The following is a 144,179-nucleotide window of genomic DNA, read 5'->3' on the forward strand; positions in this document are numbered from 1 at the left end:
CATATATTGTAGCCTGATAGCTACAGGATGATAGAGTGGTATTAAAACCATTCTGTCTGTGGCAAAATTTGAGTAGATTGCAAATGCCAGAATGGTTTCCACAGTTCAGTAATGTACACTGAATCCTGAGCTGGGGAGCAGAAGAAACTTCAGTGGCATAGCAGGATTAATGCTGATTAGAAGCACTGGGCTGTTCAAAGTTTTTATTTGTATAATGTAGTGGAGTTGGGGTGGTAATGGCAAGTAAGATGAGGTGGGGTGGAACAATGCTTTTGAGAAGCGAAATAGACCTCGGATTACAAGAAGAACTGAGTGTGCACTGCCATGGCTGTAGCAACACTGAAGAAGTGGGTATAAAATTAATCCATAACTGAAATGCTGAAAGAAAGTATGGTATGGTGAAAGAAGGAATTCTACAAAGTGTGGTAAGTTGGAAGAGGGCAAGAGGAAAGGGTGGCAGAGGGAGGAGAAGGTGCAGAACTGGAGATGCGAATATTGGGTAAGAAAGTCAGCAGGATTGGAAATGTCAAAAGCAAGAAAAAAATATCAAGATCTGACTGCATTTAAAGGAGTGGGATGGGATGGGGATGAGAAACACCAAAGCAAATGGAGAGATAGAAGGGAACAGATTCTGAGAATGAACCTTCAGAGACTAGAACTGTCTGGCAGGATTTGACAAGAAGACCAAGTATATTACTCTGGGTGTTGGCCTGGGATGTGTGGGAGAAAAAGACTGGCAAATAGCACAGTGCCATCAGGGGGGAATGCCAGATATCAATGAGAGCAAGATGCTAAAGGAAGGGAACAAGGAAGAAAAGCAATTGCTTTCTCAGTGAAGGAGCAGGAGATCTGGCACAAGAGAAATGAGAGCAGGAAGGTGATGGTAGCAGATAACATGGATAGAAATTGGAGACAGCAGATGGGCTGCAGGTAAGAGTAAAGGCAAAAAAATTGCATGGATGACCACAACAACAATGAAGGGAGCTGAGTGGAGGAAGGAAGATGAAAATTTGTACAAATGAGATCCTGGGCAGAGTTATTCTGCTGCCGCAGCATTAGCATTATGAGCAAAGGGGCTGGTGAATGAATCCAGAATCTTGAGAGTGAGGGGAGAGCTTGTTCATTTTTTAAAACAAGTAATAAAAATGAGAGCACACGAGACATAAACGCTTCCACATCTCTGAACATAAGTCATTTGAACAAGGATTCAAAAGAGAACATTCTCAAGGTGTACAGTTCATTATGCATTTCACTTTTAATATGGTATGTAAGGAATGCAGCTTAACGAACAAGATTTTCAGCCTGGCTGAGAACAATTTATTAAATCTAGAATAAACCACTCAACCATATAATCACTTTTTAAAATAAGCATGCCTTTTATATTGGATTTTAATCTCAGGAATGCCAAAAGACCAGTATTCATTCTTTTAAAAACTCAATTAGCAAAACTGGCCAAAGAATCCCCCCCCTTGCAACCAGGTTTCCCTCCAAGAGACTCCTGCACTTCTCACCCAATTGATTTTTTTCCCTCTTTGGTGTGTGTTTTCTCACCAATTTCAGTTGATTTTGTTGGATTTTTCTACATTGTAGGAAGGAAGAGAAATTACATGCATTAACTCATTTGTAACTCAGTTTTAGGCTTTTGGATAATAGCTGACAGCGAAAACTCTTGTGACACTTTAAAGATGTATTATGACAAAAGCTTTTGTGAACTGGAGTTCACATCATCAGATGTATTGAAGATTTATCCTCTTCATACACAGGGTTGATACCTAGGACATTGCTAAAGTGACATGCTAACCAGTGTGAGGTGGTTTAGTAGTTATGGGACCAGTTCTGAAGAAGGCATCATAAAGCCATTTGAGTGGCTACTAAGATATGAGATACTGGGGCTACAGGATGTTGGTACTGTACCACTGAAGCTGCAGTGCTGGAGGTGCCATTGGGTGAATGGGGGGGGGGGGGTTATGAGCAGTTTGTACAGCTAACAACCATGTTTTAATATTTAGAACCTGAATGGGGAGGCTGAGGCCCTCCTAAGAATGCTGGACTTCCATAATTCCTGACTACTCACCATGCTGGCCAGGGTTTATGGAAGTTGGAATTAAACCTACGGGAGGCCACAGGCTCCCCAGTTCTGATTAAGAAGGAATTTCTGGCAGAGGCTGATTAAAATCAGAATACAGTACATGTCTGAAAAATGATACATATATTGGGTATATCAAGAAGTCAGTAAAGAACGCATTTGAGGTGACCTTGAAGCTAAAACTGTTTTTTTATGGGGATACTAAAGGGTCCCCAAAATGTTAAAAGTGTGGCACTTACTGTAACAACTTCATGGTGAGTACCAGTTAATAATAATTATTATAAAGCAGTGTAAAACAATGCTAGTGAAACAGTCCAGTGTTCTCTGTCATTCTTGAGTTTAAACTGAACCTTTGGCAGCAGGTATTAGAAGGGCAGAAGTTGGGTTTGTTCTCAAGCAGCCATGGAGGCGGTGCCTGGAGTTTCACAGGTCAGTCTGAAATCAGGGCAGCAAACCCTTTCCCATAATGACACCCAAAGCTTCAAGGAACACGCATGCTTAGTGGGTTTTAATAATGTGGGCATTGATTATAAGCAGTGGTGGTGAATTTGCTATTGGAAAAAAGCATATTTTAAAGGACTCCAGAATTTGAAGACTAATAAGAACTTGCACAAACTAAAACTGAGGACAATGCCTGCTTAAACAAAATGAGGAAAATGGAAGAGCTCTCTCTTAAGGGGGGGGGACAGAATAAAGCTCTGGAGAACAATTCAGTGTTTCTGAAAGGGTAAGTACTTTCTCACTAATCTTATTATTTGAGTGTTACAATCCCTGGGCTCCTTAGGAAGTGTGGGGTATCAATTGAATTGAATGAAATACATAGTGAAATAGAAATGCCACAAAATTCCAAATTCTACAGAAAATTGCAATGACATTCCCTGTTGCCATGGAAGAAGAAAAATGGGAGATGCACACAAGTTTTATGTTGTAAACTGTCCTGAGATTTATGGGCAGCATACAAATTAATAAATAATAAAATAATTCAAAAGTGTCAAGGAAAAAAATGGAAAGAACAGTTCTGTGACCAGAGAGCTCTATAAACTGCACCCAAAAGTGCTCCGCAAAGGCACATATATGAGGAATTGTGTGGAACTGTATACACAGAGAGAGAAAAATAGGGAAATGCAGGACCAGTCTTCCTGCACGTTTAATAAGCTGTACATAAGAACTTCAAGGTTTAAAAAAGCATTACTGTTAAAGATGGGTAGAAAATCATTAAGCTGCAAGCCCTTGATCATCAAGCTGCAAGAAGCCTATCCCAGCAGCAAAAATTGAAAATAAGGAACTTCCAGCTTTCATTATAGAAATTCACCTGCTTAGCATAACTGGCTATTTCACTCCTCTGTTCAGTTCATGTTCAGTCTGGATAACATCTTGCAGACATCAAGAGCTTCCCAGACATATTTGGTGTCCTTATCCACAGAGCACCAATATAAAATCCAAGTATCACAACTCAGTTCTGTTAGAAAAAGATATACTGTACTGAGACAATGCACTTGCTGACTTCACTAGATTGGACCTAGATCAAGCCTACTCACTATCGGAGGGTTTGCCATGTTTTGTCTGTTCCTACAAAAACAATGGTGTATTGGAGCAGGAGCAGGTGCCAACAAGGCACTGGCACTTATTTCATGGCAGGGACAATGATGTCATCTCCAGGATTGCTATTTGCCAATCCAAACATATACAAAGAATAAAAATTAACAGCAAAAGATATTAAAACACGTCAACACCTATGCATCTGGATAGGCTTGCCTAAACAAAAATAGTTCAACATTTCATTCTAACAGTGGCCAGCCTGGTGCCTATGGGAAGCCTGTAAGTCATAGCTGTCAAAAAACCCCTCCCCATTTGAAGATAAGGAATTCTATGGGACTGTCAACGTCCCGGATATGAAAGTAAGGGCGCTGAATAAGGGAATTTCCCACAAAAAAGGGAACGTTGACAGCACTGCCATAAGTAGGACAAGAATGCAATAGCACTCTGCACACTTGTGATGATTCCCAGCAACTTAGAGGCATACTATCCCCAACAGCAGAGGTCAAACACTGCCACAATGGTTGGTAACAGTTGATAGCCCTGTCCTCAAATTTGTCTAAACCTCATTTAAAGCTATCCAAGTTGGTGGCCGTCACTAAATCTTATGTGAGCAAATTTTATAGTTGAGTATGTACTGTGCAAATAAGTTGTTTCTTTTGTCTGTCCTGAATTTTCAAACATTCCACTTCATTGGGTGGCCCTTGGTTCTAATTGTATGAGAGCAATAGAAAAACTTTTCCTTCTCTATTTTTCCCCACACCAGTGATGGGCAACCTTTTGAGCTTGGTGTGTCAAAAAACCAAGCATAACTTGGGTGGTGTGTCACTTCAAGAAAAAAAACCATAATTTCGCGATATTTATAGTTTGAATAACAAAAATGTATAATTGTAATATATAACTGTATTTAATAAACCAAAAACTAATTATTTAACCAAACAATTTATTTAACCAAACCAAACAATTTATTTAACCAAACCAAATATTTAACCAAACCAAACCAAAAAACCCCTTATTTATCACAAAGTGCCCAGAGTTGTTGAGCTTTGGGGGGGGGCTGCTAACCAAAGTTGTGGAGGGTTTTTTTGGGGGGGGTGCAAAAGTTGCTTTGCTTTTGGGGGGGAAAGAGAACAGAAATAAATGACAAATAATACCTTCGCTGGAACTAACACGCAGCACCGGCATAGTCTGCCAAAGCACCAGAAAAAACAGCACAGAAAGGGTTAAAAAACGATCTCCGGCTACCAGCAACAACAACAGCAAAAAAGGATCCGGGTTTTAACAGCGGAGACAAGCTGTAGGAGGAGCGGGAGAACAAATGGGGGGGACCAACAACAACAGCGTGAATGGGCCGATGGGGCGTGTGCCAGCAGTGAGGGCTCTGCGTGTCACGTCTGACATGCGTGTCATAGGTTCTCCATCACTGCCCCACACCATACATAATCTTATACACCTCTTTCATGTTTTCTCTTACTCAGCATTGTTGGTTGGATCACCCACATCTATATCCCGCTTTATCACTACCCGAAGGAGTCTCAAAGCGGCTAACATTCTCCTTTCCCTTCCTCCCCCACAACAAACACCCTGTGAGGTGGGTGGGGCTGAGAGACTTCAAAGAAGTGTGACTAGCCCAAGGTCACCCAGCAGCTGCGTGTGGAGTAGCAGAGACGGGAACCCAGTTCCCCAGATTACGAGTCTACCGCTCTTAACCACTACACTACACTGGCTCTCAAGGAGCTTGTTGACACTCAAATAGTGTAATAGGATTTACCCTTTCGGAAGCCATGCTGATTCTCCTTCAGCAAGACTTGTTCTTCTATATGCATGGCAACTTTGTTTTTAACAATGATTTATACTAGTTTTTCTGGAACAGACTTTAAGCTAACCAGCCCGTAAGTGGTAGATTAGATTAACATACTTGGCTAAAGTTACAAGTAGGTAGCCGTGTTGGTCTGACGTAGTCAAAACAAAAAATAAAAAAATTGCTTCCAGTAGCACCTTAGAGACCAACTAAGTTTGTCTGTTTCAGTGTATCTGAAGAAGTGTGCATGCACACGAAAGCTCATACCTATGACAAACTTAGTTGGTCTCTAAGGTGCTACTGGAGGCATTTTTGTTTGTTTGTTTCACATACTTGGCTAAGAGTTCAACTGCCATCAAAAGCAATTATTTATTATGACCCACTAAAAGGACAAAAATTGGCAAGCAACCATCTCCGTCCTCCAGTCCTCTTCAGTGTATGCAAAGTGGAAGGAGGGCAGAGAAAAAACCTGGCTTGGCACTATGCTTACAGTGATATAGTGTTATTTGTTGTTATATGGATTTGGCTGGTGCACATTCCATTTAAAGCACACCCACCCACAACCCAGATCCTGGGAGTGGTTGTTTAAGGTTGCTGGGAATAGTAGCTCTAAAAGGGGTAAACTGCAGTTCCCACAACTCTTTTCATAGGCGGCAGCGGGTGTGCTTTAAATGTATGGTATGTCCCCAGCCTTGGTGGGAATGGCAAGTGGGCAGGGAAAATGTCATGCCCTGCTTGTGTCCTTCCCATAGCTGCCAAGTTTTCCCTTTTCTCACGAGAAAGCCTATTGAGCATAAGGGAAAATCCCTTAAAAAAGGGGTAACTTGGCAGCTATGGTCCTTCCCATGGGCCACTGATGATGGGCCACTGTAAGAACATGATGCTGGAGCAACAACAGGTGGGCTTGGGGGTCGTCTTAGGGTTCTACCATCACACCACTGCCGAAGCCAACCAAAAAGCCTCAGCGTGGACGAGAATTGCTTGAGCTCTGACCAACGGCTCAGCCTCCTCTGTTGTTTTATTTTCCCCCGCCGCCGCTCCGGCTTCCCTCCACACCTGTTGGAAAAAGTCGCCTCCTTACAACCTTTGTACGTGACAGCATCTCCTTCCTTTTGATCATGCCTTTCCATCCAGGCGTCTTCCCAGGGCGCCTTACATTAAGATATCCCTGATTGCGGTGGGGGAAGGGCATACCCCGCTTCTACCCCATCCCCCACCCCTCTCAGACGCACAGAGTTCCTCGACTCGCCCGCCCCACCCTCCGAGCCTCTCGGCGCCGGCCGCTGCCCCATAAGCTGGGCCTCGCTCGCTCCCCCGCCCCGCCCCGCCGCCTCTCGAATCCTGCACATCCGCCTCTCCGCGCCTGCTCACTCCCTTCGCCAGGGAAGTCAGCCGTTCCTGCGCCGCCCGTGTTGTGCCGAGCCGCGGTGCGCGCGCCTTGGCCGGCAACCTGGCGCATGCGCCCCTTTGAGCTCGCAGGCTGGCTGGCGTCTGTGGAGAGAGGGCGAAGGAGAGGGGACAGAGTTAGAGCAGGACGAGGAGGAGGAGGAGTTGTGCCGCGAAGGGAAGGGCGGCGAGCAGCGGCGGCGGTTCCCTCTTTCTCCGAGCCGCTCTCCCCACCCCCAATTCCCGGTGGCTGTGGCGGTCGGGGCCGGGCCGAGTCAGCGAGATGGTCATGGCGTACTTTGTGGAGAGTTTCTGGGTGAGGAGCTGGTTTTTTTTTCTTCCCTTCCCTCCCCCCTTCCCGGCTCTCCCTTCCCCAGGGGCCGGACCGTGTCGCGCACAATGGAAAAGAAGCGCGGGGAGGGATAAGAGGCGACCCGGACGGCGACCCGGAGCCTGGTGGCGGCGGCGGCGGCGCCTCTGCCTCTTCTCCTTCCCGGCTCTTGCGCCACCTTCGGGGCAGGGTTCGGGCCTGCCGTGGCGACGGCTTGGGATACGGGGGGCGCCGCTTCCCTTCGCTGCGAAGTACGGTGGCCTCGGCTTTTACCTCACGGGCCGCTCCGTGGCCAGTGCCAGCGCCTGCTGCTGGGGGCGGGGGGGGGTGCGAGCGAGCGAGGCCGGCGTGAGGGGGACGGGCTTGTGTGGCGGGGGCTTAACCCAGGCCAGTGCCCTTGTGTGGCTCCTGTGCTGAGGATGCCTGCCTTCTCCGCCTCCCTCTTTCCCTGGGTGAGAAGGAAGTCCAGGGCACCTGTTGCTGTTGCTTTGCCCCGAGAGGAGGGTGACTGGGAGTGGCGGCGGCTTAAAATGTGCCCTCCTGCCCCCGAGGGGCGTCTCTCGATGCGGCGGCGGGACGGGGCCAGGCTGCTGGGTGAGGTTGTTTACTTTTCCTCTTCTTCACTCTCGCGGACAAAACCCTAGAAACTGAGGCTCAGTGGAAGTTTACTTGGGATCCTCCCCCCCCCTTCCCTTGACTCTTCTACTACAGTAAATGCCGCTGCTGAATCTTCAGTGTCTTGTGGAATCCGAAACTACTCCATTGTAGTGCTGCTTTTTTTTAAAAAAGGTCTTGTTTATGCTTGTTTTTTTTTAAAGCAAGACGAGGTCTTTATTTATGACTTAACAAGGAGATCTTACCAATCTATTATATATAAAACTTCTTAGCAAAGGAACCAAAGAGATGAAGTAGCCTAATAATAGGAACCTCAAGTCACTGTCTGGATATTGAATTTTTATGTACTTACTACTGTACATGACTTTTGAGTTAAGCAGTTAGAGGTTTTTAACACTATATAGTAGAATCAAGGTAATCACCTAAATGCAGAGCAAACCTGGCTTGGGTTTTTAAAAATATCCTCTATACACGTACATGCTTTATTTCAGAGACACTGTGTTAGTGTATCTGTGCTTTCCAGGAATGAAACTGTATACAGTGGTACCTCGGTTTATGAACACAATTGGTTCCGGAAGTCTGTTCATAAACTGAAGCGTTCATAAACTGAAGCGAACTTTCCCATTGAAAGTAATGGAAAGTGGATTAATCCGTTCCAGACGGTCCGCAGGGTACTTAAACTGAAGCGTTCATAAACTGAAGCGAACTTTCCCATTGAAAGTAATGGAAAGTGGATTAATCCGTTCCAGATGGGTCCGCGGAGTACTTAAACTGAAGCGTTCATAAACTGAAGCATGGGTGTAATTGGTTCCGGAAGTCTGTTCATAAACTGAAGCGTTCATAAACTGAAGTGAACTTTCCCATTGAAAGTAATGGAAAATGAATTAATCCGTTCCAGATGGGTCCGCGGTGTTCATAAACCGAAAATTCATAAACCGAGGTGTTCATAAACCGAGGTTCCACTGTACAAGGACATACAGCTTGTCCTCTTTTTCTCTGCCTCTTCTGCACTTCATGATTCAGAAGAACAGCAAGCTAGTAGTAGTTTCATGAAATGATTTAAATAGCATGTATAGGTTACTAATAAAATAATTAGATGTTGCCTTGGAATATCTGCTATCTTAAAAGTGTCACAGAATTTTTGTCCATATAAAGTTTCTAAGAATGCTCATTCAACTTTGATTTCCTTAAATTGGATCTGCTTTTCTCTGAAAGCTCAGAGTCCCAGTGAATTGCTGCTTAGGATTTTTTTTTAATTAGTACCCAATTGAGGTTGCTGTCTGCCATTTACCTTTATGGGACTTCCTTCTGAGTAGACATGTATGGATTTGCAGTAGAAGTGACAGATTCCTGACAGAATCAGATGGACTCAAGAGAAAGTCCATCTGAATTCATTGTGGTATATACCGTAGTAAGAGTGCACAGGATTTCAACCTTGGATATCTTGGGACATTTTGAGACAACAAATGTGACCAGCTGTTTCAGAATCAATTGAAATGTTGATTATGGCTTTATAAATGTTTATTTATGGCTGAATGTATTTCAAATGACATCTTTTGAAGGAAGTACAGATATTGGTAGTATATTTGGGGTGGCAGTTCTGCAAATATTTGTATGTTCATTATGTCCAGGATCTAGTCCTTTTATTATATAAAAGTCAGAATATATAACTTATTGTTTCCTCATACTTATTGCCTGTATTTTCTGTTCCTGTATTTTACAGTTGGGTGGTGGTTGTGACTGTGAAATATGTGGCAATTGTTGGTCACTGCTGGAGAAGAATATACTGTACTGCCATTACTGAAAACCTGCATACCTTCTTGGTGTCAGGAACAGATAATGCTAATAACTTAATTATTAGGTTTAACAAGTAAAGGTTTAACTGAATCCAGGTTTAAGTGGTGTCAATTTCAAGGGAAGAACACTGGCAAATGAATGTTTCTAAATTTGATGAGACTAAAGGCCTATTTAAAAGTAGATCATGAATGCAACTTTGTAACTGAACGTGTGAACTGACTCCATAGAAGAGCATTCTGTATGAGGTATTGCGGCCATGATGTTGAGTGAAAATATTTGTTTCTTATACTGTAGATGAAATCTACCTTCACTATATTTTCCCTAGAAACATTTCTAAAAACAGAAACTCTGCTCCAAACTCTACTGTACACCAAGTGGTTGAGTGCGAATTAGTTTTGAAACAAAATGGAGCCACCCCAAAATAGGCTAGTTTTTTTTGCTTCCTTGAGGGGTGCCCTAGAGATACAGAATTTTATAAATCTATTAATGAAAAGTAAAGTAAAACTGCTAACAAGAACATGGGAATTTACAGAACATTGGTAAGAGTTTAGCCTACAAAGAGAGGGGTGAGGGAGGATCTAAATAAATAAATTGGTAGACTGTGAATCTATCAGTCCAATCTATGTCTGAGAACAGTTTAAGACATGGAATTTCCATTTTACTCAATCAATTATAATATTTAGAACTCACCTTTCAAAGGATCTCAAGTTGCAATACATGGTTCTCTCCCAGTCCATTTATCCTCACAACAACACTGTAAAGTCAGTTAGGCTTAGAGAGAGTGGCTGGCCTAAGGTCACCCAGTGAGCTTCATGGTTGAGTGTGGTTTTGAGCTCTGCTTTTCCAAGTCCTAGTCCAACATTCCAACACAGCCTTTCTCAACCTTGGGTCCGCAGATGATGTTGGACTACAACTCCCAGCATCCCTGACTACTGACCCTGGTAACTAGAAATGATGGGAGTTGTAGTCCAACAACATGAGGGGACTTAAGGTTTAGAAAAGCTGATCTAATCACTAGAGTACAATATTTCTGTCAGTTGTAAAAGTAAGAAAAAAGCAAATGAAGGGCAGAGGAAGAGAGGAAATTGACCTATTCAGCAATCAGCTCCTCAGCTGAGTGCCCTTCTACACTTCATAGCTATGAAAGTATTGGGTTTGACACTGACAACTCTCTAGTCACAGTGCTATGTAACACAGCTGTAGAAGGCCAGCAGGGACAGAAACTCCTGAAATTCACTTTGCCCCAAGGCCTGAAAAGCATTTAAAGGCTCCTATTCTGGGTTCTCTGAATATACTGCAACATTGTGCTGCAGGTCCCCCTTGTTTTTGAAACTCATTAGTGATGGAACAATGATAGAACATTCCTGCATTGCAGGGAGTTGGACTAGATGAGCCTTGGGGGCTCTTCCAACTCTACAATTCTATTATTCTATAAAATGGTTTCAAAGTTATAATTAACTGTTATCCCAGTGACTTTGCCTGAATATGTATATAGGGACACACATACAATGTATATGATTTTTCACTCACTCTGACACTTGATTTGCCAATGAGGGTAGAAGGTAACAGGGCTAATATAAATAATCCCAAAATTTGCAGAACTGACTGCAACTATTCTGTTAATTACATTTCATAAAATATATCAGGTTTGATAATTTTGACTATTATATGTTTTTGAGATATTTATGCATTACTCTGAAACTTCCTCCCTGGAGAAACTACACTGGCTTCCTCCTTGTCCTTCTGCTGGCAGGTAAAGACATTCTTGTTCCAACAGGTTTTTTGGAATTGACTGCTTTTGATGAAAGGGCTGGTGCTGTGCTGCTTTTATTGTAATTATTTGTATGTTTTAAACATATTTTATATGTGTATATAGTTTCACCTCTATTAATGTTTAATTGTTTTTTAATTATAGTTTTTTGTTTTGTTTTTAGTGATTCTTGTTTTTATGTAGGTATACGTGAAAACAAGAATCACTAAAAACAAAACAAAAAACTATGTCTGGTTGTTTTAACTGTATCTAGTTTTGAAATTGTTTTGTGGGTCTTTGGACCGCAATAAAGTTTTGATTTGTTTTTATGTGTAAGCCACATTAAGTCCCTTCACTGAAAAAGATGGGGTATAAATATATATATTATAATAATAACATATTATGTGTGTAGCATATTTTTAGTTTTGTTTACCAAATATAAACAAATCGAGATCACTTTAGGGCATCAGTACATTTTTCAGTTGAAGGATTTCCAAATAAGCATACAAATTTATTTACAGAGTACAGTGTTACCTTGGTACTCAAAATTAATCCGTTCTGGAAGTCCGTTCCAAAACCAAAGTGTTCCAAAACCAAGATGCACTTTCCCATAGAAAGTAATGCAAAACCGATTAATCTGTTCCAGACTTTTAAAAACAACCCCTAAAACAGCAATTTAACATGAATTTTACTATCTACCGAGACCACTGATCCATAAAATAAAGCAATAATCAATGTACTGTACTATGAAAATAAATAAAACAGTATTGTAGATGACAACAATTAGAATTATTATTTCTTACCTGCACTGATAATAGTCATTGTTTGGATGGGGGGCTTTTGTCCATTTGCACAGTCACACAATCAATCAGTATCTGAACTGGGTTCCACACAGTCACAAAAACAAATTAACCAAAAAAGTCACAAAACAAAACAAAAAAATGCAAAATAAATAGCACTAAATATAAGCTCCAAATATCACCTCAGAACACTGCAATTGGAAATGGAAGGCTTGAATTACAATGGGGGGATGCAAATTAGCAGTGCAACAGTAAAAATGGAAACAAGGCTTGAATTACAAAATGGAGCACATTTGGCTCCTGAAAAGAAGTTCGAAAACCGGAACACCTAATTCCGGTTTTGCAGCATTCTGGTTCCAAGTTGTTTGTGAACTAAGCTGTTCGAAAACCGAGGTACCACTGTACTTGAACTATTGTTGCTGCATGTATGCGTATGGAAAAACAATGTATCCTTTGAAAACATACACTTCTTATACTATGCTAGCTATACAATCTTCTGTGCAACCATGATTTTTTTATGCATGTGTAACAGCTTTCCTTTCAGGGTTTATTTTCTCATTTATGGTGAAGTATAATGTGAAGTACTGGGTTTGAATTATATAAATAAGATTATGTTGGCACTGTCATGGGATAAGCCATTATGTGGTATACTGTATTTAAAAAAGAATAATGTGGTGCAAGCAGTATAACCCAGTATCAACCCAACCAATACATCAGTGTTTCTCAACCTTTTTTGGGCCACGGCACACTTGTTCTATGAAAAAAAATCCCGCGGCACACCAACTCTGTGCCGCCCTATATTTAGTTTAGTTTGGAGGGGAGACGTAAAGCATGCCACTGAAGAACTGCTGCGCGGTAGCCAGGCGGACCCACCAGGCGCAGAGCCTGCGGAGCGAGCGGGGACACGTTAGACGGCACGCACAGACCCCAGGCGGGCAGACACGGGCGCGCAGCTGCCGCCGCCTCCCTCCCAGCCACCCCAGGCAGCCGCCGCCGCTCTGGCCCGGTGAAGGGAAGCCCTGCGCAGCCTTCCCCGCCTGCCTCCTCCTCCCCAGGCGGCGGCGCCCTCTCTGGCCTCCGGCTGGATGCCAACTCTTTGCCGCGACGTGCGGCGACGAGAAGGGCGATTTGCATTGTCATGTGCCTGGCGGCCGCCAATATCCAGCACTGGCCCGCCGGAAAGGAAGCCGGCCGGGTCACGACACGGGCGCTCGCCTCGCGTCGTGACCTGGCCGGCTTCCTTTCCGGTGGGTCAGCGACGTGACAATGCAAATCGCCCTTCTCGTCGCGGCACACCAGCCAGCGTCTCGCGGCACAGTAGTGTGCCGCGGAACACCGGTTGAGAAACGCTGCAATACATCATTCCTAATACAATGAAGGAATTATGATGCCAGACTGTGATGTGGATTTAATGGGCAGCCAATCCCAATGCATGTAGATTGTGTGACTTGATTGCTTTTTGCTTACAGTGTATAGGTGCCATGTGTATATAAACTATTTAAGGCAAAATCCAAATACCAAATTCTATAATATAATTCATAAATTGGAAGGGACCTTTTAAAAAAAACTGCAAAGAAAGTCCTGAATTGAGCACATCAACACTGGCATGAAAAGAAAATAAGTAGGTTGATTTGTTCATTGCAAAGTCTAGCCCACTGCTCAAAAGCATCCCTGAGAGAGAGAACCATCCAGCCATTGAGCAAAGAAGAGCTTGCCAAGACAGGCTATTCTAATGTTGAACATCTCTTGCCGTTAGGAAGTTTCTCTGCATGTTTAATCAAAATCTCCTTCCTTGCAATTTCCACTCACTGTGTCTAGTCTTGCCTTCTGGAGTAACAGTGAACAAGTCTGCTCCATCCTCCACATTGCAACCCTTCAGATAATTGAAGGCAGCTATAATGTTACTTTTTGATCTTCTCTTCTCAGTGCTGAATAGCTGATAGCTCTTGGTTTCCAGATTCTTCACTATTTAGGTTGCTTTCTTCTGGACATACTGGATAAGGGATAAAGCTCTCTAGCCTTACTCTGCCAGCTTAAGCAGACTAGTACCGTAAATATTTTTGTAGGCTAGTAACTTTTGTGGGCTGATTGGCAATGCAGATATAATGAACATATGCAATGAACATGCAATTATTGTTCCATTGGAAGAGGTATTTTAATTCATAGTTCTTCTAGTTTTATAGGCTGAAAGTAGTAAGGCACTGTTAAGCACTGAGACTCCTAAAAGTGGGCTCATGTTTATATAGAGAGGTACTTTGCTTTTTTACTTTAAGTTCCCTGCTCCATTACAGGATAACTTATTTATAATTGATCATTTGTGGTACTGTAAATTCACATCTGGTTTGGTGCTTTAAGACCTTTTGACAATTGCTGCTGTTTTCCTGTAACAGCCTATTAGTACACTGCATTTTTAAGTACAGGAGATGTAGAAGTGGAATAGCCATCTTCATATAAGATCAGGAGATCAGATAGTGGAACACTCAAAAAGCTTGCTGTGACCAAATGGTCACAGTTTTCAGATAAAATCGCTTGTATCCGCACTGGCTTCTGAGAGGAATGGGGCTTGGACACTGTTTAGTCAGTTGTTATGGATCCTTTTAAGCTTGTATTGCATGAGTATGTGCACAAGTTGCTTGGAAGGCTGATACATATATGTTCTATATAGGGTCTTTCCCATCCTGACAGTTCAAATCAGCTAGAACTGGGTTGGTCATGTGGACAACTCTGAAGGATTAGTTCCCACAGTTCTTAAGGAGGCTGTGGTATAATACAGTGGAACCTCGGTTTATGAATTTTCGGTTTATGAACGCCGTGGACCCATCTGGAACGGATTAATTCACTTTCCATTACTTTCAATGGGAAAGTTTGTTTCAGTTTATGAATGCTTCAGTTTATGAACAGACTTCCGGAACCAATTACACCTATGTTTCAGTTTATGAACGCTTCAGTTTAAGTACTCCGTGGACCCGTCTGGAACGGATTAATCAACTTTCCATTACTTTCAATGGGAAAGTTCACTTCAGTTTATGAACGCTTCAGTTTAAGTACTCCGCGGACTGTCTGGAACGGATTAATTCATTTTCCATTATTTTCAATGGGAAAGCTCGCTTCAGTTTATGAACGCTTCAGTTTATGAACAGACTTCCGGAACCAATTGTGTTCATAAACCGAGGTACCACTGTAATAATAATTTATTATTTCTACCCCGCCCATCTGGCTGGGTTTCCCCAGCCACTCTGGTAAAGAAGTTGTATTTGGACCCAACAAATAGTGTACTTACCTCCCAGTTTCCAGTTTGCAGTTTTGGAGATTTTGGTGCTGGAGTGGGTGATTTCATCTAGGTGACTTTAGAGGACACTTATTGCAAATTTTATGAAAATGGAATGGAGGATGCGGCTTAGTATGACTGACTATTATGTGAAACCTTATGGTTGTTGAGTGTTTGCAATATTTGATAACTTAAGTTGGTGTTTTCAAGGCCTATTCAGATTCTGGGGAGTTTATCTATATATGCATTTACTGAAGAGAAATTATTGACTTGTTTAGCCCTTGGATGCTAGTAGTCAATATAATATGGCTCATGCCATGGAGTATGAAACCAGCCTTCAACTTCCATATGTTTTGTACTAGAATGCTTACAGTGCTTGTTAGGGCTGATTGGAATTGTAGTCCCAAACACCTGAAGGGCATTGGGTTGGAGAAGGCTAATCTAAGCAGTGAAATATTGCCTGTGAATTTGTGACTTACTTCTGAATAGAAATGTTTAGGATTGCACTGTTAAATGTTCTATTCAAACACATTGAAAGCTTTATGTATAAATTATTTTTCAGTACCTGCAAAAATGTAAAGACTGTGGCATGAACTTCTTTTACATTATGCAGTCTGAGATGAAATAAGTTTAGCTTCATTTTTTTACTTGACCTGCACAGGCAATCAGGTAACATTAATGTGTATTTGCAGTTTTATTTTATCCCCAATGACAAATCAAGAAAATATATAGAAGTGCATTCTTTAACACTTCCTGAGAAACATTAATTACAACTCTGAAACTGCCAAGCTTGCAGCTTGTAATGGTATTGGTATCCACTAATTATTACCACTTTTATGAAACAAAATTTTAATGGGACATTTTCTACAGAAAAATTAAGCATTGGAAAACTACCTGCAGTTTTCCCACTTTTGCAAAACTTTCCATGGTACATTACTGTTGTCAAACCTGTGACAATTACTCCACAATCCTAATACCCTCTTGCTACAGAATGCTCAATATAAACTGGTAGTCACTTGAATGAGCCAATGCTCCCTCTTCCTTTGCCTTCCATTTTCCTTTTCTATTTTGCAATTGAAACTCTCAGCCATTAAACCAATAGATTCCCACAGCTAACAAAGTTCCCCAGGTGAATGTTGAGAACTACTAACAGAAAATGCAGAAATTGAGGAATTTTGCATAATTGCTCCTTCCAAGGAAAAGGATCAGAAAAGACAACAGTTCCTGTAGTAGCCAGAGAAGATAGGTACAGTGCTGTAGATACAGAAGACATGTTCTGGCGGTACAGAAAGCAGGGAATTGGTGCCCATCTTACAGGGCTCCTTGTTTGAGCCACACACTGTCTGAGGACCTAGCATGAACTTGAAAGTTCCATCTTCAGGCAATAAAATGAGTTACTCTGGTATTTTCTCATTTCTGTGCCTTCTGCCCTATAAGTTGTAATGAGGGTTTTCAGAAACTTTTCCACTACCCTAAATCAGTTGTATCTGATTTTGTGTGTGCATATGATTATTGTCAGAAATCAAAACTGAAAGTATGTCATCTTATTAGCTGTATGGATTTACCAAAGTTTTCTTATCCAGAAAGGTAGTTGAACATAACAGGCTCCAGCAAATCTACTCTCCATGGTAATTATGGTGACTAGTCTTCCTTGCTCTGCAAAGTGATTGAGGTGATAATGACTAGGCTCAAGTTTTGCTTCTGTTTGTGATGATTAGATCAAATTCAAAAAGGTATGAAAATACAGGAAACTGAGCCAATCTCTCTGTAGGAGGAAAGGTTTACTTATTTATGCTAATCCATTGCAGTAAACAGGAATTGCAGTTTAAAAACAAAGTAGAGGGAATGGAGGGTGAAGCTTGATTCTCTCATCAGGCTAGTAACCTTTTTGCAATCACTGGCCATGTCACAGTCAAGCCCCAGGTGAGGAAACAAGCAAGTGGAGGAAAATAATCAAGTAGAACCCGGATACTTCTCTTTTTCTTTGATGTGCTTCCTGTTTTAGCCTAGCACTTTAAATAGTAAAACTTTTTCATAATATTTTCATTTCTGATTAAAATCAAAAGGTTGTATTTGGCTGACTGAAACTTTGTTAAACAAATGTTCAGTGTGTTTGAATCAATGCTGTTTTACTCAAAGGAAGTACCATGGGGTTCAGTGGCGCTTACTCCCAGATATTTGCTGTCTTGGAATGCATTACATAAATCGTTGCATTTGCATATAACAGAAAGCCAATAATTTGAGTTTACTAAGCCATGACTTGCCTACCATGCAGCCTCTTTGCAGCCATTTCTCTCCTTCCTTTATGCAAACACCTAGCATTTAACTCTTATCCATAACGTTCAATTGTGTGCAAATTCAGAAACACTGGTTAATAGCTTCAAAGCAAGCTAGGATACAAGACATTCTCTGGGTTCATATCCTGCCTTGTTTTGAGCAGATTGCAAATGAGTTTAGCCTTTTAAGATTCCACATGAACACTTTCATGAAAAACTAGTAGTTATTCATTTTTGTGAATAAATAGTCTTAGAAAATTCAAATAATTTTATTAGCCAGATTCTGCTTGTTCCCTGTATTTTGTGGTTGTACCAGGAAACAGCAATGTAACTATTTTGTAACTAAACTGATATAAATCATTGGGTAGTATTCAACTGAGTTTTACTTGGAAAAGACCCACTGAAATATACATAACTAAGTTAGGTCCATTAATTTCATTGGGTCTCTTCTGAATAAAACCTAGTTGAATACCACATACCTGCAGTTAAAATATGAAAGGAGAAGAAAAAACCTGTAGAGCAAATTTCATGTTGAAAATGGTTGTGGTGGAGGAATTAAGTATACATAAAACTCAAGTTACATCATTATACAATATGTGTATTGATAAATGCATATAATGTGTATCATGGCAGGACTGGACTTCACAGCTGGTTACTAGATAGTAATGCATGGCTTTTCAACCTGGCTATAATTTGTATACTTAAATGAAATTTAAATAATTAAAGTGCACTTAGTGTGGTTTAAATACTAAATATGTTCAAGCTTGGAAATGCTTGTAAATATTTTATACCAATGGACAGAGTATGGCAAACAAGCAAGCCCAATTTGAGCTCTTAATACAGAATGGCATCTAATAGGCATTACAGAAACCTGGTGGGATGAAACTCTTGACTGGAATGTCGAAATTGAGGGGTCCAACCTGCTGTAAAAGAATATATCAAACCCGAAGGGATGTGGATTACCATTATATGTAAATAATGTGTATACTTGTGATAAGATCCGTGACTTGGAACATGGAAGGCAGATTAAGAGTCTATGGGTAAAAATATATGGACTTGCAAGCCAGACTGATGAAGATTTGGATGATGACTTACTAGAGCAGATTACCAATCATTCAAAAAGGAGAGAGATAATAGTTATGGGAGACTTCAACTTCCCTGATATATGTTGGAACTCAAAATATGCCAAGAATATAAGGTCCAACAAATTCCTCACTTGCCTTGCTGACAGTTTCATCCTGTTCCTTCAGTGGCCAGGTGTATGCCTATGAGAAGCCTGAAAGCAGGACTTTAGTACAACACCATTCTTCTGTCCTGTGATTCCCAGCAATTGGTATTCAGAGGCATACTGCCTTCAATAGCAGAGGTACTTGCCATTGTGGCAAGTTGCTATTGTTAGCCACTAGGGAATACATATTCTGGGACAAGCTGTGGCTCCTAAGAGGAATTTAGTCTGGTGGACATGCTAATGTCCCCATGATCAAAATGCTCAGAGTGGTCTTGAGATGAAGAATGAAATCCAAATCCAAATGAAGCATTGAAAAGAGAGAATGTAGTAATGGGTAACTTAAACCTCCCCCACATCTGTCATGTATATTACATGACAGAAAGGTAACATTTCCGGATACCCTAAATGCCTGTGTCCTAGAACAGTTGGTCATGGAACTGACTAGAGGGGCAGCAACCCTGAACTTAAGTGGTTTCCAGGACCCAGTATGATATGTAAGTGTTGTCAAGTCAGTTGGGAGCACTGGTCATAGTTCTATTAATTAAAACATACATGTAGATTGCCAATTTTAAAGAAAGCCCAGAACAGTCACATTTGATTTCAAAAGAGGATACTTCCCCAAAATGAGGACATTTGTAAAAAGGAAGCTGAAAGGCAAAGTCAAGTGGGCAAAATCACTCAAAAATGCTTGGGAGTTCTTTAAAAATGCAATGTTAGACGCTCAGCTGGAGTGTATACTGCAGATCAGGAAAGGAAGCATGAGGGCCAAGAAAATACTGGCACTCTTAACAAGCAGAATCAAAGAAAATAAAGTATTACTGGCAAGAAGGCTTCCTTCAAAAAATGGAAGTCTTGTCCAGATAAAGAGGATAAAATGCAACACTAACTTCAGCCAAAAATGTGCAAGCATATAGTAAAAGATACTAAAAAAAGAAAATGGGATTGGAGGAATACATTGCTAAAAAGCCTTAAGAGCAAGAAGTTCTTTAAATCAATTAACAACTATTGGAGACTATTAGGGAAGCAGTTTCACCCTTTGATGTCAAGCAAGTCAAAGATGTGTTAAAGGAGGATAAGTTTGCAGAGAAGCTGAATTCTTTGCATCTGTAGGGCAGATCCCAGTGCCTGAACTTTTGCAGGAAGGAAGGAACAAGAGATGAAGTTCTTGGCCTAATAGACAAAATAAAAATTGACAAATTGTCAGGTCTGAATGACATCACCCATGTGTTCTGAAAGAAATCAAATGTGAAATTGCTGAGCAGCTATCGAAAACTGGTAACTTTCCCCATGTTTCCACCCCTGAGAACTGAAAAGTAGCCTATGAAACACCAATTTTTAAAAAGGCATAAGAAGGGGTATCTAGAAGGGTGTTCTCTGTGGTAGGCTCCAGACCCTGGAATGATCACCTGTTAAAGGTGCTGCTGTCTCTTACATTGTTGGGTTTGAGACTCCAGTTGAAAACATTTTTTTCCCATTCAAGCATTTGCAGTTTGACAGATAGAATGTATACTCTTAACAACTTATGTACTTCTATTTTAATGGTTATCAATTTCTTGGTGTATATATGTTTTCAGGATTTCAAGGAAGTAGGATTTATAGATAGGGTGATTTATAGAGAAATAAGTAATCAGTACTGCCTTCTTGTAGTTTATACTTCAAGCATAAAAATACTGTGGTATCAGATTTGCTAATGTTAATGTAGAAACTGCAGCAGCTTAAGTTGCTGTATTTACCAATAGAATAATGGAAGGAAGCTATTCCTTGCTTAGTTACATATTGTAGAAACAAGAATGCTGTTGAAAAGTTGCACTGCTAAACAGGAGTTTTAAAGTTCAAATATGCTGCTTGGATAGACAAGGGTGATGCCTTCTATCTTTTCTGCAGAATTTTCATATAGCATTAGGATAGTTAACAAAACAAGGAGTTCCTGTAATGTGTTTCCTGTTATGAACTGGTTTTTTGGAAATGCTCTAGTCATCTGATAGTGCTTGCACAGCTACTTTTATTTCCATGTTAGCATTAGAATTTGTTTACTTAGTTGATAAAGAGAATAGTCAAATTTAATACAAACATTTGTTTTATTTTATAGCCTTGGACTTAAAGAATTGCTAATGGATTCTTGTTCATTAACACTAACAGTTTGAACAGGGTTCCTTATAGCATACGGTCATGTACTACACATGCTCCCCAAAGCTCATATGGGGAACATTGGGCTCTACACCTTCACAAAAGACAAATAGCTTCATGTTTGCAGCATCCTGCCTTGCATTGCATTTTCTGAATTTGTTGTGTGATAAAGTGTTGAATCAAGAACACAAGTATTATTGGGTGACATACCGTATCATTTAGAACCTTAACAGAGTAATTTGGGGGATGGCTTACAATGGAAAGAGCAAACAAAAATATAAAGCTGAATTCTTTTCTCAGTTTTTATTATGAAATTACTTTGTGGCAATCTTAACTGATTCATTGTAATCTAGATACTGTATATTACAAAAGCTTTCTTAACAGTTTTTCATTTTTAAATGTTAGTTAAAAGCCTTAGTCAGAAACAAACTATGGTTTAATATGAATAAGCAGCATGCTTCTGTACACAGCTCAAAGTTCTCGCTGTGCTCTTCCCACACTCCTGCTTATGCACCACCAGGAAGTAAACTGGAGTCAACCTTGTCATGATGTCTAAACCTGGGCTTTGGTTTGTTTCTCTCCAAACTATAAGTGATAACCAAAGTTTGTTTTGTTTACTGTTCATGGTTGATTTGGGGAGAAACAAACCACAAGCCTTAGGTCAGATGTCACAACAAGCCACACACAGGCTTGTTTCCTGGTGGTGTATCAACAGAAGGAGTGAGGAAGGAGCAGAGCAGCAATTTTTCAGCAGCGCGCATAGGCATGTTTCACGTTCGCATTATATCATTGTTAGTTTTTAACAATGGTTTGATGTGGTGGTTTAATGCCATCAGTCACTATTGTCAGAAGGTACATTTATCTAATTTGGAGCAGGGAAGAACAACACCATGGCCCCCTTTTTACTCTTGGTTTACCATGTTGAACAAGACAGTAATTGCATACTTAAAAAGGAAAGAGCCCTTCTTGAAGCATTTTAGAATGGGCCAAACCTCTGTTGGAAGTAATAAGTATGCAAAATATTAGAACTGAAGCAATTATTTTTTGCTGCTTCGTCTTTTAGTGTAAGAGAAGGCTAGTAGAAGGTGTGGACTACGCAAGTGATGTAATCCCCATATGAGGGTGCTGTTTGTGGTCCCTACTATTGTTGCTCCACATTTCTAAATAAACCACATTATATTAATAGTCCTACTGTGCTTTAGTTCCAGATACTTTGTTTCACAGAGTTTGCTTCTAGTGCTTGTGCAACTGGTTGTGGAGCGGCGCTAATGAGTGAACTTCTTCCGTTATTAATTCTATTATTCATAACTTCAACTAAGCCATTTAATTTTTTTAATCATAGGGGGAAAGGAACAATGGCTTTGATGTCCTCTATCATAATATGAAACATGGACATGTATCTACAAAAGAACTAGCAGATTTCATAAGAGAAAGGTATGTGTGTTTATTAGCTAATTATTCTGGCATACTTATTTACTTATTTTATTTAGAAAGACATCTTTCTAAATACTAGTCAACTACTGTATTACAGTTTAATGGTTTTATGTCATAGTTCTATGCATGTCAACTTAGACGTAAGCCCCACTGAATTTAGTGAGACTTAATTTCCAGGTCTGTGTGCATTGGACTGTGGCCCTAATAAATCAATATAGCTTTGGGAACCTCCAGTCTGTGCGCCATTATTGCCTCCACCACCTGGAGAGCTCCTGAACCTTTCTCAGTGTACTGACACTCATCCAGCCTACATTGGTTCAGAACAGTCATAGCATACTGAGGACATCAGAACTCAATCTCCTAGTCACTTGTTTCTAAAACATGCACTACTGGTTGCTAAACTGGTTTGTGCTTGCTGTTGGAAATGCAAGGAGGCCCTTCAAAACAAGAAATAATGGGAGATGGTTTGGTACTCTTTATTTAGTCTGATTGACAACATTCTGTAAATCTTAAAATGCATTCAAATTTGTTAATGAAATACAGAATTTTGTCAGTGGGTTATGACCATTTAGAATGGTGAAACTCCATATAGTGGCTAATAGTCTACCTGTTGTAAAGATCTTATAGAAATGTTTTTAATATAAAGTGGATGATTTAATTTGTTTATGTTTTGATACTTGTATCAGATTTAATTTATTAATATTAAAGAAAAAAGAACACTGAAAGTTTTGTCTTTCTGAGAACACTACCGTACATAATCAAAACTTTCTCTTCTAGAATTATGCATGTCTAATTTTTGATCCAAGAAATTAGGCATTTACACTAGGAAATGCAAATTCTGCATTCTAGTCATGAAAATTAGTGTTCATATTAGTGAGTTAATACAAATGTTCCCTCCCTTCAACAGAGGCAGAACCTTGGATCCCACCTAAGTTGATTTTGCAGCAATACATTGTCCTTACATAGCTTATTTTTCACATGCTATTTGGGTTTACAGCAAGTGTAATTATAGACTAGTGTGCAAAGTGGGAAAATGAGCTATTTGAAAAACATCTGTTTGTAGTTTAAAATATGAATTTGATACAATCAGTTTGAAAATTAAACAGAATTCGGTATAGAGCAGTATTATAAAAAAAGGGAAACAATGTATTTCTGTGGTGATAGTTAAATGTTGTAGAGAGATATTTGTAGAAGTATGAACCAGTTTCCAGTAAGCAGACAGAGGAATTAAAAAAGCAGAAGCTTGAAGTGTACTAAGGGACTTGAGTATTTTAATGGAACGTGGGGGGGAAATACTTTTAATAAATAAAGCTGCAAAGTTTTAAATAGGATTAGCTGTGCATTGTTCATACCCTTGATCCTCTGTCTCATAGTTTAGTTCATTGTCATCAGTTTCTTTAAAATATTCTAATTTGTAACTCTTAAGAGTACGAAATCTCTTTTGATGGTTACTTAAAGACCTATACTGTTGCAAGCCCTTTGGTCTTGTGTTGGAATGTTTTTATTTATTTATTATTTAAAATCATTTATAAATTTCCTTATATTAAAAAAGAAATCTCAGGCAGAAATATTATCTGGTGTTGTGTGTTTGCCCTTTGGCTGCTAACACAAAACTTGATGTAAACTGTAATTTGAGTCACAAGCTTTGCTCTCAGTAGTACAGTCAAAGATATATTACAGCCATATCACTTTACCCCTCATGTGGAAGAGATGTGGTGGCGCTGTGGTCTAAAACCACTGAGCCTCTTGGGCTTGCTAATCATAAGGTTGGCAGTTCAAATCTGCGCAGTGGGGTCTGCTCCCATTGCTCTGTCCCAGCTCCTGCCAACCTAGCAGTTCAAAAGCATACCAGCACAAGTAGATAAATTGGTACCGCTGCAGCAGGATGGTAAATGGCATTTCTGTGCGCTCTGGCTTCCATCACAGTGTCCTGTTGCATCATAAGCGGTTTAGTCATGCTGGCCACATGACCTGGAAAGGCTGTCTGCAGACATACGCCAGTTCCCTCAGCCTGAAAGCAGAGATGAGTGCTGTACCCCATAGTCAAATTCAGCTGGACTTAACTTCCAGTGATCCTTCACCTTTACCCCTCATGTAAGACACTTTCTGCTGTGCTCTAAAATTAAAGGAGATTTAAAAGCCTAGGTGGCGCTGTGGGTTAAACCACAGAGCCTAGGGCTTGCTGATCAGAAGGTCAGCGGTTCGAATCCCTGTGACGGGGTGAGCTCCCATTGCTCGGTCCCAGCTCCTGCCAACCTAGCAGTTCGAAAGCACGTCAAAATGCAAGTAGATAAATAGGTACCGCTACAGCGGGAAGGTAAACGGCGTTTCTGTGTGCTGCTCTGGTTCGCCAGAAGTGGCTTTGTCATGCCGGCCACATGACCTGGAAGCTATACGCCGGCTCCCTCGGCCAATAATGCGAGATGAGCGCGCAACCTCAGAGTCGGTCACGACTGGACCTAATGGTCAGGGGTCCCTTTACCTTTACCTTTAAGGTTCTGGCAGGGACCTAATGCCCTCCTATCTCCTTCCCAAAGCTGGGAAAGCCCTAACTAGGCTTTGGAAAGGGGGTAGGAGGTCTCTAGCACCCTGTCAGAGCCCTCACACTTTCTTCCCAAAGCCCAGCACCCCACTTACCTGGCTTTGGGAAGGCAGCATGAGGATTGTGAAGGGTAGGGGCATCAAGTGCTGCTGATGGCCATGTGTTGGACCACCCTGGTCAATATAGAGGGGTTCAAACCATTATACTCAAAGAGGGTCTCTTGCTTCTTCCATTGGCACAGGTGCATTTGGGTCCAAAACACAGAAATCAGCCATATTCTTTCTTCTGTCTGTCTGTCTGTCTGTCTGTCTGTCTGTCTCTCTCTCTCTCTCTCTCTCTCTCTCTCTCTCTCTGTGTGTGTGTGTGTGTGTGTTACAATCAGCCTACATGCTGTCCCTGGATCCCCTTCTTCTTCCTTGTTGCCTCTAACAGACTGAAAAGGATTTACTTCAGCCTACATTATCCTTCCAAACTCAAGCTACCAGCATGAGTTTGAGCAAACTGCGGGAGGCAGTGGAAGACAGGAGTGCCTGGCGTGCTCTGGTCCATGGGGTCGAAGAGTCAGACACAACTAAACAACAACAACAACAACAACATCCAAACTGAAATCCTTAACCCCTTTTATCTCTGCCCACTAACATACACTGGAGCAGTGTTTCTCAACCTTTTTTGGGCCACGGCACACTTGTTCCGTGAAAAAAATCACGCGGCACACCACCATTAAAAAAGTTAAAAAATTTAACTCTGTGCCGCTCTATATTGACTATAATTATGACTGTAAGAAACACTTGCCAATTGCTGTGTTGGTTGCAATCTCCTGTAATAAGGCTTCACAACCCGTTCGGCGGGTCAGCGCTGTGTATTGGCGGCCGCCAGGCTCGTTTGCACTGAGCTTTGGGAAAGAGGAGGAGAAATATTGCTTTCCGGCGGGTCAGTGTTGACTATTGGCGGCCGCCAGGCACGTGACAATGCAAATCGCCCTTCTCGCCGCCGCATGTCGCGGCACACCAGCCAGCGTCTCGCGGCACACTAGTGTGCCGCGGAACAGCGGTTGAGAAACGCTGCACTGGAGGAGGGGCTCCATCCCCCTTGATAGCAGGCATTGAAAATGTCCTGATGGCTCATTTTTTGATAAGTCACCACCCGTCTTTGTCCCCCTAATGACCCACACTCAGCTATTCTTCTACCTACTGCTTTATGTGACTCTTAGGGGGGAAAGCACACCTTAGCAGATTGAGTTAAAACACCTGATTTTAGGCTAGCTTTAGGCTAACTTAGGTAGTGGTTTGTTAACAAACAGTGCATTTGTTCATGTGCTCGTAAGATTTGTATTTTGGTTTTGAACTGCTGATTGCTGATTGTCTTCTTCCGTTGATAGAGCTACAATAGAAGAGGCATATTCAAGATCAATGACAAAGCTAGCCAAATCAGCAAGCAATTATTCACAGCTTGGGTAAGTTATGATGATTAAAAACAAAATAATTTTGTGCAGGTTCTTGGAGGCTGTTGGAGGAGCTTTTCTGCCTTTCTCTGTATAATATCATACTAATACTTAATTATATTACATAATTATATGGAATGTGTGTGGATGTATACAACACTTAAAACTGAGCTCTGTATGTGTGTGTATATGGCTTTGGGAGCTTACTCATTTTTTCTTTCTTTGTGTGTGTTTTCTGAATTCTGAATAAAAACAAAAACCTGTGCATTTAAAGAAAATGCAAAATGCTTGTGTATTTTGCATGAATTTGCTGAAGCATGATATACTCTATGTATGGTAGAACTTGTGTAGTTATGTGTTGAATATGGGAATGAAAAGAATCTGTCCTACCTTACAAGGCAATAACAATAATTATAAGATAAAGTATGTAAAGTGGCTGCTAACTGCCGTATTAGCCAGGTAGCTGCCACATTCATTCAGTACTGTAGAAGGAAATATGTGGATGCAAACCTACTTCCTTTACTGAATTGAATTTGGGCAGCCCTTAGTAGCTTACACATTTAACCCATATGTGACTCTCTCTTTAGTGGAAATTTGACATTCAACTTCCTAGAGGAGTAATACTCTAATAAGTGCTCCACTTGAATGTTAAAAAACTTAAAACATTGATGAGTTCTTCATCTACACATTTGAAAATACAATTGAAAGTTATTCACAAAGCACCTCCCTGTAATGTCCCTGCCATTCCATTCTGCTATGCCCAAGGCCCCAACTACCTAACTAGAGCAGGAGTGTCCAAAGCCCTGGTGGAGCATCATATTTTGCCAAGAATGAGATTTAGAACTACCAGGCCTAAAATTATCTGCAGGAATATGACATAATTGGGACTGAGGCACTGCTTGCCTCAGCTGTGCTTGTAAGCCTTTGAATAGGGATGAAAACATAAACATTCCTGTTCAGTCAGAGCTCCCACATCTAGAGTAAATTTCTGAATTGGCGAGCATTCCTATTCCTGTTCTTGTTATATTAAGTGAATTGTTTACTCCTACTAATTACTTTTTTGCTTCTAAACCAAGTAAATTTAAGTGAGTCATGAATATGCATTGAACAGTAATAAGCTGTGATGACATTTGTCAAACCTTGAAATTAACATGTAGCTAATGCAGGACGTAGAAATTCTTACTGGGTCACAGGGAATATATTTTTGTTGGGTCAACATAACATGATAACAGTATAAAAGTAAACAAAAGTAACTCTCTCACAAATATTCTTAGGAGTTGCAATTAATAGAAAAAACTGTGGGTTTTTAAATTTATTTTTTGCTTTCAAGCTATTTCAGCACTAAAACACCCATTTTCTCTCTCTTATTTGTAGGACATTTGCACCAGTCTGGGATGTTTTTAAGTCATCATCAGAAAAATTAGCAAGCTGTCACTTAGAACTTGTTCGGAAGTTGCAAGAGCTAATAAAAGAAGTGCAGAAGTATGGAGATGAACAACTAAAAGCTCATAAAAAGGTTGTGTATAGTCATTTTAATGCATTTTAATAACTTCAGATGACAATATTAAATTGGTAGTGTTTAACACACATGTCATATTTAACAGACTAAAGAAGAAGTTTCAGGAACTTTGGAAGCAATGCAAAATATTCAGAATATTACTCAGGCCCTTCAAAAAGCAAAAGAAAACTACAATTCAAAGTGTGTGGAACAGGAACGTTTGAAAAAGGAAGGTGCAACACAGAGAGAAATAGACAAGGTAATGTTTTAAAGGTTTAGCTGCCTTTCTTTATAGTTTAATAGTCTAACTGCACAGATAGAAAACATCCATACGACATTGCTGCTTTTAGTGTTTTTCAGCATAAAAAATAAGGATAATCAAAGGATGTCTTCTGCGTAAAACAAACAATAGGATGTTATATAATAGTATAGAGTAAGGTTCTGTTTGCTTATTGAATTAGCTTGTGTCACAGGTGCAACATTTTGAGATTCAGTGAGGCTGTAATCCTAACCACCTGATGTAGATGATGAGGATGGGCCAGGGAGTGGCATGGGCTCTTCTCTGCCAGCAGAGAGTAGTGTCACTGAGTTTTGCTGTGACAAATGCTTGAACACTGCCTGAGTGAGCAAAGTCTCCCACCAGTGGTAGCCGAAACAGGGTGTTCTGGTGGGATGCACTGGGATCTATGCTTGATCCTTTGGCTCCTTAACTTGCCAGCCCTGCAACTGGCCCAGCAAAAATACAAAAAGCTGCATCTTCCACCCTGACTGGCAGGAGCAGGCAACATTTTGGAACAGTGGAACCACCACAGCATCCAATCTTTGACCCCTGTTAGGATTGCCCTGCTCTGTTTTGTTCACTTGTTCAGTTATGTGTAACCCCTACTGAATTTTCTGTGAGGAAAACACATTTTCCCCAAAGCACCTTCTATTAGGCTATGTAATATATCTCAGACTACTAAAAAAAGTTACCATCCATTTAGATGTCTAAAGGGATGTCTTAACATGGTCAGCATGCAGTAAACTCTGATGCCACAAGCAAGTATGATTACTTTCAGCTTGAAAAGTGTCGTGGCATTTGAATCCATAATGTATTTGACTCCTCTGAACAATTCAGTTTTCCACTATTGAAGTGCAAAGGAGAGAATGATTATGGTAAATTCAACTTTGGGTCTAGTTGGAATTTTTCTTTAAAACAGGCATAGTGCTACACTGATACTGTGCAGTGTAACTGAGCCAATACACTTGATTTTTAATGAAAAATCTAATATGTGTAGTGAGATTCAGGAAAGATTAACACCATAGTTTTCACTACTTATTTATATATCATTAAAGAATGCTTTGAAAGAATTAGTAGAGAAAAGATAGTAAAATAGGATCATAGAATTGTAGAATTGGAAACGGATCCCAATGGTCATCTAGTCCAACCCCCTGCAATGCCAGAATGTCAACTAGATCACACATGACAGATGGCTATCCAACCTCTGCTTAAAAACATCCAAGGAAGGAGAGTCCACCACCTCTGTTCCATTGTTGAACAGCTCTTACTGTCATAGAACATCTTGTTCTATGTTTTCCCCTTCGAGTTTCAATAAACTCAGTTATTTTAAAATGTGCTAGAAATTACTAACAACTATGTTTTAACATTGCAAGGTGATATACCAACTTAATTGCATGTGGTATGTTGTTTGCATGAGCCCTCATGTGGTAAGAACTGGAAATTACTGTGAGGGAGCAAAACATGAAATAGTAAGTGAGCTAAATTGATTGTAAAAAGTATGCCTTGTTATTCCTTCCTTCCTTCCTCCTCTTCCTCCTCCTCCTCATTATTATTGTTGTTATTGTTGTTATTGTTGTTGTTGTTGTTATTATTATTATTATTATTATTATTATTATTATTATTATTACTATAGGCAGCAGTAAAATCCAAGAAGGCTACCGATACATATAAACTCTATGTTGAAAAATATGCTGCAGCAAAATCTGATTTTGAACAAAAAATGACCGAAACCGCACAGGTAAACCTTCTTTTCTGTATCTGCAAGGCAAACACTATAATTTGCACAGTGTCTCTGCTCTTTTAACTTACAATTTTCCAAGGAGTCTGGAAAAAGAGAATACAGTCAGCAAATTAAATAAAAGTATTCCTAATCTGCACAGTTGGCTTTAAGTTCTGGGTTCAGAATTTGAACTTTTGTGTCAGGAAATACTTTTGAATAAGTTTTAAGTGCATGGGATAGAGAAACAACATTATACTGCCCCTGGCTAATTTCTTCTTACATAATGATTTGCTTCTTTCACCTGGATAAAATTTCCTGTGGAATTTGTTGTGCTATTTGAATATTGCCATTTTAGTTTTGATATTAAACACTTAACTTTTGGTCCTAAAACTGTTGTTAATAAATAGAGAAATAACATAAACATGAAAAATATGTGAAGTATGCTTGCCATTTAAGGCAAGCTGAGAACTTCCTTGGCAAAGAATGTCGTATTTGCAAAGCAAACAAACTGTACTGTAAGTTAGTCCTTTGTGTTGCACTAGAACAGAAGCTTCATATTGCATACTTGTTGGAAGATTCTTAATGTACATCTCCTTATTTTGTTTAGATTTGGCATATCAATTTTTAAAAGTACATTGGCATTTATAGGATTGAACTGAATATCAATAGAATTTTGGTCCATTGGAGTTGTTGGTGACTGCAACAGAAGGGCAGAGTAAAAAAGTAAAACAAATAAATAAAAAAGATTGATATAATTTCCTTGATGAAATTAAATTCAAATTTGTGAATATAAAATATATATGCCAGGATTTGATAAGTTAATAAAGCAAAAATGGCAGCTGTAGTCAATGAAGGCTAAACCTTAACGGGCCTTTTTTTAGTCTCATATTTTTTCAATTTTTAAGTATGCTGTCTAAACTCTTAAAACCCACAAAATGGGTCTGTTTCAAACATGATTGTATAGGGGGGAAGACTTTATGCAGTAGTAATGTTCATTTACTGAAATGTTACATGTAGCTGAGATGTATAGACTTTAGGTAGGGTTGCCATACGTCTGGAATTTCCTGGACATGTCAGGGATTCAAATGGCAAAATAAGCGTCCAGCAGAATTTTGAAAAACAGAAGAAGCTGTACTATGTATAAGTGCATTTTCAGTTACAGTGGTACCTCGGGTTACAAACGCTTCAGGTTACAAACACTTCAGGTTACAAACTCTGCTAACCCAGAAATAGTACCTCAGGTTAAGAACTTTGCTTCAGGGTGAGAACAGAAATTGTGTTCCAGGGGCGTGGTGGCAGCAGGAGGCCCCATTAGCTAAAGTGGTGCTTCAGGTTAAGAACAGTTTCAAGTTAAGAACGGACCTCTGGAACGAATTAAGTTCTTAACCAGAGGTACCACTGTACTGTGGATAGGGACTTACTTTGTCACATCATTGGTAGAGTCTTTGCAATATTAAGCAGCTGAAGGATGCGTTAGAACCAAACTAGATACAGCTTAACTGATGAATGTCTTCCATAATTCCAGATATGAAAGCCAGCTAATAATGGGAGCTCAGTGGACAGTTCAGTATATCAGTATTTGAAATCCAGTTTTGACTTAAGCTGTTTTAACTCTAATTAAGCCCTAAACACAACACTTATTTGTTCTGCAGAAATTTCAAGACATTGAAGAAATGCATCTGTTCCATATGAAAGAGATTGTAGAATGTTTTTCAAATACAGTAAAAGAAGTTCACTTACAAATTGGCGAGGTGAGTTTTTGATAGTGGCTCTTATTATGCAGGCTATGAATTAAGATGTATTTCATCTTCACTGAAGTTTGTGGGTATCCAATTTTAGCAGGACTTGTATTTAATCTGCTGCTGTGGGTGTGGAGGAAGAGATGGGTGTGTGATAAACTTTCAATCAAGTTTTATAGATTGTTCCTCCAGTACCTGTATCTAGATGTAAAAATAATTTTGGTGATTACCATATATATTTCTAGAATAAGAAGAAATAAAAAGCAGCTTGTGATTGGAGTATAAACCAGTAAGATCCACAGAAACCTGGTTCTTTTGTTGGTTGGGATAGTTTTTTCTTTTTGTATTGGATTTTAAAAGCTCTTTGGATCTCTTTGCTGTACACAGGCAGCACATATTCTTTGCCTGTATCAATTGTTTAGCTTAATAATATGTTGTAAATTTTGGAAGAGATCTGAAATACAAGATTCTTTACAAACTGCACCTAATCCAATAATAAGCTGTGAGCTAAGAACAGTATTATAAAGAGAAGTAGGAAACCTCTGTAAGGTGTAAGTTTGGTAATAACTGACAAGTGAGTTTTCCACACGGCTTAATTTTAAATGTGCCATATTAGGGCCCATAGAGCTTAAGTCTGTGGGAACGCCCCACCCATCAGAGACTCACTTTTCAAACTTACGGTTGTAAAGAGAGAAAAGACAGCTTTACAAAAGTCTAGTTGTGAGGAGCTTCTCTTGAGATGATGGAGGTTAACCTCAATGCAGCAGTGGTCTTTGTCTTGAGACCTCCGGTACTGGGAAGCATTGGAAACTACAATCTGCTATAGTTCACATGTTTCCCAGTATCTTTAGATGCCTCAAAACTGGGTATCTTCTGCTGCTTTGATGCTCCTTAAACATTCACCCTTTCTCAATGCAAGGGTTAGATTGGGAAAAGGGTGGGTTGGTAGTGGGGGGGGGGGGCTTGCGGAGTGGCACTGAGTCAAAAGAGTTTCTAAATGGGTCCAAATTATAGTGTGGTTTTTGTATAACTTATAATTGGCCCAGACAGGGAACTCATATATTCACAACTCTGAACACCCTGATCTAGAGATCTGGTGGTAGCATGAGAAAACAATTGTATGTGACTAAGGTTGTTGATCTTTGTCACATGGAACAGGGACACTTCAGTCAATGTAGTGCCCTCCAGATGTTGTTGGAGGACAACTCCTGTCTTTCTTCAGCATTGGTGATGTTGATTGGCACTGATGGGAGTTACAGTTCAACAACATCTGAAGGGCACCACACTGGCATAATTATTTCACTGTTACCAAACAAATTTACTTGGAAGTTGGTCCCCTTGACTTTTATTTACTATAAAAAGGATGCCCCTGAATCTAAATGAAGAAAACTATTCGCTAGGCACAAAGTAGAAAATATATCTCCATTGGCATTTAGCATAAATGAATCTTGTCTCATAGCTCATTTCTAGGAGTAAAACTTTGACTGCTGAATTTCCATACTGAATACTTTTATTGTCATCTTGGCCGTTTGAATTCTAATTTTTCTTCTTCATGTAATTCAAGAGATCAGTTTGCCCATCTAGGATCTAAAAACAACCTACCATAACAGTTTATATCTATTGTACCTTGTATTCTAGTATTTTTATAGTTGTGCAGTATTCATTATACTATTAGAATGTTGATAAAGCATTTTTGCATATGGTTAAAAAATAACTCTAAGCAAAACTTATTTTTTATTCCCCAAATCATTAGTTTGAGTTAAAAATACAGATATTTGAGATCAAAGGGATGGTGTTTATGATTTTGAAATTGTTTCTTTACACTTTTTTTGTTTTGCTCAAATTCTTATTAGGATTAAACTTAGATGGAGACATGGGTATGGTTTAATTTATATCATCTTTATATCAATTATAAACAGCTATATCATGCTTATACTAAAAATGAAAGTGCCCTTGAGGGAGACAGAATGTATTTCTATCATTACTTGGTAGAACAGATATTCTGAGTAATCCTCATATGTTTGGTATTGAAAGAGACCCTCAGTATGCCATTTCCAGACAGATTTGACCCAAACAACTTTTTTTAAGAAACTAAGTTGTTCATATAAGACACATTTCAGGATCTCAGAGGGGAGTAGTCCTAGCTTATTATATTAACAGTACAGTGTATAAAATCCAAAGAGTGGCCAAGACATAGTCAAAAATATTGTGCTAGCTCTGTGATCATATTTACTTCAAACAGCTGACACACACCCCCAATCATATTGCAAATTGCTTTTGAAACTAAAAGCAGTTTGCCAGTCACCATAGGGAATGTTTGAGGAAAACAACCCTAAGGCTTACAGAACTAGTTTCATGGTTTTTTTAGTCCCAGCCTGATACTTTTTACTTATAAGAGCAAGATGGGAAGTGTAATAATTGAGTAATCCGTTAGTGTGCAAATTGCTGAAGCCCACAAAGTCATATTTACTAGTGTTCTTTTTCTCAAAGGTACATGAAGAATTTATAAATAACATGGCAAACACAACAGTTGAAGGTTTGATACAAAAATTTGCTGAATCGAAAGGCACAGGCAAAGAGCGACCTGGTAAGAGATACAAAAATTGGTATTTTTTTAAATAAAAGATTGCTTGATATTATCTCCCAGTGTTTAATGCATGCACACACAGACACACATCTCCATCTATGCTCCTCTTGAATAATTGATACTATGCATATATAACTGTAATTTACTGGCAGTAATGAATGCAGATATTTAGTTCACTATCATGATTCTTTTTTCTTTGAATAATGCCAGTGCAAAGGAAAAAAATACTGCTCTCTGTGTCTCTGTGTGGGACAACTATGAAAAGGTGAATTCCATGCTGGGTATCATTAGGAAAGGAATTGAAAATAGAACAGCCAACATGATAATGCCATAGAAATATAGGGTGCAAATTACTTTGATTACAGTGTACTGTATAGTTCTGGTCACCGCAATTCAAAAGGGATATTGTAGAGCTGGAAAAGGTTAACAAAAATTATCAAGGGGATAGAGCAACTCCCGTATAAGGCAAGGTTACAGTTTTGGGTGCTTTTTGGTTTAGAGATAAAGTGAGTAAGAGGAGACATCATAAAGGTATATATGGTGTAGGGAAAGTGTTCAGGGATTTTCCCTCATAAACCTAGAACTTGTGGACATCCAGTAACTGAATGTTAGAACATTCAGGACTGACAAAAGAAAGTACTTCTTCACTTGGTGCATAGTTAAACTCTGGCACCTGCTCCCACAATAAGTAATAATGGTCATCAACTTGGATGGCTTCAAGGATATCTAAGAGGATTAGACAAATTCATCCAGGATGCGGTTATCAATTGCTCCAAGTCATGGTGGCTAATATAACACTGAATACCAGTTGCTGAAAATGGAAGAAGGGAAGAATTCTGTTTTGCTCAAGTCCTGCTTGCAGGCTTCCTATGGGCATCTAGTTGGCCATTGGCCTCATTCAAAAGGCTCTTACATTCTTACAATATAAAATTAGTTTTGAAAACTTTTATTTCTAGTCAAACAAAGCTTAAATTCCTTCCATGTGACATTCAAACAGATTAAATTATTGATTCTCCAATCATATTCTTTCCTGTCTTCAGCTGTATTTTTTATTGCCTAATTGTGTTAGGCTTAAAATAGTCCATAAAAATTAATAGCTGTGCTCTGCAAACAGCTGCCAAGTTTACCATAATTGTTCTGCACTTGTTGCACAATAATTTTAAACCTTGTCACATTTGTTTCTAGGCTAGCATTCTGATGTTCTGCAGATTGGTTACATGTTTCCAAGGCATTAATTTCCATGACTAATATGCATATATTACTTAGCATCATCTTATTTGATGTAGTATTGGAAAATCCTGGTAGAAACAAGACTTCACGGGCTGCAGATTTGTACCCATGTACCTTGGGAGTGATGATGCACTTAGTGAGGCTTACTTCTGAATAAACATGTGAATCAGCTTCCAGCTGTCCTCATTCTAAAAATAGAAACCTTTTTTATTTTTATTTTCTCCGGGATCATTAAATGCACATAAAATCCAAAAGAGGAAATGTTGTAGAAATGACTGATTTCAACTACCCTGATGTAGACTGACTACATATACATTCCAATGAGGTAAAATTTCTAGATACCCCAAATTACTGTGTCTTAAAGTGGTTGGTCATGGAACTGATCTTTAGTAGTATCCATGACCTGGAATCAGATATGTGTTGTTAAGTCAGTTGTGAGCAGTGAGCATAGTGCTATTAAATATACATGTAAATGACTGATTGCTAAGAAAGTCAATATGGTCACATTTGATTTCAAAACAAGAAACTTGCCCAAAATGAAGGGATTTGTAAAAAAGAATTTGAAAGGCAAAGTCAAAAAGGTGAAATCATTCAGATGCTTGAGAGTTGTTTAAAAGCACCATGTTAGAAGCCCAACTGGAGTGAATGCTGCAGATCAGGAAAGTTAGGAGGGCCAAGAGAATGTTAGCTAACCCTCATTTTAATGGAACATCATCATATTCAAAGCAGAGCACAATACTGTACCTGTAGACACCATACATTAAGTGCATGCACACAGCGAAGGTGTGCAAGTTGATGTTGAATTACAATAAAATGCAAAAAAGTTCAGCTTTGACAACTTAATCAGAGCTTAAATGAATGCAAAACAAATACATTACAATTGATTTTTACAACCCCTGTAGAAATTCCAACCAGGAATTTACAGACCACATTGGCACCTGTACCAGACCCAATTAGTTTAAGGGTAATACTTGAATACACTTTGCCTTCTCAGCTTCCATATTTTGCTTGAACATGTGGTAGATATGCCTGTGGTGTATATTAAAGGACAGAAACTGTGTAGTCTCTAGTTTTCTGTGCTTTATAGATGAATTGCTTGTGCAACTTTCTGCAGTGCTGCTTCAGTTTTTAAAAATAGGTATTGCTTTTTTATTTTGGCAGACTGAAGTTACAGTAGGGCATTATTTGACTGAGCAGATGAGTAGTGTAAATAGGAAAAGGAGAGCATCTCAGGTTGATAGAATTGGAGGAAATCAGTTTTACTATTTCTTTTTTAATTCACTGGCAGTGTGCATGACGCAATAGTTAAAAGTTATGATCTAGTAGTATACAAAAACCTGTGGCCTGCCCAAGCTAATATTCAAAGAGGTGAAACCTCTTATGGTTCCTCACCTGTGCACAACACTTAAAGGTACAAGAACCCTGAACCCGTCTGCATTTGCTTTTATGCATGTATGTAAAACACATTCCAAAGTGCTGGGAAGATTAGACTGTTCTGGTAGTTCAACTGGTTAACACTTCTACGGAAATTATCAGAAGTGTGGAAGAGATAAAAATGGGTATACAAGACTACTAAGATACAGCTTGGGCTTTAACAGGATGAACCTTTAGATCAGGCACCCCCAAACTGCGGCCCTCCAGATGTTTTGGCCTACAACTCCCATGATCCCTAGCTAACAGGACCAGTGGTCAGGGAAGATGAGAATTGTAGTCCAAAACATCTGGAGGGCCGAAGTTTGGGGATGTCTGTTTTAGATTGTTTGCTTGGAGGAATAGAAAGTAGGGAACATACACAAGATATGTGTATTTTGAGTCTTACCCTTCTGGGTAACAATGGCAAAATGCCATATACTAAAACATCCAGTACATTTGTGGGTTTTAAAAGACATGCAGTACAGCCTAACATTATTTTTTTGTTAAGGCCCAAGTCATACCGAACCATTATTTTCATTCTGCATTGTGTGAGTGGACTTCTACGCATGCCATTAGCCTTTAACTTCCTCTTGCCCTCCGTACATTTAAAAAAAAACTGCTCCAGAGGGTCCTCCAACCTAAAGCAGATTTTGAGGGTGTGCAAGGGACTGCAAAGAGTAATGTGAATTCCCATTGTGTGAATGGAATTACATATGCAAATGGACAGCTTTGGATACAACCCATAATATTCAAAATTATCCTGAACATTGTTTCATTTTCCTGTTCATATATTGTTAGAATAATAAGATCTAATGCATCTTGTTTTCTTCACTGATTACAGACGAGAGAGCTCCAGCACTAATTCTTTATTTCATAGGAAAATTGATCTGGATCCACTCTGGTTAAAGTTAGTTGTGTGATGAAAGTCAGTAATTGGATTTACATTAGTCATGATTGAACTATTCTGTTGCAATGTGATTGGGTCATGACTAGCTGAATTGTAATCTAGGTATGATCATAGTGGTATATGGTCAAATAATCTAATACATAGTTGTCACAGTGGCCGGAGCGGACTACTTCAGAGTAACGACGCTACGCAGCTCTGCATTTTATTCTTTTATTGGTGCTGCGTATTTACAGTGCTAAAGTCATTGCTATTTACACGGAGTGATGTGATCAGTCGGTTTCAGAACCTCCTAATGGCTTTTGGCGCGTCTTTCTCCAACACAAAAGCTTTGGCAGACCCATCCTCTTTCCCCTCCTCTTTCTGCGTAGTTCTGGCGTTGGGGGGATGGGTCTCCCTCCCTTATTCGCCCCTTCCTGTCCCGCCTGGGACCCTGGCTCCTCTACCTTGCCTGAGCCTCGGACCCGACTTCCTGCTTCCCTACTGGAATCGGAACTCTCTCTGCTTTCCCCTGTGCTCGGTGATTGGCTTGAACTCAGGAGGGGAGGGACTTCGCGATATCCCCTGTCCCTCACATCCACCCCCCTCCCAAGCTCTCCTTCACCCCTCCCCAGGTCCCCCCCAGGTGTCGGTGACGACTGGAAGCCTAAGAACTCAGTGCTTTCCGAGCCCGTTGGTGTGAACACCTCCCCCCAGTCCTGCAAGCCCCCCCCTTCCGCCTGGGAGGATGGGAATCCCAAAAAGTCCGTGGCGTCAGAGCTGGTGGGGGTAAAAATGTTCTGCCAATCTGCTCCTTCCTCTGACTGGGTGGATCTCGGTGACACCCATACCTCATCCTCTGGTTCCTCAAACTCCGCTTCCCAGCGCCATGGTGAACTGCTCTCCCGTGCTTCCTCCCCCTCCCCCTCCCTTTCCATGTGCCAGGGCTTGGGTCTATGGGGAAAGAGGGCGTGAAATTCTTCTACCAGGAATTCCTCCTGTATCTGAGTGGCTGGGACCCATTCATTCTGGGACGGTGGAGCATCCTCCCATGCCATGAGGTACTCCAGTCCCCCCACCCCCCACCTTGAATCCAGGATGGCCGTGGCCTCATTGAGTTGCTCCCTGCCTTCCCTCTCCCCCCCTCCCTCAGGGGTTTGTTCGCTGTCTCGGAGCCTGCTGCTTTCCCTGTACGGCGACAGCAGCGATCTATGAAACACAGGGTGCACCCTCATGTCCTCTGGCAGTGCCAGCCTGTATGCCACCGGGTTTACCTGTTGCGTGACCGTGAAGGGGCCCAACCTTCTGGGCGCCAGCTTTTTGCATCGCCCTCTGATGGGAAGGCCCTCCGAGGACAACCACACTTTGTCCCCCACCCTAATGACCTCCCCCGGTCGCCTGTGGCGATCTGCCCCCTTCTTGTACGCTTCCTTGGCTCTCTCCAAGTGTTCTCTGAGCTGCTGGTGCACCGTCTCCAGTTCCTCTGCCCAATCCTCAGCCTGTGGGCCCTCCTCCTCCTCCTCCCCCTCCCTCTCTGGGAAAGATCTGAGGTCACGCCCGTAATTGGCCTTAAAGGGCGACACCCCTGTGGAGACGTGCACCGCATTGTTGTAGGCAAATTCTGCCAGTGGCAGGCGATCCACCCAGTCCGTTTGCCGCTGGCTGACGTAGCATCTCAGGTACTGCTGCAGAATGGCGTTGACCCTCTCCGCCTGTCCATTGGTCTGCGGGTGTCTAGCCGTCGACAAGCTGACCTCCACCTGCAGGAGGTTCATGAGCCGCCGCCAGAACCTGGAAACAAATTGGCGGCCACGATCCGAAATAACCCTTAAAGGTAATCCATGCAGTCTGAATACGTGATCCACAAACAGTTTGGCTGTCTCTTCTGCAGAGACCGCCCTGGCACACGGTATAAAGTGGCACATTTTGGACATGAGGTCCACCACCACCAACACTGCGGTCTTGCCCCTGGATGAGGGCAGGTCTGTGATGAAGTCCATGGACACTACTTCCCACGGCCTGTGCGGTGTGGCTAAGGGCTCCAGCAAACCTGCTGGTGGCGCTCTGACCACCTTTGCCCGCTGGCAGGTGTCACAGCCCCTTACATAATCCCTCACATCCTCCCGCACCCCTGGCCACCAGAAGTGTCTCATGACTAGGTGAGTGGTTTTATCCCTCCCAAAATGACCCGCCGTTGGGTTGTCGTGCATCTGCTTGAGGACCGTACGTCTGAGCTGGGTGGTGGGCAGGTACAGTGCCCCCTTGTAGAAAAGCAGCCCCCTGCGTTCTGCAAAGTCTTTTGCCTGCTCCCCCCCCTTCTCAGTTCTCTGAAGATGCGGTTGGCAAATTCATCCGCTGCCGTCAGTGCTGTGAGTTCTGCCTCGCTTACCACTGCTGCTCCGCAGGACCAAGCTGACGGGGGGAAGATGTGCCTGGGTGCCGGTGGCGCCTCCTCCTCCATGTACTCTGGCTTGCGGGAGAGGGCATCCGCCCTGACATTCTGCTCTCCCGGGATGTAGTGTATGGAGAAGTTGAAGTTCGAGAAGAACTCTGCCCACCGTATCTGCCGCTGGTTGAGCACCCTGGCAGTTCTCCAGAACTCCAGGTTCTTGTGGTCTGTGCACACCTGGATGGGGTGCTTGGCGCCCACCAGGAAGTGTCTCCAGTGCTGGAACGCAGCGTGGATCGCCAGCAGTTCCCGATCAAACACCGTGTAGTTTCGCTCTGGCGGGGTCAACTTCCTGGAGAAGAAGGCACAGGGTCTCCACTCTCTGTTGGCGTCCAGTTGCAACAAAATGGCGCCCACAGCTTTATCAGAAGCATCTGTCTCCACGCGAAGGGGCGCGTCCTGAACCACGTGGAACAGGTTCTGGTCTGAGGCGAACACCCTCTTGAGGCTTTCAAACGCTGCTTGCGCCTCTGGTGTCCACCTGAACTTCTGCTTGCCTCTCAGGCAGTCAGTGATGGGAGCCGTAACGCGAGAGAAGTTCTTGATGAACTTCCTGTAGAAGTTGGCGAAGCCTAGTAGGCGTTGGGCATCTTTGCGCGTCCTGGGGCTGTGCCAGTCCAGGATGGCCTGCACCTTGTCCTTGTCCATCGCCAGCCCCTTGTCTGACAGCTTGTAGCCTAGGAAGTCCACCTCCTTGGTGTGAAACTTGCACTTCTCCAGCTTCACATACAGGTGGTTCTCCTTCAGGCGCTGCAACACCTCCCTGACATCCTTCACATGCTGCACTGGGTCATCGGAGTAGATAAGGATGTCATCCAGGAAGACCAAGCATTTCCTGAAAAGGAGGGACCCCAGGACGTGGTGCATGAAGGCCTGGAAGCATGCTGAGCCCCCTTGCAACCCGAAGGGCATCACGAGATATTCAAAGGAGCCCAGAGGCGTGAACATCGTGGTTTTCCATTCATCGCCTTCCCGGATCCTGATCAAGTTGTACGCCCCCCTCAGGTCTAGCTTGGTGAAAATCTTGCCCCTGCGTGCCGCTGTCAGGAGATCATCCACTCTGGGCATGGGGAAAGCCACTGGCTCTGTCACTGAATTCAGTCGTCTAAAATCCACCACAAGACGGCGCTGTTGCGTGTCTTTCTTGTCCACCCAGAAGACCGGGCTGCCCCCTGCTGCCTTGCTTTCTCTGATGAACCCCCGCTTGAGGTTCTTGTCGATGAAAGCGCGCAGATCCTCCAGTTCCTGGTCTGACATGGCGTACAGCTTGGCTGGGGGTATAGTTGCCCCTGGCACCAGGTTGATCTGGCAGTCAAAAGGCCTGTGTGGGGGTAGGTGGTCGGACTCCGCTTCGCTGAAGACCTCCTGCAGGTCCCAGTACGGCTTGGGTATCGCCTCACCCCCTTTGACGTGCATGGTGGCCACCGTGGCTATCGGAGGCCCCTCCCCTGGTTGGTGCTGCATGCAATGTTCCAGGCAAAAGTCCGATCCAAAAGTGATGCATCTCTGGTGCCAACTGATGGAGGGGTCGTGGCGCGCCAGCCAGCTCATGCCCAAGACGATGGGGGGGTCTGAGATGGTGGTGACGTTGAATGCCAGTGTCTCTGAGTGCCTCCCCACCGTCATTCTCATGGGGGGGGTTTGATGAGTGATGGCCCCTCCCAGCAGCTCTCTGCCGTCAATGGTTGCCACGTGCAGAGGAAAATCCAGCTGCAGAAGCTGGATCTGGTGCTCTTCTGCAAAGTTTCTCGAGAAGAAGTTCGCTGACGCCCCACTGTCAATTAAGGCGAGGACTGTCAGGGGATAGCCATTTGGGAGCGTGAGCGTCACTTCTAGAACCACTCCTGCTCTGGGAGGGGTGGGCTGGCTCTGCTCCTCTCTGTGCGGGTGGGTGGGCTGGGGCTGTTTTCTGCTGACTGTGCCTGGCTGCTGCCCCTTGTCTCCTGCAGCCAGGCTTTCCCGTTTCCCTGCTGTGGTGCTGCGTCAGTGGGGGAGGGCACAACCGTTCCCGCCTTTCCTTGCCACTCCCTGCGATGTGGGCAGTCTCTGACGAGATGCTGGGGGGAGTTGCAGAGAAAGCAATTCCCACCCCTTCCCTCCTTGCGTCTTGGCGCCGCTGGGGTTTGAAAAGCCCGCGCGCGCGCGCTATCAATCTGCATGGGTTCCTGGTCCTGACTGGCCCCAGGCGTGGCTTGAAAGGGTTGTTGGGGGAGTGGCTTCTCCTGCGACCGTGGGAACCAAGCCCGCTTTGCGCGCGTTGCTTGCTTGTCGCTCCACCGGGATTCCTGTCTCACCCCCACCGCCAGAGCCGCTTTGCTCAGCTGATCCATATTACTGGGCTTTGGACCTCTTGAGAGCTCATCCTTCACCTCCTCATGCAAACCCAAGTAGAACGCCGCTTGCATTGGGGGCGACTCGAGTTCCCACCCCAATCTGTGCACCAGCATGGTGAATTTCGCCCAATACGCGCGAACTGTCATATTTCCTTGGCGTAAATTATGCAGTTCCTCCTTAGTCTGGTCCATATGACTATCGGACGAATACATCGTTTTCAAACCTTCTAGAAATAGTTTGACATTCTTCATGCAAGGATTCTTTGTTGCGATTAACGGTCTTAGCCACTCCCTGGCTGCCCCGGTAAGGTGCTCCACAATAAACGCTACCCTGTGCTCATCATCAGGGAACTCAGCGTGGTGCAGCTCAAGAGCATACACAATCTCAGTCTCAAAGCCCTGATATTCCCTCGGGTCTCCATTGAACTTGCTTACTAGGGTCCCGGCTCTCCTTCCTGGCAGCACTTGGACTTGGGGTGCCCCTCCCGCCTTGTTTTTCTCTGCATCCAGCTTGTTTTGGAGGTCTACCGCCACCGCCCTTAATTCCTGCTCTCTTTCCTGTAGCGCTCTCACCTGTTCCGCAAGTTGTAGCCGGTCGTCCTGGACCTTCCTAGTCTCTTCTTTAGCTGCCTTCAATTCCCCCTGCGCCTGCAGCGACAGCTGCTGCAGTTCTTGCTGGGCTTGCTCCGCGATCTGCCGCCATTTCTCCGCCTCTGACACGCTCATCCCGGCAACTCCAAAGTAGCCCAAAAAGGATTAGGAGGTTGCTGTCACAGTGGCCGGAGCGGACTACTTCAGAGTAACGACGCTACGCAGCTCTGCATTTTATTCTTTTATTGGTGCTGCGTATTTACAGTGCTAAAGTCATTGCTATTTACACGGAGTGATGTGATCAGTCGGTTTCAGAACCTCCTAATGGCTTTTGGCGCGTCTTTCTCCAACACAAAAGCTTTGGCAGACCCATCCTCTTTCCCCTCCTCTTTCTGCGTAGTTCTGGCGTTGGGGGGATGGGTCTCCCTCCCTTATTCGCCCCTTCCTGTCCCGCCTGGGACCCTGGCTCCTCTACCTTGCCTGAGCCTCGGACCCGACTTCCTGCTTCCCTACTGGAATCGGAACTCTCTCTGCTTTCCCCTGTGCTCGGTGATTGGCTTGAACTCAGGAGGGGAGGGACTTCGCGATATCCCCTGTCCCTCACAATAGTCTTCCCATTTAACATAGCATCTTGGCGAATTTTTGTTAGGATATTAATTAAAAAGCATTAAACTAACCTTTCACAGCAGGCTAAAATCCTACAAAGATATGTCTAGGTCTGACCTGTCATACTTTGTAGCTCACAAAAATGTTTTGAGATTTATCTTTGTTGTGTTTCTTTTTTTGTCTTTGGTTTCTTAATTTTAATTTTAGTAGCTACCATGAATTAATGTCATGGATATTGTTTGAGTGTGCTGATTGTATTGTGATCACTGACTCTCTGTACCCCAGGGAATATAACTTGGCATTGTGTTAAATTATTAAAATTCATTGTCACTGGACTTGTCTTGATAGAACCTTTGAGGCGTAAATAATATGAAATGGAATTTTGTGAATTTGACATGTATTTACCTTCAGTGACACAAGTACTACTGGCCTATTGTTGTTCTAAAGGGGGAAACCCCTAAGTAATTGGACTGCTTAGTTTCTTTAGTATCTCTGCAGTTAAGGCCAGTTGCCAATCATAGTAAATATTTGTAAACAAAATGTATTGCATTTCTTTTCTCATGCTAGATTTTTAGATTAACATGTTTAGTGACTTTGTTTTGTTGTAATGATGTGGAAGAGATAAAAATGCATCTTGCCTTTCCAAGTCTAAATATAGCCACAGAGCTATCTAGAGAGTGGCTTGGTTTTTATTTATCAGTCAAAAAAAGCTACTGTTGGAGAATATTATTGACTGACAGTTTATATATCTCTCATTTTCAATTTGAAAATTTGTTGGTGCTAAATATGAAATGGCATCAGATGTTAGCAAGGAAAAGATTGCTTGTGTGTTTGTACATACAAAATTGACCTTTGTGATCCAGCTTAACATCTAAGTACTAAGAGCAATCATTTGTTTTGACAGCAGAATTAATTGAGGCTAAAACAGTCGAAATTCCACTTGTATCAAGCTGTTCATTAGGAATTGCTCTCTGGCTTTAGTGCTGTCAGAAAAATAACCTGTTCTGCTATGATTAAATAGCAGAATGATGGTCGGTCCACTGCATTTGAGAAAGAGGTTGAATAAACTTTCTACTGCGGAAACAATTCAGAAGTGACACGCTGCAAGGGGGGTCAGAATGTGCATTGATATCCAGCTGAGCTGTCAACTGGCACTGAGCCAGACACGCAAAGCTTTGCCATTTTGAAGCAGCATGTGAGGCATATGCAGTTTTTTAAAAAATTGTTCTCCTTTCATGCATGATTTAATGCCAGAGGGGAAAAACCCTTTTGTTTTCCTCTAAAACCAAGCATATTGTCTGCAGTTATATTTGCAACTACAAGTAGCTTTTAAAGCTTTTGCCACTTCTAAATAGAGGCTACTTTTTATTATTCAATGTAATATTTTAGCAATATGTAAAAACCAATTTGTTGTAATATAAGTTGGTTAGCATTCCTTTATGCTCCACAAAATGTGTTCCTAAGATACTCTCTTTTTCATTTTAATTTCCATTGTAAAGCTACTAAAATATTTTGAGAATGCATGTGCACTGTTTATCTCTTACAAAGCAAGAACTTTCAACACACATCTTTTTTCTCTCCTCTCCTATTTAAATAGCCAACATACAGTATTTTCCACTTCATTCCTTTTTTTCTTTTTTTAAAGTTCCTTCAGACACATGAGTGTGTAGCTGCTGTCTTCATCAAGCTTGGCTTATCCATTTCTGCAGAATACACACTAGTTGACTGATCACGACACTTTTCTCTAACTGGTTGACAAAGCACTTAACTGTTTTCAAGGCCATTAGTGCCACTTCACAGATTAATTAGGTGGCAGGTGACACTGTGACATGACTGGGGTTTTTTGTTTTGTTTTTTTACTGTCTCATTAATCTCTCTTGAGAGATGAAGTGCATCACTGGTAACTATTTGTCTAGCATGCAAAAGATCAAAATAGAATTGGATGTAATACTATATTTACTACTATTACTTCATCAGTGTAATTTCCAGTTCAGCTGAATTTGTCAAAGTGGTGTCAGCTATGTTTGTTTATCCTTCTTAATTGTGTTAACAGCACAATCATCAGACACCTGATACTAAATAATAATAATAATAATAATAATAATAATAATAATAATAAATTTTTATTTATACCCCACCCTCCCCAGTCAAAACCAGGCTCAGGGTGGCTAACACCAATAAAATTACAATAAGGCATAAAAAAATAAAACAATTAATTAAAATACAGATTAATATACAATATTAAAATCTAAAATGCAGCCTATATATGCCTTATATGGTAATGGAAGATATGATTTGCATTTACTGTATATTTCTTATAACATAATACCATATGTTTAAGATCATGTAACTTCCTCTGGCTTCCTGCGGATCAGTATAACTAGATCAGTGGCAGGAAGCCTCTTTTAGGCCGCTGTTGTGGACTGGCTGGATTCAGAGGGGGGGCACCAGTTGGGGAACCCCCAAGGAAGTAAGGCTTCGAGCCAGGGTATTGGTGGTGGGATGACAGTGGGTGGTCAGAGGGAGAAGAGGGAGCAGACTGCGAGGAGGAGGTGTCAGAAGCTGAAGAGGTAACAGGGTTTAGTGAGCAGGAAGACGCCCAGCTCCAACTGTCCATTCCATCTATAGCTATGGTAAACTAATGCTTGGAGGCAGTGATGAATTAGATGAGGGTTAATAAACTATTATTTAATCCCAATAAGATGGAGGTACTGTGGGTCAGCAGTTATGAAGTCTAGAAATTGAGGAGGTGGAGTATTTAGAATAGGGTAGCACCCACTCACCCCCAGTGTAGCTTAGATGTATTTGAGCCATAGCTATCATTAGAAGCACAGGTGACCTCTGTAGCAAAGGAATGCATACAGTATATCCAGCTCTAGTTCATTCAACAGCTACAACCTTTCCTGGACTGAGATAGCCTGCTATCAGTAACCTATGTTGTAGTGACCTTGCAGTTGGATTATTGAAAATGGTTATTGAAATGGTTATTGAAATTGAAAATGGATTATTGAAATTGCAGTTAGTGCAGAATGCAGCTGCCAGGTTGTTAAGTGGAATATCCAGATGGGATCACGTTAACACCTATCCTAAAAGCTCTGCACTGGCTGCCTGAATGCTGCCAGGATCAATTCAGGGTGTTGGTGATGGTTTTAAGAGCCCTGTGTGTCTTGGGGCCCAATTATCTGGAGGAGTGCTTCATCTAATACCAGCTAATACATTTCGTGAGATTGGTGTGCTCTGTGTCTGTGTGTATACTCTTTTCCCAGTCTCTGCCATGATTCAGGGTGAGACAACACACATAGAAGGTCTGCCTCTGTGGTTGGATTGTAATTCTGGAATGATTTCTCCTTAGTTATAATATATTTTTACTTTAATTGATCTCCTACATTTTTTAGTGTATATATGTTATTAGTGCTCAGGGCCAGCCCTACGGCCAGGCTGGGTGGCGCAGGGCACCACTGCGCCGGCCCACCAGGGGGGCGCTGCGCAGCTGTGCCCGCTGGCTGCTCCGCCATGCAGCTGCGCCTGCCCGCCACGCTGGGAAACGGGGCGGGGGGCGCCGGAGGGATCCGTTGCACCACGGTGCCAGGGCGCCAGAGGTGCTTAAGACGGCCCAGTTAGTGCTGTTTTGTTTTATTCTTTTCATATGTTTGTACATCATGTGGGTTGTTTCCGAGGCGATTTGTAAATAAATACATAATTTATTGATGTGGATCTCAACTTAGAAATCATTTTGGTGGGGGTGTAAGTCTGTAGGTACTTGTGCTTTAAAAGCTGTCCCATTAAGGGCTGGATACAGTGGTCTACAAGAACTCTTATCTAAAAACTACCTGTAACCCTGTCTCACAAACAAACAAACAAACAAACAAACAGGTTCATGTGTGGTATATCTATATAATTCTGCCAAATGCAGTATGTGTATGTAAGACATTTTTGTCTTATAATACACATTGATAGGTTTTATGCTCTTTCTGAATTCAAAATCTAGTGAGCTGCTCATCAGTTAAAACAGTTAAGACAAAAATCAAGAGAAAGGTGTATACAACTGGGTTTTATTCCAGAGTAAAAATACATATGCTGCACATCGTATTCAGTAATATTTACATGCGTCTTAACATCTTTATGTTACAAAGAGGCATCATTTCAGTTCTTTCATAATCACTGTTCACACATTTATTCAAAAGAGAAGCAGCTAAAACTAACATGCATGCACAGTCCAGGCAAGATGTGTAGCACAAGCATTTTATATCCTGAAGGCATTTCCCCCCTTAAATCTCATTGAGATACCTATTGCATAAAAGTAGATTTTGCCGGCTTTCGAATGGCCTAAACTGTGTTATTTTATCCTTAAATTGTGAAGGGATTACAAAATGTTACTTCCTGAGTTTACAAATTTTACAGTTTGTAAAGTTGCTCAACTGCACTTTACTTTTCAGAATAGTCTAAAAAGTTTCTGTTAGTATTACAAAAGACATCTACTGTATATTCCTGCGTATAAGACTACTTTTTAACCCAGGAAAATCTTCTCAAAAGTTGGGGGTCGTCTTATACGCCGGGTCGTATTTATTATATGGCGAGTATATCCCAAACTCTATATTTTAACTGGAAAAGTTGGGGGTCATCTTATACGCCCAATCATCTTATACGCTGGAATATACGGTATATAGTCTCTACTTGTGCTGTAACAAGTAGCCTCTTTTTGTAGTCAAAACACTGTCCTAGTTCTTGGTATGTAAAAAAGAATGCCACTTAAAATCAAATGATCAAAAAACAATTTTTGGAATGCACTTTATAATAAACCTTGACCATTTGGTCTGATGGCTGGAACTGAGGGGAGTTAAAGTCCAGCAGCTACAGATTCAAGAAGATGAAATCACATTAGGGGTTTGACTGGTCTCAGTAGGCAGCCAAAATTTGTGCTTCTCATTAATCCTATTCTCCTTTTAAAAAAAAGCCTCTGTCATGTGAAAAGTAGTGATCAATGTCACTATTTTCTCACTGTTGCCAAAGCTAAGTGCAGTCTGAGGGACGAGACTCTGCCCTTCTCCAGCCTTGGGAGAAGGGTGGGGGTTCTTTCCAACCTTAGGCAGAAGGCCCCTCCAGACTGGTGGTATTTTTGCAGATGTCTTCTGCAACATATAATTGACACAATAACAGTGCATTAGTGCTGTATGATTTTTAAAATTGTATTTTTATTGGGGGTTTTTCTTCTAATGTATGTATTTTATTATATTATAGTCTGAAGTCCATGGAATAAAATAATAATAAAAGAGGCAATTGAAATACAATTTAAAAATATGCAGCATCAAACACAGTTCATTTCAATTGCTGTTTCTTGGCAATTTTAAAGGTTTTTTTGGGGGGGGTTGGGAGCCACTGATCAAACAAATTGATTGAGTAAATACTGCCGCCCTAGTCTTGATGCATAATGTTTCTCCATAAATTAAAACATGAAACAGCATTAGAATAACATTGATTTTCCATCGTTTAAAGGACTTATTGAATTTGAAGAGTGTAATACAGCCAGTGCAGTTGAAGGTGAGTTTTTCTTGTATTGTTTATCATTCAAAATCTTACATCATTTGTAGTGAACATTGGGTAAAGGGTTAAAAGTGAAGTCGTTTGCTCTAATTAAGATGAAATGAAGTTAATATATTTCTGATATAACAGGAAATGATCAGCAGGCTTATGTTTTGTCTCAATTAAGAGTCAGAACTTGCTCAGTGTGGTCCCATCACAGATGCTAGAGAGAAGTTGGCTAACTTTCAGTATCCCATTAGTGAGCGAGTGGCAAATTTTACTCACATGCATACATAACATGTCCTCATATATCAGGCATCCCCAAACTTCGGCCCTCCAGATGTTTTGGACTACAATTCCCATCATCTCTGACCACTGGTCCTGTTAGCTAGGGATCATGGGAGTTGTAGGCCAAAACATCTGGAGGACCACAGTTTGGGGATGCCTGTCATATATTAATGTCCCTGTATCTAAAACATGCCTCTTCTGTTCAATACTTCAGTGTTGCTTCTTAGTCCCCAGACCAATTATTAGCACCTTAGTGGAAACTAAGCCCTACTGGTCTCTCTCATTCTTTCTGAATGAAACAGGACCAGTGGTTGGGGAAGATGGGAATTTTAGTCCAAAACATCTGAAGGGCCAAAGTTTGGGGGTGCCTGGTCTAGATACTTGCCAGTCCTGTTGCACATGAGATTTTGCGGCCCTGGTAGATTACTTTCGCCAGGAGTTAGCCCTTGTTAATAGGCCAGGGTGTCTTGGATGCTTCCTTTGATCTAATGGCAGAGCTAAAGATTGGGGTTGATGTTTTGAAGTAGTTCGATTCTTTTTTGTGAGAAAAGTCTGAAAAGATGGCTTCACACAATGGAATTTATCCTCTAGGATGCACTGGGTTTCATTCGTGTCCTCCATACTTTGGAAACCTCTATAAAACAAAGGGGAGAAAACGTATGACATATTGGAATAATATACCAATAACATTTAAGCTGGTTCTGATGAAAAGGGATAGTACTATGTTCTGGAAGCACTGAACAGATACTTTGAGTGATACACTACTTGAGGATGACCAGACTAAAACACAATCCAGGCAAGACAAGATGTGGTATTGGTAGTTCTCTTATGCACAATATAAAATGATACGTAATATATTCATGTTATTTACTGCAATAGTGTATCTCATCCTGGATATGCCTGAGTCAAGTATCATTTTCTGTACATAAGGGTGCAAGGACCACTCTGCATACAGATCATTTCCATATTTACAAACTCAAGCTATTTGCTGGAGATTCATAAAGTGGTGCCTCGCTTAACGAATGCCCTGCTTAACGAAATTTCCGCTTAACGAAAGGATTTTTCGAGCGGAGGTTGCCTCGCTAGACGAATTTGTTTTATGATAAATTCGTCTAGCGAATCGCGGTTTCCCATAGGAATGCATTGAAATTCAATTAATGCGTTCCTATGGGCAAAAAAAAAATTCAAAAAAAATTCAATGCATTCCTATGGGAATCACTAGACGAATTTTTCGTTATAAGAAAAGACCCGTGGAATGAATTAAATTCTGTTAACTAATATTTAATCTTAATTTCCATCTAACAACACATTGTCTGCTTTGCAGGGATAAAGCCTAGAAAAAGAAAGCATTTTGGGTTACCGATTATTAAAAAGGGAAAAGATGCAGAATCTGTGTAAGTATGTTTCAAACTTCTTAATAAATTGTTTAATGTTTGGTTTTTTAAAAAATAGAAGCATAAACATTTATATCTTTTTAATTTTATTATTAATGCTGTAAGAGATAATGCACCAATAAATTCCTATGTAGCCCCCACCCCAAAAAACCACTTTCCCAATTTTTAAGTGTGGGGGGGTCACAGTTTGGGAATCTTTATGGATTCTAGGTAGCAACTGTGGCTAGGAGTGCTTTTCCCTAGGTCAGGTTAGGGCACAAGCTGCATCAAATTTTTGGAGGATCATGGCTATTTATTAGGGTTGGATTACTCTCATCCATTACTGTCACACCCTGAATCATCATCAGAAAAACTTCTGACTAGAGCCAGGATTTTGAGGATGTGACTCCTTCATTATGGTAGTTTCACAGTCTGTGCATCCCACCATTTTCTGAGGTGTGATCAATGGTGGCTCCTGTCAGGACCTTTGCCCTTGTGTCTACTTGCCCCCAGGAAATCCTCCTGGCCACTTCACTAATTTTCCATAGGCAGCTAAATACATTGTTACTCTAGCATCCCAGTGTCTGAATTTATCTTCTTTTTATGTGCATTTATATATGTATGCTTTTATTAATGCTAGCTGCTGCTGCTGTTATTTTTGTTGCCTTGGGCATTTTTCTTTTACCTGAAAAGTGATATATGGACTTGAAAAATGGAAATTGATATATGGAAATGGAAAAGTGATATATGAATCCTGAAAAATTAAACAACTATAGCCTGATTTTAAAGGTGTTCTAAAGCAGCTATGTATCTAGTGAGATGTTAACTAGAAAATCAGAAGAGATTTTGGTAAATAAAAGCCATAACTATTATAACAATTCACTATTTTTTTAAACAGGGAATGTCCAGATGCAGATTCAGTTGTAAGTATTCTTATATTGATTAAAGTTATTCAAGAAATTTGTTGTTGTTGTTGTTGTTAATTGAATTTATATAACGCCCTATACCCGAGGGTCTCAGGGTATTTAGTTTCTTTAGTTTCAAACAAGTTATGTATAGTGTGTTCCTTTCATCATTTGTATTTCTAGTTCCTCTTGGCCATATTATCAGTGTTTAATTTGAGATGACAGAAAGGTGGAACTCCCTGTGGCTGAAATGAAAGAATGGATTTCCAGAATAATCTGAAAATTTTCCTGTAGAAAGGGCAGCTATCAGCCCATGTATTAGGCCTCCTAGAAAATTCATGGGTTTGGTTTATTTTGTTTAAACAATTTTGTGAAATGAGAATGTCTCATAATAAATAGCACAAAATAAACAGATATAAAATGTTTATCTGTCAAATAAACTTTTACTCTTTTAAACCCATTCCGAAGTTGCTTTTTTCTGAACTGTTGCAAGAAGCCCGAGCAGATAAAGTTTTTGTGTGATTTTATGTTGCTCAAACTGATACGTTTATTCCAGGAATTAGGCCATTCACAGAGTGAAACATAAGTGGGGTTGACTTACAGTGTTTACTCTTTGACTTGTTTGTTTTGTTGCTCGTTGTTTAATAATTAATGAAACAAATCCAAGTGTAAATGTGTCTGGCATATTCCTTTCAAACTACACCAAGCATGATCACTCACTCTGCCCTTCCCCAAAAGAATAACTCTGCTTCATAGTTTCCAAAACATAATTTTTTCTCTCCTTTCTGTAGCATTTTCAAAGTGTTACATACAGTATATACTCAGTCTTTTTAATGCCAGTTTTACTAAGTGGCAACATTCTTCAAACTTCACTTTATAACAAAAGTTATGCAAATATTACAAATACGTGAAAAGCACTAAGTAGAGCATTTCCCACCATCAGTTTTCTGTCATCAAATAGATGTCCTCAAATAGAAAATGTTTTTGGTATTGTTTGAACTGGCTGGCATGACTCATTTTAAATATCTTCAAAATATATCCATGTGTTTTTAAAAATGTAGCATTGAACTTGTCGTTGATAGTGACTTTCTTGTGTAGAAGCAGAAGGAAACAAAGAGCTCATCTTAGAATATTGATCACTGCTCTTCTAATGCACTTGAATCCAATGTCTTTATCAAAGGCAATTTAAATGCCTTAGTAGAGATGGTATAGAGGAAATAGAGGAAAACAATAGAATGGGGAAAACCAGAGATCTGTTCAAGAAAATTGGAGATATGAAAGGAACATTTCGTACAAAGATTACCATAATCAAGGACAAAAGTGGTAAGGACCTAACAGAAGCAGAAGACATCAAGAAGAGGTGGCAGGAATACACAGAGGAATTATACCAGAAAGATATGGAGGTCTCGTACACCCCAGGTAGTGTGGTTGCTGACCTTGAGCCAGACATCTTGGAGAGTGAAGTCAAATGGGCCTTAGAAAGCACTGCTAATAACAAGGCCAGTGGAAGTGATGACATTCCAGCTGAACTATTTAAAATTCTAAAAGATGATGCTGTTAAGGTGCTACACCCAATATGCCAGCAAGTTTGGAAAACTCAGCAATGGCCAGAGGATTGGAGAAGATCAGTCTACATCCCAATTCCAAAGAAGGGCAGTGCCAAAGAATGCTCCAACTACCGCACAATTGCGCTCATTTCACACGCTAGCAAGGTTATGCTTAAAATTCTACAAGGCAGGCTTAGGCAGTATGTGGACCGAGAACTCCCAGAAGTGCAAGCTGGATTTCGAAAGGGCAGAGGAACCAGAGACCAAATAGCAAACATGCGCTGGATTATGGAGAAAGCTAGAGAGTTCCAGAAAAACGTCTACTTCTGCTTCATTGACTATGCAAAAGCCTTCGACTGTGTCGACCACAGCAAACTATGGCAAGTTCTTAAAGAAATGGGAGTGCCTGATCACCTCATCTGTCTCCTGAGAAATCTCTATGTGGGACAAGAAGCTACAGTTAGAACTGGATATGGAACAACAGATTGGTTCAAAATTGGGAAAGGAGTACGACAAGGTTGTATATTGTCTCCCTGCTTATTTAACTTATATGCAGAATTCATCATGCGAAAGGCTGGACTAGATGAATCCCAAGCCGGAATTAAGATTGCCGGAAGAAATATCAACAACCTCAGATATGCAGATGACACAACCTTGATGGCAGAAAGCGAGGAGGAATTAAAGAACCTTTTAATGAGGGTGAAAGAGGAGAGCGCAAAATATGGTCTGAAGCTCAACATCAAAAAAACCAAGATCATGGTCACTGGTCCCATCACCTCCTGGCAAATAGAAGGGGAAGAAATGGAGGCAGTGAGAGATTTTACTTTCTTGGGCTCCTTGATCACTGCAGATGGTGACAGCAGTCACGAAATTAAAAGACGCCTGCTTCTTGGGAGAAAAGCAATGACAAACCTAGACAGCATCTTAAAAAGCAGAGACATCACTTTGCCGACAAAGGTCCGTATAGTTAAAGCTATGGTTTTCCCAGTAGTGATGTATGGAAGTGAGAGCTGGACCATAAAGAAGGCTGATCGTCGAAGAATTGATGCTTTTGAATTATGGTGCTGGAGGAGACTCTTGAGAGTCCCATGGACTGCTAGAAGATCAAACCTATCCATTCTTAAGGAAATCAGCCCTGAGTGCTCCCTGGAAGGACAGATCGTGAAGCTGAGGCTCCAATACTTTGGCCACCTCATGAGAAGAGAAGAATCCTTGGAAAAGACCCTGATGTTGGGAAAGATGGAGGGCACTAGGAGAAGGGGACGACAGAGGACGAGATGGTTGGACAGTGTTCTCGAAGCTACGAACATGAGTTTGACCAAACTGCGGGAGGCAGTGCAAGACAGGAGTGCCTGGCGTGCTATGGTCCATGGGGTCACGAAGAGTCGGACACGACTAAACGACTAAACAACAACAGAGATGGTATAATAGTGATTGTATTGCTACCAGTGTAGCCTATTGTGTTACTTTACTTGTCACCTGTGGCATTCACCTGGTCCTTTGAAACATGGGTCCCAAGATACAATGAAATAGATCAGGTGTGGGGAACCTCCTTGACTCTGGGAACCCGATCCTTATCAGGATCAGTCTTACAGGCCAAATTTGACAGGTGGGCAGGGTGTATTGCTCCTAGGAGGCTGGGGAATATGTTATGAATCCCCTGGGCTACCACTGGATAAGCAAGTAAAGGTTTTAGGTCACACTGAAGGGGACTTACCAAGGCAGATATTTGTAAGCTGAAATATAATTTAAAATTATTATTTTGTAGTTACTATTCTTTACCTAAATAGCGATATTTCATAAGTATGACTATAGCAACAGTAGAGTACTGTAAACCAACTGCTCAATATCTATGCTTTTGGACCACCACCTTTTCCACATTTTACGCTCGCATAAAAAGCCAGCTTACCTGGTGCTGCTTTGATATTGCTCCTTGTTCTTCAGTTTATGTCACAAGCTATCCAGAGTCTTTGTTTAATGGTCTTTGTTGCATTTAGCTATGATAGGTAACATAATAGCTTTCCAACTTTAACAATATAACTTCAGAAGTCCTTTGGTTGTATGAGAATGTACACATGGCCTCTAGCTATTTGTATTTGTTCCGTTTACTTTGTTGTCAAGTCTTGTTAGGACATTTAACATGGTTAGCTTGAGGTCAAGCATAACAAAAGCTTCGTGATTCTAAACAACTAGTGCTAAGGTATTGAACCATGTGATGCCACTCTTTCTGTTTTTAAATCATGTTGCTTTATAAAAGCAAAATGTGCAAGTTCTTGAAAGAGAAACTGTCTAAATAATCTGGATGAATATTTTCTGATGCATTTTTTCTGGTTTCAGTTATGAAGTTGGTATTTGTTGAGAAATTTGTACTCCTAAGAAAGAGAACGTGTTTTACAATGTATAAAAAGTGAAAAATTGCTAATCTTCAGGAAAAGGACATAAGAAGCATAATTAATGGGTCTATAATAAAGCTGTCATGTGAATGCCTTACCCATTAAACATTCTGTGTAAACTAATGTCAGTTGGCATAGCTCTGTCTGTTCTTGACCAAAAAGTACCATTACGATGCAGCAGAAGGAACTGCTTTTCACATTGAGGTACTACAAGCAGCAGATCCTGATTGCTTCTCTGAACCTGCCAATGCACGCAGAGTTTATTACATTTGTAAAATTTCTGGGCATTGTGATGGTGCATTGGCATTTTCATTATGAGAGCCTCACATCCAGGGGGTCGGCAACCTGTGGCCCATGGGGGTCATTTAAATGGCCCACAAGCCACCCCCCCAACCGAGCCACCTGCTCAGCGAGCCCCCCTCCCCCCGTGCTGTGCTAAACCAGCGCAGCGCAGAGCGGGGACTCACTTCCTTGGCACTGGAAATTGCATCTGCACAGACACCGGAAATCGCTTCGCCCATGGAGCGATCTCCGCAGGAGTGAACCGGCCCAGGCGAGGTAAACCTTGCCGACCCCTGCTCATATCTGTACATACTCAAACCTAAATTGAGAGGCTTTGGGGGTTACAGGTTATCTTACTGTATATTAGCTTAATTCCACCCATTCTAAACCCTAAATGAGGTTTTTAAAATGTATTTAAAATTTCTTTCAGAAGGTTGAATAGTGTGCATAAAATAGTAAAGCAGTGTAAAATAGCAAATACTACATTACTTCTAAAAGGTGTTCAGGGCTTCCTGAAAGTCAAAGATGAAAGAAAAGTAATTGAAAATGCCATTTGTGCTGCTATTGTGTGCACTTAATTGGGAATGAAACCCATAGAGAAGCCATCTGTTCCTGGTGCACACCTTAATTTAGCATTGCTGTTAAGAGCAACATATGAAAATGCCGTAACTGTTCCTGGTAGGTTGTAACAAACCAGTGCTGATCTTGCAACAGTATTGTAGGTTTCTGGCGGCTGGCAGTAGTCTATACCAGGTGCAATATTAGAACAATAATCAAAAGCTGCAGTGTAGTATGTCAAGGTTATGAAAGCAGGAATAATAGGTCATAAATTCTTTCTGGAGTACAGTATGTAATTCCTATGCTTGATTGGTCAGCTATCTCTTGTTTTAAGTGTTGTAAGGGGGGAAATAGCTTCACTAATAGGTTCATGCATGTGGTATATTGTGTCCAGTTCAGTGGACAGTGTTTTGGACATAGATTTGCAAGAGTTTCTTTTTTCTCCAGACTCTCTAGCTAGGTTTATCCCCCAGTTTTGATTCCCCAATTGTACAAAATGAACTGTGAATGTTATAAGACTTGTAAAGTACCAAATTATGAGTAACCTGATTCCTCTGAACTCGTGGCTTGAAGTTCTGATGACATAAGCACTGCTGCTTTCATAAACAGGCTTAAAGATAATCAACAATACATTTTGCTTGCCTTGACATCTATTGGGAAATATTTTGATAGTGATGGTCATCTAATAAGTTACCTGTTTTCTTTCCAGAACATTCCGGATGTTGATGATGAAGGTTATAGCATTAAACCAGAAGCTAGTCAGAATATCCTTTTATTGTAATGCTTAATTATGAACATAGAGCATGAGCCCTGCTGGATCCATGTCAAAGGCCAATCTAGTCCAGCATTTTGTTCATTTAGTAGCTAACCAGATGCCTAAGAGATGCTGACAAGCAATATGTGTGCATACTTGATAGCATTCTCTTGCTTGTGATCTGCAGCAACTGCTACTAGTGGCCACTGATAACCTTATCTTCCATAACTTTATCTAATCACCTGTTAAATCCATCACAGTTTTCTGTGTATCTCACCATTATGGTTCATTGGATAACCCTGGGTTCTATTATGACAGATGAAGAGAAAACTATCTGCTTTTTCCACAATCTGCATGTTATATTGTTTTCTAAACTAGAAAGTCACAAATGTTGTAACCTTTCCTCATAGGGAAGTTGCTCCAGCCTCTGTATAATTTTGGTTGCCCTGGTTGTGTACAATCTCTTCACAAAGCTTTATGAATATGTAAAGGACTAATATCAGTGATTTTTGTGGGTCTTAAAAATCCTGTTTAGCAACTTATTAACTAGCAGTTATTCTGTGTTTGTGTGTATGCATATAGCAATGCTATTAGTCATTATGTGATTAACTTCATGACGTTCACCTTAACTGCAAATAACATACCAAAGAGAACCACTTCTATTCTTCAAGTGATTCTGACTCTGAAGATGATGAACCAAGGAAGTTCCATGTGGAAATTAAGCCTGTACAGGCAAATAGTAGTTCTCATTATACAATGCCTTCACTGGATGAATTAAAAGAATCAATAGGGAACATCACACTTTCACCAGCTATATCTGTAAGTAACCTGAGCACAATATTTAGTATATCAGGCACAATTGGTAAATAGTACTTTAAAACCAACAATTTTAGCGTAAAGCTAAAGGGACCCCTGACCATTAGGTCCAGTCACGGACGACTCTGGGGTTGCGGCGCTCATCTCGCTTTATTGGCCGAGGGAGCCGGCATACAGCTTCTGGGTCATGTGGCCAGCATGACTAAGCCGCTTCTGGCGAATCAGAGCAGCACACGGAAACTCTGTTTACCTTTCCGCCAGAGTGGTACCTATTTATCTACTTGCACTTTGATGTGCTTTTGAACTGCTTGGTTGGCAGGAGCTGGGACCGGGCAACGGGAGCTCACCCCGTCGCAGGGATTTGAACCGCCGGCCTTCTGATCCTCAAGCACTAGGCTCTGTGGTTTAACCCACAGCGCCACCCACTTAATTGCCTACATTTAATAAGTTATATATTACAAATGATAAAAGGATGGATTTTTGGAATGTGGTATACCAGGGCTTTGGAGCAAGAGCAGAGATGCTGCCAGTATATATATGAAGTTAAGACACTGGAGTATCTGCTGCTATTATGAGATGGAGTATGTTTCTCAAAAGATTAGGGAGAAGGGTTTAAAACAGTGTTTCTCTAACTTCGGTCCCCAGCTGTTGGACTACAATTCCCATCATCCCTAGCTAGCGGGACCAATGATCAGGGATGATGGAAGTTGTAGTCCAACAACAGTAGGGAACCAAATTTGAGAAACACTGGTTTAAAATGTCTCATTTAAGAACATTTCTATATAATCCAGTACACATCCATTTTAACTATTTGTGTGTCAAATCTGAACTTTTTCTAGTTTTTTGTGTTGTTTCCTTTGTGAAAAGGTCATTCTAGATCAGGGGTTGTCAACCTGGTCCCTACTGCCCACTAGTGGGCATTTCAGGATTCTAGGTGGGCGGTAGGGGGTTCTACGGTATAAGCTGAATCCTCCTTCCATTGAGCACTGGTGGGCAGTAAGGAAATTTTACCATCAAGAAAGATGCATTAGTGGGCAGTAGGTATAAAAAGGTTGACTACCCCTGTTCTAGATCAGCGGTTGGGCTCTAATACCCATCAGCATGGCTACTGGTTGGGTGATGGGACTTTTAGTCCAACATCATCAGAGGGCCATAAGTTAGCACACACACCCAGCTCTAGATAAAGATGGATACAAATATGCAACTAGTGACTCAGTATTTTGGTGTTTGAGATCTCCAATAAACAGTTGGTACCATTCAGACCACACCATCAGGATTCTTGCCTTTTTCTTTAAAATGTTAAAATTATATTTTACACTTGGGCTTTTTTATTACATTAACATTATGGCTTGATGCTTCAAGATTCAAAGTTGTGGGGAGGGGAATACAGTAGTACATTTAACTTGACCAAATTGTATGTAATTATGTTTTCCCTATTTTATTTTGTATGCTGACATCAGAGACATAGTCCTGTAAGTATTAAATTATATTTACCATAGTTTACTCCTAATGAAAACTTAGCTGTGTGGGCTGGTGATTGTTTTGAGTGTGTGCATATGTGTGTTTCATGGTGGTGAACTTCAAGCTTACTTTTTTGCTGCACTTCCAAGACACTTTGAAGCGTTAGAGGCAATTGGCCCCTGACCTTATACTGTGTGAGGTCAGGGACAAGGGGACAAGTGGCTGCCTGTTGTGGAGCAGTGTGGTCCCCATGACAATCATCTGAATTTGGGGCACTATGTCAATTTCATATGAGCACCTTTTAAAAAAACAAAAACAAAAAAACTGCATTTTGCTTCCTTAGCTGCTCTTGATCAGTAATTTACTGTACTTTCATATCAGCCTAGCACAGATTTCTCAGGGTGGCATCACAATTTGATGCCTAAGCAGAAGCCATTTGAAGCTGCTCCCACATGGCTACTAATGTGCACACAAATTATTTCAAGAAAATGCAGAGTAGTAGCTGCTTGGCCTTAAAAACATCTGCCAACAGTATTCAGCCTTAGTCATGAAAAAAAAGGAAGAGGACCAATTTAAGTGGCATAAAGTATCGGCTTGCAATAGAGAGCAGTCATCACATTCCAGCAGTTTTAGGCAGTCTGCATAGAATGGGATGGCCATATCGTGAAAAGCCACCATCGGTTAATTTTACCACAGATTGCAAACTTAATCTCCAGAAGATCTAACCAATATTTCACTACCTGTCTCTACCAGTTACTTTGCCTGTTAGAGGTACTAAGCCTAATAGCTAGTGGTGGCTTTGGAATTTATCTCCAACTGCCAACTCTTTAGTTTAAGAAGAAAATATTTGTTCACTAAGCATTGTTCATCTTTGTCATTTTTCATCTAGGCACAAATGAAACGGAATTCATCCAGTAAGTGTGTGTGAACTGCTGACCATCATCTAGTTTTTCTTATGTTTATATTGGACTTTAACTTCCTGTTCATGAAATCATGCCTGTATAAATTGTTTCTTGTAAATGGAAAGTTGTATATGGTGGGATATCAGGGAGTCCTAAATCAAGGTTTTTTTCTGCTGCCATATTAATGACTTTAATGACAATTCACCCCCCTGCCCTCACCTACAGAATGCAGAAGTCTGCCTACTTTTGGTAGTTGTCCGAAACATAGATATATATATGTCCATAATAAAATTGATTAATAAAATGACTGTGTGATATTAGATGGTTTTAATGGAACTGACAGTAGAAACTGTACTACACATTAAAGCTTAGTGCTTGCATCCTGGCTTTTGGGTCAGGCAGCCAGGCTTTAGGCTGCAGTCCAACTCCCCCTGGTGAGAATGGATTTGGTGGAGATGTTCCTTCAGGCACCCCTGCCAGCCTCCACCCACAGAGTAACTGCTAGCATGGAGCTCTTCATTCCATTTGCTGGATGGGCAGAAGTACGGTGGGATCCCCTGGGGCAGTAGCTCACAGCTCCAAAACAAGGGTGTTCCAGGGTGGGGCTGGCTCATGCTGGGATCTACCTGATCCTTAACCTCACTGATGTCACTTGATGGCATCTGGCCCAACATGGGCCCAGTTGTTGCTCCTTTGCCTTTTCTCCCTGGCAGCACACGTGATGGAGCTGTGGTGATGTCTCTGTTACTCCACCATGCCCCGCTGCTGCTCAACCAGGATTTGGATTGTCCTGTAAGCTATTTCTAATAGCACTTCCAACTTCAAAAAGGAATAATATATTTGTCCTGTTAAACTTTTCTAAAACCTTATAGGATATAGTGACAGTTTGTACTTGCTGTTAAAAGAACTAGCCTTCATTGGAGCAATGTGTATAAAATATGTGACAAAGCTCCTCTCCTGTGTGCTGGTGGTGCTCAAAGAAGACTTATCTAGCTTGGTGCTAAAAGCAAAAACATTAGAGAGTTGTGATCTCCCAGCTTTTTAATTTTGGAGTGGGGCATTCAGAATCAGGACTGAAGCCTGAGGAACTACAGGTTAATCCCCCGTGCTATTTTCAGCTGCTATTTCCCCATTAGGGCAATCATACAAGTACACTAGTTCCTTAATGGGGTGAGTAGGAGCTAGGGAACCTTTGCAATTGCCAGGTTGCCACATGACAGAGTGATCTACATGTTCCCATATAGAAGTGACTTCCAAATAGGAATTTGTCAGGAATTAGTTATTTGAATACTAAGAGTTACTTTGTCAGCATTGTGTACATATGTGCTTGATTGTAAAAACATGTCTCTCTCTACATTTGCTTAAGGGTTTAAATACCTATTAAATACTTACTGATTTAATACAAGTTATTAACCATTAACTGCAAAGACAGGCTTGTACCCCAAATTTCCTTCTGAACATGTTCACAAATCAGGGTTTTCCCACAGGCCTGTTTCCAATGCACCTCTGAAAATCTGTTTTTGAGAGCTGGAAGTCTCTTGAGAATGGTGCAGGGGGCTATAGATGGAGAGAAGTTGTTGCAAAAATCAACCGTCTTCTTACATGAGTAGAAGAGCAAATTAGAACCCAAGCCATAGTCTGTGAAGAATATTGTAAACTATTCTGAAATCAGCATCTTGCAAAACTCGCTTCCTATTTATTTTTCTATTCATATCCTGTTTTTTAAAAAATTGGAGTCTTCAAAGAGCCTCTCAACATTTATAAAATGCATTCGAAACATTAAAAACTATACATCTTAAAAACCAACAAACTGATTCCGTTTAAGCAGGCATTTGATGTCCGCCCACACCCATGTCCTTCCTGGATTCCTTCTCGCACATCAATTTTTGTTATAAACACTTTTGACAAAAGCAGAAGATTCATACTGTGATGCATTTACACTTCGTGTCAGTGTTTGAGTTGTTTTTTATTGCATCTTTGCCATTTAAAACATTTCTTATATAAAGCTGGCTGATTTTGTTAATTAAATGTCATGGCTTTCAATTGTCATAATATCTTTTAGGTGAAGAATTAACAAAATCAAAGCTTTCTGCTTCATCTAATGAGTAAGTTTCACATTCGACATTTATTTTTATTTGAAGAGTCACTGAATATTTGTTTGAAGGGCTCCCCCCCCCCCAGATTCCTATGTTCAGTGTTCAGTTCTGATGTGACGGTTTAGGTGTGGGCTGCTTGGGACTCCAGAAGATTAATTTCTGCATTTATTTATTTTTCCATCCTTCACTTTGGCTGCTTACCTGACTCCCCTTTTAATTTGTGCTCATATCATATGATATATAATGTTTTCAGAATAAAACAATTAAGATGAAAATTTGATAATTACCTGTAGCATAAATACAGTGTACATAGCTTTGCATCTGAAATTTTATATATGATCTGCCAGAAGAATATAAATCACTTTCTTGCTATCATAAGCCAAAATATTTTTATTATCCCTAAGTAAAAAAAAAGCCTTAACGTCAACCTATATTCTACAAGGCCATATTGGAAAAAATAATAGCATGGTTGCAGACCAAGGCCAAAAATAATCAATTAACTTGCTAGGCATACATGATTCCATCCCCACCCTGAAGTGCTGCTCTTATGCAGTCTTAAAGCTCAATCAGAAACCTTAGGAATCTGCCAGTCTATAGGAAGTTCTTCAATGGAGTGCTAAACAGATTGCTTTGTCAGTGCAAGCTTTTCTGCTTGTCTGGGGGAATGAACTGCCCTCTCCCCCCCCCATGCATTGTTTCAGGAGTTCTCCTGCCCCTCCTGAGTAAATTTGGGGGTGCAGGGGACACGTAGTGGAAGCAGGGGAACCCCAATTGTACTAATGGAACTTGGGGGGGGCAGTTAGTTGAATCTGGCCCATAATTATTGTGTGTAAAATGTATTTTGTTCTATCTGAATCAGAAGGTTTTTTTAAAAGTCAAATAAAACAGGTTTGTGACAGAATTTGATTCAGATGCTTACAGAAGGGGTTTCATTCCATCTGCTTTTTCCAAATAAAAAAAATATAGTATAGCTAATTTCAATATGTCCTCATCATGAACATGTTTTTCTTTACTTTTAAAAAATAATTTAATCATTGTTTGGTCAACAGTTGTTTAATCTTATTTTACAAACACACAAGTTCCCAAAGTGGTTTATGGCACATAAAATAGAAACATAATTAGCAAAAGTAACACTGGCATGCCAAACAATTGACAGTTTCAGGGATGATGTCTATGATAATTCAATAGACCATTAAACAGTAACCCAGCAGCTCAAAGCAGCTGTAGGAGTGCACAGATGTAAAATTAGATTAAGGCTACACTATTCACCCAACTAAGCTAGCAGTAAACCCCATTGAATTCAGTAGGGCTTATTTATGTGTAGAAATTATGAGATTGCATTATTTATTAGCCAAGTTCTCAAAAATGGCAAGTGGATTAAAAGCTATAAGAACGATAATACTTTATATTGATTTAAAAAAATACTAGTATTCTCCCTTTCAACATTTGTAAGGGAATAGTTTCTGGTGTAAAATATTTAAGTACATCATTATTATTTTAATATACATATGCAGCTTCAACTTTTAGTTCAGTTCTAAAAACATACCTGGTATGATTTATATTCATTTTATGATGACTTATAGGAAGGGGAACAATGACCTCCTGGCATGGGATCCACTCTTTAGGAATTCTGGTGATTCATCCTCCCTGACCTCAACAATGTCTTCATCTTCATCAGGTAGGTTTATCGATAACAAAGAAAAGCCTGTGGAAATGCCTCTTTTTCCATTGGAAAACTTTAATGACAAGTGTGCAATGTAAATAGGATTTTCAAACGTAGTCACAGTAATGTCAACTTAATATGATTTCCAAAAAAGAAAATGCTGATAAAGAACATGCAGGTCCCACTTACTGAACACAATGCGTTCCCTGGAAAGTATTTACATAACGAGCCATGATTTCCATTGATTCCTATGGGAACATTTCTAATTGGGATTTTTCTGATTTCTCTTACCACTTTTTCAATGGTTTCTTTTTGAAATGGCTCTAGCCAAACAGAGACAAAGAGAAAAATTGATTTGTCTAATCTTTCCTCCTCTGATTTGTCCAATCTTCCTCTCTCCCTCCCTGCTTGAAAATGGCTCCAGCTCCCCACCCCTCAAGTACCAGCGATACATACCAGGTCACCCCATTCACTCATGATCAGATCATGGATCAGCCTGGTTTTATTACAGACAGTAATGAAGATGCTGCTTCTTGACTGAATGAAGCTTTGCTTTTTATTATATACTTGGCACTTATAAGGGTTCTCAAATACAATGAACAATCCAAGGAATCTGAAGAAAAGCTATCATATTTGCAAATAAAAGAAGAAACAACTTTAGCAAGTTTGCTAATACTGTATCCTGTCCTAGATCCAGCACCCTGTTTCATGTGTGCTTGTGGAAGGCACTTCCATATATTTATAGAAAAGGGTTGTTTATTATCTTTCTTCCAGTAACAAATAGCATTTCCTGCTTCTAGGAAAAGATAATCACATTGAAAGTTCAAAGTAAGACTTAGCATTTCATGTGTACTTTGCCCCCCTAGTTGCACAATGAACAATTTAGATCTGACCATTATTACAAGTTTATCTGAATCATGTAATTTGGCAGTCTATTTTTTATGTTACAAGTATAGCTAAGTAATGTTACTACTTAAAATTGCTGTTAATTCATAATATTGGAACAACATACTTTCTAGTGCTGCTTTTTAGAGTAGTATTCATACTATTGTTACTACTTGACCACCAATGTTGTGGTCAGTACTGTTGAACTGTTTAGACCAGTAGTTTCTATGTTTAAATTAGTTTTCTATAGCAATAGTTAGTGTACTAGAATATTTTATTGCTGTTCGTAAATGTAAATGTTATAGAAATATATTAATCTTTACTATTGCCTTCCAGCAAGACCAACTACCCCTCTTTCTGTAGGTACCTTAGTGCCTCCTCCAAGACCAGCTTCCAGACCAAAGTTGGCTGCAGGGAAACTCAGTGGAATTAATGAAATAGTAAGAGTAATGCAACTTGCCTTAAGTTATATTTATCTCTCTGTGTAGCTTTTACCACTTAACTTTTGTATGTATTCATGCTTTTGCATTTTGTTTTCAAGCCGAGGCCATTCAGCCCTCCTTTGACCTCCAATTCCAGCCCACCTCCTTCAGCTCCTTTGGCACGTGCAGAGAGCTCCTCCTCAATATCATCTTCTGCTTCATTAAGTGCAGCAAATACACCTACAGTTGGTAAGGAAGTCTATCAGTGATTCCCTGTGTAGTATCTAATTCTAAAACTTTAGCCTTTGAAAAATGGATGTAAAAGCTGTTTATAAATCCTTTATATGAGATGTGAAAGAATTTGTTTAGGAATAAAGGAGCTACTTCAAAAAGGGTCTCTTCACCAGGCATGCATGCATGCACACCACACACACATTGCAAACATGCAATGACAGGATTCATTTTAGCAGGATTTTAGACTCTGAACATAGGTGATCTATATTTTTATACAAGTGGGATATCTGTATGATAAAGCCTATAAGGTACTGATAAATTTCTTTTTAGAGAGAATACTTATTTTCATAGCTGGAGTTCTTCTTCCTCTGCAAAAAAAGCTCTTTAAAAATAGCTGGTTATTAAATTGGTTGTCTGGTGCTGTTCATGATAACAAGCAATTATCCAAACATATTTTTCTGGATTGATTTTCAAAGGTATTTAAGATGCAGTATTTGACAAATCTGGCCTTGCTCTCTTAAAAATCATTGTATCAGCTGAATGGATTTTTTTTTAATGTGTTCACCAGCAGTATGTAGAATGTTCAGCTGTTGTCTGGGGGTCATGTTAGCTGTTTCATAACTTCCAGTTCTGCCTCTTGCTTCAGGCCAAGATAAAGGAACTTACTTAGCTTCCTCCCTCCCTCCCTCCCTCCCTCCCTCCCTCCCCTCCTTCCTTCCTTCCTTCCTTTCTGTTGGTTATAAGTTGCTTTGGGTTGCCTTGGGCAAGATTTAATAAATAAATAATAATAATAATAATAATATTTAACCAATTTTGTAATCTGTAATTTTAAGTAACATATTTAAAGAAATCCCTTCTTCCTTTTTTCTATGTTCATCTTCCTAAGTAATCTTTTTAAAAGTTACAGAACATACAGAATTACTTGGCATTTATTCTGTTTTATATGTTATTGTAAGAAACGTTCAAAAGTAAAGCCATATTCACAGTGTGGGGATTACAATGCCCAGCTGGCTTTGCCCGTTGCTGTGCTTGTGCCAGGCCTGTCAGCATATTGGCCCTGTATACATGACCCCCACCCCTCAAAGCTATCTGTGTGAGAGAAGCGTGTTCTGCATATTGGGCCTACAAAGCCTTATTTCCAAGAAGCAAAGAAGGCCAGTAGGTGTTGTTTCAGTCTTCCACCACACATAGATATTATGTCACCTGCATTACTCTGAAACATTTTATGGCTGTAGAACTACATGGTTTCTTGTTCTTTCCAAAATGGAAAAAATTATGTGATTATCTTACTTTCAAGTGGGCAAGGAAAAGTTACTTTTCTGCAGTCATTTTAGAGGAAATGGAAATAATTGGCATTAACTGGTGGAGTCCTTTGTTAAATATAGACTTGTTATCTATATTAAATGGTTGATATGATGAAGGGACCCAGGTGGCGTTTCCGTGTGCTGCTCTGGTTTGCCAGAAGTGGCTTTGTCATGCTGGCCACATGACCTGGAAGCTATATGCCGGCTCCCTCGGCCAATAATGCGAGATGAGCGCGCAACCCCAGAGTCGGTCACGACTGGACCTAATGGTCAGGGGTCCCTTTACCTTTATGATGTTATACATACATACATACATGCACAGGTATTGCACTAGGATTTATGGAAGTAAATATATTAAAATCTGCAGAATCTAATATTTGTACTTCAGTATTAAGTCTTACATTAATAATTAATGTCTTTTGAAATTCATAGCTGAAGTAATCCATCTTTGAAGTTGCTAACATGATAGGAAATGACATCAATAAACTATGCATTCTAGGTATTTCACGTGGCCCTAGCCCTGTCAGCCTTGGAAACCAGGACACTTTGCCTGTTGCAGTGGCCCTTACCGAGTCTGTTAATGCCTACTTCAAAGGAGCAGATCCCACAAAGTTAGTGAAACATTTGTTTTGAATTTTATATCTTGCATTTAAAAACAGATTAGGGTTTTTGTTTTGTTTTTGTACTTTGGAAAAAAATAATTGAACTTCAGAAGTGAAATTCTAATGTATATTGTCCAATGTCTATTTGGACAAATACACTGCTGATGAAAGTAAGTATTATGTTGTTAGATAACTATTGAATGTCATTGTGCCTATACCTGCATCAGACTTGCTACACTTCTCTCTAAGCTTTTCAGCTTTATTTGTGAATGATTCTTAGGGTAATATTGTGACTTCCAACTTGTACAGCAGACTTCTGTATTTACTGTATATTTATATATCACTTTTCTACATCAAAAGGCATAAAAGCTAACAATGTATAAGAGCACATAAGAAGCCATTTCAGAGCTTATATATACCGTAGCATTTATTACCTGTTTCTGAAAGGAAACAAGTTAGGCAAGTTGTCCTCTTGAGGGAGGGAATTTTACAGTTTTGGAGCTTTCACAGAAAAAGCCCAGCTCCCAACTGGAGATGATCTAGCATCCAAAAAAGACCTCAAGCAATATTTCGCTGGTTGACCATAATGGGAGTCATGAGGCATTCCAAAGGTACTCAGAACTTGTGCTGAATGTTTAGAACTTTCTGTTGCAATCTCTCCTAGTTTTAAAATTGCATTATAAATGAGCAACCTTAGTAAATTTGTATGTTAACTAATACTTTTTTACAGTTAGATTGTTATAACAACAGACATATTTTTACTAAATGTACATGCATCCTATAGTTTGTTGTAAAAGTAATGCTTGTAATTTTACATCTTTTTTTTAGATGTATTGTGAAAATCACTGGTGATATGACAGTCTCATTCCCAAGTGGAATTATTAAAGTCTTCACCAGCAATCCATCTCCAGCTGTGCTCTGCTTCAGGGTAAAAAACACAAGCAAACTAGAGCAGGTTCTTCCAAATGCACAACTTGTATACAGGTTTTGTATTTTTTTATCTAATAGTAAACTGTCTAATCTATAAATGTGTTTTGTTGCATTATTACATTTTTATTTATACATTCTCTCCTGCTGAAGCCCTGTTCACCCTGCAAATATGCTTTGGTAAATTGCATTGTATATTTTATGCTTGTCGTCTTTTTCAACATCTTCATTCCAATTATAGTGTTACTTTTAGAGATTTAATAAACTTTCCATTAGAGCTCACGTAGAACAAATTACTGAAATAACCTAATTTTAAACCATAAACATTTTTCATAGTACCATAATTCACAGCTCCTTAAAAATCTCCCCCACCTCCTGCCAGATTCACCATGCAGAGTTCACATTGCATGCACACACAAGATGTAGAAACAATTCCAAGAGGGGTAATTCATAGAGCAATAGTGGGTCCATGGTGTCTGAGAACTGGATGAATGCTAAATAAATGGTGGTTCTAAATAAATGCATAACTGCAGTGTTAATTAACTGTAATGACCACAGTAGCAATGTGCTATTTCATGGGTATCAGGGATGTCTTCCCACCTCCTAACTATGCTGGTATTCATTACCCCGTGAAGCTAGTTGCATTTCATCATATGGTTTGATATTACAAACAGATTACATAGCATGCTTCATTTCCTCAAGGCAAGCATCTAATGCTTTTTGTGATTTGATTTTATTTACATTATTTTTCAAAACATATTAAGCCCCTTCATTTGAAGAAGGATTTAATCCAGTTTCGAAACATGTTAGAGAATAGTTCAGACATTACTCATCACATCAAACTGGAAAACTAAAATTGTATCACTTGTAAACATTTAGGTACAATCTTAACTTGTTGTTGATTTGTGCCTGTGTGCCATCATAAGGATATGTGTCATGAGTCCCCAGAGGTGTTTGGCTTGCAGGTTGAAAGTATGGCAATACATTCTCTATCTGAATTCTTTGATTCCCAGGCATTATGGAAATCTGAGGGTCGCTCTGTAATTTACTAGCTTTCTGCAGGCTCAGGATGTGCCATATATCTTCAGGATTGCTTTTTAAACAATTGGCTGTACACAACACACAGAGTACCTCATTTCTGAGAAACTACAGCCTTCATTTTGGGTTTACATATGGATTACACTGGTCTCTTAATCGCAGTCACCTAATTATGTTCTGAGCCACTGAATAAAAAGTTGATTTCTTCACTCAGTACAGAACGTGTTCACTGTGGACAGCTGCTCAAGCTCGACAGAAACTGCTGTGTAGTAGACACATATGAGAGTGATTAAGGCTACTATCTTAGACCAGCTGTCTCTCTTACTGGACAACATGAATTTTCCCCAAGATACGCTGTTCGTGTGTTTAAAACGAGCATGCTTTATTCTACAGGGTTTTACATAAATATAATAATTTGTGCAACATTTATTATGAAGTAAATTCATCCTGGGCTGCTCCTGTCTGTGTGTTACAGTGGAAGTAGACTTCCACCTCCTTCATATAGTACCCACTGTGTAAAAATGCAAAATTGAGTACAGTATAAAATTGTAGAGGTAGTGTATTACAACATTTTTACCATCATACTTTATTCATTTACTTACACACACACTGCTTTTTATTTATACATCACAAAGCAGTTCACAATATGCATAAAACCATTAAAATAAATAAATAAATAACAGTTGAACTTTCCAGATAGTCATATTATTTCAGCAACTACAGAAGCCAAAGAATTTACATATAGGGTGCTGAGGCAGAGAATGTGTGAAATGCCAAGTCCTTCTAGTTATATATGGGCAGAGGGGAAGTGAAACCAGAAACTTCCAAATTGTAATTTAGCCTCTCTGCTACAGCAAAACATCATGAACAGAGACAAAGTCACTGTTCTGCAAATATGCAAGAGTTCATTTAGTTTTAATCGGTGGGTTCCATAGCAGCTCCCATTTGTTTGTGTGATCTTCTGCAAAGGTATAAAACAGTTCTTCTGTGTGTGCTGCGGACCCTTTGGATCCAACCCCCATCCATAGAAATAGTTTTAAAAGGTGGTTAAAAACTTTGTATTCCTTGTTTTGCAAAACATTTCCAATATGTAAGAAATCTAAAACCTGTGTTTTCACCAACTTTTTGCACACAGTGATCCATCACAAAGCAATTCCAATGTAATGGATTTTTGGATGGACATGCAAGCTGTTACAGTCTACCTCAAGAAGCTATCGGAACAGAATCCTTCAGCTTCTTACTATAATGTAGATGTTCTAAAATATCAGGTAACTTTTTATTTTTATTTTTTACTTTACTTACATCACACTAGCTTGGCTTTGCATCTGACTGCAAAAAAGCAATTGACTCTTCCCTTGATTAATTTGTTCAGACTGTTTTTCCTCACAGTATTTATAGAAACATTCTGGTATTTTCTTTCTAAGGCTCATATATGATAACCTAATACTTCTTATCTTGGCTGTTGTTCTAGCTGCAATATGCTGTTTGTTGCCTTTTTTGCCCAGATGGGTTCAAAGATCAGGACGGATATTTTGCAGTACTGAAAGACACATATTGGAGCGGAGAGTTCATAACTTCAGTCTGTGCCTTTATCATCTAAAAGTATTTCCTGGCACCGTAGCCATTTTCAGGACTTTTTATAGTAATGTGGTTAATTTATACGTATTAAGTGTAAAGTTTCTGATTAAGTATATTTTGCAGAGCACAGCACAAAATTGAAACTTTATAGTTTTCAGTATTGGACCTAAAAGTTATTATTGGATTATTTTCAAAGGTATCTTCAAATGGCATCCAATCTACACCTCTGAATCTTGCTACGTACTGGAAGTGCAATAGTAACACTACTGATGTAAGAGTCGATTACAAATACAACCCGGCCTCTATGGCAGTGCCAACTATGCTTTCTAATATACAGGTCATGGTACCAGTTGATGGAGGCGTAATGAATATGCAGTCACTTCCTCCAGCAAAATGGTAATTATTATTATTATTATTATTATTATTATTATTATTATTATTATTATTATTTTACTGCTGGTACTACATGGAATTCATTCCACTATGCTGCTGCTGTTTTACATCTGAAACATTCTGAAAATCAATCCTTTTATCTTTAAATTGTTCACACCATGGTACTGATATTAGGGGTGCTGTACATCTCCTGAAAGATAATACACAGAAGACGAGGTTTTCTGCTTTAGTACAAACCTTCAACAAAACAATGACTTTTTCAAGATATTTTAGAATACAAAGTTAATTTCCTTGTTCTGCCCGGCATCTAGCAAATTCTTGTTAAGTAAAAAGAAAAAATTAAAGTTAATGAAAATATTAAAATATTTATTTATTTAAGTAATATATATCCTGCTACGATTGTCTCTTGTTAGTTTACAGGCATACAATACCAAAAAAAAGTACAAATCAATTTAAACTATAAAATCAAACTTCAGTTAAAGTGCCTGCTGGAATTAAAAAGAGAAGTTGTCAATAGGTGCTGAACTTTCAAAAGGAAGCCGGCCTATATGACCTTTACCTGGAAGGAGTTCTATAAAAATTTGCTATTAGGCTGCAGTCCAATAACCAGACTTTACTTCTTAACAGGAATTCAGAGCAGATGAAAGCTTTATGGAAATTATCTAGTATTTCAGAAAAATCAGAAAATGGAGGTAAGAAAGTATTTTTAAAAAATTAATGTTAACCAGTGTATAATTATTTCTTGTTTATTTTCTATTTCAAATTTAACAAGAAAGCAGTGGAAAACTGATGCACACTTAATGGTGTGTCTAGTATATAGATAATTTTATACATTTTCCACATTTTTATATGTATATATATATATATATATATATATATATATATATATATATATATGTGTGTGTGTGTGTGTGTGTACACACACACACACACACACATATATATATACATATATATATATATATACACACACACACACACACACACACACACATATATATATATATATATATATATATACACACACACACACACACACACACACACACACACACACACGTGTCGGGGGGCCTTTCAGGTGGAAAAAGATGCCTACTAATGTATTTCTAGGTCTCTTTTGTTCGAAAGGCACTTTTATGATTTACCTTGCCTTCAAAAATAAATTCGACTATATATATGCAGTTTTAAAATTGGCCTTGGATATTATAGGCTGTTGCTTTGGTCATCAAAATAGCAATGAGAAATAGCGGTTTTGCCTATTTATCCTAAACTCAATTAAAGGAAACCATGGATAAGTTTGAATGAGTGAGTGTGCAAGTGCAGGGTGTGAAAATGTTGTCACTTCCTCCTCTAGTCCACCTACCACACTACCTGGACCTAGGTCAGCTGATCAGTGCAGTCAGTGAGCCCCAAGTGCCAATTGGAAGCTTAAATTCCCAGTTGTTCCTTTGCAGCTGTGTCTTAACCATCCCACATTTGACATCACATTACATCAGGTGTAGAGCAAGTGGTTGTGGTTTGAGGGAAATGACATTGCAAGCCACATTAGAAGTCCTACTGGGCCTAAATAGGTCCATGGACTGGAGGTTCCCCACTGCAGATGTTGACCTTTTATGAAATTAAATGTACATGCCTGTATTATTGACTTATCAAGGTACCCTCCAAATTATTTCCCATTCAGCTAGATGTTGCATTACAAATCAAGTCCTTAATTATTATTCACTTTGTGTTTTTTCCCCCCTGAATAGGCTCTGGCTCCCTCAGAGCCAAATTTGACCTTTCAGAAGGACCCAGTAAGCCAGCAACACTTGCAGTGCAATTTATCAGTGAAGGAAGCACACTTTCAGGAGTAGACGTTGCGCTAGTAGGCACTGGCTATCGGCTTTCCCTACTTAAGAAGAGATTTGCCACTGGTAAGAAGCATAATTATAGTAGGGCATACATTTCTTACCTTTTTTTTAATCATCAGTGGGATGTGGTTAATGCAGTACCAGTTTGCCCTTGCATGGAAGTCAAACATTCCTCCTGAAAGTACACTGTGACTCACTGGGGTTCTGCTACACTCAGAACCATGAGTGCAAAGGGAAGATATTTTTCTATAATGTAGTAGACTCAGGAGAGTTTTCCCTGTCAGTCACAGTGCTTTGACACGAATCTCCCCTTCACATTTTACAACATTTACAATGGCAAATACCAGTGTGTGTTCTACAAACATATCTGTTGAGAAAAGGGGGGGGGGCTAAGTTCTGTACTGACTTGACATATTGGAATATAAGCAACTGAGTGCTCTAACATATAGAATTCAAACATTGAAAACAGTGCCACAATTTTTGGCTGGCTTTGTTAGCCAACCAAAAATTATGATTGCCTGTCCCTGTCTCTCACCTTGTTGGTGAGAGCCTGTAAGTAAGGCTGGCAAAAGACTTGCTGCTTGGGTTCAAGTTTCAGGTTTGGGGAGAAGAGTAGAGTTTGTGTCACCAGAGCACAGGAACCTATTTGCTATGGCCAGTGGAAATGTGGAAGCATACCGTATTTCACTGAATACTAGTCGCCACCATGTAATAGTCACACACCCCTTTTTCAGACCCCAAAATTGGTCCCAGAGCATTCCCTGCATAATAGTCACAGAGGTAATTCTGAGGCAAGCTGCGAGTAGGCACAAAGGGCTTCTGAGGCAGTGAGGGCCGGAGTCCTGGCCCTCATTGGCTTGCCAGCTGGAGGAGACAAGGCTCTGCACGAGCGAATAGCCTTGAGAGACCTAGGAAGAAAGAACTCTTAACAATGACTGAAAGGGTGAAGTCTGTGCCTTTTGCTTTGTATTGCAACAGTTCCCTGTTAAGAAACCCAGAGTCCATGGCATGTTGTTGCTTCTTACCGTAATTCACCTTGTAATAGACACACACACCTTTTTTGGAAGGGAAAAATTAGCACAAAAAATGTGACCATTATGCAGCAAAATACGGTAATTTAAAAATATAGCCTTAGTTCAAGAATCAATAAATCATTTATTGTGTTTGACTAAAAGCCATTACAAATTCAATTATAGATCCACAAGTCAATTAAAACCTGTCAAAAGAAATAAAGAGATATACATCAATTTACAATTAGTCAAATTAATGAATCTCCAGCACAGTCTACAGCATTGTCTCTTATATAGCTAGCATGAATACTTTTTGCAGCTTTAGCAAATAGGGCTGTTTTGTATGTGACAAGTGGATCTTAGTTGTTATCTTTAAATAGAAGAAAATTGTATGCAATTAGTATAACTGTTTTTCACTTCATTGAAAAGGTATTAACTACAGAAGCTTTTTCTATCTTTCAGGTCGATATATGGCAGATTGCTGATGAGCCAGTGTGGGGGAAATGAATTCTCTCAATGCATAGAAATTCACTATTTTACTACCTTTCCAACACTATTTTAACATGCATTTATTTTTTAAAAAATGTGTTGCTTAGTTTTTGAGTCTTATATCCAACAAAAATGCACTTTCCAAAATAAGTCATTTAAAACAAACTCTATTTTATTAGCACTGAAGTGAACTCCAACACTATCTGTAGGTGGTCAGCTGAAATACTGGGAAACAAGATTACACAAATGCTTAATACTTATGTAGCCTCAAAGCCAAAATAGCAGTCATTTCTGGTATTTAAAAGGTGTAGTGCTTTGTAATACCAAAAGCAACCACATTATTTTAGCTTTCTATAAATATTACTGAAGTATACTTTTTCAGTTTCAATATTGCTATTTCATTTTAAAAAGTGGAAAAAGTAATTTTTGTTTCATTATTGTATATTCATGTGCCATATCTGGTTAGAGATATGTATACAAAATAACTTGATTTTCATATACCATATATAATTAAGTGTATATTATTTTATAAAAGATGGTTTTAAAAATGTAAAGTGCAATGTTTTTTTTAAAATTGCAACAGACAACAGATATTTACTTCTGCCATTAGTTAACTTTATGGGAGTTGTAATTTTTAATTAATGCTGTAGATTAATTTATTTTTATATGGAATGTGTAACATTTGTGCCTTTTAAAAAATGTGCCTATCAAAATGTCTATGTGCCTCTTATTTCTTATTTTCAATGTCTTCCATACAGAAAAGCTGATGTTTTTCTGTGTAATATGTACAACTACATAATTCCCTAAAGCAGGGATTTGGAAGGGACACTTCAAATAACTCTAAAACAGCCGCTAAAATATTACATTGCTTCCTTGTGGGTTGAATGCAAAAAATGCAGCCACTGGAAAGGGAACTGCTTGACTTTTATATATTCACAGAAAAACAACTTGATATCAAAATTCAACTTCAATATCACCAAAGATGTGTAAAATCCTGACGGTGTGTTAAATAAGTTTAAAACAATTCATACAAGAATAATTATAGCATTCCCTTTTGCTAACTATAAAGTTTTGAAGTTTCAAGTGCTTTCAATGGTGACATGAATGTAAATGTAGTAGCTTTAGAGAAGTAATATTTTTCAATGTTTATTTTGAGCAGAACAAAAATTGTCATTCATGCTAATTTCAACAAAATTGATAAACCTAGCATTTGAATGTTTGGATTCATCACTTTTTAAACACAGTGGCTCTAAACATCAACAGAAGTGATCTAGTGGGATCGTTTTTAGCACAAATTCATACTTTTAAAGCTTGTTATATATTGTGTTGTTAAGAACTTGTTAAATCCTGAAATAAAAAGTTAAGGGGGTGTGGAATTCTGTGCACTTCTGAATTGCAGTGTCTAGGGGGGAAATAATTAAACATAGAAATGCTTATAAAATCAGTATTTGATTGACCAGTCAGCTTTATATATAAAATGTAGATATACTCTTAGCCACAAGTTTTGGAGAATGGGAACACACCATAAAGGCTGCAACTTAGTCGCAAGTGCATGTGTTAATGCACATATTACATAGATTTCAAAAGAATTTATATTCAAGCTGAGCCAAGTATCCTGTCCTCCCCTCTCCCCCACTTTAGTCTCCTGCAAAAGGAGACAGAATATCAGAGATTTTGGGGAGACAGGAACAAAATTAGGAACTTCTGGCTGGAGGATGGGCTTGCGTTACAAAGTGGCTGAAGGTTTTTTTCATTTTTAACAAACGGAAAAATAAACTCTTTACTACCATTTCAAGTGGTGTTGCCCTGAGCAGTGTTACTTTTGAAATTAGAAACAGAATGTCTTGTAAGAATGACACACTGTCATGACTTAGTGTTGTTCCCAGCAGCACTCTTGGAAGGAAAAGAAGTGTCTGTCACCATTGGTCAATGATATACTGTAGTAAAGTTTCCATGGGGTGTTCTGTCCCTAATTTCAAAGGGAAGGCTGCCAAGCTGCTTAAGGCAGCCAAGTTGCCTCTTGAACTGGCAGCAAAGCTTCCCCCCTTTAAAATATAAATAAAAATGCCACCTTCCCTTTAAAGGTAATCCTACACCACATACCCAAGATTCTTTGATTTCACCCATTCTCTGAAGATCGGATTAATCTTGGGTAGGAGTCCTGTCTCCCCGCCACCGCCCTGCCTCCAAAATGCTGAAAAAACTCTGGGCTGAATATTTTGGCCTAGTCATATTTTATTCATTCATGACTAAGTGTAGGGTTTCAGTCAAAAGATTTATAGTGAATTAGTTTGCTTTTTAAATGTTTTGATTGTTTTATCAAATCTTAACTGGGATTTCATTGCAGCAGTATATATTGGATCTTCATATTTTAAAATGTTAGTCTTTACTGAATTATTACTAGAATTTTAAAACTAAAATAGGCATAAAGTGGCATTTCAAAATGTACAGTCTTTTACCAGAATCTTAACTGTAATCTGCTAATGCAATCAAAACTGCTTGAACAGTTTAATCCTTACTATTGAAACTCAGTTTATTTTGTTTTTCATTATTAATCATGTATTATTTCTAAATTAGTGCAAAAGCTAAGTTTCAGCACTTTTAATCTAGCCTTAATACCAAGTGTTCTCAAACATACATTCGCAAAGAGTGCAGGTTACAATTTTGAAGCCATACAAGTTTATTAGAATATTTGTAAAGAACTCTAGAAATTGTATAAAACCACAGATATCTGAAAAACTGCATGTAGCAAGCTGGATCTTGCTTCTTTATAAAAGTGATCCGTTTTATAGCTGCCTCTTGAGAGAATTTGTAAACACAACTCAAAAGGGTTTTAGGTTTGTATGAACTGTAAATTAGAGCAATATAAATCTCCTAGAAAAATTGTAAATACATCTGATCTTTCACAAAATGTAAAAATATTGCACCCCATAATAAACATATAATATATAACTTATAAATTGACTCTGCTGTTTATATGCTATCTCAGGTATTTTCAAGCATAAAAAAGGATCAAGGACAGTCTTCTCACATAAAATGTGTTGGTTTTTCAAACAAAGGAAATACTTTTAATTTAACATGTTTGTATTTTATTAACGCATGTGGTACAATAGGTTTTTTCCCTTTTCTTTTAAATGCTACCTAAATGCTTCCTAGCAGCCTCCCCTCCTATGGGCAGATGGTTCTATTTTTCTGCAGGGGCTCATTGGACAGAAAAACTTCATGGGATCTTTGTACCATTTTTGTTTTTAAAAACTCAAGAGATTTGGCAGGAGGAAGCAATGGATTTATAGTACCGTAGGTCCTATGCCAAAAACAGTCTTTCTTTCCACTTAACAGAAAATGGTTTGCTTTTCTACTTCCTTCCCTCCCATACAAGAAAGTTGCACAGTATATCCTGTAGTGGAAAATTCAGGCACAATAGGATATGGGTGTGCATTCTTACACTCTCTCTCTCTCTCTCTCTCTCTCTCTCTCTCTCTCTCTCTCTCTCTCTCTCTCTTGCACTGATGCCGCCATTTTCAGGAGGCCAGGTGCTTTGCTAGAACCAAAGGGGGGACATTTGGAAAGATAACAAGTAGAGCTACAGTAATTAATCAAAGATCACATCATCAGTTTTAAATGTGCCCTGATTTTAAAGAAGGGATTCCTCTTCCTTCTCCAAAATGGGTGCCTGCTGTTTCCTTCCCCCTTCTGTTAGTAAGGGGAGGAATTAGATGGAAACTTTGTGTGCTTTCACAGGCCAGCACCATTACTGGTGCTCACCACTTGGAGAAGTCAGGCTGGTAAGGAAGAAGGATGATTTATCTGCTCCACTGCTATGACAAGCCATCATACTGAGTAATTCCCAAAGAGGAAGTAAGACTGCTATTCTGCATATTTCTTTTGGAGGAAGTCCCATTGAACCAGAAAGACCTATGATTGACTGGATCTAGAAAGCAAGTTTTTTTCCTCTTCAGAATCCTTGGGCTATGTAGTTTATATACCACTTCACATTTCAAAGAAAATATCTAAACATTTTACAACAACCTAGCAATATCACCGATAAAAATCTAATGCAAAAAATACAGAAAAAAATCCACATTTTAGGGCACACAAATAACTATTAGGTAACATATCCTCTTAAGGGACCCAGGTGGCTCTGTGGGTTAAACCACTGAGCCTAGGGCTTGCTGATCAGAATGTCGGCGGTTCGAATCCCTGTGGCGGGGTGAGCTCCCGTTGCTCGGTCCCAGCTCCTGCCAACCTAGCAGTTCGAAAGCACATCAAAATGCAAGTAGATAAATAGGAACTGCTACAGCGGGAAGGTAAACGGTGTTTCCGTGTGCTGCTCTGGTTCGCCAGAAGTGGCTTTGTCATGCTGGCCACATGACCTGGAAGCTATACGCCGGCTCCCTCGGCCAATAATGCGAGATGAGCGCGCAACCCCAGAGTCGGTCACGACTGGACCTAATGGTCAGGGGTCCCTTTACCTTTACCTAACATATCCTCTTAAACATCAATATTAGCTGCAGCAACTACCATATGGGCACCATAACAACTACCGTCACAAATTGACAATGCTTTGCTTTTCTGCGTTTATTATAAATTATTTTGATTCCAAGTTTGTGACCCTAGAGTTGAAGTACTCTGTTAAGTGCCCCACCTTGTCTTTTAGCTGTGATAGTGTATACAGTATACAGTGCATTATTTGAGACAAGAGCCAACAGGCTTCACTCAAGAATTTCAAAGTCTGTATTTTCTTGTCTATTCCAGTGCCAAATACACTGTTTCTGCAGTTTGTATTCCTGCTATGTTAAAGTGTCATGTCCTTTCTTTTGTGTCTCTGGTGATAAACCAGAAGTAACCTCACAGAGGCAACATACTTTCACCATCCAGGTTTATTTTAGTTATTCAGTGTTTGCTCAAACAATGGGAACTGTATTTGCATAGGGTAGGCATATCTCCTATCATGGTCAGGTCAACTGACCAGTTAGCTAAACTTTCATCAAAAGAATATGTGGCAGGGCCTGTTTACACAATGTATAAAACAGTGTTTCCAGAGCAGCTTAGAAGTGGAAGACCTGAGCTGGTTAAAATAGGAGCTTATAAACTTTGTTGTCTATGTCGCCTGTATATTTGTTTTTTTATACAATGAGGAGCCAATTTTACATGACAGCAGTTCCTAACCTGCAATCCTCCAAACCCTGTTGGACTCTAGCTCCCATCAACCCCAGACAGCATGGCAAAAGGCCAGAAATTATGGGAGTTGTAGTCTAGAAGCATTTGGAGTGCCGCAGGTTAGCTATGCCAACTACTCTGATGTGGCTACCTCCATGAATATGAGTGTGCAAGTTACTAACCTAAAACACTTTTTGCGTGAAACATTTTATTTATTTGCTAGAATGAGTTCAACCATACCAGCAAAGTGTGCTGAATTCAAATCTTCCTAGCTTGGTTAAAATTGCCTGAAAAACAGGAAAACTATTTCATTGAACCCATCATGGATTACTAGTAAAACTCCTACACTTAGGAGCCCTTTGTTATCTCAGTGGCAGCTATACTATCACTACAATGTAAGAATGAACCCTTAGTTGCAAGCTGGCAAATGTAGACCATCTAAATGTGCAATTACTGGAGAGTGGACCGCCGTCTTAAGAGGACATCCTTGGACCACAAACTATTAAGAATTACCACCCAATGACAAATATACCCATTAAGTGAAAGGTGTTGGAAAGGGCGATGGCAGTCCAGCTTCAGGGATGCATGGAGGAGTCGTAATGTCTGGATCCATCTCCGTCTGGCTTCAGGACAGGTAGTAGCTACCTCTCTCACCCTGGTTACTTACATTTGTCAGCATAGAGATGGAAGGAGGGCATGTAGCCTTGCTCATTCTTCTTGATATTGCAGAGGCTTTTGATACCATTAAATACTATGATATCCTTCTGGAGGGGCTCAACATGAGAACTAGGGGTACTGTACTTACATTTTTCTACTCCTACCTCCACAGTTATTTCCAGAAAGTAGGGGTGGGTGGGACTGTTCAATGCCATGACAGTTTTCCTGTGGTCTCCTGCAGGGTTCCATTTGTTCCCCATTAGGGTGGGTCATAAAAAAAAAAATCAAAAATGTTTCCTCCCTTGATCTTATCTCAGGCGTATGGTATAAACATAGTCAAATTTCAAATTTGGGACAAATTGGTTAATATTTAGCCCCTGTTCCTACAGATTGAATTTTTGCCTCACTACGAGTGATAAAAACATAGGAATTTGACTCATTTAATTCTCAGTATGTTAAATTGTGAACTAATAAACATAAATTTTAGGTTTTATGTAGAGCAATAATAGTTGCATACTATTATTTTCTGCAATATTTATTTATTTAAGATAAAACATGTTGATAATTTACATGAAAAACCAATGGTTTTGAAAAAATTATATGGAATAATTAAGCAAACGGTGTACTAAACAAGTAAACATAAACAATAAAACACCACTCATATTATGTGTTGCGTCAAAACATCACATTATACTTAATTACTTGGTATAAATTGTACTAAATGCTTACATTTTGTGTAATTAATAAAATTATGTCTCATGCAATATATACATTGTACGTGTACACCATATTATATCCTGCTAAAAATATGCTTTTATGCATTACACTAAACGTCTATCTTGGTGCAAAGTCCTTCTTTGTCTCTTGTTTTGGGAATTTAGAGTGATTGTTCATTGTTATTTTGATGGTAGCATCACATCTTGTCTTTCCAATAACTATCCTAGATGCTCTAGTAACCTCCTTCACTGCACCATTTGCGAATGGCACTTGAATTTTGGAATTGTTAATGGAGTGGTGAGTCAACTTTCAGCAGTCGCTTGCGATGGGAAAAACACAAACATAGGTGCCCAGGGAGGAATTAACCCACTTATTGAAATAGACATTGGCCGGCCATTGCAATGGAGTATTTCCCTCCTTCATGCCAATGAACTGCCTCTACTACATCTCTTCATTGAACTAGATGGATCCACATTCCAAAATGATGCTACCATAGGAGCAGGGTCTAAATATTAACCTATTTGTCCCAAATTTGAAATTTGACTACGGTATGTTTATACCATATGCCTGAGATAAGATCAAGGGAGGAAACATTTTTGAAAAAAAAATTATGATCCACCCTATTCCCCATGCTGTCTATGAAGCCCATGGGAACTGTCATTTGAAGTGAAGTCATAAGTATGTGAAGGACAACTAACTCTGTTTCATCTGAATCAGGAAAGGCAGCTGAGGTGCTAGGCCGGTGTTTAGAAGCTGGATGTGGGTCAGCAAATCGAAACTCAATCCTGAAAAGATTCAGAGGTTGTATTAGACTAAATTATTATTATTACTTAGGTTGCTTCCACAGAAGAACTTCATATTACAAATGTGTTGTTCTGATCTGATTTTTCTCTGCATTCATCTGACACATTAGCTTCCATGCATTCATTCAACGTTCATTGCTGTTCTGCCATCCATACCAGCAAGCATACCGTGTTTCTCATATTATAAGTCATGTCTTATATTAATTTTTTCTTCAAAAAAACACGACATGGCTTATTTTTGAGGGATGTCTTATTTTTTAATAAAGTGCACGCGGGCGCTGTTTGCCGGGCTTGTCAAGCCCAGCAAACAGCGCCCGCCGATCTTCGGTGACAGGCGGGGGTGGGCGGAGAGCGGAGAACGATCTCCGCTTCCCCCCCACCCCCGCCTGTCACACAGGACAGGTCCGAAGATCGGCGGGCGCTGTTTGCCGGGCTTGTCAAGCCCAGCTAGGAGCGCCCGCCGATCTTCGGTGACAGGCGGGGATGGGGGGAGAGCGGAGAACGATCTCCGCTTCTCCCCCACCCCCGCCTGTCACACAGCACAGGTCGGCGGGCGCTGTTTGCCGGGCTTGTCAAGCCCAGCAAACAGCGCCCGCCGATCTTCGGTGACAGGCGGGGATGGGGGGGAGCGGAGAACGATCTCCGCTTCTCCCCCACCCCCGCCTGTCACACAGCACAGGTCGGCGGGCGCTGTTTGCCGGGCTTGTCAAGCCCAGCAAACAGCGCCCGCCGATCTTCGGTGACAGGCGGGGATGGGGGGAGAGCGGAGAACGATCTCCGCTTCTCCCCCACCCCCGCCTGTCACACAGCACAGGTCGGCGGGCGCTGTTTGCCGGGCTTGTCAAGCCCAGCAAACAGCGCCCGCCGATCTTTGGTGACAGGCGGGGGTGGGGGGAGAGCGGAGCACGATCTCCGCTTCCCCCCCCACCCCCGCCTGTCACACAGGACAGGTCCGAAGATCGGCGGGCGCTGTTTGCCGGGCTTGTCAAGCCCAGCAAACAGCGCCGGCCGATCTTCGGTGACAGGCGGGGATGGGGGGAGAGCGGAGAACGATCTCCGCTTCTCCCCCACCCCCGCCTGTCACACAGCACAGGTCGGCGGGCGCTGTTTGCCGGGCTTGTCAAGCCCAGCTAGGAGCGCCCGCCGATCTTCGGTGACAGGCGGGGATGGGGGGAGAGCGGAGCACGATCTCCGCTTCTCCCCCACCCCCGCCTGTCACACAGCACAGGTCGGCGGGCGCTGTTTGCCGGGCTTGTCAAGCCCAGCAAACAGCGCCCGCCGATCTTCGGTGACAGGCGGGGGTGGGGGGAGAGCGGAGCACGATCTCCGCTTCCCCCCCACCCCCGCCTGTCACACAGGACAGGTCCGAAGATCGGCGGGCGCTGTTTGCCGGGCTTGTCAAGCCCAGCAAGGAGCGCCCGCCGATCTTTGGTGACAGGCGGGGATGGGGGGAGAGCGGAGAACGATCTCCGCTTCCCCCCCACCCCCGCCTGTCACACAGGACAGGTCCAAAGATCGGCGGGCGCTGTTTGCCGGGCTTGTCAAGCCCAGCAAACAGCGCCCGCCGATCTTCCGTGACAGGCGGGGGTGGGGGGAGAGCGGAGAACGATCTCCGCTTCCCCCCCACCCCCGCCTGTCACACAGGACAGGTCCGAAGATCGGCGGGCGCTGTTTGCCGGGCTTGTCAAGCCCAGCTAGGAGCGCCCGCCGATCTTCGGTGACAGGCGGGGGTGGGGGGAGAGCGGAGAACGATCTCCGCTTCTCCCCCACCCCCGCCTGTCACACAGCACAGGTCGGCGGGCGCTGTTTGCCGGGCTTGTCAAGCCTAGCAAACAGCGCCCGCCGATCTTTGGTGACAGGCGGGGGTGGGGGGAGAGCGGAGAACGATCTCCGCTTCCCCCCCCACCCCCGCCTGTCACACAGGACAGGTCCGAAGATCGGCGGGCGCTGTTTGCCGGGCTTGTCAAGCCCAGCAAGGAGCGCCCGCCGATCTTTGGTGACAGGTGGGGGTGGGGGGAGAGCGGAGAACGATCTCCGCTTCCCCCCCCACCCCCGCCTGTCACACAGGACAGGTCCGAAGATCGGCGGGCGCTGTTTGCCGGGCTTGTCAAGCCCAGCAAACAGCGCCCGCCGATCTTCGGTGACAGGCCGGGGTGGGGGGAGAGCGGAGAACGATCTCCGCTTCCCCCCCACCCCCGCCTGTCACACAGGACAGGTCCGAAGATCGGCGGGCGCTGTTTGCCGGGCTTGTCAAGCCCAGCAAACAGCGCCCGCCGATCTTCGGTGACAGGCGGGGGTGGGGGGAGAGCGGAGAACGATCTCCGCTTCTCCCCCACCCCCGCCTGTCACACAGCACAGGGCCGAAGATCGGCGGGCGCTGTTTGCCGGGCTTGTCAAGCCCAGCAAACAGCGCCCGCCGATCTTCGGTGACAGGCGGGGGTGGGGGGAGAGCGGAGAACGATCTCCGCTTCCCCCCCCACCCCCGCCTGTCACACAGGACAGGTCCGAAGATCGGCGGGCGCTGTTTGCCGGGCTTGTCAAGCCCAGCAAACAGCGCCCGCCGATCTTTGGTGACAGGCGGGGGTGGGGGGAGAGCGGAGAACGATCTCCGCTTCCCCCCACCCCTGCCTGTCACACAGCACAGGTCCGAAGATCGGCGGGCGCTGTTTGCCGGGCTTGTCAAGCCCAGCAAGGAGCGCCCGCCGATCTTCGGCTCTGTCCCCCGATGCGCGACGGCTCGGGGAAGCAGGCAGGGAGCTCCTGCTGGGTCCCGCGCCTTCGCCTCTCGCTCAGTCGGGGCTACACGACATGGCTTATTTTCGGGGTATGTCTTATTTTTCACCAACCCTTAGAAATCCTGTCATGGCTTATTTTTTGGGGATGCCTTAAAATATGAGAAACACGGTAGGTTGATGGAATGTACGGTACCTGCCCTGTGTTTTTCTGTCCTTCCTCTCTCACACTCCTCCCTTGACTTTTGCTACCTTTTCCAGTGCTGGGCATGCATGTAGTTCTGAACCAGAGTGTGCATACTTTTAAAAATTAATTACCAAGAAGTGTGCAAAAGGAAATACTATCTACCTTAAACACCCAGCTAATGTTTCATGATGGTTATACTGGAGGTTTCCTTTGGTGTTGGGGTCTTTAGAACCAAATGGCTGGGTTGTACTCTAGTGCAGAGCAAATGGAAAGGGGTGCAAAGATACCTATCACCCACCAAAACATAATCACACGTGACAAAAGACAGAAGGCACTAAGGAGTGGTTGTAGATAACAAACTTCCAGCTGTTAAAAAAGTAGGAGCTGGAATTTTGACCAGGATGTGCTTGACTTGAGGTGGGAGCAATACCGATTCCACAATAAACTCATATACAGTAATTAATTTTCTAGAGCTCCAGCGCCACTGTCTTTTCCACTACACATTTTCTGGTGAACCTGCAGCAGTATAAAATGTGCCTGTTTGCCACAGAGAGCCCAAGACGGAAAATGGGAAGTTGAAGCCTGGCTTCTTCCTGCATTGCCCTTTCTTATTGCATCAAATATATCAAAAATTATCTAAAAGACTTGGGGTGTATTTTTTATTTATTTAGGTGGCGGCTTTATTATCCCTGGCGATGAAATAGTCAGCCTGTACCTGCGGACTAGAGGTTTCTGTTCCTTGAGCGTCCTGCTAATTTAAAAGGCAACTTTCTTTCCTTGCCCTCCAACGAAGGGGGCGCCTAGCATGACGGACCCCTCCGGGCAGCCACAGAGTCCCCCCATTTCTGCTTTCCCAGCCCTCAGGCACTTTCCCTGCCCAGTCGCCGCCCTCCGCTTGGCGGACGCAGGCGCGCCTCCCCGCCCGGTGCTGAGGGGGCTTCTTCTCCACCCCAGAGGGCGCGCTTGCCTCGCACAGGACGGCGCGCTGGCCGGGTAAAGAATCCTCTCGTTCCCTTCAGAAGCGGAGACCGAAGGGAAAGAGGGAAAAAATCACCGCGCGGCTCCCGCTCAAGGTCACTCCGGGCAGCCCCAACCCAGCGACGTCAACCCCCGACGCCGAAGGGAGGCGGCCCGGCTGTCGCCCAGCGGCGCAGCGCCTCACTCCGCGCGCCCCAGCGAAGAGAAGGCGGCACTCCGCGAGCCCCTCTGCTTGGAGGTATTCGCCGCGCTTCTTGTGCCGCCAGCAACCTCTCTCGGGTCAAGAGGCGGGGGTGGGTGGGGAGAGAGAGAGGCGGGGGGGTAGCCTATCCATGGGTGCCGTGGCGGGAATGGCGGCTGGGGCCGAGGTGGAGGAGGCGAAAGAGAGGTTCCCTTTCCCCCAGAGCGCCAATGATAGGCTGGGGCTTTCCTGCCTCCGGGTGCATTAGGCAAGGGTCGACGCTTTCCCCATCCTCAGGGTAACAGCTTGGATATTGCAGCTTTTCTCTCTCTCCCCCTCACAGCTCCCTGTCATGCTAACGCGCTCCTCTTGGTGGCGCTTAAGGTGGTGGTTGGGGGGGGGGTTGGTACGTGCCGACCATCACGGGGGTGGACATGGCGTGCGTAAAAGCGCCTGTTTGTGTCTCGGACTGGGCGCTTGCCCGCCAGGTGTGTCCTTGGAAAAGGCCGCGCTTTTGACTCGTTTCCTTTCCCAGGACTGGGTTGCAGGGGGTCCTCGCTGTGTGCAAGGGGTCGCCGATCTGCACGCGGAGGAATGGGCGCTCTTGCCCCATGCAGTGTGGCCGCAGCTTAGTGGTAGCATCTTGCTGGGCTTGGAAAGTCATTCCCTGCCTCAAACCGTAGAGAGCAGCTGCCGGTCAGTCAGCAGTACCGATGGACCATTGCTCTGCCTCTGTATCAGGCAACTTCCTATGTTCCTACGCTGTCTCCTTTTTACAGGTCATGCTCTCTCTGCCCTTACCTTTAATGGTGAACCAACAACACCCAGGAGCTACCATGTCTGTGTATACGGTGTTCAGGTTGCTGGCCCCAGATCGGATTTGTATATTCCCTTCCTTACCTGCTAACTGTAGTTGGATGGCACAATATTTATTGTTTTACTAGCAAACTGTTTTCCCTTCTTTCACAAACACTGCACACAATGGGCTTTGGCATTCTTAATGTTTTGTTATGGGAAAGGGGATGCATACAAACTGCAAAAAAAAGTTAGCAGTCTAAATGGGGAAATATGCATACTTGCAGAAAAGAATGTTTCAGAGTCATCGTTGAACTCATTCTTCAGTAGGGGCATGCCAACAAATCCTTTAGGGGTGTTTTGCTCCTGTTGACTCTGCATTTTAAAAAAAGAATATTTCATTTATTTCCTGCCTTTCCTCTAAGGAGCACCCACTTCTGCATTTTATTTGCACAACCACCTTGCAAGTTGGTTAGGCTGAGACTCAGTGACTGGCTCATGGTCACAGCTGAGCGGATATTTGAACCAGGTCTCCCAAATGCAATTAAATACTTTAACAAATGTGCCTATTTAATTATTTTAAAAAATAGCTTCAGATTTAACTGCAGAAGTGCTTCCAGCCATATGTACCCTAATCTTTTCTTGTAAGTTTCAAAGGTGCATTTGTGCATGGCTGCTTGCTAAGGCACACTTTTATCTGCATCTCTGGCAGGCAAGCAGTGACTCTCCTGATGTTATTGGACAGCAACTCCCATCATCCTTTGCCCTTGGCTGTGCTCTCTGGGGCTGATGGGAGTCAAAGTCCAACAACACCTGGAAGGCTGAAGACACTTCACCCCTTGTCTATGAGCTACATGTTCCTCCTGTGTTTATCTTTTCTTCAGACATTATCAATAAACATCTATACTGAATTTAAAAAGTCACTTGTGCATCTGTCTGGCAGGAATCTATTAACATCCGGAGCTGCTCTTGATTTTGAATAATGTCTAGCATTTAATGCTATCAGTCTTTAGCATAGATAACTGCATCTATTGGAAGGTATGCAGCACATGTCATATGCAATCTCCTGCTTGCGTTGTAGGTGGAAGCCCCTTATTCATTTCTTTGTCCTTATTTTTTGATGGAATGAGGACCTCACATCTCATTGTATTGTTACCGTAGGAACATAGGAAGTTGCTGTGTACTGAGTCAGACTACCTGTTCCTCTAGCTCAGTATTGTTTACTCTGACTGGTAGTGGCTCTCAAGGGTTTTAGGCAGGAGTCTTTCCTCCGCTGTATCTGGAGGTGCCAGGGGGTGAACCTGAGACCTTCTGCATGCACGGCATGTGCTCTTCCACTGAACTATGATTCTTTCTCAAAATGCTGTGGTGTTTTGGTTTTGGTTTACAAAGGGGCAGCAACCCTAAAGCTTCAGCAAGTTTTAACAAACTAAAAATTATTCTTTATAAGCACACACACACTTGCTTATTTGCAAGATGATTATTATTAACCAGTTAAAGTTCCTCATTCAATAAAGTTTTAGTTTCCTTAGTTTTCAGTGGGAGTCTGCAGGTGGCAGGTATCTCATATTCTAACCCAGGTCCAGCTACACTTGGGTTGCTGTCCTGTACGCAATTACTTGAGAGTAAGCCCCTTACTTCTGAAATGTATGGAAGCAAAGCTCACTGTTGGTGATGGCGAAGTCCCTTGGAGTTCTGGTCAGTCATTACAGCTGATGAGTTGGCTTTAAACAGGATTTAATCACAACTCATTTTAGCTAATTCTGTGTTAGTGTCTGGAAATTAATTCAGAGAGATTAATTCAGAGGTTTCTACTGAATCCTGTTCATGTTTACAGTGGTACCTCGGTTTATGAACACAATTGGTTCCGGAAGTCTGTTCATAAACTGAAGCGTTCATAAACTGAAGCAAACTTTCCCATTGAAAGTAGTGGAAAGTGAATTAATCCGTTCCAGATGGTCCGCGGAGTAAGCGTTCATAAACTGAAGCAAACTTTCCCGTTGAAAGTAATGGAAAGTGGATTAATCCGTTCCAGACGGGTCCGCGGAGTACTTAAACTGAAGCGTTCATAAACTGAAGCATGGGTGTAATTGGTTCCGGAAGTCTGTTCATAAACTGAAGCGTTCATAAACTGAAGCAAACTTTCCCATTGAAAGTAATGGAAAATGAATTAATCCGTTCCAGATGGGTCCGCAGCGTTCATAAACCGAAAATTCATAAACCGAGGTGTTCATAAACCGAGGTTCCACTGTACTTCAAAGTCTCATGGAGTTATTCTTGAGTAAATACACATTGGGTTGGAGCATAGCTGCCAAGTCTCCCACTGAAAAATGCGGGATCAGCAGCGGCGCGGCACTGGAAGTCGCTTCTACGCATGTCTGGACATGCGTAGAAGCAACTTCCGGTGCCGGCGCTGCCCGATTTCTGGTACCCAGACATGGGTAGCGCGGCACCGGAAGTCGCTTCTATGCATGTCCGGACATGCGTAGAAGCAACTTCCGGTGCCACTCTGCCCAGTTTTCAGTGCCCAGGCACGGGGGGAACAGCACCGGAAGTCGCTTCTACGCATGTCCAGACATGCGTAGAAGCGACTTCCGGTGCTGCGCTACCCATGTCTGGGCACCGGAAATCAGGCGGCGCCAGTACCCAAAATGGAGCCTCTGGCAGGTAGGAAATCCGGGGGATTTCCGGGATTTTTTTCCATTCGGGAGAACAGCGGGAAACGGATTAAAATCTGGGGGTTTCCCATGAAAAACAGGAGACTTGGCAGCTATGGATTGGAGCCACAGTGTACATCATAATCTTTTCTACTGTTTTGACTTCATAATTCCCACGGCATGTGACCCTAGGTTCACTAATATTTCGAATCCTAGTTTCCTCTCGCCTTTGCTGCAGTTCACTGTGGGTAAATTTGGGTAGCACATAAATGCCAGATCTTCAAATTGTACAGTTGTCACATTCTACATTGAGACAATGTGGGGGTTGTGGGAATGGCAAGCTTTGATGACTTCATCAAAAACCAAATAGGCACTCTTAATGTGTTATGGTAGAACTTCCTTAATTTTACAAATTAAAGTTCGTTGAAAATGAAACTATATAAATTTTCTAACATAGGCGCTAGATTTCCCAATGTGAAACCCACAACAGAGAGTTCTTTGTGTTCATTCTTTCATGGTATTGAAAGAATTAAAAAAATATGCCCGACTTCCCTTTTATATATATTTGTGTCTGCTAAATTACATTGCTACAAGATTGGTGAGGAAAGGACACTTCCCCAAAACAGCAATAAAGAGGTCCATATTTTTCTTTTATGTAGACTTTATAGCATTTCAAATTATTTCCATTTGTCCTAGTCTTATGGCTTTCTATCATGTTTTAGAAGGGAAGTATGAAGCTTTGTTTATGGAAGGCTTTATTCTGCTTCCAGTTTGATACTATAAATTTACCAAACGTAGAAAGAAATCACTTGTGGAAAAACCTCCATGCACAAGCATCCTATCTGTGAGTGGGGCACTTTTCGTTGCAGTGTCTTTAGGGACTTAAGGCTATGCTGCCCTTTAGCACACCCGAGGATCTGGAATGCCAAACTAAACTACACAGGATGTGTATGTTGCTTTTTCTCTCTCTGCCACCCCGTTCAAGGCACAAGGGCATTGTTTCCCATTCCTGTATCCCATCCTGAGCACAATTATTTTACACATGTAAAACCTCTGCAAACCGCTTAGAGGTTCTATTTACAATTAAGTGACATACAAATTATCTTAAATACATAAAAGCTCATACTCCTCTAAGTGTTCCGTTCTTTTAAATATCCCCACAATAGAGAACAATGATGTTTTTCCCTTGTGGTGGAGTAAAAGAGCTGTCGTTGTGTTATGAAAATCTTACAGAGCCCCTTGCAAATTCTTCACAGTGTATAGCAGGCATCCCCAAACTGCGGCCCTCCAGATGTTTTGGCCTACAACTCCCATGATCCCCAAACTGCGGCCCTCCAGATGTTTTGGCCTACAACTCCCATGATCCCACAGGACCAGTGGCTGGGGAAGATGGGAATTGTAGTCCAAAACATCTGGAGGGCCGAAGTTTGGGTTGCCTGGTGTATAGCTTTTAGGCATTTTATGCATTGTGGGCTTAAAACACAGCTAAGTTGTTCTTTTTCCCATTTGGATCGAAGCTGGTTTGGAGAAAATACACATGATCAAAGCACAGCGTTTCCTAAGAAATTACAAGATAGATACAGGAAAGATGTGAGTTAACATTGGGTGTACACTGCTTCCTAGGCTGCAGTGGGGATGCACTGGATACAGAGTAAACAGGAATGTGTACACAGCATTAATTACCCTACCCTACAGCAATGTTCATTGCCTGATTTATCACTTCAAGAAGCTTATATTAGCCTACAAGGGGCTTATTGGGCAGTTTCTCATATGAGCACTGGACAGATCCAGACCTGTTGAGCTGTAGCAAAGGCTTCATACACCATACATGTAAAAAAACATTAGTTCCTGCAGGGAATCCTGGGAACTGTAGGTTACCCCTTACAGAGCTACTATTCCCAGCATCCTTAAACAAAGCACCATGTGACTTGTTAAGCTCCACCCCACGTGTTGTGTTCCTGGAAGGAGTCTTTTAGTTGTATCCTACACAGTGGACTGGGATATTTTGGCTAGTCTGTGCTGTTCCCCAATACGTCTCCTCCATTATTGAGGGCAGCTGCCTAGAGGTAAGAGCAGGGTTGAAGTGGTAGCCTTATGAGCTGAAGCTGATCACATGGTATAAACCCTCTTATGCAATCCAGCTAGGATAAAGTACTGGGGAAGATGGGGACCTGCTATTTCACCCCCCTCTGGATCATGTATATCACACTGAGGAGTAAAATTCTAGCCTGTTTTGTGCACAATGCAGGTTTGGGGCTAGGAAGCAAACTGCATTTTTCTTCATGGTCTCTCTGCAGTCCTTTATTCCCTTACAAGGAATTCTTGCAATCTTAATTACATTTTTACAGTTATGAAGGTTTGCATTTTGACTTATCAGTGTTGTGACTAGCCACACAAATGAGTTTTTGCTTTCTGATTTAATAGTTGCAAATGGACTTTGGACTTCTGTCCTTCTAAATGCACACAAATCCTTACCTCTTCCTGCCTGCCTGCCATGGTCTCTATTTGTCTATCACATTTATATCCCAAGATGCTCAATGCATCTTACATGGAGTTGGCTTATTTTATCCCCCACAGCACCCCTGTGAGGTACACTAGTCTAAGAAGGATTGCGTAAAGCCTCCCAGAGCTCAGCACTCCAGCCCAACCTTCCCCCAAGCTGCTGCCTTCCAGATGTTTAGGACTCCAACTCCAGCATGGCCAATTATCAGTTGATGGGAGTTGTAGTTTAAAACAGACATAAGCAAACTTGGCCCTCCAGATGTTTGGGGACTACAACTCCCATGATCCCTAATAGGACTAGTGGTCAGGGATGATGGGAATTGTAATCCCAAAACATCTGGAGGGCCAAGTTTGCCTATGCCTGATCTAAAACATCTGGAGGGCACCAGATTTGAGGTAGGCTGCTGTTCTAGCCATGCACCACAAGCTCATCAATGCACCGCAGCCTGTCAATCTCTCTACATTCCGGCTACCCTGAGAGTTTATTCAATTCTACTGAATTAAGTTTACAACATTTACTAGCTTCATTGAAACAAACCTCAAGTCCCTGATGCAGCAAGAGAGAGCCATGTGGATATCTGAGCAGGGGTACCTGCAAATGTGAGCAGCCCTGCCTCAGTACTAGCGATCAACACTGATACATGTCCACCATTGCTTGCAGCCAACACTTTTTTCCAATCTGATCCCCTGAGAACCTACCTTTGGGGCTGGGGAAGGCTGTGAAGGCATGGTAGGAGCTTACTTGTACAATTGTAAACCACTGAGAGCCCTTCACTGCAAATTGCATATTGACCCAGGGACCTCCAAGTGAGAGATGCTGAGGAAGTACACATAGAGGGTTGGGATACACCGTGTTGCTCAAGACACACACATTATTCTTTTACTTCCTTCGGGACCTTAGGAATGGAAGAGGTTCAAACTTTGGACATGAGCTCTCTTTCTCTGGTGAGTCACCGCCCCCTTGCTTATCTGTGTGAAGTGCCTTGTCTTTGCAGCCTATGCTTGAGGTTCCTGGTAGTTATTTGCATTTGTAAAAGATCCAAGAAGACTAGCCTTATTCATCATTTGTTGTTTGTGCAAAGTGTGCACCTTCACCACACTTCCTAATAGGGAATTCCCACTTGTTGTGCTCCAAACTCTCCAGCCATGGAGGGAGAAGGCTATGGCCCTACGCCACACATGTTGATAAATGTGAACTATATTCCAGTTTATGTACTCCTGGGGTTAATGCCACAACTGGTTGCAGAGTTGGTCAGACTCTCCTGCCACCCATTGTACCTGGTGGGGAGGTGGTAACAGAGAGGGGAAAGGTGGGACTTGCATGTTGAGCTTTACCCTGACTACTTCAGTGAAAGTATTTTCAAATTGAGCTGCCTCTTATTCTGATGTAACATGGCATTCTCATAGGCAAGACCACCCCCTGAGCAAGCAGAGGATTTAGCTAACTTCTCCCATGTCATATCCCCAACTCTGCCTGGGAGCAATCCTTTTCCCACCCAGCAGGTGTAAGTAAGGGACAAACTCAATATGTGAATTATCTGTTGTTGCGCTGTGGCTTAATAATCATAGTCCTCTTTTCGTTTTCGTTCTCAGGCCTACTGAAGTGGTAATGTCATTCTGATCTCCATAGAAGAAAACTTGTTATTCCTTGGTTTGAAGAGTGATTTAATAATACAGTAATAATAATAATGTACCGTGTTTCTCATATTTTAAGGCATCCCCAAAAAATAAGCCATGACAGGATTTCTAAGGGTTGGTGAAAAATAAGACATACCCCGAAAATAAGCCATGTCGTGTAGCCCCGACTGAGCGAGAGGCGAAGGCGCGGGACCCAGCAGGAGCTCCCTGCCTGCTTCCCCGAGCCGTCGCGCATCGGGGGACAGAGCCGAAGATCGGCGGGCGCTCCTTGCTGGGCTTGACAAGCCCGGCAAACAGCGCCCGCCGATCTTCGGACCTGTGCTGTGTGACAGGCAGGGGTGGGGGGAAGCGGAGATCGTTCTCCGCTCTCCCCCCACCCCCGCCTGTCACCAAAGATCGGCGGGCGCTGTTTGCTGGGCTTGACAAGCCCGGCAAACAGCGCCCGCCGATCTTCGGACCTGTCCTGTGTGACAGGCGGGGGTGGGGGGGGAAGCGGAGATCGTTCTCCGCTCTCCCCCCACCCCCGCCTGTCACCGAAGATCGGCGGGCGCTGTTTGCTGGGCTTGACAAGCCCGGCAAACAGCGCCCGCCGATCTTCGGCCCTGTGCTGTGTGACAGGCGGGGGTGGGGGAGAAGCGGAGATCGTTCTCCGCTCTCCCCCCACCCCCGCCTGTCACCGAAGATCGGCGGGCGCTGTTTGCTGGGCTTGACAAGCCCGGCAAACAGCGCCCGCCGATCTTCGGACCTGTCCTGTGTGACAGGCGGGGGTGGGGGGGAAGCGGAGATCGTTCTCCGCTCTCCCCCCACCCCGGCCTGTCACCGAAGATCGGCGGGCGCTGTTTGCTGGGCTTGACAAGCCCGGCAAACAGCGCCCGCCGATCTTCGGACCTGTCCTGTGTGACAGGCGGGGGTGGGGGGGGAAGCGGAGATCGTTCTCCGCTCTCCCCCCACCCCCACCTGTCACCAAAGATCGGCGGGCGCTCCTTGCTGGGCTTGACAAGCCCGGCAAACAGCGCCCGCCGATCTTCGGACCTGTCCTGTGTGACAGGCGGGGGTGGGGGGGGAAGCGGAGATCGTTCTCCGCTCTCCCCCCACCCCCGCCTGTCACCAAAGATCGGCGGGCGCTGTTTGCTAGGCTTGACAAGCCCGGCAAACAGCGCCCGCCGACCTGTGCTGTGTGACAGGCGGGGGTGGGGGAGAAGCGGAGATCGTTCTCCGCTCTCCCCCCACCCCCGCCTGTCACCGAAGATCGGCGGGCGCTCCTAGCTGGGCTTGACAAGCCCGGCAAACAGCGCCCGCCGATCTTCGGACCTGTCCTGTGTGACAGGCGGGGGTGGGGGGGAAGCGGAGATCGTTCTCCGCTCTCCCCCCACCCCCGCCTGTCACGGAAGATCGGCGGGCGCTGTTTGCTGGGCTTGACAAGCCCGGCAAACAGCGCCCGCCGATCTTTGGACCTGTCCTGTGTGACAGGCGGGGGTGGGGGGGAAGCGGAGATCGTTCTCCGCTCTCCCCCCATCCCCGCCTGTCACCAAAGATCGGCGGGCGCTCCTTGCTGGGCTTGACAAGCCCGGCAAACAGCGCCCGCCGATCTTCGGACCTGTCCTGTGTGACAGGCGGGGGTGGGGGGGAAGCGGAGATCGTGCTCCGCTCTCCCCCCACCCCCGCCTGTCACCGAAGATCGGCGGGCGCTGTTTGCTGGGCTTGACAAGCCCGGCAAACAGCGCCCGCCGACCTGTGCTGTGTGACAGGCGGGGGTGGGGGAGAAGCGGAGATCGTGCTCCGCTCTCCCCCCATCCCCGCCTGTCACCGAAGATCGGCGGGCGCTCCTAGCTGGGCTTGACAAGCCCGGCAAACAGCGCCCGCCGACCTGTGCTGTGTGACAGGCGGGGGTGGGGGAGAAGCGGAGATCGTTCTCCGCTCTCCCCCCATCCCCGCCTGTCACCGAAGATCGGCCGGCGCTGTTTGCTGGGCTTGACAAGCCCGGCAAACAGCGCCCGCCGATCTTCGGACCTGTCCTGTGTGACAGGCGGGGGTGGGGGGGGAAGCGGAGATCGTGCTCCGCTCTCCCCCCACCCCCGCCTGTCACCAAAGATCGGCGGGCGCTGTTTGCTGGGCTTGACAAGCCCGGCAAACAGCGCCCGCCGACCTGTGCTGTGTGACAGGCGGGGGTGGGGGAGAAGCGGAGATCGTTCTCCGCTCTCCCCCCATCCCCGCCTGTCACCGAAGATCGGCGGGCGCTGTTTGCTGGGCTTGACAAGCCCGGCAAACAGCGCCCGCCGACCTGTGCTGTGTGACAGGCGGGGGTGGGGGAGAAGCGGAGATCGTTCTCCGCTCCCCCCCATCCCCGCCTGTCACCGAAGATCGGCGGGCGCTGTTTGCTGGGCTTGACAAGCCCGGCAAACAGCGCCCGCCGACCTGTGCTGTGTGACAGGCGGGGGTGGGGGAGAAGCGGAGATCGTTCTCCGCTCTCCCCCCATCCCCGCCTGTCACCGAAGATCGGCGGGCGCTCCTAGCTGGGCTTGACAAGCCCGGCAAACAGCGCCCGCCGATCTTCGGACCTGTCCTGTGTGACAGGCGGGGGTGGGGGGGAAGCGGAGATCGTTCTCCGCTCTCCGCCCACCCCCGCCTGTCACCGAAGATCGGCGGGCGCTGTTTGCTGGGCTTGACAAGCCCGGCAAACAGCGCCCGCGTGCACTTTATTAAAAAATAAGACATCCCTCAAAAATAAGCCATGTCGTGTTTTTTTGAAGAAAAAATTAATATAAGACATGACTTATAATATGAGAAACACGGTATCCAGTTCCTGGTTCCATGCATGAAGGAGATAATGGACATCCTAGGAAACTTATCTCTTTCCTTTTCGTTTTTGGCATTACGTTGTTATGTGCTGGATTTCTGCTTTCGATGTTTGTGTTGCAGACATGCCCAAGTGGTGCCTTTGGTGACTGTAAAGGAGCCCTCAAAATCATTGGGCCTCTGCTTGCTGTTACTGGACTAGTTTGTATAATTCTGGCACAATCGAGAGCTAAAGGCTACCTCAGAGAGGTGCAATTGCAAGATGACCAGGTGTACGGGTTTGTTTTTTGTCGAGGAAACTGCCAGTTTGCTCAGTTCCTTGTCTTTGGTTTTTTATTTTTAACTAGTGGGATGCTAATCAGCGTCCTTGGCATTTGGATTCCGGGATGTAGCCCAGGCTGGCGCTATCAGCAGTTTAACCATAGCAATGCTTCTGATGTTGAACTCCAGGATTGTGGATTTCATTCTGTTCAGACCATGGGACCTTTGATTGTGCTCATTGGGTTGTGTTTCTTTGTGATAGCTCACATTAAAAAGAAACAAAACATAAATTTCGTCCATGAGTCTTCTGTCAATGAAGAAGAGCAGCTGGATCCTGAATCATTTCAAGTTACAGTGGGTAAGTGAATGACACAGCCAAGAAGTCTTCCAAGTGGGCAGTCCCTAGATGTCAGCAACAGGTGGATTAGGAGGGGAGGGAAGAATTTTGGAACTGGAATGTGGGAATGGTAGAAGAAGAAGAAGTCAGGGTGGGTAAGAAGATAAACCCCAGAATCTAATACGGAAAGTGTAGTTGCAAGGACTACTTTTGAAGTACAGTACACTCCTCAAAACAATGGTGAAATTAATGAGAGAACTGGATTCTATTTTACAAAGTATAATAGCAATATTACTTCACATTGTGTCATGAGCACTTGTCTCAATAGGCCCAACAACAGCATTTTAGACCTTCCGATTTATGGTTTCACACCATTTGTATGTCTAGATGAATGCAGATCTTAAAGCTTTAATCTCCAAGCATTTTCAAAATATTTTAAGTTGCCCTGTGATCCTTTTGATGAAGGGCAGTGTGGAAATTTAATAAATAATAACAATATTCTGCATGCTAATAAAAGTACAATTGTTTTCCAACAAAGTGTAGCAGGGAAAGACTGATAAGAGTTTAATCAAATGCTTTGAAGATGCCCTAATGCCTGGGAGCGATAATTCTTAATGAAATACACTTCACAAGCAGGGCTATCTTGTGTGTTGCTCCAAAGAGAACTGCAGATAAATTTGACCTTAAAATTTTGGATTTTTCTTTTGTAGGTGATACTGTAATGGTATTCCCACCACCGCCACCACCTTATTTCGCTGACTGTCCACTGCAAACAATAACTCCTTGCGTGGTAACAAGTGATTTGCCTTTAAGTGAAAATCCTCCACCGTACCACAGCACTTTTATTAATTGGTAAGATCATTTGTACTTTTAAATTTGAGCATTTTGAACATTTTGCACATGGGCTAATGCACAGGTTGCCAAAGTGGGCACCAGTGGGCATATCAGTACCTCAGGGGGCACCCACGAAAGGTCCCAGCAAAAATCTCTTCAGAAGTCAACAATACATGAGACCCTGTTTGCTGCTGCTGCTCAGTTCCTGTTTGCTACATTGGCAATGTCCCCTCCGACATTGGGCCGGCTCTCTTAACAAGGTCCACATTTCACTGGATTCCAGGATTGGGTATCCACCCTTACTTTCATTCTAAATAGAAGAAACGTGCAAAGAGGTTCTCACAGTGAGCAAGCACAGAATTGGCTAATGTAGCTATTTCCCCCCTCTTGGGGTTGGTGGAATTCCTGCTCCATTTCGAGGTCTTGGCTCTTTCTCTGGTCTTTTAAATGTGGCGGCCGTTTTGAGTTGTGCCACACAGCCCACAATGCCCACTAGTCAAAGAAGATTGGCACATCCATTACCAGAGAAGATCGGTAATGGATGTGCTTAAAATAAGGGTCAAACTGGACTTTACATGAAAGACCAACAATCATAGCTGCCAAGTTATCCCTTTTTTTAAGGGATTTTCCCTTATGCTGAATAGGCTTCCTCGCGAGAAAAGGTAAAAATTGGCAGCTATGCCAACAATTGGCGCTCCAAATACCTTCTTCTCTTCTTTTTTGTTTAGATTAGAAAGCAGCCATGAGGGTTGGGCGGGAGTGGGTGGGTGGGTGGGTGTGAGGACGCAGGAGAGAAGATTGAACGGGTACATGGCAATGTCGTTTGGGTTTGCCAGCAGGCCTATTCGGTTGTGGAAACCAGGCATCCCCAAACTCGGCCTTCCATATGTTTTGGGACTACAACTCCCATCGTCCCTAGCTAACAGCACCAGTGGTCAGGGATGATGGGAATTGTAGTCCCAAAACATCTGGAGGGCCAAGTTTGGGCCAAGTTTTTAAGAGGAGCCAGCCAGTCATTTCTATGATTTTGTATTTTTTAATTATACTTTATGTTTTATTCGCCTACATAGTTTGCTGTATACCACCTCATATTTTATATGAAGGGGCGGGCTATTAATATTTTAATTAGTAAATAATCAGATTCTTAGTTTTCTCAGCGCCTGGATGCCAGACCTAATGCTATGCTGATGCCAACTCCCTGCAAGAATGTAAATGTCATAAACAAGTTAAACAAGTCACAGTCATTCCATCTGAATGTACACTTCACATGACATCATTTCCATCATTATATTTCAGCCCCTTTGTCCTATCTTTTCTGAATCTACCAGAAAGGAATTCAATAAGCCTTTGTATCCCATGGCATGATTGGGATACACTTCTACATTGACCATGGGCGATGATATATATATGAAGCAATTTGTCATGTGCAAAGTACTCTTTGGCCTCTACCAGTTAGAATTAAACTGGCTGTATCCATGCCAGATGTAATTTTACCACAATTTTATCATTGCTTTTAGCCACATTGAGTATTATATGTAGAAAGGCGGGGTATAAATCGAGATAACAAATATAGAGAGATTAAATATGCAGGGCCGGCTCTAGGTAGAGTCCCGGTGCCGCGCAGAAGCCATTCTGCGCCCTGCGAGGGCGGGGGCGCCGGAGCGATCTTTGCCCCTCAGCGCCAGGGCGCCTGACCTGCTCGAGACTGCCCTGTAAACATGCCAAATCATGTACCCTTTCGTTATTTCTTTGCAGAGCACAGAATGCTGATGCATCAAACCTGGTTGCTTGAAGAGAGAATGAGCTACTGTATACAATGTCAGGATGTGATTCACCTTCTGGGAACTTAATCCACACACTCTCATCCCTCGGAGCCATCTCAAAATTGTAAGGGCAAACGAGCAGCTGTAAATAATGAATGTGTCTTTTCTTCCTCTCCTTACATCACCCAGATGATCCATTGCCATCCACTTTGAACCAGCTGTAAGAAATACTCAAGAGGGAAGGTGTATAAAAAGGGGAGAAAAAGAGGACTGTTAAATTACAGGGTGAAAATAGCCTGGAAGAGAGATGGGGGAGCTTTGAGCCAGCAAGGAGAGCAGCAAGCTCCACGGGCAAGAAAATAGGAGGCCTGCCAAGCCAAGACTTCTGTTACTGGAAAACGAAGCCAAGGCAATCTACAGTTTCCAGAGAAATACTTGGGACACGAAGGACCCAGCACCTTAACACCTCTTCATTTGGCACCTTGTATGTAACTGGAATACCCAAAGCAATGTACGTCTTAAGTCAGCTACCATCTGAACGTAGTGCTATGGCACACATCAAGCCGAAGGAGGACAAAATCTATTGGGCTTTGCCTTTCTGTTTCCTTTTCCCTTTTCCTTTTTTGGCTGTTGACAAACTCAAAAGTAAAGACACTGGAGACCCGAGAGCACAGAGTATGTTGTGTGTGTGTTTGGGCTGACCCTCATGTTAACAAATTGTACATGTGAGATTTTCAGTTGATTAAACATTATGGCACAATGTACGTGGTGACTGTAGCACTTGAGTGGTGTGACCAACGGCAAGTTTTAGCCTGTAGAAATAAGAGCCGAACTGCAAGTTACGCGGGATCCATGGCTGCTACTCTAGTACAATGTGTCGTTATGAAACCTTCAGTGTTTCCCCACTTGTAGCTCATTGGCTGCTGCATACAGCAGGCAGGGAATCTCTGGACATGATAGTATCCCATGGTTCTTATTTAATGTTACTGGGGGAGTGTGTGTCATGGGAGGGGCTCAGTTTGCCAACATCTGCGCTTCCCCTGTAATGGTTGTGGTACCTGCCCGACTGAGGATGGACATGATACAGAGTTATTAAATTATAAATGATGGAGAGAGAATGAGAGAGAAATTCTTCGCCAACTCAAAATATTAGAACTCCGGGGGGGGGGGGACGACATAGAGTGGACATAGCTGAAGGCAGAAAGTGCTTTTTCACACTGTGCACAATTAAGTTGTGGGCTTTGCTGTCACAAGATGTGGTCATGGCCACCGGTTTAGATGGATTTTTTTAAGGGTTGGGCAAATGATGGAGGATAGGTCCTCTGCCTCCATGATCAGATACTCAATGTCAACAGCAGAAGGGGGGGTGGGGGTCACTATTGTATCCATACCAGGGCTGGCTCTAGGGGTAGACTGGGTGGCGCGGGGTACCGGTTTGGCAGGGGGGCGCTGCACGGCGAAGCCGCGAGCAAACCACATTGCGCCCGCCCACCAGCCACGGGAAGAAATGGGGCGGGGCGGGGGCGCCGGAGCAATCCGTGCACCACGGCGCCAGGGCGCCCGACCTGCTTAAGACGGCCCTGATCCATACCCTGCCTGTGGGCATCCCAGAAATATTTTGCACACCAGTTTTGCAAACTGTATGCCTTGGTCTGCTCAAGCAGAGCTGCCCATTGGAGCAGCAGGATTGATATTATTTTACTGAATTTCTTCTCCACCCTTCACCATAAGGTCCCAGGGCAGGTTATGACAAAGACAAAATACTAAAATCCGTTAAAACAACTGAAGAATAGGTGGGCCATGCACAAATACATAACACTTGTTATAGCCTAGCTCTGGGACCTATCTGCCACTTAGTCCAACAGCAGCAATTGGAACTGACTTGTGCCGCTCTTCCTCTTATGTACTTTAATCTGCGTTGTCTAAGTGTCGAAGCTGCAACCGAAGAGTCAATTAAAAAGTAGTTCTACAAACATTTTGCCTCTTTCTTAAAATGTTGACACTGAACAGCTACCAATTGCTGAATTATTTGGGTCCAGAGTCTGAAATGCATTGAAACGGAAAGCAAGAGTCTTTTGCATTCCTACTAACAAATGCTTTGGTGTCTAATTCAGAGCATTTGCAGTCATTACATAAGTCATAATCCCCATGAACATCAGTTTTAGCTGGTGGTTAAGAGCACTACAGCAGACATGAAGAGAGTTAATGCTCTAACCCTTCAACTGTGGTAATGACTGATTTCATGCGAATTGCTCTTAGTGTAAATCACAGTGCAGGGCTTATACCAACTGGACCCATTTATTTTTCACTGGGCCTCTTCTGTGAGTTTGACCCCTCTCACTGAAACCTGCTATTTGCTCATCTATAAACCAGGAATTACTAGAGAAGATTTAGCGTAAAGGACACTGCAGGTACCTTGAACTGGCAGGTTTGCAACAGGAAGGTTGAGCTCTAATGAATCCCAGGCAAACTTACTAGAGAGTAAAACACATTGAACATAATGGGGCTTACTTCTGAGTAAACACATGCTGCACTTATTGTGATATACTGTCTTGGGTTTGTTGCTTTGCTTTTGCATGATGCCATTGCAGACTTTAAATATATATATATCTTTTTTTTAATGCTGGGGCACATGTTCGACATGTTTGCTATCATTGACTCCCAAGAACTTCCACAGTACACAGATTTTTAATTTAATACACATATTTCTTATAAAACATAAAAAACCTTATTACAATGAAAATGTAATCTGCAAAGCAAGTAATCAAAACAGTCCAAAATCCAGCCTCTGCAGAAAATGCTGAACACTTTCTCACGAGTAGGAAGGTTTAGCAGTGCCCTGATTGTGGAATATTCATAATGCTACTTGCTAGGTGCCCAGTTTGCTATGAACTGTATGTTTTTACAAGCCTCCAATACGAAATAAACTTACTCATGACTGAGTGAGCACCAATAAAATCAATTTCAGTTAGAAGCATGGTAGAGTGCTTTTGCAGAGCTTTCATTAGATGACAATTCAAGTAGTTATGCAGAAAGACGTTCTCCCCCAATTCTGTCATGAGTTAGGAGTTTAAATAAAGTTAAATACTAATATACTACTCCAAAAATGGAGAGGGAAATAAGATGAGCAGGCAAAAAAGTCTTCCTTTGTCTGTAGCCAGTGACTGTGAGAATGTTCCCCACAGGGCATTTGAGAGGCAGGGAAGGGAGTATTTTGAAAGATACTACAAGGGTTAAGAAGCTGGTGTTACTCTCTGAAGCCTGTACTAATGTAGTTAGGCATGTTGAACATACAAACGCTGATGGCAGCATTCTGCCTGGAGATTTTACAAGGAGAGACACTATAAAGAGCAGTTTCTTAGAAGGTGTGCTAATCTCAACTTTGCAGTGCCAGCCGGGGAACAGCAACTATAAAATGAAATCATAGAACTGAACTTCCTATTACAGTTCTGACCCAAAAGAAGAAAGAATCCTTATGAGAAACAAATGTGTTGTAAAATGCAACAATGAATAAACACCTTTTGGCACGCTTCATAAGGGCTGGGCCACGCGGTCTGAGAAGACTCTTGCAAGGTCACCTTTGCATGCTGCAAGAGAAGAAATAGCAATTCAGAAAGATGTGCAAATCTGATAGGAATCCGGTTAGGGCAGATACATACAGCTGCCCACCTGCTACTGCCAGGGAAGTCTGCAGAAGGCCCCTTCAAGCCTGTAGCCAACCCTGAATAAAAGGTATTGTCTGTTGTAGGGCAGTAGATGCTCCGAGTGGGTGCTGTAGTGTTGCCAATTGTGTTGTCTTCGTCTCTCCACCCTAGTTTGCCAAGACCAGTGTCTAGCCCTCGGATTCTGTGCTAGACCTAGGTCTTGCTAAGATTCAGTGGCCTTGGCTGATGCAAGGAAAGGGGTGGGGAAATTACCTAGGCTGCACTTTGCAGCCTCTAAGTGCATTAGGGCAGCAGAAGCAAGCTCCACTTAAATCCTGTAGTCAGGGTGGTACTATGATGAGTTGAGTAGGTTTAAAATGTGAAACTTGGCATAGGTTCAGATAATTTTTTTTCTTTATTTTTATTATAAAAAGCCCAAATCTGGATTGCCTTGTCAAGCTTTTAGTTTTAGAATGTAAAGTGCAGGTGTTGGCAGAGCAGGAAGTGAGGAGGCGGGTGTCCGCATTCCTGACTTTGTTTTCCTTGTGGTTTCTGATCTTCCGTATCTTTGTCTCTGTGAACCTTCGGATTTCTTAGTTGCAATCTATGCTTACCTTCGGATAAGGTCTGTTGAACACAGCTTGACTTTCTTCTGAACAGGTTACACTTGTGCTTGTCTGGGGAGCTGGGCAGCAATACTAACCAGTTATCACATTAGTGGTTCTTGCCCATTGTCACTGGTAGGGCAGAAGGCAGAGAGCCCAACAGTAGGTGGCGCCAGAGCCAATGGCAGGCAGAGCCAACAAATTCTACTTCTGTCCTCTTCTTCCCTGCTGAGTTATATAAGGGTAGCTGAAGAGGAGGGGGGAACTAGCAGGCAGGACCATCTCCTGGACTGATTGTAAGTATAAAGGCAGGCAGGTGCAGGCTGCCTCAGGGCAGACTGCGGTTGGTGGGGCATTGCCCCCTTTTCCCTAATGGAAACATCAGCTGGTGCAGAATGTGGTAACTGGATTGCTGATAGGGGGGCATCTGGCTGACAATATGTGAAACCACCTCCACCGGCTACCCATCTACTACCCAAGCAGGCTGAAGGTCCTTGTCGTCATTTACAAGCCCTGAACAACTTAAGGCCCAGGATACTCCAGGGACTGCCTGAACCCTTTATCCCAGCTCGCTCACTGAGATCACCTGCAGGAACATCGTTGGTCATTCCCCAAATTGGCAAAGCTCCTTTGACAAGAAGCTGAGCCTTTAGTGTCATTGGCCCAGTATTGTGGAATACTCTGCCAACACAGATTCAGCATGTGCTGTCCGTTTCTGAAAACCTTTCAGCTCTGTCAGGCTTATGCAGGGCAAATAAGAGCAAATCTTTCCACCAGAGCTTGTTGTTTCTGATTTTGACTTTTTAAATGTGTTTATGTTGTAAGGTTTTGTTGTGCAATTGTTAACTGTTCTGCTATAATTTATTAATAGTGCTGCGTGTGTGTGTGTGTGTGTGTGTGTGTGTGTGTGTATGTGTGTATATATATATATATATATATATATATATATATATATATATATATATATAAAATTAAGTAAACAGCTTCCCTTACTATCCCCCATAAGATGATTAAGTCCAGAGTCTAACGTTACCCAACTGCACTACTGTGAACAGAGTTCTTATATAACTAGTGCGAACTTTCCACTTGGCATGTCCTACTAAGGACACCCTCCTGCCTAGCTATTCCAGGACAGGTTTGCAGAGTAATTGAATGGAGCGCTGTTAAAGATGCCTTCCTTCCCCTGCGTGTTTTCCTTCACTCCTTGTCAGCCGAGCAGTTCTGAACTCATGGGTGTCCGATGGCGACAAAGCTGGTGCCACACTATTTTTCTCTGGTGCGTTTTGTGGGCTAGTAGGAATTACATTCACCGTGATGGGATGGGCAAAATATGAAAGGGTCACTCGCTTTGAATGGACTCAGTTGCTTGGGCCTGTTCTGTTTCCAGTAGGCGTGACTTTTTTGCAGATTGCTGTGTGCATGTTTAAAATGATTGCTTGCAAATCATGCAGCCCAAGTGAAGGAAGCGCATCTGACAACAGGCCAGACTCCTATTGGACAATCCGTTGTTTTCACTGGGATTAGCCAGCCTATAAACTTCCACGTTGCTACAGTACATCCCTCCTTATTCAGCCCAGGAAGGTATCAGCATGAATTCTCCTAATGCTCATCAAGTATTGAGTCATCCTGAAATTCTTCCATTCTCCGGGCTACTAATTCCCGCTTTGAGCCCTCCTTGTTACTATAATGTCAACCCCCGGCCTGGACAACTCTGCTTTTTCTGCAGGTGAGAATTACTCTGCTTATCTTCCTGCAGAAACCAGAATCGGAAGGTAAGTTGCTATGTGTACATTGCATTTCAGTTGCAAGGTCTTTTACATGCACTGGTTAGTAGTGTTAATGAAACATTGGCATAGTCTTTGCTCAGACAGAATTTCAATTACTGACTTGAAATAAGAGCATTGCCTGAAGCAGCAGCCATAACTGGTTCACAGATATTGCTGTTCCAATTAATTAATGATGTGGCATTCATGGAGCATTTTAATCTTCTATGTGTTGTTATTTCTCTCTGCTAAGAACAATGCCATTTTTTTTTAAATGTACTGTATCTGTTATCTCCGACACAGAATTATTTTCATTTTGTCAAAGTAGCATTAGCAGTGGATTAACAGAGATAGAACTCCAGATTCCTACCCCATAATCTATTTTTCATGCCAGAAAGCTGTAATAGTATGGGGGAAAGGTGTTTCTGAGCATATTCAGAATACGCTTTCTTCAACACTGAGCAAACATATCCCCTCCCCTTCCTATGGTCTTGAAAATTAGTTTAGAAGAGCAGGTCTGCAGTACATGCCCTTCGAAGCTCCACAGCTGTTCTCACACTGGGACTTTACCTGTCCCCAAAGAATGCATTGGTGTTTTGTGACTATCATTCTCTGCAGAGGCGGGCTGTGCAACCTGCATTAAAGGGGGGAGGGGGAAGTTTGGTTTTTTTTAATTAAAAAACCCTGCTTTTGTTAGGCGCCTGAATTTTTGCTTTTCAGTTTATAAAATTCTTCCTATCCCTTCATCACATTTCCAGGTCAACTGACAGTCTCCAAGAACCTGGAGAGATGCTGAATGAAGATCTTAACAATGACATCTCACCCCCACCATATGAGATACTATTTCCAAAGTGGTCTTAAATATCTTTTTTAAAAAGCAGCTCTGACACTTCTATGTAAGGAACAGAGATTGCTTCTTGAAAACATCCACATCTACTTGAACAAGTAGGAACCAAACAGACTGAGGATTGTATCAAGCCACCTATTGAGGCTTTGGCCTGGTGATAAGGTCTTGCTGAGAACAGGTGTTGCTCATTTACTGCCGGGCACCTGAGACAAATGCAAGTGAACATTCCTTCCAAATGTGAAACATGTTGCATTTGGCTCCATATTTTAAAACCACCTGGCTGGTTGGCCTGCTCACCTAGTTTTTTCCTGAGCTGTTGATTTTCTCTATTCTCAGGAGTCAAAGAGCACGTGAGTGGTTACTCTTGGGTACTGATTTTTAGTCTAAGTCACATGTAGAGCCTAACTTACATTAAGCACAGGTACTCGTATTTCTTTTTAGTTGCCTAGAATTCCTAAAAACTGTGGTTCAAAAGTATTGCTGTCACCTTGCAGCTGAGAGTACGGAAAGCCACTGGTTGGCTTGTGCAGAGGAACAAATAATATGAATTGGTGCAGGCACCCCCAAACTTTGGCCCTCCAGATGTTTTGGACTACAATTCCCATCATCCCCGACTACTGGTCCTGTTAGCTAGGGATGCTGGGAGTTGTAGGCCAAACCATCTGGAGGGCGGCAGTCTGGGGATGCCTGAATTAGTGCTTCAGTCTGCATGCAGTGACATACAGATGCCAGGATTTGGCCAGCTGCCATAACCAGACAAATGGTTCCTATAATTGGCTCTTCCCTGCCTTCCTGGCCAGGTCAGAAGTCCACTAGCAGTTTTGCATGGTGCTGACAGCTGTCACCAGGATCTCTGCACCAGGTCAGTTTTATCAAAGTGTGCCTTGTTGCACTCCTGTTTTGCTGCTCCTGTGATTTTATTTAGTGCTGTGGTTTTCATTTAATCATTGTAGCGATCTATCTACTGTTTTAAATTGTAATATTTTATGAAACCTGCCCTGAGACCTTTTGTATAAGTATTAATTTCTATAGGAGAAATGGGGGGGAGTGGAGGAGGTGCCTACCAAACATCGTTATAAAAATAGCATAGGACAGAAAAGCCAAGGCTAATCCACAGAGCATGGGAAGTAAGCAAGGCGAATTCAAATTCCTAGGGTTGTGTCTGATGAAGTAATTGCGTGAGCAGGATGACTTCCACTTGCACAATAGAACTTTTCCTCTCCTCCATCCCCTCCCCTCCAGCCTCCCCCCAAATCTGCTCTCAGGACTCCCTCAACCCTCCAAAGCAAATTTGGGGGAATGAAGGGGAAACACATGGAGGAGAGGGAGGGTAAATGCCCTTCTGCAGTGACTTGAGGTACATTCAGACATGAGAAATGTTGTGTTAGTTTTCCTGATTATAATATTCTGATATTCCTGTCATACTTCAGTACCTGTTGTGTTATGAAACTGTGGCTTTTTGACTGACATGCCTGCCTCTTATGCTAATTTTCATTTGCACTAATGAATATATTTGGACTATGTCACTAGGCCACCATGTTTTCCTCACATGTGCTTCTGTTCCCCCATGATCTCTACATGAAACCAGCAGAATAGAACAGCAACCTTAGCCTGATTCCCCAAGCACTAAACTATGGCTCAGAGTCACATCTAAGCCATGAGATGTTGGCACAATTGCAGGATCTTTCAGAGGTTAGAATAGGATGCACATGATTCTGTTAAGGAAAGCCACAGTAAGTGGTTTTCTACTTGCGGTCCTCCCTGCTAAGGGACTGCAGTTTGATTTCACATTCACAAGTCTGTTAGATAAAATAATAGTAACAACACTGGGAACCTAGGAGAGTTGATCTATTAAAAATGCTTAGCTGCCCATCTCTTTCCTTTCCTTCTCTGCCCTGAGCAATCTTAAGAAGTATCAGAGTTGGGCCACATTTCCCAAGGATTGTAGGAGAGCTATCTAAGAACGATTGAGTTGGTTGCAATATGCAGTTAGGTGTGTTGCTGTGCCACCCCTTCCTCTTATAGGCTGAGTTCAGAACCTGGAATATGAGCTCAAGCAGGCTATTCATACTGTTCCTCATCTCAGAAGAAGAACTGCATGCCCCTCCTTTCTCTGGTGAAGCTACTGAGGAACCGCTCTGGGACTCAGACTTGTGCATTACTGCCAATGAACACCAGGGAGCAGGAGAGAGATGCAACTGCAGGAACCAAACCCTGGCTGTTGCTGGGAGTTTGTAGGCGATAACTGAGATAAGTTGCTTATCTTCTTCACTCAAGAACTGCTGAGCCAATAGGGAAGCGACCTCTGTTTCTACTTGCCCTAAACAGCTTTCTCTTCAAATTTTAGAATGGGACAGTCCATAAAGTTGACATGGTCGCCATACACACAATTCAGCTGCTCTCCAAGCCCAAATCCTGCATAGCATGACCCTCCACCACATATCTGTAGTTGCTGTAAAATACAAGTCCACATGGAGTCAGGACTTAATCTGTCCCAGGGCCCCTGCATCTCGCTTCACTAACAGGACTCAGTTTTGGAACATATCAAACCAGAACAAAGTGCCCTTGAACAGCTGAAGAGTGCGTGAATTTACCTCATCACTCCATAATATGAGTGTCAGGGCTACCTTTTCTTTTCTTTTCATGTGCAACCAGGTTCATCAGGACTTGGGAGTTTGGAACGCTTTCCCTCGTTCTCTTGGACCAGATGCTATTTTCTGGAACTACACTATTCTGAGTCTGGTCGAACTTTTTTTAAAAACAAAAACAAACTCCTTTGCACACATCAGGAATTGCAGTGGTGGAGAGGCTTGAAAATCAGAAGGTAGCATTCGAATCCAGGGCAACTTGAGAAACAGAGCACTGTATGGAGCAGTGGTTTTCAACCAGTGTGCCATGGCACCCTGGGGTGCCTTGAATGATGTTCAGGGGTGCCGCAGGCAACACTGGCCTCTGTCCCTCTTTCCTTCCCTCCCTCCTCTGATGCCCTCTTGTGTCTCTGCCTCTCAAGGGCTTGTGTGGCTGTTTGTTGCAGCAGCCCTGGTGACAAGGGTGCTCGGAGAACCCCCAAGGAGAGGAGTCTGAGGGAACACTTCACAGGGGAGGGTCTTCGAAAAGGGTTGAGAGGCTGCCTGCTCTGCAGGCAAGGGGTGACATAACTGGGATTCTGAGGCTTGGAGCGCTTTTCCCCACAGTGGAACCGCAGAAAGAATGTCGTTGGTCAAGGGAGCCGTGGACTTGCTGCTTCGCCACACCAATTTTGCCACAGCTCCTTAAGGACAAAAGAAACCCACAGACTCCCATTCCCACCAACATTGCCACCTGAGTTCTTTTGTCCTAACGACTTTTGTTTCCATTTGCCCTGAAGCGTGGTGTACATTGACTCAATTGAATTCACCGTACTTTTAGTCAAATTCAAAAATAAAACTAGCCTGGTATTATTTTTAACAGTAGTTTTCCATGTTTGCAAGGAAACACCCTGGAGTCCGATAGGGAAATCCCTTCTCCGGGGGCTTCTGTATTCTTTTAACTGGTATTTCAAGGTCATACTACATTCTCAACAATTGCTGCCACCCAGCAAAGACACTCTTTGCAAAGCAGCCTCATGAAAACACACGATTCCCGGCAGCCCTTAAGATAGTTAATTTCATCTTCCTCTACTTTAAGCCCAATAATCTGCAAACTGCGACTGATGCATTAGAGATTTACAGCTACCATAATTTATGTCACAGTAGATCACAAATCCTCTTTTTCCTTTTCTCCTTCCCTCCCCCTGGCCCCCGCCATCGCGTTCCATCATTTTAAACAATATTTGGCAGCAGCCCACTGCTATGGAAACTGGACTGTTTTACATTAGTCAGTAGTACATTTAATCATTCCTCCGAAATGATTTACTATGGATTACAAATTCTTATATGGCATTTTAAGTTAATGATTAGACAAGTAATAGATCATCATCCTGATTGGTCACATATGGGTTGTACTTGTGTAGCGGGGAGATTACAACAAAACTTTTCTGGTTCTTCAGAGTTTTGCTGTTTGTAGTCATGCTGGATCCACAGAATGAGAAACACAGCCCGCCCCCTCCCCACCACCCACATCTCTGCAGGAGCTATTTCTCCAGTTAAGGATTCCCCAAAAGGTGTAATGCACATGTGAATACTTCAGACCAGGGGTCAACAAACTTTTTCAGCAGGGGGCCGGTCCACTGTCCCTCAAACCTTGTGGGGGGCCGGACTATATTTTGAAAAAAAATATGAACAAATTCCTATGCCCCACAAATAACCCAGCAGGGGCGTAGGAAGATAGGGGTGGTAGGGGCAGGATGCCCCGAGCGGCGGGCTCCAAGGGGCACCATCGCAGGTGCCCGCCCTGCCCCCGGAACGCATGTCACGCCATGCCCCCGGAACGCGCACCCCGCCCCTCCGGGAAGCGCACCCCACCCCCAGAATGGGCGGCAGCCCCGCCCCTGCCCCCGGTGCCGGAGCATGAAGCTCCGCCACTGGAGATGCATTTTAAATAAAAGGACACATTCTACTCATGTAAAAACATGCTGATTCTTGGATCGTCCGTGGGCTGGATTGAGAAGGTGATTGAGAAGGTGATCCAGCCCCTGGGCCTTAGTTTAGGGACCCCTGCTTCAGACCCATGGGGACCCTGGAGTAAGAGAATCCAGTGGGTAGCTGTGATTCTTCTAGATTATTGGACAAGATTATCCTTTGGATCCCTTCCAACTCTACTGTTTCATTATTCTGTTTCTAATTGCATTAGACCAGGGGTGGGGAACTCTTAATTCCCCCACCCACCACTAGACAACTGTGAGGAACCACTCAACTGTCAGTCACCTCACATCAAGTGATTAACACCTGCCCAAGTCCAAAGGAGGTAGCTGTAACAGTGTGTGTGTGTTCAAAGCAGAAAGGAGACTGTCATGCACTGAGCTTACAATACTAATGAAAATTGTTTTATGATATACATTTATAATAAAACACCTGTGATAGGTTGATATGCATGGACAGAGTTGCCTCTAGTGTGCACAGCAGAGTCCATATCAGACAATTCCTCTTTTTTTTCTCCTGGCTCTTCCTTCTCCATCCTTTTAAAGGCATGTGCAGCACAATCCTACAAACATGTTTGCTCAGAAATAAGCCCCACTAAATTCAATGGGACTTGTTTCCAGGTAAGTACTATGCAAAGGACTGTGCCCTTAGGAAACAAGCCAGAGAACCTATCTTTGCTGTGGATGACATTAAGGCGTCATATTCCTATCTGCTGTGTAATGTCATCTCAGCTTTTAGTCTTCCCTACGACCACATCCTGCGCCCAACAGCTCCTTTCCCTTAACTGCATCCTAAACTGTACTGACAAGGGAATCGGTTTTGCATTAACGATCACGGTATTAAAGACCGTGTTTGCAAAAGAGATCTTGGGCATGTCATCCTTTGGGAAACAACCATTCGAATCACTTTCCTTGTACTTTGTTCTCCATCTCCAGCATGTTTTAAAAGAAAGGCATTGATTTACCTGTTATGGAATAACAACCAGCCCTGAGCAAACCCACACCACCACCTTCAGTCTGGAGAGATCCTGTATCCAGTTCCTTAGACATATCACCTCTATTAAATTATCCACGGACAAATGCAATTTGCGGATGGAATGCTCTAGTAAACACATTTAGATTATCCTATTTGCCGGGTCGTAATAATATAGGATGGGGGGGGGGGCTGTGATACTCTGTGCATGTATTAATCTGGGTCCCAGCTGCCTTCATCTCTCTCCCCACCCCCGGATGTGGCTTCTCTAATGAAGCTCGCATGCCATTGTATACATTACAGCTCCATAGTGTAATTTTAGTCAGTTGTTTTGATGAATTTCACGGTCCCCATCTGATCTGCATTTGTCTACACGGAAATCGTAGCCCTGGATTAATTTTGGACGAAAAGCTCTTTCTAGGCGATCTTCTCAGCCGCGAGGATGGGCCGCCGTCGGAGGAAAAGGGGCAGCTTTTCGCTCGGACTCCCCGCCCCCGCGGGATCAAGGATGAGGAGCAGGCAGGGCTCCCGCCTCCCTCCCTCCCGAGGCCGGCCGGACACGCCTCTCCCACCTCCCAGGAAGGTCCTCCATCGCGTCCGCAATCCCCTTCCCTGCTTGCGTGCCTCCGGCTGCTCGCTTTCTCACGGGCTGCCCCCGATCCTGGCGTCAGCGGCTACCGCGCTGATGGGAGCTGACGCGTCCCGTTTGCGCGCGCGCGCGCACGCACGCAAGCATCTTGGCGGCGGCTGGCTCGGGCTCGCTGCTGGGTGGGAGCGGGGCTGGAGGAGAAGGGCCTGGTCCCTCTCCTTGGCCTGGGCGGCGAGGTGTCCCCCACGGACCCACCTGGCTTGGCTTGCAAACGTCCGGCCTAGGGCAGAAAGAGGGGCGAGGCCTTTGCAGGCTGGAGTCGCCCGCCTCCACTTCGCCCCCACCCCGGGCCGTTTCTTGGGCCCAGGGCGCCGCCCTCGCCACCTGCTGCAGCTCGCCTTCGTGGCCGCTGTGCAAAAGCCGCCTAGAGTGGACGAGAGAGGCGGCCCCTGGGAATATTAATAACATTATTATTATTATTACTATTATTATTATTAACTTGCCCTAAGGTCCCAGGGAGGGATACAACAAATAAAACACAATCAGAAAAAATAAGGTGGGTGATACACAACTCGAGTGTCAACAGCCCGATTCTCCTAAAGAATCCTATAAACTTAAGGAAGCTGAAAGTGAGCAGATCCCTATTCCCCTCAAGGAGCTACAATTCCCACAGTGGTTTAACTGGCTTCAGTTCCTCTTAGAGAGGCCGGTTTTGAGCTGTGAGATTCAGAGTATTGACACTGTGACGTGTTCTGTTGACTAGGAATGATTTTCTCAACCAAAGGCTTCCTACAGCCTGCATTTATAGAAACCCAATGTTTAACAATCCCTCTTGAGTCATTCTTCGGCCTTTCTTCCTCTCTGCTGACTGCAATAAATCCGCACTTCCATTTGTCCCTTGATTTCTAGTCACAGACAGGTCCATGAGGCTCACTCTCTCGACACTCTTTCCCTTGGAAAACATGCTGTTTGCTGCTGAATTGGAACCCATCAAGCTGCAGAAAACCCAAATGCAAGTAAAAGAAATTGCAGGCCAAGCAGAAATGTGGGTGAGCTGTCACTGAAAGCTGTCTGATGAAGATGCCAGGCACCCATCTGTGGGAGAACGGTGGACCCAATCCTCCCTTGAAAGCCCTCCCCTCCCAGGAGGAGGCACCTGGAGTTGGTGGTTGCTGGGGGGGGGTTCCTAATGGCAGGGGCAGCCCCCCCTGCTCTTTTCAGCCTCTGCTGTAGGTCAGGGGGGTGGAGGAAAGTTTGCTATTTACTGCTTACTGTCTGATCCACTGAGTGGCTGTTTTTCCTTCAAAGTAAAATTCACTTTGCTAAGCACACTTTAAGGACAACTGAACAGTGTGCTTTCGAGATTGTAGTTTGACTTTCAGTAAGCCAGCTCCATAGCTTAACTTGTCAGTTGGCTGTGAAGCTGTATAGGTCTTTGTACACTACTAGTACAGTACCAGCACCAGCCAGGAAGTTAATTGGCAGCCAATGCAATTCTTTCAGCAGAGAATATTCTACCCCAATGAGAAGTCAAGCCACCACATTTTGCATTAGCTGCACTTTCCAGGTCAGCTTCACATAGAGTGCATTGCAGTAATACAATCTGGAGGTTACCAGCGCATGGAAGACAGTGATCACGCGATCCCGATCTAGAAATGATTGAAGCTGCCTTACCAACTGAAGCAGTCAGAAGCACTTCTAGTCACTGAGGTGCTATACAACAGAGATGGATCCTGGAGCACCTCCGGACCATGAACCTGCTCCTCCGGGGGGAGTACAACTCCATTTGAAGCAAGCAATTGGCTAGTTATCTGGTACAGTCACCAGAGCAGGGCTTACAAGGACACTCTTTTTTAGATGTTACAGAGAAATAGAACTGAGAGCTTATCCAAACTACCTCCTAACCTGCTGCTTTCCACAGCCTCACCAGGGGAGGCCACTCTTTAGTGCTCATTCAGAACAAGCAGTAATTCAGCTTTCCCCCCAGATTGCATTTGTTCTGATCTGTCACTAAAGAGCAGGTTTTCCCTTGGAAAGGAATGTTAGAATCATAGAATTGTAGTATTGGAAGGGACCGGGTGGGTCATCTAGGGCGAAACCGCTTGGAGCCATTCACGGCACAGGCGGAAGTGTGGACCAGCCCTAAGTGTCATCAGTGTACTGATGCTGCCTCTGCCCAAATATATGAATGTTTACTCCCAATGGCTTCGTGTCGATATTAACCAGCATTCAGGACCAAGATGGTACCCTGAGGCACTCCCCAGCCTTTTTTGTGCTGGCCCCCAGGTTGTGGCATGCCTTCCCCTGCGTCATACCCACTATTGAACTCAATGGGTTTATGACTATATGTGATTTGGGCTTTAGGTGCCATCCCGGCACAACGTAACCCCATGTAAGTTGCAGGCTTACTGTACATCTTTTTATGTTAATCGTTTAATTGCACTTCTTTACATGTGCCATAAGGACTACTGTCAACAGCTTTGAGATTTCCAGATAGTAAGTGATCTATAAATGGAAATAATAAAATCGATTGGCCAAAAATTCCATAGAAATTGACAAAATCCTAGCAGTCTTCTTTTAGAAAAATAAATAGGTCCCCCGTGTGCCCTGCCCCAGCCATCAGGGGGTGGGCTTGCCTCAGTGAAATGGCTGCTTTTACAAAACAAAGCTTCCTTCTGGGTGGCTGGGAATGTCCATGGCAGGATGCTGTTGGATGGGGCGGTGTGTGTGGGAGGGTGAGATCCTCCTTCAGTATCAAGCCTGAAGAGGGCGGGCCCTGTTGCTGCCTGGCTACCTCCCTTGTTTCTCTCCTCCTCCTAATGTCTGAAGACGTCTCACTTCATCTGTCACCCATTCTGTTCGCCTGCCCAGCTGTCAAAACAGGGGGTGTCTCTTTCATTCCAGCTCACAAAGTCCCAAAGGGGAAAGGGACTTTAATGCCTGTGTTTGGACACAAGCAATTATCCCTAATTATTGTTTTTCTTTTGAGCTTGCCCGTCCTGCTGGAGAGCCAGCAGATGAACATGCCCTAATCCTCCCCAGTCGGTTGATCTCAGTGGGTTTTGCAGGACAAGTCGGCCGGAGGGCGGGGGGGGGGGGAGCAGGGGACTTGGGGGCTTTCATCTCAATGTGAGTTTAGGGCTGATTCAAACGCTTTGCGATGGGGGAATTAACCTCAGAGCCAGGACTTTCAATGGCCTCTGATAAGAGATTATATGGGTTGATGGCAAACCTTTCTTGGCAAAATGTTTTCAAAGGCCTCAGAGCTGTTAAATCAAAGCGCTATTGAATTGGGGCAGGTCCCTTTGCTCTGACCTTTTCTTTTTCTCTAGTTCAGTGGTGGGTATAATTACTGGTGGGGTGGCAGAGAGGCAGCTCCTCCTTCACAACCCCTTTCCGTTCCCAGATACCATCCCTACTTAGTGCTATGAACAACCTTGGGAAATAATAGCCAGAAATGGCAATGCCCATTGTTTCAATCAAACATGTACTTGCATCCACAAACAAGCCTTAAAACCAGCTTGGTGTCCTCATAACACCATCCATAGTCAGCCTTCCATCTTTTTATTTAATACAGTATCCCTATTTGTACGCTGAAATGTTAAAAGTGGAGCAAGATGGTTTTGTCTCTGTCAGTATGTTGCTGATTCAGAAAAGGTTGCATTCTATATACAATGAATTGTACATAGATTCACATTTGAACATTTAGGACACACTTGTACTGGTTGGTATATAAGAAGATAGGAAGTTGCCTTAGCTCAATATTACCTATGCTGATTGGCAGCAAATCTTCAGGCCTCATCTGCAATAAGCATAGCATCATCCCACTTTAAACAGGCATCCTAAAGAATCCTAGAAACTTAAGGAAGCTGAAAGTGAGCAGACCCCTATTCCTCTCAAGGAGCTACAATTCCTACAGGGGTTTACCCATCAATTCTTAGAGAGGCAGGTTTTGAGCTGTGAGATTCAGAATATTGACTGTGTGACCTGTTCTGTTGACTAGGAATGATTTTCTCAACCAAAGGCTTCATACTGCCTGCGCTTATAGAAACCCGATGTTTAACAATCCTTCTTGGGTCATTCTTCGGCCTTTCTTCCTCTCTGCTGACTTCAATAAATGATATACCATTCATTAATTCGTTTAAAGAGCCAGTGTGATAAAGTGGTGAGAGTGCTGGGCAAGGACCTGAGAGACCAACATTCAAATCCCTACTCTGCTAGGAAGCTCACTGAGTGATTGTGGGCTCTCATCAGAACTCAGCCTAACCTATCTCACAGGGATCTTGTGAGGAGAATACGGATGGGAGAGAACCATGTATTCCACCTTGAGCACCCTGGGGGAAAGGTGGGGTATAAATGCAGTAATAAATAAATCACAATCAAGTGAATTTTTAAAAGCTCACTCTTTGTAACTTGAGTGGTAGAAACTGAAGGAATGGCTAGAGCAGAGCGAGGTGATGTCGGACACCCAATTCCCATCAGCCCCAACCAGAGCAGAGCCAGTGAGTTCAGCAATATTTGGAAGGCCACAGAGTCCCTAAAGAAATGCCTTCCTCCACGCTGACCTGCATGTGTTTATGATCCGCATCAGAGTTCCTCCTCTACTTGTAGCATCTCATTTGAGTGGTGACTGAGGAAAGGGCCTTCCTAGCAGTGCCTTCCCCAGTGAAGGAATTCTATCTCCAGGGAAGCTCATCTGACACCCCTTCTGTTGTCATTTAGGCAGAAGGCAAATACATATTTATTTTTTTCCAGGCTTTACATTTCGGTAACAGCCATAGTCAAATGCAATTCTGGGCTGCATCAATAGGAGTATAGCATCTAGATCAAGGGAAGTAATAGTACCACTGTATTCTGCTCTGGTCAGACCTCACCTGGAGTACTGTGTCCAGTTCTGGGCACCACAGTTCAAGAAGGATACAGACAAGCTGGAACGTGTCCAGAGGAGGGCAACCAAAATGGTCAAAGGCCTGGAAACGATGTCTTATGAGGAACGGCTTAGGGAGCTGGGCATGTTTAGCCTGGAGAAGAGAAGGTTAAGGGGTGATATGATAGCCATGTACAAATATATGAAATGATGTCATATAGAGGAGGGAGAAAGGTTGTTTTCTGCTGCTCCAGAGAAGCGGACACGGAGCAATGGATTCAAACTACAAGAAAGAAGATTCCACCTAAACATTAGGAAGAACTTCCTGACAGTAAGAGCTGTTCGGCAGTGGAATTTGCTACCAAGGAGTGTGGTGGAGTCTCCTTCTTTGGAGGTCTTTAAGCAGAGGCTTGACAGGCATATGTCAAGAATGCTTTGATGGTGTTTCCTGCTTGGCAGGGGGTTGGTCTGGGTGGCCCTTGTGGTCTCTTCCAACTCTATGATTCTATGAAAAGCACCTGGAGGGCACCAGGTTCGGCAATGCTGATTTTCTACCTATGAATTTAAAGCTAATCCAAAGGTAAGAGCTAAGCTGAGTCCCAGGAACCTATAATTTTGTGCATATACTCAGAACTTCTCTGGTTTCTCTCACTGGTGCTGTGTCTGCTGGTCTGTGGTCTGCAGTTGATGAGTTACTGATGTTCCAATTATCTCTCTTAAATTACTTCCTCTGCTTCTCAGTTGTCTCTGCCAATGAGTTCATGATCCACACTGAAGAAAAAGAATTCCAGTTCAAATATGCTTCTCTGCCAAGAAAATATTAGCTCTGGGTATAGAAATTATTTCCCAGTTGTTGTTTTTTTAAAAAAATGGATCAGACTACACATCAGTAATCTCTTAGTTTTTAATTTTTATAGTAAATTACACAAAATTTTGTCTTTTCTTCCTTCTGTAGGCTTAATTCTATATTGTTCCTGAACTGCTACTTAACTTTGTCTTTATGTCAGTTTCCTAGATCATATATATTCCATATACCCCACCATGCCTCTCTTAAAGAGAGTTTAAAGTTTTGTTTTCTTTAAACACAAAACTCAGGTAAAACACACTGAAGCAGTATTTGACTTCTAAAAAAATAGATTAAATGTTTAGTTAAAATTGTTTGTGTGTGTGTGTGTGTGTGAATTGTTCATAGGATTTGGTTTGGGTTTTTTTTTTATGAGGATGTCTACATATGCCCAGTGGCATCGCAACAGCGGGGCGGTGTGCCCCAGGTGCCATGTCTGTGGCGGTGCGAGCAGCCATCGCGCCGCTGCAGCCACAAGTGGAGGCTCCTCCGTTCGCGGCTGCAGCCATGAACACAGGATCCTGGCACTGTCTGTATGGCGCTGGAGTGGTGGCGCCGGCAAACTGCTATGTACAGCGCATGTGCGGCATCGCTACATACGGTGCATGCGTCATATGTAGTGACGCTGCACATCTGCCCTACGTAGCGACGCCCCGCCCTGGGTTTCACGACATTTTCGTTCACTCCTGCATATGCTAGGGGTTGGAGTGTAGATGTACTAAGTCAGGAACGGAAGACAGGAATGGGGACAGGAATGGGGACTTTTGGATTACACTTTGCATCATTCTTGAACATTGATCATGCTGTCTAGGACTGGTAGCAGTTGGAGTTCAACAATCTTTGGAAGGTCACAAGTTCCCCATCCCCATGTGAAGAGTTTCTGCACCCCCAAACAATATTGTCTGGATGCACTTGGAAACTAATGCCATGTTTGTACTTTCACAGCATTGCCAGTCGTCATAAGAACATCAGAACAGCTGTGCTAGATCAGACTACAGCCACATTTAAAGCACTGTGATACCACTTTCAACAGTCATGGCTTCCTGCAAAGAATTATGGGGACTGTAGTTTGTTAAGGGTACTGAGAGTTGTTGGCAGAACCCGATTTTCCTTACAGAGCTAGAGAGTTCCTAGAGTTCCCTGAGAAGAGGGATTGACTGTTAAACCACTCTGGTTACTGTAACTCTGGGAAGTGAATCGGGCTCTCCTAACAATGAGAAGGTTATGACGGCGTTACAGAACCGAAACACTCTTTTCTGAAAGATGGCAAAGAGAGCAGATGCCACATGCAAGAGCTGTAGCTCAGTTGTTTTCTTCCAAGTCCAGAGACCATTGTAAGCCACTTTGGAGAACTCAGCTGCCTGGGATTGTACTGCTTCGGCACGACACAACTGACTCAGCCAGATGAGATTGCCTGAAGATGTCAGAGGCGTGACATGAATCTCAATATTTGGTGACAGCATTTGTGCAAATGTGTTTCACATTTGAGGTTGCCATCAAGTCAGAGGGGTAGGTGGGCTTCCTGTTTCAGTGGCTGCCAGATTGCATTTGGGTGGCCTCAAGTAAAGAATGTGTTTATGCATTTGTGGAGGTTGTGGTCAGGCCCATGAAGCGGAGTGAGGCAGTTGCCTCAGGCGGCAGATCTAGAAGAGGGGCAGCAGATCCGCCTGCTGCTGCTGCTACATTTGCCTCCTCCTCCACTACCACTGCCTCCTCTCATGCAGAGGCCGATCTTCATTCCCCACTTTAATTCTGGGACTGATCTTCACTCATCCTGGTGCAGATTTACACTCCCCCCTCACAACTCAACCGGCAGAGTAGGGGGGGCACCATTTGTGGTTCACCTCAGGTGCCAACATGTCTTGGGCCGGCCCTGGTTGTGGTGGTGTGCAGAAGAGATCTTTCTTTGTTTGCTGCTGGTTCTCTCTTCTTTAGCAGGAACACCATGAAGAATATCTGCAATGGGGCAGTACTTGCAACTGGAAAGATATGCATTTCCTGCAAAGGTGTGTAGGTCAGGTGGAAAGCAGAATTAATGGTTGACTTGACCATCTGGGTTGATTTTCTCTGGGGAAATGAATGCAAATACCTGCTTCGTGGTATGTGCTTTCACATGGATTCCAATGAATTTGGCAGCCTGCAGAAAGGCCAGAGTATGAGGTGGCAAGGGCTGCAATGCCTTGCACACAGAAGAGGCCAGGTATGAATCATGGCGTCTCCAAGCATGGCCAGTCAGGAGGAGAGGGCAGGAAGGACATTAGCTTCAGGGTCTCAAGTTCAAAAGCATTTGTTAAATAAATAAAAAAATGTATAAATTCCCCTTTAGTAACTTTTTTTTTTAGGGGGTACCTTATTTTGTTTTCGTGTGCCAGCATTTTTCTCTGGCTGCATTTATTATAGCCAAGGGCCTCAAAAGCCAGAAGTATACCAGGTCCATGGTAGTGGCCTGTCTCCAGGTAGGAATTCTTCCTCCCCTGCCTGACACCCTGCAGGGTTGCTGCCAATCAGTGTAAACAATACTGGGCTAGATGGACCAATGGAATTAGACAAGGGCCTACAGTAGTATCTTGCTATTTAGGTAGCTACTGAATACATTTTTGTTTAAGAAAGCTTTTCCTGAACAGTGACCCAGCCATTTTATGTAATATTAATTGTACAGTTGTAGAAATACTTTATTGCTTTCAGTTTATTGTGGGTATGTTCACATTTCAGCATCATTTAGCTGTTAATCCATTTCCCTCCCATTCAAACTGGAGTAATCCACACCCCAGGTTTATCGGATTATCCTCCCATTGGGTAAACCTGAATTTACGGGGGGGGGGGGCGGACATCAGGAGTGGTGTTAGAGGGTAGCTGCATGTGGACCTTGCAAATTAAATGGGGCCACACAAACAGCTGTAAACACACAGTATGCACTGATGTGGACAAGCCCTGAGTCTGCGATCTTTCGTATTTTAACTTGCCGGTAGTGTACACACTGCTTTCGGGTGTGAGGTGGTCTATACATCTGCAAATGAAGTGCACTTCATTTGCTGAGAAAGTATATAGAAAGTACCCTTCGTTAGGACACAGAGCCAAACCATGAAACTGAAGGCTGTTGGCACTTCAGTCCCAATCGGTATCATCCATACTTTTGCTTGCCTTGAATTTTGATCGGATTGTATACTGATTAATGGTTCCAATAGCTTTTCTTCTTGTTTGGTGGCTGTGCCTTGGGGAAAATCTAATCTTACCAACTGAATCAGATACTCAGTAAGCAAAAGCTCTATTTGGATTTCCCATGTCTCTGCTGAGATCCAGTTCAGCGGGTGAGATCTGATTTTCACAAGGCACAGCCACGGAACCTAGGGGAATTAATCAGTACACAATATACAATCAAAATAGGGGTCAAGCGAAAGTGTGGAGGAGCCCATAATTGGCTATATCTGTGCCCTATGCAGATGTAACAAATCTATGTCACCATCGTTTTTTGCACCGTCAAAGGCAATTCTACATAGCATTTTTTTTTATTACACTCTCACCTCACATAGTCCCAAATGGCTCTGCATCATGTGTTGACTTTAAACCATTTTTTTAAAAATCATTATTATTTCAAACAACATAGAAGGGAGAAGGCAAGTCTTTCCTGGTCCCTGCTGAGCTGAGCATGGCCAATTTCCCCTAAAAGGTCATTCAAAAGCAGACACAATCTTTCTTCCTTAGCCCATCCTATCCCTTCACCACACACACACACACACACACACACACACACACACACACACACGTCTCAAGACAGCCAGTTACTCCATCCTAGCAAAGTCTCTCCAACATAAAGACCCAGGACTCATCCATGCTGTTGTTTAATATAGATATCTCCTCCATTAATTCTCTGTTGCCCATAATATATATTCCCCTTCAAATCACTGCCTTCCTATCCTTTCCCCCTCAATCTGGATTTTCTCATATCTCATACCAAAGATACACTGAAGAGGAGACAGCATGAGGAAATCTGGATCGAGGGACGGGAAAGTGTGGGACTGTAGCTGTCATTTTGCAATTGTGGATTCAATTAGAAAGTAGCTTCAAAGAAACCCTCATGGACCATCTTCTCCATCTGGAGGATATTGTTATGAGTTTGTGGATTCCAGATCCCTTTAATCCTTGGATCCAGCAAGTGTTAAAATATAAACCAGGCTAGCTTCCTCATGAGATGATAGCCTGGGTGATGGGTCATTAAGAGAACAAAAGACAGCGGGCTCTGTGTTAGATGGAAAATGAGTGGGGCACCTCCGACAACTCTTAGTTAGAAAGACAAAACCTGAGCTTTAGAGCTGGGGTGTGACCTGGAAGCAAAACAGCAAGCAGAGGGTCAGAGAGCAATGTTTGATTTCTGTTTGAATCCAAGGCTGCAGCTATCGGCAAAGCAAAACCCTTTCGGGGTGTTAATTCTGTGAATCCCTCCATCAGAGGCTCAGGTTGTATATATGTGTAAATAAACCATATCTCATAAATATACCACAGTCTCCACTATGCCTTCTTTCTGAAAGGAAACGAAAATCCTGGTAAAGTGCCTGCAACCCATGGAATCTCACACCACATTGGGGTGGTGTGCGACACTGGTGTCAGAAGTTGGGATCCATGTTTCCTGGAGGAGGGCCTGTGAGGGAGGTATACCTGAGTCGAAACAGAGAATAGCAACACTCCTTGAGTGGCTTAAGAGAGAGAAGCAGCCACAAAGCTGGCAGTTGGATATAATGGAGCAGCTGCTGGCGGAGTGGCTGAGAAGCCTCCATGGGGAGGAAAGTGTGACTCCATGCCAAATGAGAACCCTGCTTGATAAGCTGCTGCAGGGGGTTGAGAGTGGCCCAGGAGCCCAGCTGCAAGGCACCCAAAAGGAAGGGGTGACCAGTCTGTGAATGGGCAGCTGAGGGGGCTTAGACTGCAAAGAGATCCAGTCAACAGCTGAAGGCCAAGGGGACGACAACACCTCAGAGAAAGGCGAGCTGGCTGGACCTGAGCAGCTGACGACGATTGATTTTTCTACTCCCTGGGAGCAGTGGTGGAGCTTCATGCTCCAGCACTGGGGTGGGGGTGGAGAGCAGGTGGGGGCGGGGCTGGCACACGTCCCGAGGGTGGGTCGTGCGGCCTGGGGGGGTCGTGGTGGCACCCAGCGCAGGCAGGGGGCAGCCACGATGGCACCCCACCGGGACCACGCTGCCAGGGGTGGTGCACTCCCCCTGCACTCCTCTTCCTCCACCAGTGCCTGGGAGCCTGGTTTGGAAAAGGAGGGTGCAGAAGGAAAGTGCCTCAGCAGAGGGCAAACTGCAGAATGGAGGTGAAGAGCTGCTGCTTATAGATCTCCTTACTCCATGTGTGCCAGCAGTGCAGGGGGAGATCATGAGATGTGTGTTCATGAGCAAGAGGAAATGGTACCTGCAGAGGTGTCAAGAGGAGAAGTGTGTGAGCTCACCAGAAGAGTAGCCAGCAAAGGAGGGAATGGCCATGTTTTCCTCAGTGCAGGAGGATGTGCAGGAAAAGTTTGAGGCATGTATGCATGCCCCAGAGGAGCAGTGTGGGAATGTTCGGGGTGCAGGAGAGGATATGTTGTTTGAATAGCCTTTCCAACTTGTGTTAACAAGTTCCACAATTTAGCAGAGTAACATTCCCCTTTTAAACTTACAGCGGATGCATTTGCTCAGGCTTGCTAAAGCCTCTATAACAACTGTCCTGGTATTTCCTCCTTTATTCCCTAATAAAAGATAATAATAATAATAATAATAATAATAATAATAATAATAATAATAAATAAATAAATAAATAAATAAATTATTTGTACACTGCCCATCCGGCTGGGTTTCCCCAGCCACTCTGACTTCCAACAAAGATTAAAATACATTAAAATGTCACACATTAAAAACTTCCCTAAACAGGGCTGGGCTGCCTTTAGATGTTTTCTAAATGTCAGGCAATGTTTATCTCTTTGACATCTGATGGGAGGGCATTCCACAGGGCGGGTGCCACTACCGAGAAGGCCCTCTGCCTGGTTCCCTGTAGCTTTGCTTCTCGCAGTGAGGGAACTGCCAGAAGGCCATAAGACACGACACAGTCTTCTATAAAAGTATAAAAAGAGTTGACTCACATTCTGTTCACAATAGGATCCCAGAAGGCAGACTTAGCTTAGAAAGGTAACATACACCTGGAAACTATCCTATAAGGAGATAGCCCATTTGTCCTCTGGAAGCCAAGAGAGCATCTTTGGCTAAGCAGATGTTGCTTCTTCGACTAATGTAGTCAGAGAGAGAGAGAGATGGTTGACCAGGCCTGCTCTTTTGTTACCTGGGCAGGTGAGGCCACGCCCACCTCTAGTCACATGCAGAGGAAGTCTGCCCAGCTTAGGAGAAACAGGAAGTTCCGACTGGCTGGTCCAGACATCGGATTAGGCCCCCGAAATGGACTTTGGACTTGCCTGGTCTACTCTGAGTAGTGGCATGTGTCCCAGTGGAAACCCCAACCTGCAACCTTTTCAAATGAGTGGGACTTGTGCAAGATCTGGATTCGGCCTCGTGGCTCATGCCTGCCCATATCTCATTCTGCCACATAGTTACTAGTATCAGATCTTTGTGGTGTTACCTGAGGTTACCAGCTCACCATGCCCAGGGTAGTGCCAGCTCATCGCAGCCAATTGCTTCATTTAAAACAAGGAAGACATGACTACGGAAGCATCTTATTTTTAGTTGACGAAGCAGTAGCTCACATCTGTGCTAGTTCAGTTTTGCTTGCGAGTTTCTGTGTTCTGTTTTGCTTTCCGTTTGCAGGCTTTAGCTGTAATTTGCAAAAATCCTTCCTAATCTTCCATGTACCAGATGTTGATACTGTGTAAAAACATTTTGCTGCTTTGTTTCATTGCTGGAAGAAATCCTTGCTTTACATTCATTTTTCTGTTGTTATTGCTGTTGTTTTGACGTGCAAAGAGGGTCTGTTTCATTCTGCCTCATTGGAGGAGCTCATCTTTTCTCTCTCACTCAAAATAGCTGGTTTGTCCTTAAGCCTTTTTTGTGGTGTGATGAGGGCATCTTGCATGTCAGCCTATTTACTGTCACATGATGAGATGTTTGATGTCCTCAAATAGCCTGAAAACACCAGGAGGCTTTTATAAATGCAACCACACATAATTTTATCATCTCAAATACAATATAATTCCCTAACTGGGGGAAAACATACATACATAGAAAAATGAAACAGATTTTTTTTACAGTTCCTGTACAAATTTTAAATAGGCAAATGTGGCTATTAGCTTTTCACCTAGATATTTTTTTTGCCCTTTTCTTGTTCTTGGGACTCCATTTAAAATGATTTTTTATTCTTCAATTTGACAACAGCCTAGGCTGCAAAAGATATGCAGACATTTCAAGTATTTCTCCTTTACCAGTATTTGCAATGATAAACAAGGAAGTTATAAAGTCATCTTTTAATTAATTTTAGAGAACTAGACATGTCATAAAATTAATTGTTTTCCAGTACAGTATTGTGATTTCATAATATTTGAACTGGTTTGAAAGATTAGAAGAACTCAAATCACAAGTTGTATCCAATGTTAGCCCTACTCAGAGTAGACTTACTGAAATTATTGGACATGATTAATGGAGGTACATTAATGCCCATGTGTCTATTCTGAATAGACCTTAGTTCAATGCAATCCCATTATATTTATGCCATCAAAAAGATAGTTGGATGCTGTCATCTTTCCAACGTTTCATAGTCTTTATGTATGATATGATAAAACTTTATTTTATAAAAATTAAATCCAGCTCATCACTTATGCTGAGAACAACTCTACAATACAAACATGTGTGTGTGTGTGTGTGTGTGTGTGTGTGTGTGTGTGTGTGTGTGTAGATTTGACCGTGACCCTTTCCTTTCACTAGTTAACAAGCTATAGCTGCATATATTCTGTATACTGAGGAAGGGCTTTGTGTTTCCAGAGCTGCCCTGAAAATAAAGACTGAAATGCTCAGTGTTCCATGAGCCTCTTTCTCTGCTCTCCAAATGACCCCTGATGTCGCCTGGGTCATTACACGCAATATACTAATGCATCCAACAAATAATTCCATAGACCCACTGCTCCAGAGCTGCCTCTGAGTTCTAGCACACTCGATTACTTCAGCTGCTGGTTGCTGGGGTATAAACTGCATTGCTCCAAATCCTGAAAATATTGAGAAATCTCACTTGCTCTGTTGGGGAGGGGGGGAAGTAGGGCAAAATAGCATCCTTTACATCAGAGCCTTTCCTCAGAGGAATGTAGAAGCTACATTTGATTTGCCCTGCTCCTCCTGCCTGTGGATTGCAGAGCACAGCCAGTCTGAATGACAAGCAATAATATCTCAGCTGGCCAAAGGGGTAGAGATAGGTACAGTATATGCTGGAATTCAATAGAATGCATATATTTATTTAGTTTGCAACTTCCTGCTTCACTGTTGTCTTTTTTTCTATTCAAAACAAATGATTAAAAAATAATCTTCGTTGACTGGACGTCACTTCTAGAAGAGTTGGATGGCTACAAACTTGAATGGCTTTAAAGGAGGATTAGATAAATTCATGTGGTGGATAAAGGCTGTCAATGGGTCTATGGCTATGCTCTTGCCTCCTCTGTTGGTGGAAGTCTGTCCTTCTGCATTTCACAGTTGCTGGGAATCACAAGTGGGGAGAGTGTTGTGGGGATTAGGTTCTGTTTGCAGGATTCCCAGGGACATCTGATGGACCACTACGAGAACAGAATGCTGGACAAGATGGGCCTTTGGCCTGATCCAGCAGAGCCCTTCTGACATATCCTCCAATGAAAATAGGGACATCCTAAGGAAAAGCGGGACATTCCGGGATGGATCCTGACTGTAAATCCAGGACTGTCACTAGAAAATAGGGGCACTTGAAGGGCCTGTTCTTATGTCCTTACACAGTCTCATCTTCCACACCTCATATGTGGGAAGTAGCAGCTCTTTGTAGTGAAGTCAGCATTTCCAAGGCCCTCTGACAGGTTTCATCACAGCACCCTGGTGGAAACCTTTCCTGCACCTTCCATTCTGAAGAGCGGCCATATGGAAGGGGCCAATTCCTCATCTGCTCAGCAGGCCCAAGGGGGAAAACCCCACTTGCTATAACAACAGCAAGGAGCGGGGAAGCGGCTTCTCTCCAGAGGAGCAACTCCCAGGCAGTTTGTCATGGAATATATTGTACACTTAATCAAAGACACATTTTGTATAACCTCAAGCTATAACCAACACATGGCAAAAGATCATTATTTTAAGACTTTCAAGCTGAACCAGTTCTGACAGTGGGAGGTGGATCTGTCCGAATCTGGCAGCATTTTTCATTCCCGCGTCAACTTTTGACAAGTGTAGAAAAGAAATCAACTCAAGACGGCCCAAACCAGAGTCATGTCGATGCTGAAAGGGCTTCCAGGTGCCCTTTATCAAAATCTCTGCCCCCTTTCTGCTGCAAGGAAAGTTGATTTATGGGCTGAGGGTGGTGTTTATCTTGCACCTCCCTAAACCCCACTTAATTATCACTGTCCCAGATGAGCCGTGGAGCTCATATAAATACTTTGGGAGATCAGAGGAACATACCTCCCCCTGACTTCTCCCTTATGTCATGCCACACGAAGGACAACTTTTCTTTTCATTAAACATTTAATAAACACGCAGTCTCTTAAACCTGGGATGGGAAAGCCACGGTCCTCCAGGTGTTGTTGAACTATTACACAGCTCCCATCGGACCAGTATAATCAATGGTTGGTGGGAACTGGAGTCCAGCAATATCGGGGTGGGGTGGGGGGGACAGTTTCTGCATCCTCCTACTAAATGAAACATTTCTCTTTTTTGCACGTTTGCAGACAGAGCATGAGATATTGCCACAACATTCTTCTCAAAGTGTCACACTGACATACATCTGTATTTTGTTCTCTGTGTGTTTACAAAGTTTTAGAAAGGTTTGTAACGGACACTTTCTCAATTCATTTGTCTTTATATACTGAATAAAAGCTTGCCATCTTGTAAGAAAAACAGCATTTGTTTTGATTTCTTAAATGTTGCAACTGTGAAGTGTATTATTCTACCACAATTATTTGTGTCACAGTTCAAGTGTTATTTCTTTACTTGTTCTTCAGTGTCTGCTTAGCACACAGCTGCTAATATAAGAACTACAAGTCCTTTTGCAATACTGCAGTATTTTCCCCATCAGATCTATTTTATGGTGTTAATTCTAGGAATCGTACTACTTTTTGGCCCACAATTATACATATTTCTCAAAGTACTCTATCTCAAAAAGTTTCCGCCAGGGCTGGATTAAGCAAAATAAGCACATGCTTAGGGCATCGAGGGAAAGGGAGCACCACAGAAATTTTCCATTGCCGGATTCTTGCCATTAATGGTCACAAATTGCTCAGCGGAGCCTTCATTTTCTCAGCTGAAGTATATTAAAAATCCCAACAGAACAACTAGACAGGCTAGATGCTTTATCTCTACTAAGTGCAGAAGCAGACGTGTTACATAAGTTTGAGGATCTGCTCAAAGAAAAAGTAGGAGGAAAAAAACAAATATAAATAAAATGGAAGTGTACAAAAATAAAGATTCTTTTCCATCTTACTTTAGGTTTTTTTTTTCATTTTGAAAATTTTATTTTACGGTTATTTTATGGTTTATTACTGTTTATATTTTGAATTAACTATATATTGGGGGGTGCACCAAAATGTTTTAAATGAGGGCCTCTAAAGGTCTTGATTCAGCCCTGGTTTGTGCTATTGGACAATATTGAATTAATTTGATTTTGGTCTTTATTCTCAGGTGCTCAAAAGCTTGGCTGAAAGAAAAGGTGTGCCCTTGTTGGCTTGCTCAGGATATAGAAGCCTGGACCCGAAGAGCTGCTTAATTCATTCAGGGAGCTCATGCTAGCCAAGTGGAATTATTGACCTATTTTTTTAAAAGCCCAACCCCCAGCCCCACCCCAGCCTTATCCAAAGCTCACTTGTGTTTGAAATGCAGCCTGCCTTGTAGCACACATTCTGAAGGGGGGAAAGAGCTATTGAAGTTTCTGTTGGGCCACTAAGGCTGGGTGCATCCTCTGGCCAGGCCCCTGTGGGGCAGTGTGAGGAGGCACCCTTTTTGGGGGGGGGTACAGCTCAGAGACCAGGGACAGCAGCAGCAGGGGAGAGGAGATGAGGCTGAGGGAACACTCCACAAGGGAGAGTGTTTGAAAAAGGATGAGAGCGGCCAGCTCTGCAGGCAAGGGGTGACATAACTGAGCTCCTGAGCCCCACAGGGATGCCACAGAAAGAATGTAGTTGGTCAAAGGAGCCGTGGACTCAGAAAGGTTGACATCCTCTGTCTTATGGTATCATAGTATTGTAGTATCATAGAATCACAGAGCTGAAAGGGACCCTGAGGATCATCTAGTCCAACCCTCTGCAAAGCAGGAATACGCAGCTGCCCCGTATGGGGATTGAACCTGCAAGCTTGGCACACTCTAACCTCACAACAACCCCTCTGAGGTAGGTTAGGCTGAAAGTGAGTGACTGGCCCAAGGTGGCCCAGTGAGCTTCATGGATGAGTGGGGATTTGAATCCTGATCTCCCAGGGCCTAGTATGACACTCTAACCATCACACCACACTTATATATGGAAAAGAGCAGATACCCAGAATGTGGTTGAAATTATTAGTTGTAGTCTAATAATAACATCTGGATCACTACAATTTCCCCAGGCCAAGGGCAACCTTCCAGAATACTTTGCACAGGCTCTCGAGGGCATTTGGCTCCCAGTTCTCACTGTACAAATAGAATCATAGAATTGCAGAGTTGGAAGGGATCACAAGGGTCATCTGGTCCAACTCCCTGCAGAGCAGGAATCTGTTGCCCAACATGGGACTCGAACCCACAGTCCTGAGATTAAGGGTCTCATGCTCTACTGACTGAGCTACCAAGTGTACAATTTTAATAAAAGGATTTTATTTTAATTTTTTTCCTAGATCATTTGTGCATTAGAGAACACCCAGACACTGTAAATCAACTGCTTCATGAATGTAAGACATGACTTACAGGCAGCCAGGCTAATAATGCTTGACTTACTCCCCATTTTGCCAGGATATATAGGTGTAAGGGGGGAGGGGGGAGAGATATGAACCATCTTGCAATTGTGTGTGGGAGGCTGTTGGAAGGTTACCAGGCAAAAGATCTGATATTTTAAAAGCTGGGAGCCACGAATGGGCAATCTATCTGCAGCTATCTTGAATTACACATTCTTGACACTTTATTAAATTGCTCCACATAAAGAGGAACTTTTAAAGAGCTGGTATAGTGGCCATAGCTGCCAAGTTATCCCTTTTTTAAGGGATTTTCCCTTATGCTGAATAGGCTTCCTCGCAAGAAAAGGGAAAACTTGGCAGCTATGATAGTGGCTCAGACAGAGGCCAAGCTGGGAGCCAGGAGGCCCCAGGTTGAAATTTATTTGGGCACTCCCCCCCCCCCGTGTGGCACACAGCACTGACTAGAAGGTACTGAGTTTAAAATAATGGGCTTGGAAAGCGTTAAGTAGTCCTTCCACCTACAACTCCTCCTGTCACACTTCCTACCGTAGCATTAATTGTCCACTCAAAACTACAATCTCCTGTGGCTGTTTTTTTCATCTACAAAAGAAAGGAGATGGGAATGGATTTATATTTGCATTGTAATGTGTTTTGGTCCTTATTTGTGAAGGTGACCAGGTGGCCTTGTGATACCTCAGGACCAAAGTTGGTGTGAGTTAAATGCATCTTTTCATATATCGTGCAAGGAACAAATAGCACCAGCAGGGTGGACAACTAATCATTAATAGTAATTAAAAAGCATGATGGGAGAATATGGCCCTTTCCTGTCCTGCTGTGGTCCTGTGGAAAATCACTTTCTTGAAGTGGGAATTTGCTTCAGGGAATCGTTTCCCCCACTACAAATACCAGCATCAGAAGAGAGCTTTTCTTCAGAACAGCAGCAGGGAAGGAAGTTCTACCTGGGGCCCATCTACATTCATCACCTGATTTGACTTATTATCTCAGTGAGGACTCATTCCATTGATGAAAACTAACCTTTATTACAGTAGGTTCCACACAGGGGGAATTAAAGTGTTGTAGCCAGTGCTAGTCCTACTTGGAGCAGACCCACTGAAATCAATGCACATGGTTAACTGAGCCCATTCATTTCAATAGCTATACTTGTGACTAGGACTAGCATTAGCTACAACCCAACAAGGGGAATGGATTGTAGCCCAGTACACAGACTAGAGCTCCTTAAAGGAAGAGTGGAAAGCATTAATCAACAGCGCCTTGGGAAGTTGCCAGCAAGTCTTCTGAGAACCTTGGGAGAGAGACCACCAAGCATCGTTCACGCTGGTGCCATAATATTATTTATTAAAGGTGCATTTTTCTACATGTGGTTGATGGAGGCAAGAACGGGAACAATAGCAGCAAATTTGGCGCTGCCTTAATTAAAACAGCAGCCATGGATATTTGGATGGTGTGAACGATGCCCTTCAGCAAGCAAACAGTTTGGAGAGTCCAAAATCTTGCGTGAAGTTCAGCTAAAAGTGTCTTAATGGTGACTGAGAAACAAATAAGTGACACTCAAGGAAAACAATTTTCTTAAGAAGAGTCAGCGGGACGCAAAAAGAATAACACAACAGCCAAAAAAAAAGAGGGGGAAAGGAGGGGTAGAATCCAAGCAGTCTCTCCAAAAGCCACAAGGCACTGAGCTTAATGCAACAAATTAAGCAGAGAGAGAGAGAGAGAGAATCACAGCAAAAGGAAAGGGGAAGCTGAAGACATGCCAGAAAAGAGTGTCAGTGATGTGACAGCATTTTGTTCCAACTAAGAAAAGAGCTGGCATTGATAACCCCTTTGCCAAAATGTTCATGCGCAGAATCAAAATAGTGTGTAAATTAAACCATGAAGGAGTCCTCACATGGGTAAGGAAGAGCTTTAGAAACAGGCGCATAGTGTTATGAATTTGGGTGGATGGGTGGGAAGACTCCGCATAATCTCTACATCAGGCACCCCCAAACTGTGGCCCTCCAGGTGTTTTGGCCTACAACTCCCATGATCCCTAGCTAACAGGACCAATGGTTGGGGAAGATGGGAAATGTAGTCCAAAACATCTGGAGGGCCGAAGTTTAGGGATGCCTGCTCTACATTAAGTGAAGGGTCAAAGTCAGAGAAGGGTCATCATGAGCAAACACCAGCAAACTTCCTCATGGTGGTGATGGTGGGTCATTGAAGAAACTGTGGTGCTGATGGTCAGCCATTAGCATTGCAATGGAAGTCATCAACCAGGCAGAAGGCTCTGCCAGGGAGGTTGCCAGGATAACAGGGAGTGTGATGTCACTGCAGGAAAAGTGTCCTTTTACAGCAGAGGTTTTGGGAGCAGGGGTTTGTGGGAAAACGGAGCAGGAAGTGGGCACAACTCCCCATGGGGACTGCAGAGCAGCAGAGAGACATGGGGATGGCATTTAGAATGCCTCTGGATAGAAGAAGACGCCTTCACCTCGATATGGTTACCCTTTATCACATACACAGCCCAACAAGACAACAACAAGCACCCACCAACAGCATTCGAATCAATCTGGCTAATCTGATCCAAACACACACACACACCCCACTCACACATGAAAACAAATTTCACTATAGCCAGTCAAAGACAACGAACCACACCATAGGCCAATGCCAACCTCTTTCACCAGCAAAGGAATACAAGTGAATGGTAAAGCGAACCCACACAAGTGACGCGGACACAAAACCCCACACAAAGTAGAATAGAAGCATTGCCACCCCACCCAGGGCCGGCTCTAGGTAGAGTCCTGGTGGCGCGGGATGCTAGGGCGCCGGGCCGGTAGGCAGGACGCTGTGCGGCAAAGCCGCGCAGAAGCCATGCTGCGCCTTGCGAGGGCGGGGGTGTCGGAGCGATCTCCGCCCCTCAGTGCCAGGGTGCGCGACCTGCTCGAGAATGCCCTGACCCCACCCCACTCACCATGCCCCCTCCACCTCTTTCCCCCCTTTCAACACTAATGTCTCAACAAACAAAACTGATCTGTATTAAATGTAACTTGAAAAAAGAGAGATTGCACATACTTTTGTAAACCAAGAAATCTTTAATAAAAATATATTTTATAAAGAAGAATGCCTCTGGATCTGCTAGAAAGGACAAGCCCCTCTTGAGATGTAAATGCCATTAACTGAGGTGGGAAAGTGTGTGAATAATCCATATTTCTAAGCCACTGCAGACTCCACTGTGCCTTGATTTTCCAATGGAAACACAACCCTGGGTGCGTGCCTGGAACCCTCTGGAATCCTGCTGCCACTCAACAGAGATTGGGGTGGCATATAACAAAAGGAAGCTGATCTTTTAACCAATAGACCATTGGTCTATGAGTTTAGCATTGTCTCCACCTAGGGTCAGCCAACCCATGAGGTGAGCTGAGCTGAGCTGAGGTGGTCACCTCAGGCAGCAGATCTGGGCCTGAGGAGCACGCCACTTGCCCCTCTTGCTGCCACCACCGTCACATCCCACCCCTGCTGCTGTTTCTTTCCCAGCCCTACCAGGGGATATCAGGAATTGAACCAGGGACCTTCTGCTCTATAAACAAGTTATGGGCCTTTTCTGAAAGAAACAGGAAGGCAGAGACACCACTGCCTTAGAACAATACCTATTAAAACAACATCTGAAACGCGCGCGCACATAGCTACAGAGATATAAATGAGTAATAATTGAATAAAAGACCAAATCTGAAATGGAAGCAGCACTTAAATTCTGGCCACCAAAATCAACACTTTAATGAAAATGGATTTAAGATTAACCAACCATTGGAGGTTGGCAAGATGAAATAATCAAAACTGAGACGGGGATTTGTCTCTTGGTATGTCAACAGAAGAGATCACAGCAAATCTGTGGCAAACATGAAGCAGGCTGAATTATCTGATGACATGGGCATAGTTCATATGAGTCATTTCCAGTCACTTGTGTTCATAGCTGCCAAGTTTTCCCTTTTCTCGCGAGGAAGCCTATTCAGCATAAGGGAAAATCCCTTAAAATAAGGGATAACTTGGCAGCTATGCTTGTGTTGGAAGATGTTTCTGCAGCATATAGGAATTGGTGAAAGGACCACACATTGCAAGCCACAACTCAGTACCTGATGGGACCTCATTGTACTGGGACCTCATTTTCGAGACAGAATAAGCTTTCTTCAGTCTCTGCCCATGCAAGGCTTCAGGTCAGGACTCACCTTGCATTTCATCCTAGGAGTTATCGTTAAGTGAAGCAAGGGAAATGTTGGGTGCTTCCTGAGAGTTTGCCAACATAGGATTATGCCACACAGTGTCACAAATCACTAGTTCTTCTGATGCTGTTTCAGCCGGCCCTTAGAGTCAAGCAGGTGGCGTGTGGAGAATCAAAGAAGTCAAGGACTTAAATGGATCCTGTAAAAGGAAGATAGAAGGAAAATAGCATGCTGGGTTTTTTACGGGCACAGTGAAGAGGAACACTTAACCCTTTGATTGGAAGCTCATTTACTATTAAGTTCTACTCACTCAAGTGGCATTGACTTCCAGGAATTCCACCCTAAAAGAATAAGCATTTTAATCATTTGTTCAAATGAAGCGATCTGTGTGCAAAAGCCAAGTTACCCAGCAGATTTATTATTATTATTATTATTATTATTATTATTATTATTATTATTATTAGGGATTTTATTGGTTTACAGAAATATGTGCAATGTCTCTCGTAACATTTTTACAGATCAGTTTCATTTGTTGAGACATTGGGAAGGAAAGGGGGGAAAGAGGTAGATGGGGGAAAGGTGGGTGGAGGTGGGTTCGGGTGATGGTGTTTCTATTTTACTGAATATATTGGGGGGGCAGATTAATTTTGATCTTTCCCCTGGACACAGATAAACAAATGCATCTCTTACCCCCACCACACACATACCCCAGAATTGAAAATATTATTTTTGCTGCTACTTGTGTAAGTACAACTGGCATCCCCAAACTGCGGCCCTCCAGATGCTTTGGCCTACAACTCCCATGATCCCTAGCTAACAGGACCAGCGGTAGGGGAAGATGGGAATTGTAGTCCAAAACATCTGGAGGGCCGAAGTTTGGGGATGCCTGAAGTACAAGAACAACACATAACTGCAATGCTGTAACTTGTCCAGTGGTACATTCTTATTAAGTTCCGTGATATGCAGTACACAGTACACAAGCAATATGTTTATTTACAGTCGTTTTCTCAGTAGAACCAGGTTCTAAACCGGTGTATCACTCCATCCCTAATGGCAGAGCAGAAAGTGGAAGGTGCAGTTCATTCCTCATGCCCAGTCCATCCTCATCCTCTGCCTGCCAACCAAGGTGCCAATTAGTGCCAATTGCATTAGAGGCCTTGACAAAGCGGACACCTACCCAGTTAGCAATGGAATTGAAAGCCTCCAACTGGTTTCGCAGAGGTCACTGAAAAGCAATTGGATGGTAATAATTTTTTAGTCACTACCTACTTGGGCTGCAATCAAACCAGTGACCTGGAGGTGAAAGGCTATATATCCTATTACCAATCAGCTAAACTGTTCAGCCGCCCTTATTACTGCAATTTTAATTAACTGAGCCAATGACACGAAAGTAGACGGGAGGGAGGATCCATGTGCTTGTAGGCAATATCCACCTCTTTGGGTTCCCTTCTGCAGAGAAGCCCCATCGCACACAGAAGCACCTTGGGCAAGGGACTGGCTGATACTCTCTATCTCACCACTGGTAAAGAGGAATACACAAGCAGGCAGGTTCAATATGTCTTGGAGCACCATCAGGAATGCACCCCAGACGTCTCACAAGCTGGATAAAACTCTTTGAAGGGGGAGCAAGAGGGATTTCTCCCTTGTGTCCAACGAGGAGAGACCAGCCACCACCAGAAGATGAGCAAGTTAATTCATGGCCACGTGACCCATGGAAGTTCCATCTAGCTATGACCGTGATTAATAGCACCAAACTCCATGCGCCATCCAAATAGGACTTGAAGGCAGACATACAGGGTGCCACTTATCAGGATAAACATGAGGTCTCCCAAACAGAAGAGGGCCAGCTTGCCACAGTAATGGAAGTAATGCATATTCTCATCTATCAGCTGGAAGCTACTAAGTCCAGAATCTAAAATGACCTAATGATACCACTGCACATGCTATGCTATTCCTGAGCTGGCTGTTGATGAGAAAGGATATCCCTGGGGTAAAGTCATGTCCATTCCTTTGCAGGACATCTCTGTTGATCAAGGAGAGAAGCAGTGGGATGCCCTCAGCCAGCAAGATCACAGGAACATAAGGAAGCATTTCATACCCATTTCTGTCCTGATTCTTCCATATTCAGACTGGCTGAGCTCAGAAGTAGGGTGCAGACAAATGCTTGTTCCTAACAATGTGTTGCATAACTCATAACAGGAAGCCTAAGTTGTGTTACTTTGGATATGTAATTTGCACACAACAAAGAAGGCTCTGGGAGCCAATTTCCTTGAAAATGAGAACTGACCACAAACAAGAGTTTAATAATGGCACATTCTTTTATTTCATAGCCAAACATGTTCCCCTTCGAGTCTAATTCAGCACGCTGCCTTATGTAACTGCTTAAACTTTAATGTCACCATCCTCATTTTATCACTAGCATATGTCTGGCTTGGGAAAAGGACAGTAACTAAATTTTAAAAGTAAAAAATGTGCTTCAAAACGCCAAGTGGTAGCTGTGGACTTTGGACACGGGGATCTTCTAAGTGAAAGTAAAGGTCGTGGGAGGTGCCCTGGGGTCCTTAGGCTGCAATCCTATACAGTTCCCTGCTGAACTGAATGGTGCTTAGTTCTGAAAAGGCTTGTATAAGATTTCACAATTGGTTAAGTACAGTGCTCTGGCTAATGGGCATCTGGAGAAGGGGAAGAATTAAGGTGAACAGGATCTTTGGAGGGTGGGAAAAAATAGTGTTATAAAATGTGCTTGTATTTTCTATGATTGGCTTCCTTTTGTCTACTCAGAAGTAAGCTCCAGGTAGGTGGGCATAGGATTACAGTAACTGGTAATTGGCTGTGGTGTTTATACAGTGTTGTACGTTGCTTTGGGTCACTTTTGTGAATAAACTGACTGACTGGCTGACTTTTTTATTTATTATTATTATTATTATTTATTTATGTATTTAATAATAACCAATTCAACCAGAACAATACTTGGGGCAGGGCATTTGGCATCCACAAAGCTCTCAGCCCTATAAGTAACCAAGGCCTTATTAACCTTTACATCCCTCTAAGATGGTAAGTTAGTACCCTAAGTTAGGGACTGGTGATCTCAGAAGCGGTGTATGGTGCAGAGGTGTGGGGTTGTGGAAATGCTGTCAAACTGGAAACAACCCAAAATTTATATGTGAGGTCAGCCTTGAACGTCTCATGTGGCGCTCCCGTTGTCACGATGAAATGTGGGGGTGGGTTCCCTCCCCCATATTGTCCAGCATTCACACTGCCTTGCTTCTGTACTGGTTGAAATTACAACACATGTCAGATGCAAGATTGCCTAAGAAAAATTATTTGGAGCAATTACTAATAGATGTGCACAAAGCTGGGCTAAAAATGTGAAACCCTTATAATTAAATAGGGACTGATGGTAGATGCTCTCAAGGTTGCTACCCCTCTAGTTGCAAAGCAGTACCGGTATATTTTAAAAAATTAGGGTAAATGGTGTTAAAATCTGAGAAAATAGTTTTATCCAAGAAACAAATTACTTTTAGCATTTCCAGACAAATCAAATTTTAAGGTGCCTTGCACAAAAGCCCCTGGACTTATTTATCCGCAATATGCCAGGTTTCTTGCCCAGGAGCACCTCTCTAATGTCCACCATTATCATGCCAATTGTCTGCAGAGCACTGGAGATTAGTTGATTCCTTTTTTTAATCCCCTCCCCCAAACTATAACAGCTGCCATTGTAGGAAAACACTGAAGTGATGCTTCTGAAATTTCCCAAGATTCATGCACACAGAAGGAATTATTTTGCCTGCACATTTCATCCACTTCTACCCCAATCTATATGTCATAGTGGTTTCTATTAAAAAATAACAAACTTGGTGTCTAGCACAAAAGCCCCAGAACTTACCTGCCTGTATGTAATTTGGGAGGCTTTGTACACTAAGAAGTTACTAAACCTGCATATTTGTAAATTTATTAATTCACTAATTTAAAAAATGAAATTTATAAACTTGGCGTTTATTTACTAAGTATTCAAATGATAAGGTCCAAGATAATGGAATTTTGACTCTTCTTTCTGCATCACTTGTGAGGAACCTGTTTTCCCCCCCTCCAATTTCTCTGTACTGTATATGATTTATAATATAGTTATAATAGCACATGTGACAAACATCAGACAATGCCATATTACAAGCTGCTTTTTGGAAATCTTCTCTGCTTCAGAAGTAGTTTTAGAAACACATGGGGGAAATCCTGCTGGTCCTGCAGAACAAGTTGTGCAGTTTTTCAGCTCTTCCCAACCTGTGTATTTCACAATTTCACAGAACAGTCTATAAGTGTGTATATGAAAAATTAATAACGTGTGGTTCTAGGATAAAACCTATTCCAAGCTTATAAATATAATCTCCCACTTTAACTTGACTATTCATCAACTTCACACTGCTTAGGCATGACGGTTGACATCTTACACATTTTGCCCAACATCACACAACCAAGTTTAGCTTGTGCATTCCTGTTGGATGAAATTAAATATGTTTTTGCTGCTAAACTGTTGATGGACTGATTAATGACTGAAGTGGGAGTACAGTGCTTTATCCTTGTATGCTTAAGGAAGTATCAAGAAGTGCACAGCTGAAAGGTGAGCCTTTTCTTTTCATGGAATGCAAGAACAAATCTATCATGGGCTCTTCTGTTATTCCTCGTCTGTCCTTCCATTTATGTTTAACAGAAAAGTGTGGTCTCTCTCTCTCTCTCTGCTCCACACCTTGACTGGAAAGCTCAGCTCATCCAATTTTACCTGCATCTTTAAAATACCTTCGTTTGTAACTAACTGTGACTTTTACCATCTGGAATTTTCCACCATGGTTTTTTAAGCAGAGCTTCCAGTTTCTCCAGACACTGTAGACTTCTGTAACAGCTAGGTTGTTATTTTTCTCAATTCAGATTGAAGCTGGTTTGGTGGGAAGTGCATTAAAACACAGTATTTTATAAGAAATGACAAGAGAGAGAGAATAGATATGTACTATGGCTAACATCATGTGCACACCGCTTTCCAAACCAGCAGTGGGAGTGCATGGGATGCGGTGCAAGAAGAAGTGATTACACAACCATGGTACGCTTGCAATCATATATATTACTTTCCCTGGTGCTAAGCCTCGCTGTATTAAAAAGGAATGCCAAAAGCTCCTTTCTCTGCAAACCACCACCACTCCTCCTAAACCAGTCTGCTTTATAAAACAAAAAACAAAAAAACTAGGCTGCTAAGAAACTAGTAGCTAGCATCTTTTTTATAATACATTAGAATAAAAGAAATGCTTTCAAAATCTAATCTAAATAGTAACAGAAGGAAAAAGAATGGACAAGGAAAAAAGAGAAAGGGGGGAGGAAGGAAGGAAGGAAGGAGAGGGAGAGAGAAGAGAAAGAAAAGAAAATGTTAAAAGACCGCAGCTAAATATAGTATTCACTCAATAACATCCAACTATTCTATTTTCTATAAGCCAATATTTTTCAGTCTTCAAATTCAGATATTATAAGCTCATTTTTTCCCTCACTCAAAAAGTCCATAAGACATTTCCAATCCTTAATAAAAGTCAGTAATGCGTTTTCTCTTCTTAAACACATTAACTTTGCAATCTCAGCTAAGTCCAATAATTTTTACCAGTCATTCTTCCATAGTAAGTAGGGCTGTATCTTTCCATCTTTGTGCATATAACAATCTCATGGCTGTGATTATATATTGAAATGTTCTTCCCTAGTCCTTTTCCAGCTGTGTGTCCATTAGCCCTACCTGGAAAAAGGTCTGGCTTCAATTGAACATTAACCTTTAAAATCTGCTATAGCAATATAGATATTTGTAACCAAATTTTTTTAGCCTTTTTACACCCAGGGAGGTTTGATTGGCACCTTCCTTATACACCTTTAACCAGGCCTTTGGCTGATTGATGTTCAGTGCCCTTTTAAAATGGGGGGGGGGTTATTGGGTTGTTCTTGTTTATCTTTATTTATGTATTTTGTGTTTTTTATATTGTGATTTTATCTGTGAACCACCTTGAGACATTGGGTATAGGGCGGTATACAAATTTTAATGATGATGATGTTCACCAAGCATGGTAAAAAAAACCTTTATGTTCTTGACACCTATGGAAAAATAATTTAGTCAAAGGAGCATGAGGTTCTTAATCTCGGGCTCCTGAGCTGGACTAGCCGCCCTCGTTGTCCCTTCCAACTCTTCCATTCTATGATTCTATAAAATAAAATGTTGTCTATCTGCCCTTGTTCATTCTCTACTCCCCCATCCTGACCTTTACTCCTCTGATGGACAACTCCAGAGAATGGTCAGGCATAGGGCAGCTTCTGAGGTGGGGAGGGACAGGAGGGCCCACTGAGGAAGTTGGAGGAAAGCTAGATGACGCCAGCTCCATTGCTCTTCATTGCTCTGTACACCACTGAACAGGAGTGACTGGTGCTCATTGGGACTCGTAGGGCAGAAGCCCGAGAGCCCAACAGTAGGTGGCGCCAGAGCCAATGACAGCAGGCAGGGCTACCTCATTCTACTTCCCTGCCGAGCTCTACAAGGGGAAAAGGAAGGTGACAGCCAGTGCCGCTGCCCCCTGGACTGGTGGTTAAGGAATTATAGAATTGTAGAGTTGGAAGGCACCCCAAGTTTCGTCTAGTCCAGCCCCCTGCAAGGCAGGCAGGTAGGGCTGGCTGAAGCAGCCTGCAATTCGCCCCTATAGACCAGCCAGCGATCCTTTTCAAAAAGGAATGGAGGGGTGACTCTGGGTTACCCTCTCTATTTGCATGGCCCCGTCTCCTCCCGCCTCCCCGATGACCAAGGACTCTCAGTGATGGGATGGCCAAGCCTCCTCCCACAATATCAGGTTCCCACCAAACCTGTCCTGGTTAACACCCCCGCCCCCCTTTCTGCTACCTGGAACATTTGCGCTTCCCCAGGGCAGGGGCTGTCACCTTGAAAGGCGCAGGGGGGCGGGCTCTTAACCCTCTGCGGAAAGAAGGAGGCAGCCCTGGAGGAGGCGACCACCCAAGTTTCGGAGGCCGAGGGAGGATGGGGCAGAGGGACAGTCTGAAAAGTGGGTGTGGGGAAGAATCTGAGATGTACCTTCCAGGTGGGAGGGGGGTTGTGTCAACTCTAAAGATACATCTAGCAAGGTGGAGCCTGGGGGTACATAACTGTCCATTGAATTAACCAGCAGCCCAGAGCGCCCGTGTTGTATCTCCCGGGGGTTGGAGATCAATTTGATTTGATAGAAGCCAACAAGATAGAGAAGTCGAGCGGGACTCCCGTAACTGGTTTGTACCAGTCAAAGGGGGAGGGACCTGTGGCTCTCCAGATGTTTGTTTGTTTGTTTGTAAAAGTATTTAGATGCTGTCATTTCGTGAAATGACATTTCGTGGTGTACAGCAATGTGTGTATATACAAATCACCACTGAAATCAGTACAAAAGGATAATTGAAGAGAAGCGCTTTGCAATGTTGCTGGGCTCTCTGCTCCCATCAGCCCCAACCAGCATGACCAATCGCCAAGGATGATAGTTGAAGTTCAGTGACGTCATCTGGTAAGCCTCTGCGCAAGACCCTCGCCAGGCGCCCCTTGCGCAAAACACCCAGAGCCAACAGACCCGTTAGAAGGAGGGCTTGGATTAACCCCCCTTAAGATGCAGGACCTCACAGTGAAATCCTAGACAAAGGAATTAAGATCCATTTATTTCAATGGTACTTACGGACAAATTGGTGCAGGATGGCAGCCTTAACTGGGTTGTGTTTCTGACCGGTAGCAATGACCAGTTTTAAATTGTACCGGATTCAAACCATCTCGCGAAACTTCCAAATAGATTTTCTGTCCCATTACGGTTTCAGCTCGTTTCGGAGCTGCAAAGCCGTTTAGACTTTTATTTAGTCAACTGGCAAGAATCAAATTTATTTTCTAGTTATTTCAGAATTGCTGACTCGGCTGCGTGTTTGCTGTTTGATTTCTGGGCACGTTCACGCGCCTTTTCGGGCCGACTACCTATGTACCCGCGCTATCCTAAAACTTGTTTATTACCCGATTTACAAAACTCAAAATGACGCAAGAGCTTGATCAACACAGCATGGACCATCAATGACACCGCAACAAGGATACAAAGTAAGATATCACGAATGAAGACAATAAAACCAAGCTAAAATTAATGCACCATTTAGACAAACGGCTTTGAATTACACCGGAATAAGTTTAATTAAAGTTAAAGTCCCCTTGATTTCAATCGCACTTAATACTAGCACATTATCTAGAAATAATGTTAAGGGTGCTAACTTGAATTGTGCTAACTGTAGTCCTGTGAACATTTACCTGCGAAGAAACCCCACTTGCTTTCCAAGCAAACAGAATGCAAAGCAGTTTAATGGACCTAGCTGATTTCGCTTTCAGAGTGCAGACACATTACAATCTTCTCTCGCGTTTGGTCCGTGACATGTCTTTGAATTCATAGCTGCCAAGTTATCCCTTTTTTTAAGGGAAATTCCCTTATGCTGAATAGGCTTCCTCGTGAGAAAAGGGAAAACTTGGCAGCTATGCTTTGAATTGGAGCAGGCTAACCTATTTAATCCCTTCTCTGTGTTCCCAAGAGCAATCCGAAAGCGCATCCCTTCGCTCCGATCACCCTATAAACCCGTGAGTAGTAAGCTCCATTGGACAAGGACAGGTTTATGCTGCAAGATAAATGAGTGCAGGATCTAATCTAGTTTCTTTACACCAGAAACTGGGTCGTTTTCCTATTCCAATTTCTGAGCAGGATCCAATCAAAGAGAAGCCATTTTAATTCCAGCTGGGAATGGTTTACAGCGCAGTGCTCCACATGCTTAGTCAAAAGTAATGGGATTTACTCCGAGGTACTTGCACATAGGATTGCGCGCCTTGAAAGCCTCTAAATTGCTGCACTGGCCGAATTGGACACCGGAGTCAATGCGCGCTTGGAGGATCTGCATCCGAGGGCCAGAGAAGATACCTTGGGGGAAGGTGGCGGGGTGAGAAGCAGCCCTCCGTGGGGGACACCCCGCAAGGTCCCCCCTTATTTTTATTTTCCTTTATAAGTCTGCCTAATCGACTAATAAAGTCAACAGAGGGCTCTCTGTTTGGCTTCGCAAAACTGGGTAATTTTGTTAGAAAACGTTGAAATCCAACCCGAAAGTATTCCGCCCAAATATTTAGTTAAAG

The 144,179-nt window shown here is 42.9% G+C and overlaps 3 protein-coding genes across 5 annotated transcripts; all 3 read left to right on the forward strand.

The window, feature by feature from the left end:
• The first annotated feature begins 6,817 nt into the window (after positions 1 to 6,817).
• Positions 6,818 to 77,997, forward strand: FCHO2 (FCH and mu domain containing endocytic adaptor 2). Of its 3 annotated transcripts, none has more exons than XM_035099544.3 (26): positions 6,818 to 7,125; positions 22,344 to 22,435; positions 26,356 to 26,430; positions 27,793 to 27,934; positions 28,023 to 28,175; positions 29,830 to 29,934; positions 31,569 to 31,667; positions 34,146 to 34,242; positions 49,241 to 49,285; positions 50,880 to 50,949; positions 51,827 to 51,851; positions 57,323 to 57,377; positions 58,008 to 58,186; positions 59,644 to 59,655; positions 60,534 to 60,558; positions 62,609 to 62,651; positions 64,226 to 64,320; positions 65,527 to 65,630; positions 65,732 to 65,861; positions 67,650 to 67,761; positions 68,581 to 68,736; positions 70,853 to 70,985; positions 71,492 to 71,691; positions 72,316 to 72,380; positions 73,437 to 73,601; positions 75,011 to 77,997. In XM_035099544.3, the coding sequence occupies exons 1-26, from the start codon at positions 7,093 to 7,095 to the stop codon at positions 75,031 to 75,033; spliced, it is 2,433 nt and encodes an 810-aa protein (XP_034955435.1). In that variant the 5' UTR covers positions 6,818 to 7,092; the 3' UTR covers positions 75,034 to 77,997. The 3 variants fall into 3 exon arrangements, with proteins under 3 accessions (XP_034955435.1, XP_088509280.1, XP_088509279.1); XM_088653153.1 differs by lacking the exon at positions 6,818 to 7,125 and adding an exon at positions 7,506 to 7,734; XM_088653154.1 differs by lacking the exon at positions 73,437 to 73,601 and having other exon boundaries at positions 75,011 to 75,750.
• A 2,799-nt stretch (positions 77,998 to 80,796) lies between these two features.
• TMEM171 (transmembrane protein 171) lies at positions 80,797 to 100,799 on the forward strand. Its single transcript, XM_088653183.1, has 5 exons — positions 80,797 to 80,831; positions 86,175 to 86,509; positions 97,364 to 97,459; positions 98,149 to 98,290; positions 100,028 to 100,799. Coding segments are annotated over exons 1-5 (609 nt in total). The 3' UTR covers positions 100,029 to 100,799.
• Positions 100,800 to 105,317: 4,518 nt separating this feature from the next.
• TMEM174 (transmembrane protein 174) lies at positions 105,318 to 108,684 on the forward strand. Its single transcript, XM_088653184.1, is given in 6 exon segments — positions 105,318 to 105,510; positions 105,512 to 105,760; positions 105,762 to 105,826; positions 105,828 to 106,010; positions 106,041 to 106,056; positions 106,768 to 108,684. Coding segments are annotated over 6 exon segments (711 nt in total). The 5' UTR covers positions 105,318 to 105,453; the 3' UTR covers positions 106,909 to 108,684.
• The last annotated feature ends 35,495 nt before the right edge of the window (positions 108,685 to 144,179 follow it).

This window comes from Zootoca vivipara, chromosome 10 (assembly GCF_965207765.1).
Source record: "Zootoca vivipara chromosome 10, rZooViv2.hap1.1, whole genome shotgun sequence".
Lineage (NCBI taxonomy): Eukaryota > Metazoa > Chordata > Lepidosauria > Squamata > Lacertidae > Zootoca > Zootoca vivipara.

Coding starts and splice junctions, on each gene's coding strand:
- FCHO2 (XM_035099544.3), top strand. CDS start 7,093: ATGGTCATGGCGTACTTTGTGGAGAGTTTCTGG. Junction 26,431..27,792: donor AGCAATTATTCACAGCTTGG/GTAAGTTATGAT, acceptor TCTTATTTGTAG/GACATTTGCACCAGTCTGGG. Junction 60,559..62,608: donor AATGAAACGGAATTCATCCA/GTAAGTGTGTGT, acceptor AATATCTTTTAG/GTGAAGAATTAACAAAATCA.
- TMEM171 (XM_088653183.1), top strand. CDS start 80,797: ATGTCTGGATCCATCTCCGTCTGGCTTCAGGACAG. Junction 80,832..86,174: donor TCCGTCTGGCTTCAGGACAG/GTAGTAGCTACC, acceptor TTCCCTGCCCAG/TCGCCGCCCTCCGCTTGGCG. Junction 86,510..97,363: donor GCGAGCCCCTCTGCTTGGAG/GTATTCGCCGCG, acceptor TCTTTGTGATAG/CTCACATTAAAAAGAAACAA.